The following is a 144,179-nucleotide window of genomic DNA, read 5'->3' on the forward strand; positions in this document are numbered from 1 at the left end:
CCCTGCAACTTTCCTGAATTCATGTATCAGTTCTAGCAGACTTTTGGTGGAGTCTATCGGATTTTCCATGTATAATATCATGCCATCTGCAAAAAGCGAAAGCTTGACTTCATCTTTGCCAATTTTGATGCCTTTGATTTCCTTTTGTTGTCTGATTGCTGATGCTAGAACTCCCAGCACTATGTTAAACAACAGCAGTGAGAGTGGGCATCCCTGTCGTGTTCCTGATCTCAGGGAAAAAGCTCTCAGTTTTTCCCCATTGAGGATGATGTTAGCTGTGGGCTTTTCATAAATGGCTTTTATGATCTTTAAGTATGTTCCTTCTATCCCGACTTTCTCAAGGGTTTTTATTAAGAAAGGGTGCTGGATTTTGTCAAAGGCCTTTTCTGCATCGATTGACAGGATCATATGGTTCTTCTCTTTTTTTTTGTTAATGTGATGTATCACGTTGATCGATTTGCGAATGTTGAACCAGCCCTGCATCCCCGGAATGAATCCCACTTGATCATGGTGAATAATTCTTTTTATATGCTGTTGAATTCGATTTGCTAGTATCTTATTGAGAATTTTTGCATCCATATTCATCAGGGATATTGGCCTGTAGTTCTCTTTTTTTACTGGGTCTCTGTCTGGTTTAGGAATCAAAGTAATACTGGCTTCATAGAATGAGTCTGGAAGTTTTCCTTCCCTTTCTATTTCTTGGAATAGCTTGAGAAGGATAGGTATTATCTCTGCTTTAAACGTCTGGTAGAACTCCCCTGGGAAGCCATCTGGTCCTGGACTCTTATTTGTTGGGAGATTTTTGATAACCGATTCAATTTCTTCGCTGGTTATAGGTCTGTTCAAGCTTTCTATTTCCTCCTGATTGAGTTTTGGAAGAGTGTGGGTGCTTAGGAATTTGTCCATTTCTTCCAGGTTGCCCAATTTGTTGGCATGTAATTTTTCATAGTATTCCCTGATAATTGTTTGTATCTCTGAGGGATTGGTTGTAATAATTCCATTTGCTTTCATGATTTTATCTATTTGGGTCATCTCCCTTTTCTTTTTGAGAAGCCTGGCTAGAGGTTTGTCAATTTTGTTTATTTTTTCAAAAAACCAACTCTTGGTTTCGTTGATCTGCTCTACAGTTTTTTTAGATTCTATATTGTTTATTTCTGCTCTGATCTTTATTATTTCTCTTCTTCTGCTGGGTTTCGGCTGCCTTTGCTGTTCTGCTTCTATTTCCTTTAGGTGTGCTGTTAGATTTTGTATTTGGGATTTTTCTTGTTTCTTGAGATAGGCCTGGATTGCGATGTATTTTCCTCTCAGGACTGCCTTCCCTGCATCCCAAAGCGTTTGGATTGTTGTATTTTCATTTTCGTTTGTTTCCATATATTTTTTAATTTCTTCTCTAATTGCCTGGTTGACCCACTCATTCGTTAGTAGGGTGTTCTTTAACCTCCATGCTGTTGGAGGTTTTCCAGACTTTTTCCTGTGGTTGATTTCAAGCTTCATAGCATTGTGGTCTGAAAGTATGCATGGTATAATTTCAATTCTTGTAAACTTATGAAGGGCTGTTTTGTGACCCAGTATATGATCTATCTTCGAGAATGTTCCATGTGCACTCGAGAAGAAAGTATATTCTGTTGCTTTGGGATGCAGAGTTCTAAATATATCTGTCAAGTCCATCTGATCCAATGTATCATTCAGGGCCCTTGTTTCTTTATTGACCATGTGTCTAGATGATCTATCCATTTCTGTAAGTGGGGTGTTAAAGTCCCCTGCAATGACCACATTCTTATCAATAAGGTTGCTTATGTTTATGAGTAATTATTTTATATATCTGGGGGCTCCGGTATTTGGCGCATAGACATTTATAATTGTTAGCTCTTCCTGATGGATAGACCCTGTAATTATTATATAATGCCCTTCTTCATCTCTTGTTACAGCCTTTAATTTAAAGTCTAGTTTGTCTGATAGAAGTATGGCTACTCCAGCTTTCTTTTGGCTTCCAGTAGCATGATAAATAGTTCTCCATCCCCTCACTCTCAATCTAAAGGTGTCCTCAGATCTCAAATGAGTCTCTTGTAGACAGCAAATAGATGGGTCTTGTTTTTTATCCATTCTGATACCCTATGTCTTTTGGTTGGCGCATTTAATCCATTTACATTCAGTGTTATTATAGAAAGATACGGGTTTAGAGTCATTGTGATGTCTGTATGTTTTATGCTTGTAGTGATGTCTCTGGTACTTTGTCTCACAGGATCCCCCTTAGGATCTCTTGTAGGGCTGGTTTCCTGGTGACAAATTCCTTCAGTTTTTGTTTGTTTGGGAAGACCTTTATCTCTCCTTCTATTCTAAATGACAGACTTGCTGGATAAAGGATTCTCGGCTGCATATTTTTTCTGTTTAGCACACTGAAGATATCGTGCCAAGCCTTTCTGGCCTGCCAAGTTTCAAAGGAGAGATCAGTCACGAGTCTTATAGGTCTCCCTTTATATGTGAGGGCACGTTTATCCCTTGCTGCTTTCAGAATTTTCTCTTTATCCTTGTATTTTGCCAGTTTCACTATGATATGTCGTGCAGAAGATCGATTCAAGTTACGTCTGAAGGGAGTTCTCTGTGCCTCTTGGATTTCAATGCCTTTTTCCTTCCCCAGTTCAGGGAAGTTCTCAGCTATAATTTCTTCAAGTACCCCTTCAGCACCTTTCCCTCTCTCTTCCTCCTCTGGGATACCATTTATGCATATATTATTTCTTTTTAGTGTATCACTTAGTTCTCTAATTTTCCCCTCATACTCCTGGATTTTTTTTTATCTCTCTTTCTCTCAGCTTCCTCTTTCTCCATAACTTTATCTTCTAGTTCACCTATTCTCTCCTCTGCCTCTTCAATCCGAGCTGTCGTGGTTTCCATTTTGTTTTGCATTTCGTTTTGCATTTCATTTAAAGCGTTTTTCAGCTCCTCGTGACTGTTCCTTAGTCCCTTGATCTCTGTGGCAAGAGATTCTCTGCTGTCCTGTATACTGTTTTCAAGCCCAGCGATTAATTTTATGGCTATTATTCTAAATTCACTTTCTGTTATATTATTTAAATCCTTTTTGATCAGTTCATTAGCTGTTGTTATTTCCTGGAGATTCTTCTGAGGGGAATTCTTCCGTTTGGTCATTTTGGATAGTCCCTGGAGTGGTGAGGACCCGCAGGGTACTTCCCCTGTGCTGTGGTGTATAACTGGAGTTGGTGGGTGGGGCCGCAGTCTGACCTGATGTCGGCCCCCAGCCCACCGCTGGGGCCACAGTCAGACTGGTGTGTGCCTTCTCTTCCCCTCTCCTAGGGGCGGGATTCACTGTGGGGTGGCGTGGCCCGTCTGGGCTACTTGCACACTGCCAGGCTTGTGGTGCTGGGGATCTGGCGTATTAGCTGGGGTGGGTAGGCAAGGTGCACGGGGGCAGGAGGGGCAGGCTTAGCTCGCTTCTCCTTAGGTGATCCACTTCAGGAGGGGCCCTGTGGCAGCGGGAGGGAGTCAGATCCGCTGCCGGAGGTTTGGCTCTGCAGAAGCACAGAGTTGGGTGTTTGCGCGGAGCGAGCAAGTTCCCTGACAGGAACTGGTTCCCTTTGGGATTCTGGCTGGGGGATGGGCGGGGGAGATGGCGCTGGCGAGCGCCTTTGTTCCCCGCCAAGCTGAGCTCTGCCGTCCGGGGGCTCAGCAGCTCTCCCTCCCTTTGTCCTCCAGCTTTCCTGCTTTCTGAGCAGAGCTGTTAACTTATGACCTCCCAGACGCTAAGTCGCGCTTGCTGTCGGAACACAGCCCGTCCTCCCCCTCTGCTTTTGCCAGCCAGACTCGGGGGCTCTGCTTGGCCAGCGAGCCGCCCCTCCGCCCCGGCTCCCTCCCGCCAGTCCGTGGAGCGCGCACCGCCTCGCCGCCCTTCCTACCCTCTTACGTGGGCCTCTCGTCTGCGCTTGGCTCTGGAGACTCCGTTCTGCTAATCCTCTGGTGGTTTTCTGGGTTCTTAAGGCAGGTGTAGGTGGAATCTAAGTGATCAGCAGGACGCGCGGTGAGCCCAGCGTCCTCCTACGCCGCCATCATCCGGAACGCCTAGAAACAGAACTTTAAAAACTTATCAACAACATTAAAAAGTTAAACCAATATGCAGTTTGTTAAATCAAGTGTATATTTAGAAATCAGTATTAATTCTGGGAGAATTAACTGTTCTTAAAAAATACTGTTGTCTTTATTTATGCTCTAGTATCTCATTTGTAGTTGAATTACTGAGTGATAAAATTTACCAGAAGGTAATTTTTTTGGACAGGATTAAATTGTATCTCAGCGATATGAGTAGATATTTATATATAACAGATGATTAGAGAATCCTATCTCTCTTCTTTGTTCTGAAAAGGGGGAATATGTAAAGTGCAAGGATTCTATTATCCATTTCTGCATTTTCTACTTACTAACACTATTTGGACATTACCTTATTATTTCTTGACATTTTATTTTTTTTTCTAGCCACCTCTAGGGGGCAACTTAACCTAAATTATCCTTTGGTTGAATGCTATAGAGTACTGTGCTAGAAAAATTCAGTCAAATGATATTACGCAGCTAGAATGATTAGTATCTAATGAAGATTTGGTATAATTTGCTTCTGTTCATGATAAACTTGAATGTAGTCCTTATTCATTATTTCAGGCTCTCAAGATCAATAGGGGCATAAAACTGTGATGCTTGTGCAGAGGCAGAGAAGATGAAGACAGCATAGATCAACGTTATATAATGAATGCTGCCTTCTAAAGTTTTTTATCTGCTCGCAGGCCACAGCTGGGCACTTGGGAAGAAGCAAAGTAGAAATCAGAGGTGCACTATTTCACCTACCTATACCCTAGTTTTCTCGCTCAGTGTGCAAGGACTCCAGTTTACTTGTTCTTATTTTATTTTATTTTTTATATTAAATATAATTTATTGTCAAATTTGTTTCCATACAACACCCCAGTTTACTTGATCTTAAACAAGAAACATGGTTAGCACGTTCAACTTGACATCACCTTAATAAACACCTAGGAAATTTGGTCAAATTTTCCTTCATGGACTTGGTTCATTTCTTACCTAAATTATTATCTCAAGTCTTTGTATCTTATCATTTTTCTCAACGTAAGTGTCAAAGTTATCTTCCCTATTCTCTTGCTTTGAAACAGCAACCTACAAGGAAACTATTCCACTCTTCAATATTGTGTGCATGTATAGCTTGTTTAGATACAAGGTGGATTGTGATATATTCTGACATGATTAGCTGGTTGAGACTGTAAAGTATGGACACATTCCTGTGGGTAAGATCTCTCATTGTTATAAAGGCAAATAGTATATTCTCAATGGAGGACAGCACATGGAAGGCAAACCTACAGCAGGCAGGAGAGGGATTTTGAGATTTCAAGGACAGTGGATATCTAGGCATGAACTTTTTAAAGGGGGGGTGCTAGTGAGAAGGATCAACCCAATTGAAGGTGGCTTAGTTTTTTCTGGTTATTTTTGTTTGTTTGTTTTGGTTTAAAATTGTCTCTTTTAGGTAAATCATCAGACTGTCAGAGTCATTTCCTTTCCCCTCTTTCCTTTGCTAAGTTGGTGCCTGTGTATTTGATGAGCTTGTAAAGGTGAGTGTGATGGTTAATTTTATGTGTCAACTTGATTGGCTTAAGGGATTCCCAGATAGCTAGTAAAAATCATTTCTTGGCATGTCTGTGAGGCTGTTTCTAGGAGAGATTAGCATTTGATCCAATAGACTAAAGAGATCCACCCTCACCAATTACGGTCGGCATCATCCAATTTTTTGAAGGGCAAATTCCCTCTTTGAGCTGGGACATTCATCTTCCCTGCCCTCAGACACTGGAACTCCAGGCCTTTGGACTCTGGGTCTTATGCCAACAGCTCCCTGGTTTTAAGCCTTTGGACCAGGACTAAATTATACCACTCACTTTTCTGTTTTTTCAGTTTGTAGATGGCAGATTGTGGGACTTTTGGACCCCATAACTGTATGAGCCAATTTGTATAATAGATCTCCTGTCTATCTACCTATCTATCATCTATCTATCCTATTAGTTTTGTTTTTCTGAATAACTCTAATACAGTAAGGAAAGAAGAATTAGATCTATGCACAAAGATTTTGACATTCCTCTGGATCCTCACTGGCTTTTGGTTGTCTCTTGTCTGAAGTAGATTGTCTTTTGACCTCACTAATTTTGCTGGAGTAACTGGCCTCTGGTCTTTGTACACTAGCATCCATTCTTTATGACTTTGGATATTGCCAACTTACTCCTAAGCCCCAGCCTCTGCTTCTTCACTCATCTTTTAAATGGCTACATTTTTGCTTACAGATGCAAGGACTTCTGGATCTTCTCCTACCATACCCAAGCCATATAAAACCAACACTATTACATCTGGGCATTTATCTAGACACTCTCCTCTGGACATGCTGTGTACTTTCTCCTTAGGCTTGATAGATATGGTGTGGTGCGGAATGTGGGGTTTTCTGATGGTCTTAGAGGCCCCCCCTCTAAGCCATTAGCTCCAAAGTCCTGGAATTCTACCCTATGGCATTCTTCCATCTACGTATTATTTTTCTCTTGATGCTTTTAAGATTCTATCCTTGTCTTTAACTTTTTTTGAAACATTAACAGCTTTATTTAATTTAATGAGTAAATTCATTACAAGTTTTAACTCTACATTTAAAAGTAATAGAGTAAGGTGATGATATGTGCAAAATAAAGAACCCAACTCTTCATTGAAGTCTCAATTCTGCCACTGATGCCTTCGATAGCTAAGTTTCCAATATCTCATCTGTGAAATGGAAATAGTAAATGTGTCAGACACATGGTATTGCTATGAGGCATAAATGAGTAATGCGGTCCCCTTAAGAGACTGTCTGGCCCATGGTCAATGCTCAATACATGCTGAGAAATGATGATGAGTCAGAAGTTCATATCTTCAAAGACTGAGGGGAGATTCTCATAATAATAATAATAATAATAATAATAATAATAACAATATCATCACAAGTATATGATTACCTTAATTATTTTCTAAAGATACCAGTTTGAACATAAAACTGCTGTTCAAGCAAAACAAAATTTTAATGAATATCAAACATATCATTATCTGATTAGTTCTATATTAATGAAACTTTTGTGTAATCAGTTTATCAGATGATCTTTTTTAGTGGAGTTGGAGTTACAAAACAATTGTCAGAAAAGATCATCACAATGACTTAGAGAATTAAAAGTATAAGCAGTTCATTTGAAAAGTGGTTTAGAGTTACTTACTAAAATTATATATATATTATACATGTATATGTATTTTACATATATATGTACATAAATACATATATATATATTACATAAATACATACATACATAATACATATGTATGTATACATATTTATGTATAATACATAAATTTATGTATATACATAATATATAATACATAAAATTATGTGTAATACATAAATACATAAATACATACATATATATATATGTATTTCCAAAGCTAGAGCCTTAGCCAGAAAAAATAAAAGTCTTCTGTAGCAGTAAAATTACCAGGAAATTGTTAAAACTGAAGTTCTAAGAAAAGGTTAATTTTATTAAAACTATCACTTAATAGGGGCTCCTGGGTGGATCAGTCGGTTGAGCGTCCGACGTCGGCTCAGGTCATGATCTCATGGCCCATGAGTTTGAGCCCTGCGTCGGGCTCTGTGCTAACAGCTCGGAGCCTGGAGCCTGCCTTGGATTCTGTGTCTCCTTTTCTCTCTTCACCTCCCCTGTTCACACTCTGTCTCTCTCTCTCAAAAATAAATAAATATAAAAAAAAAAATAAAAACCTTACCACTTAATAAGAAAGCATGTGTGGAAATTTCAGTTTATGTATATAATAAACTATTGTATGCTTCCAACTTATTCTTGATATATGAAGACTCTTTAACTCCATGCTATTTGGCATTGCTTATCTATGACCTGTCTATTCTCAGTGACTTCTAGACCACAGGCTTCATGATCAGTAAGTCCTTGCTCTCTATTTTCATTTTTCTAGTGTAGAGACTGTCAAGGCTTGAGCATACTCGCTCCATGATGTTTTAAAGCCCCTGATTGCTTTTAATTTTAATTGTGATTTGAATCTACTTACAATTGTACAGAATGAAAAATCAAAAGAACTCAATGGACTAGGATAATGTCTTTTGTTCCAGGAACCTTTTTATTAACATTAAAAAAATTAATTTAATTTAATTTAATTTTTTAAATTTATTTTATTTTTAGAATTTACATCCAAGTTAGTTAGCATGTAGTGCAATAATGATTTCAGGAATAGATTCCTTAATGCCCATTACCCATTTAGCCCATTCCCCCCTCCCACAACCCCTCCAGTAACCCTCTGTTCTCCATATTTAAAAGTCCTTATGTTTTGTCCCCCTCCCTGTTTTTTTTTTTTTTTTCCAACGTTTTTTATTTATTTTTGGGACAGAGAGAGACAGAGCATGAATGGGGGAGGGGCAGAGAGAGAGGGAGACACAGAATCGGAAACAGGCTCCAGGCTCCGAGCCATCAGCCCAGAGCCTGACGCGGGGCTCGAACTCACAGACCGCGAGATCGTGACCTGGCTGAAGTCGGACGCTCAACCGACTGCGCCACCCAGGCGCCCCCCCCTCCCTGTTTTTAAGTTATTTTTGCTTCCCTTCCCTTATGTTCATCTATTTTGTATCTTAAAGTCCTCATATGAGTGAAGTCATGATGTTTGTCTTTCTCTGACTAATTTCGCTTGTCATAATACCTTCTAGTTCCATCCACGTATTTGCAAATGGCAAGATTTCATTCTTTTTGATTGCTAAGTAATACTCCAATGTGTATTATATATATACACACACACATATACATATACATACATATATGTATACATATACACACATATATGTATACATATGTATACATATACACACATATACATATACATACATATATGTATACATATACACACATATACATATATATACATATACATATATATATATATATATATATATATAATACACAATATATCTCATCATGGTTTTGATTTCTGTTTCCCTGATGATGAATGATTCCGAGTATCTTTTCATGTGTCTGTTTGCCATCTGGATGTCTTCTGCCCATTTCTTAACTGGGGTTTTTTGAGTGTTTGGTTTGATAAGTTCTTTATAGATTTTGGATATTAACCCTTTATCAGACAGATTGTTTGCAAATATATTCTCCCATTCTGTAGACTGCCTTTTAGTTTTGTTGTTTCCTTTGCTGTGCAGAAGCTTTTTATCTTGATGAAGTCCCAATAGTTCATGTTTGCTTTTGTTTCCCTTGCCTTTAATGACATGTCTAGTAAGAAGTTGCTGCAGCTGAGGTCAAAGAGGTTGCTACTTGTGCTCTCCTCCTGTTTCACATTTAGGTCTTGAAACAATTTGGCATTTATTTTTGCATATGGTGTACGAAAATGATCCAGTTTCATTCTCCTGCATATTGCCATCCAGTTTTCCCAACACCATTTTTTGAAGAGACTATCTTTTTTTCTATTTGATATTATTTTCTGCTTTGTTGAAGATGAGTTGACCATATAGTTGTGGGTCTACTTCTGGGTTCTGTATTCTGTTCCATTGATTTATGTGTCTGTATTTGTGCCAGTACCATACTGTCTTGATGACTATGGCTTTGTAATATGGCTTGAAATCTGGAATCATGATGCCTGCAGGTTTATTTTTATTTTTCAGAATTGCTTTGGCTATTTGGGGTCTTTTGTGGTTTCATCCACATTTTAGGATTGTTTGTTCTAGCTCTGTAAAAATGATGGTGGTATTTTGATAAGTATTGCCCTAAATGTGTAGATTGCTTTGTGTAGTATAAAGAAACTGATTTTTGGTTATTGATTTTTGTATTGTGTAACTTTATTGAATTTGTTGACTAGCTCTAACAGTTTTGGTGGAGTCTTTAGGATTTTATATATAATATCATATCATCTGCAAATAGTGTCATTTTAACTACTTTTTGATAATTCTGTATAAGATAATGCATATTTCAATTTTTACTTTGTAGTTAATAACAAATTTCATGTAATTAGTGAGTAGTAAATGAATATTAAGTTGCTAAGATTTAAGAAAATGTTGGCAAATTGCTTAAATGTTGGGATATGAAAAGACTAATTGGTTATATAAACAGCAAGGATAAAATCTGGCTAAATTCTAACTCTAAATCCACATATTGCTTGTTTTTGTGAAACGGCACTGCCAATGGATAATTAAGGTGCATTCCCTATGTTTGATAGGCTACTTTCAGGACTTTGGAAAAAACTGAAGAATATAATCAGTGCTTTCTGACAAAGCAATCTACAGCATTAGATTTCATACATCTAAGCATACATCCAGATGACATGTTGGATGACATTAGGATAAATTGTTGGACATTCAGATGATCAAGTGTAAATTTATCTTGAATTAATTCAACACCTGAAATCAATTCTTTAATACTGAGCTTCCCAGCTATTTTCAGGCCAATATATCAATTTCCTATTGAAAGGAAATATTTGAAACTAAGTTCTTAAATTTGGCATGGTGTAATTTTAATTTCAAAATAGTAAAAATTGTTTTAAAATCAATTTTACTTAGACATTCTAACAAAAGTTAAACATGGAACTATTTTTGAGGAGCAGAGTATGTGCATTGACACAAACACCATCTGAAATCATTTGGAAATTCACTCTATGTAAAGAATTTAGAATGTTGTATTTAGGGATGTGTTTTTCATGGACTTATTGCATATGTTTACTTCACTGCAAATATGTATTCTGTGTGCTTAACTCTCGCCTTCTTAAGAAAGTGACTTCAGACTGTCAAATCAAAATTTTAATGAATTTGAGTGTTATTTTGCTAACTTTCGGGGGAGGATTGTCTGTGTGTGAGAAAGAAGGACAGATGAGGTAGGAAAGGGAAATATAAGAAGACACAGGGCTGGCAGGTGAAATAAAGGGGAACTCTTTGAAAAGTAGCTTTACTTCAAAGCTTCCAGAAACACTTTCAGATCCCTTGACCCAGGGGACTTCTAAGCCAGTATGATGAAGATCCGACTAAATTGCTTAAAAAAGATGAGGGAATTGATGGCTGTTAGTTTTTGAGAAAAGAAGATGTGGGTGGTTAAGGTGAAATAGAGGGAGTGAAATGATGACAAAAAAAATACTGTTTGTGTAGTACACCTTGGGGAAAAGATAGACAAAGAGATGAAGGCCTTGGGACTGCATTCTTATCTATCTGAATGAGTGTGGAAATAGTACCCAGGTCAGGGTGTCCTCGTGTTTTGCTGGGCTCTAAGATAGAATTATCCTGGGAGGATCCAAAACTCTAACTCTGTGCACTGAGGAGTTTTGGAGGTCTTTGCCATCTTTGCCATGAATAAAGCTTTTTCACCTGTCTTTAAAAGAATTGATATATGTCAATAAAATTTCTTATTTATTTCCTACAAGAACTCGTCACATTTGTGCATCTCTGTAGTTGCAGCTACACTGAGAATTTGTGGTAAATTACCACCCTTTCACATGCTGAGTTCTAAAGTATAATCTACTTAAGAACATTGCTATTAGGTAATATCTCATGATGATTATAAACAAACCCCATGGGATATTATTTCACATCTGCCAAAATGATTTCATGCTAGCAACAATGTTTAGAATCTCCCTTTCAAGTCTGCATTAGATATCAGGGAGAGTAAGTATGGTCTGTGCTAATTATTTTACCTATAAAAAAGAAAGCCCAAGTTTCTTCAATTAGCAGAGTCAATAGTTTGACCTTTAAGCTACTGGTTTAAGCTGGCAAATCACTAATACTCTTTGTAGTCTACTGTTTTTCTCTTTTCAAAGAAGGGGTAAAAAGGAGTTGGGAAAATTATGTAGACATTTGGAATGGATCATACCAATCCATATGCAAAGTAATATAATTAGGACTATCTGAAGAAAAACCGCTTTTATTTCTAATTTTAGCTTCTATACATTTTAATGCTTTTATGACAGCATTTAGAAAATAAATATATATTCAAAAGCTGGCTTTTGACTTGTAGTTCTGCTGTAATAAAATTGTATTCTCTGATAGCTTTTAGAAGAAAATATTTATTCATAATTAAATGCAAAATACATATTTTCCTTTCCTTTCTAACGCTTGTAGAGGGGAGAGAATGAACTGGGGTGTGGTTGGGATATAAAGGGAAGGCAAACACTAATAGTTGCTGACCCAATAGCTATTCTTCCCCATAGGCTATGGTAGGCAGAATAATGCCCCACCTCCCCCAGGATGTCCCCTTCCCTAATTCTCAGGACCTGTGAATATACCTTTATGGTAAAAGGGACTTTGCAGATATAAGTTAAGAATTTTGAGAAGAGGGAATTATTGTGGAGTATCTGGATGGCCCCCCTGTAATCACAAGGTCTTTATAAGGGAAAGAGGGAGGTAGGAGAGTCAGAGAAGGAGATATGATGATGGAAGAAGAGGTTGGATTAATGCAAGGAAGGGGCCATGAACCAAGAAATGCAGGAGGCCTCTAGAAGCTGGAAATTGCAAGGAAGTTCCCCCTTAGAGCCTCCAGAAGGAATGCAGCCTTTCCAAAACCTTGGTTTTGACTCTGAGAGACCCCTTTGGATTTCTGACTTTCAGAACTGTAAGAAAATATCTCACATACTAAATGTGAGATAATTAACTGCCATTATTACTTATGCCAGTATTACATATGGAATCCAACTTAACTGATAGATTTGGTATGTGTGATGTGATAGATATAGTGGTTAATGAAAAACTGAGTCAATATTTTCAATAAAGCTCTTCATATTTATCCTGTTTCTCATTCTGAAAAAATGGATTTTACCAATAGACTGTTGAAGGGCACTGCATCAACTAGAAGAATATTTGCTTTAAAGGCAATTCTAGTGAAAGCACACATTTTTCCAGAAATTGGGAGAAAAATATGAACTATACCAATTTGTTGGCTTTGTTTGCAAGGTAACAAAATTAAAAACTAAATAGACAAACTCATTTTGATGGATAAAAACCTGGCTGACATTCCACTGATTAGAGACCCAGGCAACTAAAGAAATAATGGAATATTATAATATGTGAAATACTTAATGTAGTTCAAACAAATTAGACTGCAAGGCATTACCAGCTTTGATAAATGGTCTTCTGGCCTTACCCTTCATGCTCTTCTCTAGAACTATTGTAGCAGATGAAAAATGAGTTATATTTAAATAATTTCAAGTCAAAGAAAAATAAGATTGTGCAGCAAAAAATTTTAAATTATACCCTAAGATATGTAAAACTATTCATGAGGAAATTTAAAAATAATCTTTAATTAATAATACCCAAATCTCTTGATTTTCTTTGACTGAGAAAATACCTGAGTTTATAGCTATAACTGCAAATTTGAATTGATTTTTCTTCCCCCTTGATAAATAACTTGATGTGTATATCTAGTGAATAACAGACCCTCTAAAGTTAGGATTTTGACATTTTTTCTCCTCTTTCCTTTCTCTATGCATTTATGCAGTCTTCAACCCATTAGCATTTTTGGAAAAGAAAATGTCTAAAGCGTTTGGAACACTATGAGCTACATCTCCCTATCTATGCTTAAACTCTAGTCCACAAACCCTTTATTCCTTTTCTTAGGTCATGTTGAAAGGGCCAGTTCATTTGAGTTCTTCCTGAGTTATTTCAATTAGGCATTACTTCTCACCTGCAAAAGTAAAAAAAGGGATAACTCACTGTTCCTAATTCCTTGGGAGTGACCTCAAGGTTACCTGAGGTTGTTTCCACACACTGTAGGTTTAGATCATATTAATTACTTCAATTTCCTTTGCATGGCTGTTCTCCCATGCCCTGGGCACTTCTTGAGAGAAATATCCGCATCTTTTATCCATGTAGGTCATAAGCTTGGCCCAGTGCCTCAACATTGGTTGAAAAAAATATAGGAAAAATGAATGAATGTAGAAAGGGTATTTATCAGGGAAATAAATTTGACCTTACCATATATCTGCCTATAGAAACACATACCTGATACTACCTGTTCTCAGTTCTTGAACATAAGATTGGAACTTATGCAGAGTTTTGAAGTATGTTTTTCTCTCTCTTTTTTTTTTTAAGTTTACTCATTTATTTTGAGAGAGGTAGAGAGAGAGTGTGTGTGAGCAGGGGAGGGGCAGAGAGAGAATCTCAAACAGACTCTGTGCTGTCAGCGCTCAGCGCAGAGCTCAACGTGGGGCTTTATCTCACAACCGTGAGACCATGACCTGAACTGAAATCAAGAATCAGACAATTAACTGACTGAGCCATCCAGGAGCTCCTTCTCTTGTGTTTTAATTATTAGAAAGTTAGTATATGGAGTTTCAAAATTTGAGGTGGATAGCTGTTGTTGCCCAATTGCTGCTTTGTTCTACTAATTTTACCATGCATTATTAATAAGAATGCTTGACTAAGAGTTAAAAGTTCAACCATTTTTAAAAAATAAGAAAATTCATTATCTTTCAAAGCAGGAAGCTCAAACACAGTGCTTTTCAGGACTGATTAGTCCAATGGTTCATTGATGTCATCCAGAGTCTAGGTCTTCCCAGAATGCTGCTTTTTCACTTTCAGTGTGTAGACTTGCATTCCTCATAGGAGCAGCTGCAGTGATTCAGGATCTCATGTCCAGAGTAATAGTGTCTAGAGTTGGAAAAGGGGTGGGGGGGCATCTCTTTTTAATATCATTCTATTTTTTTAAAAAAATACTTAAGTTGTATATGTTCATAGTTTGAAGAGATGAGTCCAGTTGTTTGACAACATTTGTTATGTAAATAATAGCAATCTCATCCCCACCATTGTTCTCTTTCCCCAAAGACTGCCACACTTTGATCTCTTTTAGCTGATTACTGTTTTAATCTTTTCTTTTCTTTTTTTTAATTTTGAGAAAGAGAGAGTGCAAGCAGGGGAGGGGCAAAGAGAGAGGGAGAATCTCAAGCAACGTGTGCACTGTCAGTGCAGAGCCCTACGTGGGGCTTGAACTCACAAAACTGAAATCATGACTTGATCTGAAATCAAGAGTTGGATGTTTAACCTATTGAACCTAAACTAGGAGCTAAAATAGGCGCTCCACTATTCTAATCTTTATCTCCATATCTCCAAATAACATGCTTATAGCACATACAGGCACCCTTGATTTTTCAGTTTATAGATATTATCTATTGATTTCTCAAAATGGAAAATGAAGCTTTAGCTCTCTTCCTCCCCACCCACCTCCCCAACCTCCAATCACTCCCTCCTTCTGTGTCTGGTATGAGGTTTCTTGTATAAGAGATCCTCCTTTGCCATTATCCTAGGAAATCCTTTTGCCTTTTTTTTTTTTTTTTAATTTGCTATTTACTACTTACTTTATCTCTTGGGATGTTCTTTCCTGTTTAGTGGAGTACTTCTAGTTAGTTTTCTGAGAAAGGGCACTGGGGAGATACATTTTTAAAACTTTGAATATCTTTTTTCTACTTTACACTTTACACTTAAGTGCCAGTTTGATTAGATATAGAATTCTAGGTTGGAAATAATTTCCCTTGAGAATTTTGAAGACACGTCCTTCTGGCTTTTGGCTTCTAACTGTTGATCATAGGAAGCCATTGTTTTCTGACCCTTTGTAGATGGTCTTTTCTTCCCCTATCCCAGGGTCCTGAAATTTCATGATGATTTATTTTCTTTTCTTCTCTTTTCTTTTCTTCTCTTTTCTTTTCTTTTCTTCTCTTTTCTTTCTTCTTTTTTTTTAATGTGGTTCTATTTTCATCCATTGTGTTGGGTAGTTGGTGGGTCATTTCAATCTGTAAACTCACAGTTTTCAGTTGTGGCAGTTTTTCTTGTATTCTTTCTTTGATGGTTCACTCCCTTCCTTCTCTTTTTTCAGGGATTTTTATTATTTGGATGTTAAACCTCTTCTGCCATAATCAGCCTCCAAAATGGCTCCCAATGACACATGAGTCTTGGTATTCATGTTTTTTTGCAGTCCCCTCTGACACTGAGTAGGCAAATATATGTATCCAAAAGGATACTGTGAAAATGTTGAAGTATGACTTCTGAGATTAGGTTATAAAAGACATTGTAACTTCCACTTTGCTCCCTCCAGAATCATTTGCCAGGGGAAGCTGATTGTCATGGAAGGATACTCAAGTAGCCTGTGGAGAGATACTCATGGTAAGGAGCTGAAGCCCCTTTCTGACAGTTAATACTAGCTTGCTACATTGCCACATTGAAAACACATCCTTCAGCCAGCGCAGTCAAGCCTCAGGATGATTGAACCTTAGTTGGTATCCTAACTGCAAACTCATGAGACCTTGAACTAGGGCCACTCAATTAAGCCCCACATGGTTTTCTGACCCATAGAAACTCTATGTAATAGTAAACATTTGTAGTTTTAAGCTGGAATAGTTTGTTTTGGCATAGTTTGTTATGCAGCAATAGATCATTAATGTGATCTTGTTCAACTTTTAAATTTTCTTATCTAATGCTGGCTGTCAGCTTGGGACCTCAGCTGGTTCCCATGTGGTCTCTCTCTGTGGACTAGTGGAGAGCTTCCTCACAGAATGTTAGCCAGGCCTCAGAAGTAATGCTGCATTACTTTTGTCACATTTCAGTCATTGAGGCAGTAACAAAGTCCTGCCCAGATTTAAGGACAGTGGCAAGGTCTGAGAGAGCATGTGAGACTGGAAATGTTGCTGTGGCCATTTTTGAAAACACAGCTTGCCTGTACTGAAGTGTCTATACTGAAATATTCTGAAGAAATAGAGAAGGTGGGGGAGACAATTTATAAACAAATTCTTTCAAACCAGTGTAATAGGTGCTTTAATAAAGATAGAAATATTGAAGAATGGGGGCCTAGACAAGGGAGCAAATAGTTTATCTAGGGAGTTGGAAAAATTTCATAGAAGAGGAACAAATGAATGGGTTTTGAAGGTTGAGAATAACTTACATATTTGGAGAAGGGTATTTCAGAGAGAAGGGGGTATCTAAAACTGTAAAGGACATTAACACATAAAAAAAAATACGTTGAGATTAGAAAGGAAGTGTAAGTTTTATGTAGACAATAAGAGAATACCAAATGATTTTAAGCAGAGGAATCATATCAATAGATCTCACTTAAACAAGATAAATACTGGGGATTGGGTGGTGTGTAGACTGAATGACATTTAGGAGATGTGATGGTGAGTTGCAACAATGGGGAGGAATCAGGAGGAAACGGGTGTGGGGCTTAAAGGAAGAATCCATCACTTAATATCTAAAATAAAGAGCTGAATGTATTGCTTGTTAAAGAATTTGCTATACTTGTACTAAAGAGTTTCCCTGAGCAAACTGCTTTTAGGAAGCATGGGTGTTGTGCATTTGTGAACTTCCATTGGCAGGAATTTTAGGGGTTGGTTGTCTGTTAGCCATGGAAACAGTTACTAGGGTGAGTATGTTGTTGATTGGTGACTATGGGAAGCTGTCACTGAACACTCAGCATCTGGAAGTGTAGTTTCCCAAGTGAAGTAGTCATTCACTGATCGGGATATGTTTAAAACTGTTTCTGATGATTACCTCTTCCTTTGCCCAAAAATACAATCTATCTTTAACTTTCTTGAATTGAGAGAATAGGAACATTTATTTTTAGGGGTTAAAATAGAAGAAATCAAGATCACCTTTAACTTTTGCTTGATGGAAAGAAGAAACAGAAGGAGGAGGAACGAGTGTGGGATACAAGTGGGAAAGGGGCAAAGTAAACAGCAAGATGTTATGATTTGGATGTGTTAACATGTATGTGGGACATCCAGTAATAGTTGGAGATAAGGAGAACTTGAGAAAATGGTTAGTCTTTAGGAGTCATCAGCAAATGGGAGGGTGTGGAAACCATGGATGAAATAAAGTGGCTCAGGCAAAGCTTGTGGAGTAAATGTAGAAGTTACCCTGTGATGAAACAGAGAAGTGCTTGTGAATAGTAGAAGATCCAGGAGATGGTAATTGGAGAAAACAGAGGAGGAAAGAGTTTCAGTAAGACTGAGTTGTCAATAGCAGGGAGTTTATGTATAAAAAAAGCTAAAGAGGCCGTTGTTTTCAGCAAGAGCCATTTCAGTATAATTACATGTCTGAAAATCAGATTTAAGGGTTCCTAAACATTTTGGCTGCAACTTCTGATATAATGCTTCAAATTTTATTCATGTATCTTAGGTATTCATGAATCTTATCAATGTTTTTATGTTAGGAATATCTAACTCAATAAGTACTAAGCATTTATTATCTGACTACTTGGTGAATTTTTAGCTTGAAACAGTTATTGAACTTCCTGACAGATCACATCAAGTCATTATAACACATGCATTTTAGCAATGGGAAGTTTAATTTTATGCCATAATTAACTTGATAAGCAAAGATGGACTTTTAGATTTTGTTAAGAGCTGATCTGTCTCCCTCTCCATTTGCCCCTTCCCTGCTTGTGTGCACTCTCTTTCAAAATAAATAAATACACTTAAAAAAATTATTTCTAAACCATACATGTTAACATATAAGCCAAATTAAAATAACTATTAAATGACTAACGTGGGGCGCTTGGGTGGCTCAGTTAGTTGAGTGCCGACTTTGGCTCAGGTCATGATCTCGCAGTTTATGGGTTCCAGCCCTGCGTTGGGCTCTCTTCTGACAGCTCAGAGCCTGGAGGCTTCTTTCTGATTCTGTGTCTCCCTCTGTCTCTGCCCCTGCCACGCTCATGCTCTGTGTCTCTCTCTCTCTCTCAAAAAAAAAAAAAAAAAATTAAAAAAAATTTTTTTAAATGACTAACCTTATCCCTTAACAGGCAGAATTTTATCATATTTGGTGTCATATTATTAATATTGAACTATTGAACACTTTAATTATACTTCCTTATTATACTTATTTCAGTATGAAATGCCTATCTTGATTCCTGACTTCATTATGCTTTTTACATAGCAAACATATTTTTTAAGTTTATTTATTTATTTTGAGAGACAGAGAGAGAGAGCAAGTCGGGGAGGGGTAGAGAGAGAGAGGGAGAGAGAGAATCGAGAGAATCCCAAGCAAGAGTGAGAGAATCCCAAGCAGGCTCCACACTATCAATGCAGAGCCCAAAGTGGGGCTCAATCTCACAAACCCTAAGATTATGACCTGAGCTGAAATCAAGAGTCAGAGGCTTAACTGACTGAGCCATCCAGGCACCCAGCATATCTTTAATTTTATATTCTGTGGCCTTTCAGAACATCTGAATCCTCAGAAGTTGCTCGATAAGTACTTTTCAATTGATACTCAGTCTCATAAAGAGCAGTTTGACAATGAATGCCTGGCCATGTTCTTGTTTTCATTTGCTCTTATCCAATATTTTTTCTGGTTAAATGTGACTTCTTTACACTGGGATCATTTCCTGCCACTCACCTCACTTAGGAACTCTAAGGAAATAACTTCTTGACATTGAGCATGATCTTTGTAATGGGTATTCTTTTTTCTCCTCTCTCAAACTTTTTTTGCTTTAGCATAAAATGAAAGGGTTTTCTTATACTTTTGTCTTTTTGGAAAATTTTGGGGGAGTATCATCCTTCATTTTTTCTATCTCCTGGGTTGCTCCACCTCTTACAGGGAGTAATTAATCTGATTGGTGAAATTGGAGGGCCTGTTAATAACTGAAATTCAATGCATTAGAAGGTGGGCCTGGAGGGTCTTTGGAAGGCTCTTTCTTCCTCTTGTGAGGTGACCGCAACTTCCAGGTAGCTGGGAATGGTGCTGCTCTGTACTCTCAAGTCTTCCCATGAAGTTTTAAAATATGAACTTGAGGTATTAGAGCCCTTTATGTGAGTGTAGGCCCACAGTGGATTAATTGCTACCTTATTTGTCAAATATAAGATGCTGTTAATTGCAAAATGCTTCATTATTTTATGTGCCACTAAGAAAAGAAATGTTGCCAGTCAAACCATGGTATGATGTTCTGTTACTTAGAATGTTTATCTTGTGCTTGTTGCAAGGATCTTTTAGACATACGTAGCATGGATTTTTCTCATAGTCATTCACTGTATAATTATAAAAAGAAAAATATGAGGAAAGTAAATTGATTATTCCATAAATTTATTCACATTAAAAGTTGGACAGTTTGAGTCATATTTCAGCTGGGTTCTCAGTGCCTGTGATTTGCCACACACTTTTCCTTTGTGCCAACAGCAATGGTGACCCAAAATTTCTTGCAGATTTTACTCGTATCATCAAGATCCTCTTCTAAGCCACTGATACACTTTCTGCAAACACTGATATGCAAGAGTTGTGGCTGACCAATTGCAATTTCAGAACACATCCTCATTTCAGATTTGTAAAAATATGAAAAAAATGTGACTCTAAAAATGGATGAAATATGGTATTTCTGCTGTGCCCACACAGTCTTCTCACTTCCCAGTACCTAACACTCTATTAAGAAAATATAGTTAGGAAATCACTGTTTAGCCAATAGATTTTCAGTCTTGATTCTAAACTGAATCAAGGGTAGTTCACACTAATCAGTGATTTCAGGTGTTGGAATAGTTGCTAAAGTATGGTTTTAGCTGTAGACTGAAGGAGCAGCAAAGCAGGCTGGGTGATGATTTGAGGTGATGTGACCACGGTCATGTGGTTCTCATGATGAGGCACTCCATAGGTCAATACTCTATCATATTGGCTCCTCCAGGAACACCATGTCTGAAATTGGTATTTAGCCAATGAATTTATTTATTTATTTTTTAAATTTAACTTTATTTTTTAATTTTTAAAATTTACATCCAAATTAGTATATAGTGAAGCAATGATTTCAGTAGATTCCTTAATGCCCCTTACCCATTTAGCCCATCCCCCCTCCCATAACCTCTCCAGTAAACCTCAGTTTGTTCTCCATATTTATGAGTCTCTTTTGTTTTGTCCACCTCCCTGGTTTTATATTATTTTTGTTTCCCTTCCTTTATATTCATCTATTTTGTCTCTTAAAGTCCTCATATGAGTGAAGTCAGATGATTTTTGTCTTTCTCTGACTAACTCCACTTAGCATAATACCCTCTAGTTCCAACCACATAGTTGCAAATGGCAAGATTTCATTCTTTTTGATTGTTGAGTAATACTCCATTATATATATATACCACATCTTTTTTATCCATTCATCCATCGATGGACATTTGGGCTCTTTCCATATTTTGGCCATTGTTGATAGTGCTGCTATAAACATGGGGGTGCATGTGTTCCTTCAAAACAGCACACCTGTATCCCGTGGGTAAGTGCCTTGTAGTGCAATTGCTGAGTTGTAGGGTAGTTCTATTTTTAGTTTTTTGAGAAACCTCGATACCGTTTTCCAGAATGGCTGCACCAGCTTGCATTCCCACCAACAATGCAAAAGAGATCCTCTTTCCCTGCATCCTCACCAACATCTGTTGTTGCCTGAGTTGTTAATGTTAGCCATTCTGACAAGTGTAAGGTGGTATCTCATTGTGGTTTTGAATTGTATTTCCTGGATGATGAGTGATGTTGAGCATTTTTTCATGTATCAGTTGGCCATGTGGATGTCTTCTTTGGAGAAGTGTCTATTCATGTCTTTTGCCCATTTCTTCACTGGATTATTTGTTTTTCATGTGTGGAGTTTGATGAGTTCTTTATAGATTTTGGATACTAACCCTTTATCTGATATGTCATTTGCAAGTATCTTCTCCCATTCTGTCAGTTGCCTTTTAGTTTTGCTGATTGTTTCCTTCACTTTGCAGAAGATTTTTATTTTGATGAGGTCCCAATAGTTCATTTTTGCTTTTGTTTCCCTTGCCTCCAGAGACATGTTGAGTAAGAAATTGCTGTGGGCAAGATCAAAGAGGTTTTTGCATGCTTTCTCCTCAAGGATTTTGATGGCTTCTGTCTTACATTGAGGTCTTTCATCCACTTTGAGTTTATTTTTGTGTATGGTATAAGAAAGTGGTCCATGTTCATTCTTTTACATGTCGCTGTCCAGTTTTCCCAGCACCACTTGCTGAAGAGACTGTCTTTATTCCATTGGATATTCTTTCCTGCTTAGTCAAAGATTAGTTGCCTATACGTTTGTGGGTACACTTCTGGGTTCTCTATTCTGTTCCATTGATCTGAGTGTCTGTTCTTATGCCAGTACCACACTGTCTTGATGATTACAGCTTTGTAGTATAGCTTGAAGTCTGGGATTGTGATGCCTCCTGCTTTGGTTTTCTTTTTCAAGATTGCTTTGGCTATTCGGGGTGTTTTCTGGTTCCATACAAATGTTAGGATTGTTTGTTCTAGCTCTGTGAAGAATGCTGGTGTTACTTTGATAGGGATTGTGTTGAAAAGTAGATTGCTTTGGGTAGTATCAACATTTTAACAATGTTTGTCCTTCCTATCCAGGCGCATGCAATCTCTTTCCATTTCTTTGTGTCTCCTTCAATTTCTTTCATCAGCTTTCTATAGTTTTCAGTGTATAGATTTTTTACTTCTTTGGTTAGATTTATTCCTAGGTATTTTATGGTTTTTGGTGCAACTGTAAATGGGACCGATTCATTGATTTCTCTTTCTGTTGTTTCATTGTTGGTGTATAGAAATGCAACTGATTTCTGTGCATTGATTTTATATCTTGCAACTTTGCTGAATTCATGAATCAGTTCTAGCAGTTTTTTGGTGGAATGTTTTGGGTTTTCTATATAGAGTATCCTGTCATCTGCGAAGAGTGAAAGTTTGACCTTGTCCTGGCTGATTTGTATGCCTTTTATTTCTTTGTGTTGTCTGATTGCAGAGGCTAAGATTTCCAATACTATGTTGAATAACAGTGGTGAGAGTGGACATCCCTGTCTTGTTCCTGACCTTAGGGAGAAAGCTGTCAGTTTTCCCCCATTGAGGATGATGTTAGCATTGGGTCACTCATATATGGCTTTTATCATCTCAAGGTATGATCCTTCTATCCCTACTTTCTTGAGGGTTTGTATCAAGAAAGGATGCTGTATTTTGTCAAATGCTTTCTCTGCATCTATTGAGAGGATCATATGGTTCTTGTCCTTTCTTTTATTGATATGATGAATCACGTTAATTGTTTTGCAGATATTGAACCAGCCCTGCATCCCAGGTATAAATCCCTCTTGGTTGTGGTGAATAATTTTTTTAATGTATTGTTGGATCTGGTTGGCTAATATCTTGTTGAGGATTTTTGCATCCATGTTCATCAGGGAAATTGGTCTATAGTTCTCGTTTTTAGTGGGGTCTCTGGCTGGTTTTGGAATCAAGGTAATGCTGGCCTCATAGAAAGAGTTTGGAAGTTTTCCTTCCATTTCTATCTTTTGGAACAGTTTCAAGAGAATAGGTATTAACTCTTCCTTAAATGTTTGGTAGAATTCCCCTGGAAAGCGATCTGGCCCTGGACTCTTGCTTTTTGGCAGATTTTTGATTACTAATTCGATTTCCTTACAGGTTATGTGTCTGTTCAAATTTTCTATTTCTTCCTGTTTCAGTTTTGGTAGTGTATATGTTTCTAGGAATTTGTCCGTTTCTTCCAGATTGCCCATTTTATTGGCATATAATTGCTCATAATATTCTCTTATTATTGTTTTTATTTCTGTTGTGTTGTTTGTGATTTCTCCTCTTTCATTCTTGATTTTACTTATTTGGGTCCTTTTCTTTTTCTTCTTGATCAAACTGGCTAGTGGTTTATCAATTTTGTTAATTCTTCCAAAGAACCAGCTTCTGGTTTCATTGATCTGTTCTACTGTTTTTTTTGGTTTTGATAGCATAAATTTGTGCTCTAATCTTTATTATTTCCTGTCTTCTGCTGGTTTTTGGTTTTATTTGCTATTCTAGCTCTTTAAGGTGTAAGGTTAGGTTGTGTATCTGAGATCTTTCTTCCTTCTTTAGGAAGGCCTGGATTGCTATATACTTTCCTCTTATGACCACCTTTGCTGCATCCCAGAGGTTTTGGGTTGTGGTGCTATCATTTTCATTGACTTCCATATACTTTTAAATTTCTTCTTTAACTGCCCGGTTTGCCCATTCATTCTTTAGTAGGGTGTTCTTCAGTCTCCAAGTATTTGTTACCTTTCCAAAATTTTTTTTTGTGGTTGTTTTTGAGTTTCATAGCATTGTGGTCTGAAAATATGCACTGTATGATCTCGATCTTTTTGTACTTACTTAGGGCTGATTTGTGTCCCAGTATGTGGTCTATTCTGGAGAACATTCCATGTGCACTGGAGAAGAATGTATATTCCGGTGCTTTAAGATGAAATGTTCTGAATATATCTGTTAAGTCCATCTGCTCCAGTGTGCCATTCAAAGCCATTGTTTCCTTGTTGATTTTTTGATTAGATGACCTGTCCATTGCTGTGAGTGGGGTGTTGAAGTCTCGTACTATTATGGTATTACTATGGATGAGTTTCTTTATGTTTGTGATTAATTGATTTACATATTTGGGTGCTTGCACATTTGGCGCATAAATGTTTACAAGTGTTAGGTCTTCTTGGTGGATAGACCCGTTAATTATGATATAATGCCTTTCTGCATCTCTTGATACAGTCTTTATTTTAAAGTCTAGATCGTCTGATATAAGTATGGCTACTCGGGCTTTCTTTCTTTGACCATTAGCATGATAGATGGTTCTCCATCCTCTTATTTTCTTTTTTTTTTTTTAATTTTTTTTTTCAACGTTTATTTATTTTTGAGACAGAGCATGAATGGGGGAGGGTCAGAGAGAGGGAGACACAGAATCCGAAACAGGCTCCAGGCTCCAAGCTGTAAGCACAGAGCCCGATGCGGGGCTTGAACTCACGGACCGTGAGATCATGACCTGAGCCGAAGTCAGCTGCTTAACCGACTGAGCCACCCAGGCGCCCCAACCATCCTCTTATTTTCAATCTGAAGGTGTCTTTATGTCTAAAGTGGGTCTCTTGTAAAGAGCATATAGATGGATCTTGTTTTCTTATCCATTCTGTTACCCTACATCTTTTGATTGGCACATTGAGTCCTTTGATGTTTATAGTGAGTACTGAAAGATATGAATTTATTGCCATTATGTGGCTTGTAGAGTTGGAGTTTCTGGTAGTGTTCTCTGGTCCTTTCTAATGTCTTGCTGCTTTTGGTATTTATTTATTTGTATATATGTATTTTCATCTTTTCTCCCCTCAGAGAGTCCACCTTAAAATTTCTTGCAGGGCTGGTTTAGTGGTCACCAACTCCTTTAATTTTTGTTTGTCTGGGAAACTTTTTATCTCTCCTTCTATTTTGAATGACAGCTTTGCTGGGTAAAGAATTCTTGGCCGCATATTTTTCTGATTCATCACCCTGGATATATCTTGCCACTCCTTTCTGGCCTGCCAAGTTTCTGTGTGTGGGTCTGCTGCAAACCTGATTTGTCTTCCCTTGTAGGTTAGGGACTTTTTTCCCTTGCTGCTTTGATGATTCTCTCCTTGCCTGAGTATTTTGTGAATTTGACTGTGATATGCCTTGTTGATGGTCAGTTTTGTTGAATCTAATGGGGGTCCTCTGTGCTTCCTGGATTTTGATGTCTGTGTTTTTCCCCAGGTTAGGAAAGTTTTCTGCTATGATTTGCTCACATAACCCTTCTACCCTATTTCTCTCTCTTTCTCTTCTAGGACCTCTATGATTCTGGTGTTGTTCCTTTTTAATGAGTCACTGATTTCTCTAATTCTGAAATTGTGCTCTTTTGCCTTAAACACCTTTTTTTCTGCTTCATTATTCTCTATAAGTTTGTCCTCTATATTGCTGATTCTCTGTTCTGCCTTGTACATCTTGCCGCTATTGCATCAATCTGTGATTGCAGGTCATTTATAGGATTTTTTAATTTCATTCTGGCTATTTTTTACTTCTTTTATCTCTGCAGAAAGGGATTATAATCTATTTTCAACTCCAGCTAGTATTCTTATAGTGATTCTAAATCTGGTTCAGACATCTTGCTTGTGTCTGTGTTGGTTAAATCCCTGGCTGTTGTTTCTTCATGCTCTTTCTTTTGGGGTGAATTCCTTTGTTTCTTCATTTTGAAGGGAGAAAAGGAATTAATGAGGTAGAAAATTTGAAATTTAAATTTTAAAATTAAAAAATATTAAAATTAAAAATTAAAAACACACACACAAAAAAATCGAATAGATGATGCTAGATCATAGGTGTGTTTTGGTCTGGGTGTAGAAAGTGGTTTGACAGATTAGAAAAACAAACAACAAGGAAAAAAAAATCATTGAGAATTTGAAAAAATGAGTACACTAAAGTAGACTAAAATACACAAAAGTAGAGAATATAGTAGAAAAAACTTATGGAAAATATTTTTAATAAAAATTAAAAAGAAATATGAATTTTTTCATTTTATGTATTTAAGAAAAAAGAAACAAAAAAGAGAAAAAAGATTAAAAAAAGAAAAAAGAAAAGACAAAAAAAAGAAATTTCTTGAGAATTTGAAAAAGTGAATACACTGTAGTAGACTGAAATAAAATGATGGGAGTAAGATAGAATTTGGAAAAATTTACATAAAAGCAAAAAATATATAATAAAAATTAAAAATATTTAAAAAAGAAATTGAAAGTAAAAATGAAGTTTTTCTGCATTCAAGAAAAAGAAATGAAAAAGAGAAAAAATAAAAAGAAAGAAAAAAAGGAAATTGTTTGAAAAGTTGAAAGAGTACACTGAAGTAGACTAAAATAAAATGATGGAAGTAAAGTAGAATTTGAAAAAATTTTCACAGAAGTAAAAAATATAGCAATAAAAATTAAAGACAGATATTTTTAATAAAAATTGAAAATAAAATGAGTTTTTTCTTTTTCTGTATTCAAGAAAAATAAAAGAATTGTAAAAGAGAAAAAGGAGAAAGAGAGAGAAAGAAAAATTGAATAGATGAACCTGCTAACAGATTGAAGTAGGACTGAAATTGCTTCGTTTTCCCTTAGAGGCCACTCCATGTAGCTCTTTATAGTCCTTAAATTAAGCCAGTGGTGAGGTTTGTGTATTTGAAGAGCGAAGTTGGCCCATTTGGGCAGGGTTTGCTGTAATGGCTCCGCTCTCCCCTAGATGGTGCTGCTAGCCTACTGGGGTGGATTGTTGCCGTGCTCGTCAGTGCGCATGCATGGGAGCAGGAGTGGTGAAAAATGGCGCCACCCAGCCACTCAGTCTTTTCTTCTGGATCAGCAATTGCGCACCGTTCCTCCGTCTTCAGCTCCCATCCACTCCCCACTTTTCCACTGTCCATGACCAGGCCCCAGGCAGTACCTCTCTCCCAAGTTTTGTCTCAGATATGGCTGTTTTCCCCAGCCCTGTACTTCCGAAGGACTGTGGCTTTGACCCGCTCCACCCCTCTGCGGGAGGGTCTCACTGAGCAGTGGCCAAATGAGCAATGGTCAAATGTCGGCTGCACCCAGGAATGCCCCCTGGACCCTGCTGTTGCTGGTGCTCCGAAACTGTGGCCAGGTACCAGCCCGCCCCCCAAAACAGTGTGAGACAGTGTAGCCTCAGTGGTTCAGGGACCATGGAAAATTGCAACACACATCTGGCACCAGGCTTCACCCTCAAAAATCTTGCCCCAGCACCAGCAAATATGGCTGCCTTCCAGGGTCTGCTGGAACCAGGTGGCTTCAACAGTCATTACTAAATGTCTTTCCAGCAGTGGAACCACTTTTCCCCATGTGGCCTGAGAACCTCCGGGACCCTACTCTGTTCCTGGGGATTCACCTTTCCCACCAGAGCACCACCAGGTATCAAGCTGTGGAGTTGAAGCCTTTGCGCTCCCCTTGTCTACAATCTTAATGGAATTTAAACCCTCTCCTTTCTCCTTTCTCCCTTTTTAGTTTACTCCCTGTGGCTGTTTCAAATTTTCCACTTTATGTCCAGCTGCTTTTGGGGAGGGGTGCTTTTCCCATATGCTCCCCCCCTCCCCAGTCTCCGTCCTCTCTCTGCCCACAAAAGGGGTTCCCTACTTTTTTGGGCTTCTTGCTCCCCAAGTTCAGCTCTTCGTGTTGTGTACCTGCTGAATTCTGTGGTTCAGGTTGTGCAGATTGTTGTGTTAATCTTCCAATCGGTTTTCTAGGTATGTAGGATGGTTTAATGTTGGTCTGGCTGTATTTCATGGATGCGAGACACACAAAAAGCTTCCATTCTGTTCCGCCATCTTGGCTCCTTAGCCAATGAATTTAGGTAGAATGTGATTTGTATTGCTGGAAGATGCCTTAAAATAATCTAATCAAACTTTTTCATTTTAGATATGAAGAACCCAGTTCTGGAGAATTTAAGTTCTTTGCATAAAATAACATTGTTACCGAGAGGCACAAATGGGAGCTCCAACTGCTTTTTGTGAATTGCCCTGCATTCAGCTCTATTTGTAACTAAGACTTTATCTTTCAGATGTATGTTTGTTTTGAAAATTCATAGCAGAGGAAATTAAGAAACACCTAGGTTTTCATTTGTTTAATGAGTATTTCTGTGAAAATCACAAAGTAACTGATTTTCCAAGAAATGGTATAGTGCAGTCTGAAGAAATGACCTCAACAAAACCATATTTGATTGAGATGAATATTTGGAATCTTTGATGAATTAGTAAGCTGGGAGGAAAGAAATTGGGAAAATAGTCTCTTACTTTTTCTATGATACCCTCATGTAAACTCCTTGCCTCATTTTTAGTTCTGTACCCTCAAACAAACTCCTAGTCAGAGATAACAGTATTTTGTGACAAACTAATGAGTTCTGGGCAGCTGTAAGCCCTTGTCTTAAAAAAAAGGTCTCCATCACTTCTGTGGGCTAGGATACTATCTTGTATCAGCTCTAGGACTTATTAAAGTAAATTCCAGAGGGGATCCTTTTTTTACACTGTAGATTTAAGTCTTTCCTAGAGCTTCCCAAGGTGGGTTTAGACTCATTTGGTTGAAGTAATAAACTCTTTCAACTACCTTAAGTAAGAAAGGATACAAAGTGCCTTATGGATCAGAAGAGTGACGCTATACTCCATTCTTAGGATGGAACCTAAAATTAAGAACCCCAAGAACTTACTTTCCCTGCTCTTCTCTGCCCGACTACCTCATTCTTCTCTCTTGTTGCTGACTGACTTCTTCTGCTTCTCTGGTCCAAATGAAAAACAAAAACGTGACTGCTGACAGCACCTAAATAGATATTACATTTCAAGTCTTCTGCCTCTAAAAAGCAGCTGCTTTTCTTTCTACAACTTCAAGTTGTTGGGGATAGGGCCTTTATCGGTCACACTTAGGCTCAGTTGCCCAGTCATGGTCCAATCAATAAGGCTAAGGGAGAAATGTGTTACTCAAAATGGATTCTGGGTCTCTACAACTGCATGTTGAGAGAAAGGTATTTACAAGAGGAGGGGAAATCATTGCAAACTGAGCAGTCAAATCAGCTGATGAATATTCTGAGGCTATTTATACTTCTGTCTCTCAACTTGCAGGCAGAGCACTGCAATTGCCCAGCAAGACTGGAGTGATTCATGCACTCTAGTTGAATGTCAGGAGCATCTAGCACTGAAAGAGGACCAAGAGGACATTAAGGGAGAGGAAATCCAATTCCTTGAGGTTCCTACAGGTCTCATAAAGACCCATAAAATAATTCTTGGCAATACTGGACACTGTTAATAACATCTATCTTCTTGACATGTTCTCTTTTATTAGTTTTCATGATACCATATTCTGTTTTTATCTTCAAAGTTAGTAACAACCGGTAACATTTACTTATTTCTTTCTCTGTGTTAGACAATGTACTAGATATTTACATGAATATTTAAATGAAATATTTATCATCCAATTTAACCCTTAGAATACTTTATAAGCTAGAGACTATCATTTTTTCCCCCATTTAATAGATGAGGACACCGAAGCTTAGGAGGTGAGCAGCTTTCTTGTGCTTTAAATATTTGTTTTTCTGTGGACTCTATTTTGTCCCCTGTATGCGCTTCTCTGAGGATACCACCCTTCTCATGGCTTTAGTTAGTGTCTATATGCTTTCACTTCCATAATCTCCCATCTTTGGTCTAGACTTCTCCTCTTAGCTGAACACCTATATACCTAACTTCTTACTGGACATTACCATTTGGAATGCTCAAAGTCACCTGAAATTCAATATAACCACTCCTAAATTCATGATCTTATCTCACTAAGCGGTTCATCCTCCATTTTGAGCTCATTGTTTTAGGATGGAAACTGGTGAATCATTCTTGATTTTTCTCCCACATTCACTTCAGTCAGGCACCAATTTCCATAAATTCTGCCCATTATAAATATTTTGGTCTTCATTGCCTCGTCCTAGTCCATGACACGATTATTTCTTTCCTGGACTACTTTAATAACTTCTTAGCTGACTCTGGTTAATTTTTCATCCAACTTTCAGAGTGATCTTAATAAAATACAAGTCTGATAATGCTATCATCCTACTTGAAACTATTTAGTGACTTTTCATTCCTCTTAAACAATTCAAACTCATTAGCATGGTATGTCAAAGCAAATAGCTATCTACCAGAGATTCATGATACCCTTTCCTAATATAGAGTTATTGTTGAGAGGAGGCTATTTAAGGACTACATTTCTGGGCCCCCTTGTAGTGAAGCATGGCTATGAAATGTGAAAGAGAGTTATGTGTTCCCCTCCCAGCTCCAGTTCATAGGAAACTTCTCATGTGGTTGTATAATCTATCCTAATTTCTGGCCTGGACTCTTAAGTCCCAGGGATGGACTCAGAGGAAGCATGATTTTTTGGAACATGGTGAGGAATGCCCCCACCAACCAGGAACAACTACATGGGACTATTCAGTGAGCAACAAGATTTAACTTTTATTGTGCTAAGCCATTAAAATTTGGGGTTTGTATATCATAGCATTGGAGTTATCTTAACTAATACAAATGGCTTACAAGACTCTATGTAATCCAGCTTTTGGGACTTTATCTCTCCCCACTCTTCCTCACACCCTACACTTCAGTCATACCTAAGTTCTTTCATAATTACTTTTTCTGTCTTCTAGCACATGGTTCCTCCTGACTAGCATGCTATCTTTTTCTCTTCTCCCACTCCCATGGCTAAATTGTACTCATGTTTAGAGTCCACTGAAGGGCATTTTCTGTCCTGATTGTGGCAGTCCCCTCTGCCTTGTCCTTGTATAGCTCTCTGTGCTTTCCCTGTTACAATACCCATCATGTTTATTGTTCATGATTTCTTTGTCTGCTTCCTCTAGACTGTAAGCTTCTTGAGGTCAGGGATCATGTCTATCTTATTCAATGTTTTGTCTCTAGCAACAAACACAGTCTTTGGAATATAGTTGGTACACATTAAATATTTAATGGATGAATGAATGGATGAAAGGATCATCCTGAACTTCCACTCCTGTAGCCTTTATGCTAGTAAAGGTAGGTTGGAGCACATTTGTAGGTTTTGAATATTTGGCTAATAAGGAGTTGCTGTTATTGTTATTATACTTATATCATTAGACATCTTACACCAATATACAGAATAGCTTTAGTGAAATGTTTTCAATTAATTAAATTCACTGTTGAAACTGAAGTGAAAAGAAATAAGGTAAATTGTGGAAATAAACTGAAAAATGGAAACATTTCATTGAATAGCAGAGTTGGAAAGGATGGTTATGTGTAATGAACTCTAGTCTGCGGTTGAGGAGGTAGGCTTGAAAAATAATAGAATATTGCAGAGTAGAGTGTTGCTATAGGAACAGTTACCTAAAGATCTAATCAGTGTCTTGTTGAGTGAAAGGATTTTCTCTTTAGTATGAAACATTTCAGCAAGTGCTAAAAATAGTTTTTTAAAAGCCCCACAATCTTTCTGTCCCCAAACCTCCAGCTTGTTCCTAAGATTTTAAAAACAAACCAATAAAAATAACTAGAACTATATAATGAGCATGTTGCTTAATTTTGATAAATGAGACTGGGTTAAACCCATATGTTTATTACACCATTTATTTAGTTAGAAGGGACAAGTGTGTCATAGCTTAGGTTCTCCAAAAGCAAAACTTAAGAACCTGGGAGACAGGTGGTTTATTTGAAGGTGATTCAGCAAGCAGGCATGAGAAAGTAGGCAGAGTAAGGCAGTGAAGGAGAATTGCCCCTCTGAAAGATGGAGGCCAGGCCATTTATCTACTAGTTCCATTTCCCATTGATTGAAGATTGCCCCCTAGACTGTTAGCTTCTCAAATGCCTTAGGAAGAGAACCTTGTGACCCCCGGCAGCCTGGGAGAAGGTCCCTGGGCAGAATGTGGAAAGACGAGAAGCCCTGGTTTGAAGCAGGATGCTGGCAGTAGAATTGAGTCTAAACTGATACTTGTGATGTGACACAAGTGCCAGTGATGTCTGCTTTCAGATGACATCTAATTTCAGGATTGCAGTTCTCTGAATTCCCTCTACACCCAAGCCTCTTATTTTTATGGCACACTATTTTATTTTCTAGCACTATTACCCTCTCTCAGCATTAGTCTCTTTATCTCTAAAATTGGGATAATAATATTAGTTACACAAAAGGTTGTGCTGAGGATTAAATGCATTAATACCTGTGATGCACTTAGCACAGTGTCCAGTCTGTGGTAAGTACTGGATAAGGGTTAGTCATTATTGCTATTATGAGGAAGAATGGTAATGACCTACTGCTCCTACTCTGGTAATGGAGCCTATGGTTGCATTGAATATCTCCACAACATCAATATCTTCATTGCAGAGTGATTTCAATTTTATCTCACACAGGTTATCTGATTTGTTCTTCACTGCAGTTCTTATGAAGCACCTGACATCTTGAATTCTGAAAATATCTCTGAGACAAAAAATCATGGGCTGTTTTCAGAACAACTGTTGAATAATGTAATCCCTGTTTAATCTATTTAGTATATCTCAAACTTGTCTAAAGCTGATGAAGTATGTGTTCTGAGCTCTAAAGCCTTCATTATAGGACTTTATTCAGGCAATCTCAAGTCCTTCAGTTATTGAGATAGCAATAGATCTGAATACTATTGTTTGTATTGGAAGGATAATTTTTGATTATACAAATGATTTCCTGCAGTGCCAAGATGAAGGCATAAGTCATACAGGAAGAGGAACCAAGGCTTACCTGCAAGAAACTATAACCACCATTTACTACTAAAAATATTTTAAAGGTATATATCTTATAAAAACTTCTTCACTCCAAAGGAAACAACCAACAAAACTAAAAGGCAACCAACGGAATGGGAAAAGATATTTGCAAATGACATATCGGACAAAGGGCTAGTATCCAAAATCTATAAAGAACTCACCAAACTCCACACCCAAAAACAAATAATACAGTGAAGAAATGGGCAGAAAACATGAATAGACACTTCTCTAAAGAAGACATTCAGATGGCCAACAGGCACATGAAAAGATGCTCAACGTTGCTCCTCATCAGGGAAATACAAATCAAAACCACACTGAGATATTACCTCATGCCAGTCAGAGTGGCTAAAATGGACAAATAAGGAGACTATAGATGTTGGAGAGGATGTGGAGAAACGGGAACCCTCTTGCACTGCTGGTCGGAATGAAGACTGGTGCAGCCACTCTGGAAAACAGTGTGGAGGTTCCTCAAAAACTTAAAAATAGATCTACCCTCTGACCCAGCAATAGCACTGCTAGGAATTTGCCCAAGGGATATAGGAGTGCTGATGCATAGGGACACATGCATGCCAATGTTTATAGCAGCACTTTCAACAATAGCCAAATTATGGAAAGAGCCTAAATGTCCATCAACTGATGAATGGATAAAGAAATTATGGTTTATATACATAATGGAATACTACGTGGCAATGAGAAAGAATGAAATATGGCCTTTTGTAGCAACATGGATGGAACTGGAGAGTGTGATGCTAAGTGAAATAAGTCATACAGAGAAAGACAGATACCATATGGTTTCACTCTTATGTGGATCCTGAGAAACTTAACAGAAGACCATGGGGGAGGGGAAGGAAAAAAAAGTTAGAGAGGGAGAGAACCAAACCATAAAAGACTCTTAAAAACTGAGAATAAACTGAGGGTTGATGTGGGGGTGGGAAGGAGGGGAAAGTGGGTGATGGTATTCAGGAGGGCACCTGTTGGGATGAGCACTGGGTGTTGTATGGAAACCAATTTGACAATAAATTTCATATTAAAAAAAAAAACTTCAATACTGAAAAGAAAAAAAATAAAGGTGTATATCTTAGAATACAGTCCTTTATTAAGGAAAAGAAGCAAATTTTAAAAGTGAACAAGCTTTTTTCCCCAAGTAATATGAAATCCATATTCAACTTTCACATGTGTTCTTTTTAAAAGAAGTTTCTAGGGGCACCTGGATGGCTCAATTGGTTAAGCCTTGTGATCATGGCACAGGTCATGATCTCCTGGTTCATGGGAGTGAGCTCCACATCAGATTCTGCACTGACAGCACAGAGCCTGCTTGGAATTTTCTCTTTACCTCTCTTTGTGCCTCTCCCCTGCTCATATGCTCTCTTTCTTTCTTTGTTTCTCTCTCAAAATAAATAAATAAGCTAAAAAAAAAAGAAGTTTACAAGTATATTCTATCCACCTTATATGGGCTGCAAATCCTAAATAAGAAAATAAAGAAATGGTTAGCGTATTACTGTCCTTGGGCTGCCGTACCCAAATACCACAGACTGGGTGGCTGAAACAATAGGAATTTATTTTTTCACAGTCCTGGAGGCTAGAAGTCTCAGATAAAGATGTGACAGGATTGATTTCTGATGAGGGCTCTCTTTATGGCTTATAGAAGTACCTTCTCACCATGTCCTTACATGGTGGAGGGAGAGAGACAACAAGCTCTCTGTCGTCTTTTCTTGTAAGGATAACTAATCTTATCATGTCAGTTCCCTCTCATTTGACCTTATTTAACCCTAATTACTTCATTAGAGTCCTCATCCCCAAATAAAGCTGCAATGGACATATGAATTTTGGGATGAGGAGACACAAACTGTCTCCTATAACTGTCCATAACTGTTATTTAGGAAAAGATTTTTAAACATAAATGGTAGCTCATCTTCTCTGTAAGCACAAGAGGAGAGGAAAAGGCCAATGGCAGAAGAAAGACAAGGGTTTTACACTTTTTTTTAAATGTTCATTTATTTTTGAGAGAGAGAGAGAGAGAGAGAGAGAGAGAGAGAGAGAGAGTAAGTGGGAGAGGGGCAGAGAGAGAGGGAGACAGATCCAAAGCAGGATCCAGGCTCTGAGCTGTCAGCACAGAGCCTGATGAGAGGCTGAAACACAAGAACCGGGAGATCATGACCTGAGCCGAAATCGGAAGCTTAACCAACTGAGCCACCCAGGCACCCTGGGTGTTACTCTTTTTAAAGGAGCATCCAGGCATAGGCACTGAGTTAAGTTCTTTCTATGCACGTCATCTAATTTAACCCTAAAAACTATCCTCCCAGACAGAATTATAAGTGATCTAAGAAGTTTTCTGATTAGAGCAGGAGATAAGATCTTAAAACCAGACCTTCCTTTGAGATCTTTGGAAATAGAAGTCAATGCTCAGGTGTGGAATGGTTGTCTGGAATCAGGGGGATTGATCATTTTGAGTGACCTCCAATTCTACTGTATCCTTTCCTTGTTATATCTAAGATTTTGGGAACAGAATCTTGTCACCTTAAAGAGATGGATTTGGGGGAAACCGTGTGGGCATATGGCTAAAAGAGGAAATTTCTTGAAATGCAGCTACCTAAAAATCTGCATTCTTCTTGGCTAGATGAATGTTCAAGTAAGATTAACACTGTTAATGTTTATTGAATGTTGCACACTGCTTAGGGGCTCCATAACAATCTCATAGCACTTTAGGGTTCCACAAACAGGAGGAAAGACCAAGATTAGGAACACTGTCCTCACAAAGGTCCTGCAGCAGAGAGAACCAGTTGGGTACTATCCTGCCAGGTTTCTGGAGTTACCGCTTCTAATTGCCATGTCTTCTGGCACATTAAAGATTTCAGGAGAAAGCATGTGTCTTGGAAACCTTGCCCTTTGTACTGTGCACTTTTCTAAGCTGCGTGAAAACCCAAGTGATGAAAAGCAGAAGGAAAATTAGAAAATAAATCCTGAGGGTGGGTGAGCAGATTTATTTCTTTATCTTCTTAATGATTAACTGTAATCTATGTTGTTGCTTTCCTTTTCAAAACTGTGGCACTCCAGACCAGCTGCTGAAATTCTTAGAGAGTCTTTAAAGACCATTTCATGAAAAAATAAATGGCTATGTTTCTAGGATGCTTATGTGAAAAATCAGCACCTCCTGCTTAGGGAATTGAGAAACACTAAAAGGTTAGCTGTTTTATTATGTAATCTCAGTCATCAGCTGTAAATTTTCAGTTGAACACCCATGTGATACTTTATAATGCCAGACTTGCTAGTCATTTAGCAGTTGTGTTATACTCAAAACTGTTTCATGTAGAGCTCAGCTCTAACAAAATGATCAAGGCAGAACAAAAGAAAGGCAGATCTGGGATTGGTGTCCCCACTAAATTAAAACATGCCATTGTTTGATAGCAGCATTAGCACATACTCTGCATTTTACATTCTGTAGAAAGAGAAGACTATCAAATTTTTTTTTGCTCATTAATTCCTTAGGTATTTTTGAGTTCTTTAAATTTTTTTTTTAACGTTTATTTATTTTTGGGACAGAGAGAGACAGAGCATGAATGGGGGAGGGGCAGAGAGAGAGGGAGAGAGACATAGAATTGGAAGCAGGCTCAAGGCTCTGAGCCATCAGCCCAGAGCCTGACACGGGGCTCGAACTCACGGACCGCGAGATCGTGACCTGAGCTGAAGTCGGACGCTTAACCGACTGAGCCACCCAGGCGCCCCTAGGTATTTTTGAGTTCTTAACATGTACTTGGCATTGCTCTAGGAATTTGTGATAAAATACTCAAAATCTCTACTCACATTGATTATAATCTAGTGGAGGAAGCAGACATTAAAGAAAAGACATAAAGTAAAAAAAATAAACAAGATAATTACAGATAACAATGTCTTTGAAGACAATGAAACAGTATAATATGCTAGGATTGCATCATTTCTAATGATTTTTGTTAAAAATGTTATATGTCAATTATAACTCAATTAAAAGAAACAAAAACAAACCCAAAGTGACTTAAACAACATGAGAACTTATTGGTTCATGTAACTGGAAAATACATAGGTATGTAAGGTTTTGGGATTGGTTGGTCCAGTAAATTAATAGTGTCAACACTGACCTAATTGCCCGACTCTTCTGTTCTGTAGTCCACAGAGGTGGCTTTATCCTAGGATGGGGCCCTCAAGGTTGGAGGATGTCTACCAATAGGAGTCAGGGTTCTATGTGTCTTTGTATTCAGCAGGACTTTAACCATAGCATTCTAGTAAAAAGTACTGAGATTTATTAGCTTAGGTCCCTTACTCATCCCTGTATCAATGACTGAGGCTAAGAATGAAGTCTTTTGATTAATTTAAGCCAGTTAGGACACATTCCTAGAGCTGGGAGAGAGGCAATGTATAGAAGAGGTTAGGTATACCTGGAAAATATCCACCATTAGTAATGAGAGAGGGGTCATTAATGCTTTCCAAGCAACTAAAAATGTTCACTATAGACAGCAACCAGGAACAAGTAGTACTTTGTATAGGGGAAGAGGTGATGTGTGAGTGGAGAAATGAATAATGAGAAAAGCCAGGTAGTATCTGAAGAAAGAGCACTTTAGGCAAAAGGTGCACCAAATACAAAGGCCCTGAGACAGAAATGAATTGCTGTATATTCTAAGAGCAGAAAGATGTTGGTGTATTGGAGTGGAGTGCAGTGTCAGAGAGGTGGGGCAGTATGGAGGCTTAATACTCGTCAATTAGCTAAGCTGTAATGATATTTCCCAGAATTCCCTTCCTTGTATGGTTTTAGATTAGGGTTGTCCACAAGCAGCATTTTTGTTACATTTGAAAAGCAGTAGCCATGTTTATATCCAGCAGGTTGTACCATCAAGCATTGTTGCACTGTTGCATCCCTGTATTTGTTGCTGATCTGTTGACTCACCTTGGTAGCATGGGGCAGATAGCAGGCATGCTTACAGCTCCTCTGGCTTCTTCTTCCCTAAGCATCACTGAACCCTGGACTGTGTGTGTGTGTGTGTGTGTGTGTGTGCGCGCGCTAAATGACACTAGCTCTCCTGCAGCTTCTCCCATATTATTCAAGTTGGAGGCCTGGAGGCAGTAAGAGACAGAAGTGGGCTCCCAAGTTCATACTTGTGGTGTCTGGCTTGTTTTTTCAGGTTCCTATTTGTCCTTGCTTTACATCACTTATATTTTCTTCCAGATTATCCTTGCCTTGCTAACTTCTAGCTGCCTACCAGATTTAGAAGCAGAAACTTTATACAGACTGTTTAGCCACCTTTTACAATTGCTTGGGGACAAACTCCTATAATAAATTTTGATCAAACCCTAACTAACACAGAATTTGGTGCAGGAGGTAGTTCCAGAGGAATGAAACCTCAAGGAAGGATTTTCTGAATTGGTTCCGTGTTCTGTGAACTGCTTCTGTTTCTCAGAATTGGTTCTTTGATCTGTCTAGATTTAGAGCCATAATAACCTTGTTTCCAGGGGTAAAGGGGATACTGGTAGTTCATAGCATGCAGAGGTAAAACGGTTACTAAAATTACCACCTGTAGACACTTGTAATGAAATGCCTATAGAAGGCAAGTATTTAGGGGACCAAGTATTTGCTGCATGGAACACTTAAATGAAAATAAGAAATGCGAGAGGATTGGTGGTGGTTTATATGCACTGGAGTAGAGGTAGAAAGAAAATGAGTTCAGAGCTTCAAATTTCCAGAAAGCTTCTGTAACTGTTATGCAGGACTGAGATTTAAAAAAAAAAAAAAACACCAGACAAACAAACAAACAAATTCCAAAGTCTAAGCTTGTGTGTGGCTGAAAATATGATAAATTGAGTTTCCATCTTTTAAGGTCGTTTGTATCAACATTAGGGCTTTGATTGACAAAGAGCGGGAGCCTGAAAATAGAGATAAAGATATATGGGCAAATTCTAATGAAGCTAGGAATCTTTAACCTCTAAATTATGAGTTTCCTCTGGTGGTAGAAGCAGCTCCACTTCTCCTACCTGAGAATATTAGACTCTCTTTGCCTCTCCTGAGGTATTTGCCATGCAGGGCATTGAATATTTTCATCAGGAGCTTCCCCAGTACTTCTCAATGTCATTCTCTGTAGAAGCTATTCTCTACTGGCCCTTAGTAAAGTCAATATAAAGTTAAGTTATATAAACTTAAAATTAAATAAATTATATTAAAACTAACAAATACTCAAAGTTCATCACTTTCTAATTATCTTTTTATTAATTTATTATCTGTACTCCTGAGGTGGTTTATATATATTGTATCTATGTCGTGGAAATACCACATAGTTGACATGCTACTGCAGATCTTTCCCCAAATCTGTGTTCAGTGATATCACACTAGTGGTATGAAGTTGGGCATGGTGGGAATATATTTATACAACAGAGACTGGCAAGCACTAGGTTTCATAGAATTTTTTTTCCCCTTAGAGAACTGGTTACCTAACATTGCAAGCTACTTCTTATAGCTCAGTGTTTGAGTTACAGGATATGAAAGGAGAAGGTGACTCAGCTACAAGAAGAATGAATATTACCCAAAAAATAGATAAAATAATTTTCCACTCTTGAGGGGATTAATATGTGTTCACTTTGACAAAGGACAGTTGCATTATATTAGGCCGAAGCATAATTTTTCTTTTGTCATTATTTGGAGGTTAGGTATAGTTAAAGGAGGTGTGTTTGCAGCAAAGGAACAATCAATAAAACTAAAAGGCAACTGACAGAATGGGAAAAGATATTTGCAAATGACATATTGGATAAAGTGTTAGTATCCAAAACCTATAAATAACTTACTGAACTCAACACCTGAAAAACAAATAATGCAGTGAAGGAATGGGCAGAAAACATGAATAGACACTTTTCCAAAGAGGACATCCAGATGGCCAACAGACACATGAAAAGATGCTCAACATCTCTCATCATCCAGGAAATACAAATCAAAACCACATTATGATACCACCTCACAGCCTGGCAGACTGGCTAATATTAACAACTCAGGAAACAACAGATGTTGGAAAGGAAGTGGGTAAGGGGAACCCTCTTGCACTGTTGGTGGAATGCAAACTGGTGCAGCCACTCTGGAAAACACTATGGAGTTTCCAAAAAAAATTAAAAACAGAACTACCCTATATCCAAGAAATAGCACTACTAGGTATTTATCCAAAGGATACAGGAGTACTGATTCATAGGGGCACATGCACCCCAATGTTTATAGCAGCACTATCAACAATAACCAAATTATGGAAAGAGCTCAAACGTCCATTGAGGGATGAATGGATTAAGAAGGTGGACTTATATATACAATGAAATACTACTTGCAAATGAGAAAGAATGATATGTTGCCATTTGCAACAACATGGATGGAACTGGAGGATATTATGATAAGTGAAATAAGTCAGAGAAAGACATCATATGTTATTACTCATATGTGGAATTTGAGAAACTTAAGAGAAGACCATGGGAGAAGGGAAGGGGGAAAATAGTTTCAAACAGAGAGGGAGGAAAACTATAATAGATTCTTAAATACAGAGAACAAACTGAGGGTTGATGGTAGGGGTTGGGGGGAAGGGGAAAATGGGGGATGGGCATTGAGGAGGGCACTTGTTGGGACGAGCACTGGATGTTGTGTGTAAGCAATGAATCATGGAAATCTACTCCTGAAGCCAAGAGCACACCGTACACAGTGTATGTTGTTAGCTAACTTGACAATAAATTACATTTAAAAAATAAATATGGGTTAGCCTGTGTTGACAAGAGTTGGCTAGTGCTGGTTTCATACTATGTTTTTTTTTACTTTCTTTTGTTTTTTTTCAATATATGAAATTTATTGTCAAATTGGTTTCCATACAACACCCAGTGCTCATCCCAAAATGTGCCCTCCTCAATACCCATCACCCACCCTCCCCTCCCTCCCACCCCCCATCAACCCTCAGTTTGTTCTCAGTTTTTAACAGTCTCTTATGCTTTGGCTCTCTCCCACTCTAACCTCTTTTTTTTTTCCTTCCCCTCCCACATGGGTTTCTGTTAAGTTTCTCAGGATCCACATAAGAGTGAAACCATATGGTATCTGTCTTTCTCTGTATGGCTTATTTCACTTAGCATCACACTCTCCAGTTCCATCCACGTTGCTACAAAGGGCCATATTTCATTCTTTCTCATTGCCATGTAGTACTCCATTGTGTATATAAACCACAATTTCTTTATCCATTCATCAGTTGATGGACATGTAGGCTCTTTCCACAATTTGGCTATTGTTGAGAGTGCTGCTATAAACATTGGGGTACAAGTGCCCCTATGCATCAGTACTCCTGTATCCCTTGGGTCAATTCCTAGCAGTGCTATTGCTGGGTCATAGGGTAGATCTATTTTTAAGTTTCTGAGGAACCTCCACACTGCTTTCCAGAGTGGCTGCACCAATTTGCATTCCCACCAACAGTGCAAGAGGGTTCCTGTTTCTCCACATCCTCTCCAGCATCTATAGTCTCCTGATTTGTTCATTTTGGCCACTCTGACTGGCATGAGGTGATATCTGAGTGTGGTTTTGATTTGTATTTCCCTGATAAGGAGCGACGTTGAGCATCTTTTCATGTGCCTGTTGGCCATCCGGATGTCTTCTTTAGAGAAGTGTCTATTCATGTTTTCTGCCCATTTCTTCACTGGGTTATTTGTTTTTCGGGTGTGGAGTTTGGTGAGCTCTTTATAGATTTTGGATACTAGCCTTTTGTCCGATATGTCATTTGCAAATATCTTTTCCCATTCCGTTGGTTGCCTTTTAGTTTTGTTGGTTGTTTCCTTTGCTGTGCAGAAGCTTTTTATCTTCATAAGGTCCCAGTAATTCATTTTTGCTTTTAATTCCCTTGCCTTTGGGGATGTGTCGAGTAAGAAATTGCTACGGCTGAGGTCAGAGAGGTCTTTTCCTGCTTTCTCCTCTAGGGTTTTGATGGTTTCCTGTCTCACATTCAGGTCCTTTGTCCATTTTGAGTTTATTTTTGTGAATGGTATGAGAAAGTGGTCTAGTTTCAACCTTCTGCATGTTACTGTCCAGTTCTCCCAGCACCATTTGTTAAAGAGACTGTCTTTTTTCCATTGGATGTTCTTTCCTGCTTTGTCAAAGATTAGTTGGCCATACATTTGTGGGTCTAGTTCTGGGGTTTCTATTCTATTCCATTGGTCTATGTGTCTGTTTTTGTGCCAATACCATGCTGTCTTGATGATTACAGCTTTGTAGTAGAGGCTAAAGTCTGGGATTGTGATGCCTCCTGCTTTGGTCTTCTTCTTCAAAATTACTTTGGCTATTTGGGGCCTTTTGTGGTTCCATATGAATTTTAGAGTTGCTTGTTCTAGTTTCAAGAAGAATGCTGGTGCAATTTTGATTGGGATTGCATTGAATGTGTAGATAGCTTTGGGTAGTATTGCCATTTTGACAATATTTATTCTTCCAATCCATGAGCAGGGAATGTCTTTCCATTTCTTTATATCTTCTTCAATTACCTGCATAAGCTTTCTATAGTTTTCAGCATACAGATCTTTTACATCTTTGGTTAGATTTATTCCTAGGTATTTTATGCTTCTTGGTGCAATTGTGAATGGGATCAGTTTCTTTATTTGTCTTTCTGTTGCTTCATTGTTAGTGTATAAGAATGCAACTGATTTCTGTACATTGATTTTGTATCCTGCAACTTTGCTGAATTCATGTATCAGCTCTAGCAGACTTTTGGTGGAGTCTATCGGATTTTCCATGTATAATATCATGTCATCTGCAAAAAGCGAAAGCTTGACTTCATCTTTACCAATTTTGATGCTTTTGATTTCCTTTTGTTGTCTGATTGCTGATGCTAGAACTTCCAACACTATGTTAAACAACAGCAGTGAGAGTGGGCATCCCTGTCGTGTTCCTGATCTCAGGGAAAAAGCTCTCAGTTTTTCCCCATTGAGGATGATGTTAGCTGTGGGCTTTTCATAAATGGCTTTTATGATCTTTAAGTATGTTCCTTCTATCCCAACTTTCTCCAGCGTTTTTATTAAGAAAGGGTGCTGGATTTTGTCAAAGGCCTTTTCTGCATCGATTGACAGGATCATATGGTTCTTATCTTTTCTTTTATTAATGAACGTGATACATTAACGTGATGTATCACGTTGATTGATTTGCAAATGTTGAACCAGCCCTGCATCCCCGGAATGAATCCCACTTGATCATGGTGAATAATTCTTTTTATATGCTGTTGAATTCGATTTGCTAGTATCTTATTGAGAATTTTTGCATCCATATTCATCAGAGATATTGGCCTGTAGTTCTCTTTTTTTACTGGGTCTCTGTCTGGTTTAGGAATCAAAGTAATACTGGCTTCATAGAATGAGTCTGGAAGTTTTCCTTCCCTTTCTATTTCTTGGAATTGCTTGAGAAGGATAGGTATTATCTCTGCTTTAAACGTCTGGTAGAACTCCCCTGGGAAGCCATCTGGTCCTGGACTCTTATTTGTTGGGAGATTTTTGATAACCGATTCAATTTCTTCGCTGGTTATGGGTCTGTTCAAGCTTTCTATTTCCTCCTGATTGAGTTTTGGAAGAGTGTGGGTGTTTAGGAATTTGTCCATTTCTTCCAGGTTGTCCAATTTGTTGGCATATAATTTTTCATAGTATTCCCTGATAATTGTTTGTATCTCTGAGGGATTGGTTGTAATAATTCCATTTTCATTCATGATTTTATCTATTTGGGTCATCTCCCTTTTCTTTTTGAGAAGCCTGGCTAGAGGTTTGTCAATTTTGTTTATTTTTTTAAAAAACCAACTCTTGGTTTCGTTGATCTGCTCTACAGTTTTTTTAGATTCTATATTGTTTATTTCTGCTCTGATCTTTATTATTTCTCTTCTTCTGCTGGGTTTCGGCTGCCTTTGCTGTTCTGCTTCTATTTCCTTTAGGTGTGCTGTTAGATTTTGTATTTGGGATCTTTCTTGTTTCTTGAGATAGGCCTGGATTGCGATGTATTTACCTCTCAGGACTGCCTTCGCTGCATCCAAAAGCGTTTGGATTGTTGTATTTTAATTTTTGTTTGTTTCCATATAATTTTAATTTCTTCTCTAATTGCCTGGTTGACCCATTCATTCGTTAGTAGGGTGTTCTTTAACCTCCATGCTTTTGGAGGTTTTCCAGACTTTTTCCTGTGGTTGATTTCAAGCTTCATAGCATTGTGGTCTGAAAGTATGCATGGTATAATTTCAGTTCTTGTAAACTTATGAAGGGCTGTTTTGTGACCCAGTATATGATCTATCTTGGAGAATGTTCCATGTGCACTCGAGAAGAAAGTATATTCTGTTGCTTTGGGATGCAGAGTTCTAAATATATCTGTCAAGTCCATCTGATCCAATGTATCATTCAGGGCCCTTGTTTCTTTATTGACTGTGTGTCTAGATGATGTATCCATTTCTGTAAGTGGAGTGTTAAAGTCCCCTGCAATGACCACATTCTTATCAATAAGGTTGCTTATGTTTATGAGTAATTGTTTTATATATTTGGGGGCTCCGCTATTCGGCGCATGGACATTTATAATTGTTAGCTCTTCCTGATGGAGAGACCCTGTGATTATTATATAATGCTCTTCTTCATCTCTTGTTACAGCCTTTAATTTAAAGTCTAGTTTGTCTGATATAAGTATGGCTACTCCAGCTTTCTTTTGGCTTCCAGTAGCATGATAAATAATTCTCCATCCCCTCACTCTCAATCTAAAGGTGTCCTCAGATATAAAATGAGTCTCTTGTAGACAGCAAATAGATGGGTCTTGTTTTTTTATCCATTCTGATACCCTATGTCTTTTGGTTGGCACATTTAATCCATTTACATTCAGTGTTATTATAGAAAGATAAGGGTTTAGAGTCATTGTGATGTCTGTATGTTTTATGCTTGTAGTGATGTCTCTGGTATTTTGTCTCACAGGATCCCCCTTAGGATCTCTTGTAGGGCTGGTTTAGTGGTGATGAATTCCTTCAGTTTTTGTTTGTTTGGGAAGACCTTTATCTCTCCTTCTATTCTAAATGACAGACTTGCTGGATAAAGGATTCTCGGCTGCATATTTTTCCTGTTCAGCACACTGAAGATATCGTGCCAATCCTTTCTGGCCTGCCAAGTTTCAAAAGAGAGATCAGTCACGAGTCTTATAGGTCTTCTTTTATATGTGAGGGCACGTTTATCCCTTGCTGCTTTCAGAATTTTCTCTTTATCCTTGTATTTTGCCAGTTTCACTATGATATGTCGTGCAGAAGATCGATTCAAGTTACGTCTGAAGTGAGTTCTCTGTGCCTCTTGGATTTCAATGCCTTTTTCCTTCCCCAGTTCAGAGAAGTTCTCAGCTATTACTTCTTCAAGTACCCCTTCAGCACCTTTCCCTCTCTCTTCCTCCTCTGGAATACCAATTATGCGTATATTATTTCTTTTTAGTGTATCACTTAGTTCTCTAATTTTCCCCTCATACTCCTGGATTTTTTTATCTCTCTTTTTCTCAGCTTCCTCTTTTTCCATAACTTTATCTTCTAGTTCACCTATTCTCTCCTCTGCCTCTTCAATCCGAGCCGTCGTCGTTTCCATTTTGTTTTGCATTTCATTTAAAACGTTTTTCAGCTCCTCCTGACTGTTCCTTAGTCCCTTGATGTCTGTGGCAAGAGATTCTCTGCTGTCCTCTCTACTGTTTTCAAGCCCAGCGATTAATTTTATGACTATTATTCTAAATTCACTTTCTGTTATATTATTTAAATCCTTTTTGATCAGTTCATTAGCTGTTGTTATTTCCTGGAGATTCTTATGAGGGGAATTCTTCCTTTTGGTCATTTTGGATAGTCCCTGGAGTGGTGCAGAACTGCAGGGCACTTCCCCTGTGCTGTGGTGTATAACTAGAGTTGGTGGGCGGGGCCACAGTCAGACCTGATGTCTGCCCCCAGCCCACCGCTGGGGCCACAGTCAGACTGGTGTGTGCCTTCTCTTCCCCTCTCCTAGGGGCGGGATTCACTGTGGGGTGGCGTGGCCCGTCTGGGCTACTTGCACACTGCCAGGCTTGTGGTGCTGGGGATCTGGCTTATTAGCTGGGGTGGGTAGGCAAGGTGCACGGGGGCATGAGGGGCAGGCTTAGTTCCTTCTCCTTAGGTGATCCACTTCAGGAGGGGCCCTGTGGCAGCGGGAGGGAGTCAGATCCGCTGCCGGAGGTTTGGCTCCACAGAAGCACAGCGTTGGGTGTTTGCGCAGAGCAAGCAAGTTCCCTGGCAGGAACTGGTTCCCTTTGGGATTTTGGCTGGGGGATGGGCGGGGGAGATGGCGCTGGTGAGCGCCTTTGTTCCCCACCAAACTGAGCTCTTTCGTCTGGGGACTCAGCAACTCTCCCTCCCTTTGTCCTCCAGCCTTCCCGCTTTCCAAGCAGAGCTGTTAACTTATGACCTCCCAGATGCTAAGTCGCGCTTGCTGTCGGAACACACTCCGTTGGCCCCTCCGCTTTTGCCAGCCAGACTCGGGGGCTCTGCTTGGCCGGCACTCTGCCCCTCCGCCCCAGCTCCCTCCCGCCAGTCTGTGCAGCGCGCACCGCCTCTCTGCCCTTCCTACCCTCTTCCGTTGGCCTCTCGTCTGCGCTTGGCTCTGGAGACTCCTTTCTGCTAATCCTCTGGCCTTTCTCTGGGTTATTTAGGCAGGTGTAGGTGGAATCTAAGTGATTAGCAGGACGTGCGGTGAGCCCAGCATCCTCCTACGCCGCCATCTTACTGAACTCTCTTTTTTTTACTTTCTATAATTTATTTATGTTTTATAATTTACATCCACATTAGTGAGCACGTGGTGCAAAAATGATTTCAGGAGTAGATTCCTTAAACCCATTACCCATTTAGCCCATCCCCCCTCCCACAACCCCTGCAGTAACCCTCTGTTCATTCTCTATATTTAAGAGTCTCTTATGTTTTGTCCCCCTCCCTGTTTTTGTATTATTTTTGCTTTCCTTCCCTTATGTTCATCTGTTTTGTATCTTAAAGTCCTCATATGAGTGAAGTCATGATATTTGTCTTTGTTTGACTAATTTTGCTTAGCATAATACCCTCTAGGTCCATCCACATAGTTGCACATGGCAACATTTCATTCTTTCTGATTGCCAAGTAGTACTCCATTGTGTGTGTGTGTGTGTGTGTGTGTGTGTGTGTGTGTGTGTATACACCACATCTTCCTTATCCATTCATCAATTGATGGACATTTGGGCTCTTTCCATACTTTGGCTATTGTTGATAGTGCTACTATAAATATTGGGATGCATGTGTCCCTTCGAAACAGCATACTTGTATCCCTCGGATAAATACCTAGTAGTGCAATTGCTGGATCTTAGGGTACTTCTATTTTTAATTTTTGGGGGAAACTCTATAGTGTTTTCCAGAGTGGCTGCACCAGCTTGCATTCCCACCAGGAAAAGAGATCCTCTTTCTCCGCATACTCACCAACATCTGTTGGTGAGTGCAAAAGAGATCCTCTTTCTCCGCATACTCACCAACATCTGTTGTTGCCTGAGTTGTTAATGTTAGCCATTCTGACTGGTGTGAGGTGGTATCTCTTTGTGGTTTTGACTTGTATTTCCCTGATGATGAGTGATGTTGAGCATTTTTTCATGTGTCAGTTGGCCATCTGGGCGTCTTCCTTGGAGAAGTGTCTATTCATGTCTTTTGCCCATTTCTTCACTGGATTATTTGTTTTTTTGGGTGTTGAGTTTGATAAGTTCTCTGTAGATTTTGGATACTAACCCTTTATCTGATATGTCATTTGCAAATATCTTCTCCCATTCTGTCAGTTGCCTTTTAGTTTTGCTGATTGTTTACTTCACTGTGCAGCAGCTTTTTATATTGATGAGGTCCCAATGGTTCAATTTTGCTTTTGTTTCCCTTGCCTCCGGAGACATGTTGAGTAAGAAGTTGCTTTGGCCAAGGGCAAAGAGGTTTTTGCCTGCTTTATCTTTGAGGATTTTGATGGCTTCCTGTCTTACATTGAGGTCTTTCATCCATTTTGAGTTTATGGTTTAAGAAGTGACCCAGGTTCACTTTTCTGCATGTTGCTGTCCAGTTTTCCCAGCACCATTTGCTGAAGAGGCTGTCTTTATTCCATTTGGTATTCTTTCCTGCTTTGTCAAAGATTAGTTGGCCATATGTTTGTGAGTCCATTTCTGGGTTCTCTATTTTGTTGCATTGATCTGAGTGCCTGTTTTTGTGCCAGTAGCGTACTATCTTGATGATTACAGCTTTGTAATACATCTTGAAGTCTGGGATTGTGATGCCTCCAGCTTTGGTTTTCTTTTTCAAGATTGCTTTGGCTCTTCAGGGTCTTTTCTGGTTCCATACAAATTTTAGGACTGTTTGTTCTAGCTCTGTGAAGAATGCTAGTGTTATTTTGATAGGGAATGCATTGAATGTAGATTACTTTGGGTAGTATTGACATTTTAACATTTGTTCTTCCTATCCAGGAGCATGAATATTTTTCCAGTTTTTTGTGTCTTCTTCAATTTCTTTTATAAGCTTTCTATAGTTTTCAGTGTGTAGATTTTTTTTACCTCATTGGTTAGATTTATTCCTAGGTATTTTATGGTTTTTGGTACAATTGCAAATGGGATTGATTCCTTGATTTCTCCTTCTGTTGCTTCATTATTGGTGTATAGGAATGCAACCGATTTCTGTGCATTGATTATATACCCTGCTACTTTGGTGAATTCATAGATCAGTTCTAGCAGTTTTTGGTGGAATCTTTTGGGTTTTATTTTTTTTTAAATTTTTTTTAACATTTATTTTATTTTTGAGATAGAGAGACAGAGCATGAACGGGGGAGGAGCAGAGAGAGAGGGAGACACAGAATCGGAAGCAGGCTCCAGGCTCTGAGCCATCAGCCCAGAGCCCGACGCGGGGCTCGAACTCACGGACCACGAGATCGCGAGATCGTGACCTGAGCTGAAGTCAGACGCTCAACCGACTGAGCCACCCAGGCGCCCCTCTTTTGGGTTTTCAATATAGAGTATCCTGTCATTTGGGAAGAGTGAAAGTTTGACCTCCTCTTTGCCAATTTGGATGCTTTTTATTTGTGTTGTCTGATTGCTGAGGCTAAGACTTTCAATACTATGTTTAATGAGAGTGGCAAGAGTGGACATCCCTGTCTTGTTCCTGAACTAAGGGGGAAAGCTGTCAATTTTTCCCCATTGAGGATTATATTAGCAGTGTGTCTTTCATATATGGCTTTTATGATCTTGAGGTATGATCCTTCTATCTCTACTTTCTTGAGGGTTTTTTATCAAGAAACGATGTATTTTGTCAAATGCTTTCTCTCCATCTATTGAGAGGATCATGTGATTTTGTCCTTTCTTTTATTGATGTGATGTATCACATTGATTATTTTGCGGATATTGAACCAGCCCTGTGTCCCAGGTATAAATCCCACTTGGTTGTGGTGAATAATTTTTTTAATGTATTGTTGGATCCAGTTGGCTAATATCTTGTTGAGAATTTTTGCGTCCATGTTCATCAGGGAAATTGGTCTACAGTTCTCCTTTTTAGTGTGGTCTCGGTCTGGTGTGGGAATCAAGGTAATGCTGGCTTCATAGAAAGAGTTTGGAAGTTTTCTTTCCATTCCTATTTTTTGGAACAGCTTCAGAGAATAGGTGTTAACTCTTCTTTAAATGTTTGGTAGAATTCCCCTGGAAAGCCATCTGGCCCTGGACTCTTGTTTTTTGGGAGATTTTTGATTACAAATTCGATTTCCTTACTGGTTATTGGTCTGTTCAAATTTTCTATTTCTTCCTGTTTCAGTTTGGTAGTGTATATATTTCTAGGAATTTGTCCATTTCTTCCAGATTGCCCATTTTATTGGTGTATAATTGCTTGTAATATTCTCTTATTATTGTTTTTATTTCTGCTGTGTTGGTTGTGACCTCTGCTCTTTCATTCTTGATTTTATTTATTTGGGTCCTTTTCTTTTTCTTCTTGATCAAACTGGCTATTGGTTTATCAATTTTGTTAATTCTTTCAAAGAACCAGCTTCTGGTTTCATTGATCTCTTCTACTGTTTGGTTTTTTTGTTTTTTGTTTTTTGTTTTGGTTTTTGGGTTTTTTTTTTTTTTTTGGTTTCAATAGCATTGATTTGTGCTCTAATCTTTATTATTTCCTGTCTTCTACTGGTTTTGGGTTTTATTTGCTGATCTATTTCCAGCTCTTTAAGGCGTAAGGTTAGGTTGCATATCTGAGATCTTACTTCATTCTTTAGGAAGGCTTGGATTGCTATATACTTCCCTCTTATGACTGCTTTTGATGTGTCCCAGAGGTTTTGAATTGTGGTGTTATCATTTTCATTGGCTTCTCTGTACTTTGAAATTTCCTCTTAAGTTCTTGGTTAGCCCATTCATTCTCTAATAGGTCTTTAGTCTCCAAGTATTTTTTATCTTTCCGCATTTTTTTCTTGTGGTTGATTTCGAGTTTCATAGCATTGTGGTCTGAAAATATGCACGGTGTGACCTCGATCTTTTTATACTTGCTTAGGGCTGATTTCTGTCCCAGTATGTGGTCTATTCTGGAGAACATTCCATGTGCACTGGAGAAGAATGTGTATTCCACTGCTTTAGGATGAAATGTTCTGAATATATCTGTTAAGTCCATCTGGTCCAGTGTGTCATTCAAAGCCATTGTTTCCTTCTTGATTTTCTGTTTAGATGATTTGCCCATTGCTGTGAGTGGGGTGTTGAAGCCTTGTACTATTATGGTATTACTATGGATGAGTTTCTTTATGTTTGTGATTAATTGATTTATATATTTGGGTGCCTGCACATTTGGCGCATAAATGTTTACAAGTGTTAGGTCTTCTTGGTGGATAGACCCATTAATTATGATATAATGCCTTTCTGCATCTCTTTATTTTAAAGTCTAGATTGTCTATATAAGTATGGCTACTCCAGCTTTCTTTCATTGACCATTAGCATGATAGATGGTTCTCCATCCTCTTACTTTCAACTGAAGGTGTCTTTAGGTTTGAAGTGGGTCTCTTGTAAACAGCATATAGATGGGTCTTGTTTTCTTATCCATTCTGTTACCCTATGTCTTTTGATTGGAGCATTGACTCCACTGACATTTAGAGTGAATAGCGAAAGATATGAATATATTGCCATTATGTTGCCTGTAGAGTTGGAGTTTCTGGTGGTGTTCTCTGTTCCTTTCTAGTCTTTGTTGCTTTTGGTCTTTTTTGTTTGTTTTCCTTTTTGTTTCCCTTCAGAGAGTCCCCCTCAAAATTTCTTGCAGGGCTGGTTTAGTGGTCACCAACTCCTTTAATATTTGTTTGTATGGGAAACTTATTATCTCTCCTTCTATTTTGAATCACAGTCTTGATGGATAAAGAATTATTGATTGCATGTTTTTCCAATTCAGCACATTGAATATATCCTGCCCCTCCTTTCTGGCCTACCAAGTTTCTCTGGGTAGGTCTGCTGCAAACCTGATCTGTTCCCTTGTAGGTTATGGAATTTTTTTTCCCCTTGCTACTTTCATGATTCATTCCCTGCCAGAATATTTTGTGAATTTGACTGTGCTATGCCTTGTTAATGGTTAGTTTTTGTTGAATCCACTGGGAGTCCTCTGTGCTTCCTGGATTTTGATGTTTGTGTCTTTCCCCAGGTTAGGAAACTTCTGCTATGATTTGTTCACAAAACCCTTCTACCCCTTTTTCTCTCTTTTCACCTTCTGGGATGCCTGATTCTGATGTTGTTCCCTTTTAATGAGTCACTGATTTATCTAATTCTTTAATCGTGCTCTTTTGCTTTAGTCTCCCTCTTTTTTTCTGCTTCATTATTCTCCATAAGTTTGTCCTCTATATCACTGATTCGCTGTTCTGCCTCATCCATCCTTGCTGCTGTGGCATCCATGAGAGATTGCAGCTGAGTTACAGCATTTTTAATTTCATCCTGACTAGCTTTTATCTCTGCAGAAAGGGATTCTAGTCTGTTTTCAACACAGCTAGTATTCTTATTATCGTGATTCTAAATTCTGGTTCACACTTCTTGCTTGTATCTATGTTGATTAAGTCCCTGGCTGTCATTTCTTCCTCTTCTTTCTTTTGGGGTGAATTCCTTCATTTTGTCATTTTGAAGGAGGAAAAGGAATTAATAAGGTAAAAAAATTTAAAATTTCAAAATTAAAAACAACACAAAAAAATCAAATAAATATGCTAGATCCTAGGTGCGTTGTGGTCTGGTTGTTGAAAGAGCTTGATAGATTACAGAAAAAAGGGAAAGATAAAAAAAGAAAAGAAAAAAAGGAAAATGTCTGAAAATTTGAAAAATGAATGCAATGCAATGGAATAAAATGAAACGATGGATGTAAAACTATAGAATTTGAAAAATTTACATAAAAAGTAAAAAATATAGCAGAAAAATAAAGAAAAATATTTTTAATAGAAGTGGAAAATGAAAATAAATTTTTCTCTTTTTGTATTCAAGAATAAGGAAAGGAAAAAAAACGTTTAATAGTTGGACCAGCAAACAGACTGACGTACGATTGAAATTATATCAGTTTCCGCCAGAAGTCAAGCTATGAAGCACTTTATAGCCTGTAAGCTAATCAGGTGAGGAGTCTTGTGTTGTTCCTGAAGAGCAAGGTTGTCCCAGTTGGGCGAGGCTTAGTGTAATGGCTGCATTCTCCACTAGATGGCACTGCTTAGCTAACTGGGGTGGATTGTTGTGGCGCCTGTAGTTGTGTATGCGCATGTTCAGGAGGGGTGAAAATGGCATCACCCAGCTACCTAGTTTCTGGTATCAGAACTCTGTTGTCTCCCTGACTAGCAATCCTGCACCCCTCCTTTTCTCCAGCTTCCATACACTCCCTGCCTTTACACTGTCTATGAACAAGCCATTAGGTTGCCAGGTTGCACCTCCCTCCTGAGTTTTATCTCTGATGCAGCTGTGTTTCCCAACCCCTCACTTCTAAGGGACTGTGGCTTTGACCTGCTTGGCCTTTCTGGGGGCGGGTCTCACTGAATGGCTGGGTACCGACCCTCCCCCAGGAACGTTTGGGAGACCATGCTGCTGCTAATGCCCAGAGACTGTGACTGGGTGCCACCTGCCCCAGAAAAAGTTCACATGATTGTGTAGCAGCAGTGTTTCAGGGATTATGGAAAATCACAACACACATCTGGTGCCAGGCTTCACTCTTGAGGCTTCACTTCACCCCTTATTCCAGCACAAGCAAATGTCCTTGCTCTCTGGGGTCCACTGGGACCTTTGCCTGTGGGGTGGCTGCACAGCCTGTACCAAATGTCCTCCCAGCAGGGGAACCTCCTCTCTCCATGTGGCCCAAAGACCCCAAGGACCTCACTCTCCACTCCTGGGATTCGCCCTTCCCAGGAGAGCACCACCAGGTATCAAGCTGCAGTGTTCCAGACTCTGCACTCCCCGTTTACAGAGTCTTAATGGAATTTAAACCCTCTCCTTTATCCTTTCTCCCTTTTGTGTCAGTCCTTTGTGTACTGTTTCCTTTCTCTCCAGCTTCTTTTGGGCGGGGGTGGGGGGATGCTTTCCGTACTCTCCCCCCATCTCTGTCCTCTCTCTGTAAGTAAAACTAGCTCCCTGCCCCCCATGGCTTTCTCCCCCGGTTCATCTCTCTGCTCCACACACCTGCTGAGTTCTCTGGTTCAGGTTGAGCAGATTGTTATGTTAATCCTCAAATCAGGTTTGTAGGTGTACAGGATGGTTTAGTGTTGATCTGGCTGTATTTCAGGGGCGAGAGATGCAAAAACACCTTCCATGCTGTTCTGCCATCTTGGCCCCGCCAGCAATTTCATACTATGTTAATGTACCTAAGCTGGAACTATGTTTCCAAGCATTCCCTACCCTATATAGTTCTGAATAGGGGTGGCCAAAAGAGAAACCTACCTGAGCTTTGGAAAGTGTGTTTAAAGCAGTGGCCACCTGTGTGTTCTGAAGGTCCATGTAGGATCATGTTCTGCTGTAGCGCTTGCATGTTTTCTCTATCTGATGGCTTGCAGTGGTGGCACAGAACAGCAGATACTCCATGTGGTGCTGAATCTCCTTCTTCAGCTTCTCCTACTTGTAGGCCAGGTGTGAGTGCAAATTCACATTGAAGAGTGCATCATTGAAATTGAGGCCTGAATGTAGTGAAAGGCAGACACAAGTTCCAGTTCATTTTAATGGGTTCCAGCTCATCCTTACAGGTCTTATTCTCCCTCACTTCACATTCATCTTTCCTTTCAGGCCCAGCATCAGATATAGAAACTGCATCCTTATATAGACTCTTTCGCTAGCTCTCACAATTTCTGTGCCAAACACCTCTGATATATTTTATCTATATCACTCATAGTGGATCTCTTTTCTGTTTGAATCCTAAGACACAGGGAAGTAGTTCCTGTTAGGATTGATAGCTAAGTTAAGGAGAGTGGTTTTATTCCAAATGCAGTGAGAATCTTTTGGATAGGTTTTTAATTTTTTAATGTTTATTTATTTTTGAGACAGAGACAGAGAGAGAGAGAGAGAGAGAGAGAGAGAGAGAATGAGTGGGAGAAGTGTGGAGAGGGAGGGAGACACAGAATCTGAAGCAGGCTCCAGGCTCTGAGCTGTCAGCACAGAGCTTGACCAGGGGCTTGAACCCATGAACCATGAGATCATGACCTGAGACTGTCAGTTAACCAGCTGAGCCACCCAGGCACCCCTCTTTTGGATAGTTTTAAGCAGCTTTCTCTAATGGGAATGCATTTAAGGGAGTCAGAGTATGAGCCAGCTGAGCAGTGCTGTTGCAGCAGTCAAGGTGAGAAATTAGACTAGAGAGTGGGCAGTGTAGCTGGAAGGAAGTAAGAGTCAGTACATTTTGGAGGTAGGGACAACATGACTAGCTGATGAATGTAGATGATGAGGGAAAGAAGCGAATCAAGAATGACTCCTAAGGACTAGATCTTAATACCTCGCACTACATAACATAAATGATAGGGGCACCTGGGTGGCTTAGTTGGTTAAGCATCTGACTTGATTTTTGTTCAGGTCATGATCTCCTGGTTTGTGAGATGAGCTCTGTGTTGGGCTCTGTGCTTGCTCTCTCTCTCTCTCTCTCTCTCTCTCAAAATAAATAAACATTAAAAAGTGATAATTATGTGATGTGATAGAGGTGTCAGCTAGAACTATGGTGGAATCCTATTGCAATATTTAAATGTACCAAATGAACACATTATATACCTTAAACTTGTGCAATCTTATATGTCAATTATATTTCCAAAAAATCAGAAAAAAAAGAATGACTCCTAGGTTTGGGCTTGAGCAACTAGCTCTAAAACACTGTAGGAAAACAGATCAACAGTTCCATTTTGAAATTATTAAATTTGAGAATCATATTTGACATACAGGTAGTCAGTGAGACAAGATTCTGTATCTCAAGAGAGAGTTCAATACTAAGGATATGAGTTTGGAAATTATCAGCATTGAGGTGATACATAAAACCTAGAAATTGGATGGAATCATCCAGGGAAAAAGTGAATAAGCATTATTTTTCAGTTATGGCACAATAATTGAATAGAGAATATGATCTCATATTTTTTCAATGGTCCACCATGTACTCATGGGTAACTTGGTGATTGTGTAACATAAGAGCACACACATTATAATTTTCTGGCTCCCAGGTTGGGAATTGAATGATATAACATAATGATAATGGTAATTCTAATCTGAATAACCATTATTCATATGCATTAACTTTATGAGGGAAAATTGTGATACAATTGATGTTATTCACTATCCTTTGCCTTATCAGGAGGATGTGGAGTATCTTGTATGCATAGAAGTATATCAAGTATCAAAATTATAATAGCCAGGGACTATTAGGTAGAGTTTCTGGTTCTCGTCCTTGGAATAAAGACAATATGTGCTTGTCTGAAAAACTGCCTTAAAGTGGATTTTTTTCCTTTAAAAAATCAGCTTAGTCTCTTTTATTGTCCATAGAGGCAACTATTTCAATTCATTGCACATGTTATTCTTGGGTGAATAGGAAAACAGCTCTTTTTACTTCTTCACTAAGATTATCAAAATGCAGTACCATCTGAAACTGATCCTGTAGCATCTTGTGTACAGTGGTAGAGACTTAGGTGGGAGAAGTATAAATGTAATTACTGGGGGCCAGAATCTAGACTTTCCGGTTTGGCATTGGTATGATCATGCATCATCAATAAGATACAAAGTGAGGCTTTGGAGTCAGAGTTGTGTTCAAAGTCTGAGTCTATCACTATCTGGCTTTGTGACCTTCAAGATAACTTAATTATTCCCTTTGAGTCGCAGTTTCCTCACTAAAATGAAAATAATAATAATTAACTTCTTTAAATATTGTGAGTGTTAAAGAAAATAGCACAGTGCCTTGTACAATCTGAGTAAATGCTTAATGTCTACTGTTTGTCATTTATAGTTCAAATTTAGTCAGTTATATCAGTTCTAGTTAAGTGGGCCATCACCCATAATACTGTAAATGCCACAGTCCTTCCTTTTCTTTCTCCTCCTCTTCCTCCTTCTTTTTTCCCCAAAGAACTTTATTGAGGTGTGATTGACATACAAAAAGCTGTATATATTTACTTTATCGGTGATGAGTTTGGAGGTAAGCATACATCTATGAATCACTACAATCCATGTCATAAACACATCTATCACCTCCAAAAGTTTCCTACCACCCTCTTCTAGCACTCTTAACAGATTTTTAAGGATGCAATATAATATTGTTAACTATAGGCAGTACACTAACAGTTGACCTCTAGGTCTTATTCATCTTCTATAACTGAAACTTGTGCCCTTTGACCAATACCTCCCTGTCTTCCTTTATCTCTATCCCTGGCAACCACCATTCAACTGTCTGCTTTTCTGAGTTTGACCATTTTAGTCTCCTCATATATCTTCCTTTTAAAATTGAGGTATGTATGAGTTATATATTTGTTGTCTCAGTTTTAAATATGCCCTTTATTGCTGCTTGTGATACGGAGCATTTTTCCCTTGCCAGCTTGCACAACATTAAGTTTTGTTGGTGGAGAGTACTAGAAGGATACCGGGGGAGGAACAGGCTTTTCTTCTGGTTCTTAGTGTGCTCCACATAAATCCTTCTGCAGTGCATGACAGCTGGGAGTACACAGGACAGTGGGCCAGCGCTTAGTTCCCTGTTGCCAGCATTCCCTAGCATCCTAGGAGATAGCTTCCCATTGCACCATCCCTGTGGGCAGTTTTCCAGTGAGCTATACAGCATGGAACTTCTCTGTGGGCAGCCTCTCCCAGTACTTAAGAAGGTAGCTTCCCAGCTCACTACCTGTGCAGGAGGATTTGCAGTGAGTCCTTAGGTGCAACACCTCCTGGTGAAGGCTTCCTCCAGTGAGTTTCACTAACACAGCACCAAGTAAGCACCATTTAGGGGCTACTGCTGTGCCTTCTCCAACAAAGCCTGGATCCCAGCCCTGGGGGTCTCTTCTGTTTTCATCCTTAGGTGCTGTGTCTCAGCCCTAGAGGTAATGGTTGCTGCATTGTTCTTCTATTTATTTGTTCTTTAGAGTTCTCTTTGCCCACTGGTAAGTAATCTGTTGTAACAGTGAATAATTATTTATATTAAACTTTCCCTGTTCAGATTATTGCATGGTTCCTGTCTCCTGAAACCTGACAGGTAAAAAATATAACTTATATCCTGTGAAGTGCTCATATCTTAAGTGAACTGTTCACTGTAATTTTGGAAATTACAGCAAGATACAAATATTTCCATCTCCCTAGAAAATTCTATTGTGTTGATGTGTTGTGTATTCATTTTCCTGTTGTTTCTGAATTTTGGCCATCATGCATAAAGCTGCCATGAAACATCTTGTGCAAGTTTTTTGTGGACATGTTATTTCCTTTTCCTTGGATAAACATGTAGAAATAGAACTGCTGGGTCATAGGGTTGATATATGTTTAACTTGTTATGAAACTTCCAATTTTCCTCCCATAAGCAATGCATAAGAGCCCTGGTTGCTCCATTTTCTCTTCAAAAATATTTGGTACTTTTACAGCCCTCTTCAATATCTGTTATTTTTATAGGAAGAGCTGAAAGTCTCAGAGGTTACGAGAGCTCTCCTTGGCTGGCTTGCTCTCAGATTTCTTCTCTGTCCTTTCTCATTCCTTCTGATCATTCCATAGTCCACTCTTCAGGAAGGATTTCCTACTTAAATTCCAACATTTAATAACTTTCCCTTCTTCTCTGCACCCAAGCACTTTATTTGGGGATCCATCTCTTATGACGTTTATTGCATGCTATGTTGTTATAGCAATTTGTGAATACATTTCTTCCTTTGTTCTGCTATAGTATGAGTTCTCTGACGGCATGAACTATTTATGGCTTATTCATCTTAATTTTCTCCAGTGCATGATATATGGTGCGCTGCAGACAATAAATTGTTTCATTGATGTTTGTTGAATTGACATCTATTTATATGTTCAAAACAGTAAATAAGTTTGGATCCATAGTGACCATCTTCCCTAGACAGTTGGATGTTTTCTATTTTGAGTCTAATTCTGATATTCTTAATCAGTGGATTGTGAAGTTCTGATGAGCTCTTCAGGGCGGTTGCCACCATTGAACTCTCTTTCTCTCTCTTTTTTTCTATTGTTTTCCCCATCCATATTTTTCTGGAAATCCCAGTGGGAAAGATCATTGACCTATATCTTTGTAGCAGCTCTGTGAGAGACTCTATAACATAGAACTCAGCTAAACCATAGCCAGATTCCTGACCTACAAAAATGGTAGTATAACAAATGCATGTTATTTTAAACTGCCAAATTTATGGTAGTTTTGTTACTTAGCAATAGATGACTAACACAATCTATGACTATCTCTGATTCATTCTTTTCATTTAGGTTAACTGAATGACCCAGGAGTATTGGCTATGTCACAGTTTCATGTTCTTGTCAGTGGAGCTGGGGCATGAAGAGACAAAGCTAGATTAACCCCACCTAGACGGATAGTGTTGGTATCTACAACCAGACACAGTTTCACACACTGGTATAGGACAGGCATTGGAAAAAGGATCCAATTTGATAAGATGGGAGAAACTTAATAGAATTAACAATGAGAATGGAGAAAAGGGATGAATGTGGTAGATATTTTGGGAAGGATAAGGGGCCAGACTTGACAACTGCTTGGATGTGCAGGCAGGTAGAAGGGAGAACTCAATGAAGACTTTGTGTTATGTTGCCAGGCTGTCTGGGAGGAACAGACGTCTTTTACAGAAACATAAAAGTCCAGAGGAGAAGTAGCTTGGAAGGGGTTGGGAGAAAATAACTGTGTTGACATGTTAGTTTTGAGAAAGTGGCAGAATATATCCAAGTGCAGATAATCCACTCTAAAGGCTGTAGGGAAATAAAAACTTTTTTAAAAAGAATTTTTAAAAATTGAGATATGATTGATGCACATTATATTAGTTTGATTAGATTGAATTTGATTCAATATTTGTACACAACTGACCTTTGAATAATGCAGGGTGCAGTAAAAAATCTGTGCGTAACTTTGACTCCCCAAAACTTAACTGATTTTTAAAAGTTCATTTATTTATTTTGAGACAAAGAGTGAGTGGGGGAGGGGCAGAGAGCAAGAACAGAGTGAGATTCCCAAGCAGGCTCTGCACTAGCAGCACAGAGCCTGACACAGAGCTTGAACTCATGAACTGTGAGATCATGATCTGAGCTGAAGTCAGACACTTAACCAACTGAGCTACTCAAGTGCCCCAAAACTTAACTAATAATAGCCTACTATTATTACTATTGATTAGAAGACTTGATGTAACATAAACAGATGATTAACATTTGTTTTGTATGTTATATATATTATATGTACTGCATTATAATAAAGAAGGCTAGAGAAAATAAAATATTATTAAGCAAATCATAAGGAAAATGTATTTACAATACTGTACTATACTTATTTTAAAAATCTGTCTATAGTGGACCTGTGCAGTTCAAACTTGCATTGTTCATGGGTCAACTGTATATTGAAAATGATCACAATAAGACTAGTTAATGTCTGTCACCATACATAGTTACAATTTTTTTCTAGTGATGAGAACTTTTAAGATTTACTGTCTTTGCAACTTTCAAATATACAGTACATTATTATTACATCCCCATGACATTTATTTTATAACTGGAAGTTTGTACCTTTTGATCACCTTCACCTATTTTGCCCACCCCCTCTCCACTCACCTCTGGCAACCACCAATCTGTTCTCTGTATTTATAAGTTCATTTCTTTCTTTTTTTAATTTTTTTTTCAGATTCCACATATAAGTGATATCATACAGTGTTTGTCTTTCTCTGACTTAATTTCACTTAACATAATGCCTTCAAGGTCCACCCATGTTGCTGCAGATGGCGGCATTTCCTTTTTTCTTGTGGCTGAATAATATGTCATTGTATATATATTCCACATTTTCTTTATCCATATCTTGGCCATCATAAATAATAGCTACACTGAACATGGGGTGCATATTATCTTTTTTTAAAATTTTCTTCAGATAAATACTCAGAAGTGGAATTTCTGGAACATATGGTAGTTCTAGTTTTAATTTTTTGAGGAATTTCTATACTGTTTTCCATAGTGACTACACCAATTTACATTCCAACCAACAGTGCACAAGGGTTCCCTTTTCCCACATCCTCACCAACACTTGTTATTTCTTGTCTTTTTAACAATAGCCATTCTAACAGGTGTGAGTGATATCTCCTTGTGGTTTTGATTTGGTGAAATGAGAACTTTCAAACACTGCTAAGGTATTTATTAGTTGGTACAACCTTTTCTAAGTATAATTTTATAATATTAGCCTCTATAAATATTGTCTCATTCTTCTAAAATTCTACTTCTAGAATTTAATTCTATGAAAATAATAAGATATTTGAAATATAGAACTTTTTATATTTCTATTTATATTAATAAAAAATTGAAAACCACCTAAATATTCAACAGAAGGGGAATTATTAAATTAGTTATAGCAAGTGATGGGACAGTATTTGTAAATAATTTTTGAAAGGATATTTAAAGACATGTGACAAAGCTTATTATATAGTAGTAAGGGAAAAAGTGTGACAGATATATAATATATTGTGGTTCTGTATGGCATCATGAGGAAATACATTTATCATACTTTTATGTTTTACACCACACACACATACAGACACACACACTCGTAATTGCCTGAAAGAAACACCAACTGGCTGTTGCTGGGTCACAGTGAGATTATAGTTGTTTTCATTTTTTTCTTTATCCTTTTTGGTGTTTTCCAAGTTTTCTATATTAATATTTAGGGTATTTTATAATCATGAAGTATTATGATAAAAATCTTACTAGTGGTTGAATTTTGGTTTATCAGATATATATTTGAATTTGCATTTCTCTAATTATCAAAATCAATATGAAAACAGTAACTTATAGTATATATAATAGTAAGTTGTATAATCCTCATCCTTCTATAATCCTTATTGCATTTCTAACACGTATGTTAAAATAATTTGGGGTTACAGGCTTAGCTTATTATTTTACATTTTTATCATTAAAAGTTTTTTTTTAATTTTAAAGAGATATAATTTATATTTAATTTATATATAATTAACAAGTAAATAAATTAATATATAATTAATATATAACATATATTACAGCTTTCTGTTTCTTAGAGATATATGCATAGGATACACAAAATTGTGGTGGTTTTGAATTATTTATGCAATGCAAAGCCTTATATGTTCCACATTCTGATGCTTATAATGCTATTTTGTTTTTTCTGTTCCATGTTATATGCTTTGAGCTTCTGAGGCTTGTTTTTTTTCCTGTCAGTGGTAACCAAAGGAATCCCAGTACTTAGTCTTGAAATACAGGCCTTCCTAGTCATGAATAAAAGAAGGCAGTGCAATATAAGAAGGAAGTGTTTATTTCTTCTTTCCCTGCACTTGCAGAGAAAACCAGAAACTATTCTTGCTATGTTAATTTTAGATAAGGATTTTTATAAGATACCTGGACTTCAGAGATTGTTGATAACTACTCTTGACAGTAACCTTTAATTCCTGAAAGGTCAGTAATTTTGATTGATTGTTTTACTTGCCTTGGTAATAATTTTGATGTAGACATCACTTTTTTTTCATAAAAGGTATAAAACTTGTGAAGTCTCTGTGAAGTCTGAAGGATATTATTGTTATTTACCTCTTATTTCACATGCCTGAGATAAAATTACTTTATAGATTTCTTATTTAAACAAAAAGTTTGAGAATATTGTCTTAAATGGATAAAGAAGATGTGGTTTATATATACAATGGAATACTACTTGGCAATGAGAAAGAATGAAATCATGCCATTTGCAGCCATGTGGACAGAACTGGAAGGCATTATGCTGAGTGAAATAAGTCAGTCAGAGAAGGACAGATATCACATGTTTTCACTCATATGTGGATCTTGAGAAACTTAACAGAAGACCATGGGGGAAGGAAAGGGGAAAAAAATAGTTACAAACATAGAGGGAGAGAGGCAAACCACAAGAGACTCTAAAAATAGAGAACAAACTGAGGGTGGATGGGGGGTGTGGAGAGGGGAAAATGGGTGATGGGCATTGAGGAGGGCACTTGTTGGGATGAGCACTGGGTGTTGTATATAAGCCTATCTGACAATAAATTATATTCATAAAAAATTAAAAAATATAAAAAATAAATTTAACAAAGGGCATTCATCAATAGTATATTTTTGGTCCTTATTTATTTGAGAAAGTTTTTCTGTTGCTCTTACAAATGAATAATTACTTGAATGGATATAAACTTCCTGGGGTCACAGCTGGGACACACTAATCATTCAGTTGACTTTGATTGTTCTACTGTCTTCCTGAATCCTTCCATCATTTTTTTCTTTTACTGAAACACTTACAATTCTTAGCTGGCTCTTTGACCTCTACCCTTCATATGTATTGTCTTCTCTCATTTTATTCTTTTTGTCTTTCTTCTGGGCTTCTCATTTTTGTCTTGAGCACTGATTGCCAGGGGTGGGGTGGCCTTTTCTTCTGTTTCAGAAGGGTAGAGTAGGTGATATGTGGTTGAGTAATGTACTTCTCAATTCATCTTGACTGACGATGCATTTGGTAGGAATTCCACCAGGATTTTCTGAGATCTTATTATTTGATCTCAAAGCCACCTTTTACATTTTTGTGTGTCCTCAAGAATATTAGGAATTTAAGAAGCTTATCAGGATTCCATCACCATGTAGAATCTTTCATTGTGTTAACTTGGAAGTCCAAATTCAGTAATTTAAAATGCTTGCTAACATCAAAATGGTATGTATGTCCTATTTTTTCAGATATCTCTCTGGACATTTATTTCTCATTCTTTCCTTTATGATTAGGGTATAAATACCTCACCTTGTACCTTTTCCCCACTGATTTTGTTAGCATTGTATTTTTATTAATATGAAGCTTTCAACCATCTTTTGACCTCTGTCCTCGGAGTTAGGAATACTCACTATTTGATCTTTATGAAACGTTTGCTTCCTAGGATAAAGATATTAATCATGATTTTATAAATTTCTTAATTTTGGACAAGGTTTAAAATTGCAAACAGTTGTAAAAATAATCCTTCATCAACTTTCTAACAATCTTGTCTGATGCTTGGGAGAAATATACACTGTATCATAGAACATGTTCTTTGTGTGGATTTCAGATTAAGAAAAATAGATTGGTTATCTTGTATGTCTAGAACTCTATGTAGTGAGGGATAAAAAAAGGCAACATAGTCTCTGAGCTTAAGGAGTTCAAAACCTTGCTGGAATGAAAAGAAATACAAAGCAACATAAGACAGTATGTAATCGATGATCATGGATCATAAAGAAAATAGAAAATTACCTATGGGGTGATTCTGTCCACTGCAGTTTACTTATTTATTTATTTTTAAGTTTGAAGAGAAAGCAAGGTATTGAATTGCTTAACATTTAAAAATAAAATGAAATCTTCTTTCCACTCTGTGGGATTAATTATTCTAAGCCTGTGTTTAAATTGTATATAAGCAACATGTTTTCCAGGATGAATTGTTTAGAAAACAGTTTGTGTCTCGAGGATTGTTGACTATCTTTACATTTTACAAAAATTTTAATTTCTTTCACTATTAAAAACAAAATATAAAAAGAGATTTCTGAAGCTATATATCCCTTTAAACTTGATTTTTTTAGCAAATAAAAAGAAATCAATGTTTATGGGTCAGAATTCCTTTAGGTTTTATGCTACTGGGAAATTATGTATACTTTGATATTGGATTGTAGAAGAATGACATTTTTGTTTTGTTTTGTTCCAACTGCTTTTAACCTTGGGATGCCACCTAGCAGTGCTCTTCAAGAATAGCTGGTCACAACAGCAGAATCTTTCTGCAGACAGGAATTTCCTGAAATAAAAATATTGACCATACAGTGTAATGGAATAAAGTTCTCATTAGTTTCTGTCTCTTGGATAGTTTTCAGTTATCTTTTTCCCTTGTTATGGGGCTACTTAAAAATACAGGAAAACTAGGGTTACTTTGAAATGTCTGCCTGACAATAGTCAGGAAGGGTTTTCCATGGTATACCAAATCTCTTAACTTCCTGGGGGGTGGGGAGAGAGAGGGAGAACAGGAGAAGAAGAGAGAGAGGGAGAGAGGTATTAATAAAATACCACAAATCAGATACAATCTTGTTTTGCAAACTTTTAAGTGTCACATGGTTTCAAATAAGTTGTTTAACAGCTCTGTGCATAACTCTAGAAATGAAGATACTCTTATTGCCCCAAGAAGGGTGTTGCATAGGTTAAGTAAAGGAATTGCAAACTTCTTTAGGCTTTGTGGTTACTGATTTATATATCTCACTCTGCCTGATTTTCTTCTATCCAGCAACAGCTGCCAACAGGCCAGGTAGGTGCTTCTTCTTCTTCTTCTTCTTCTTCTTCTTCTTCTTCTTCTTCTCCTTCTCCTTCTCCTTCTCCTTCTCCTTCTTTTAGAGAAGGCACAAGTGAGCAAAGGGAAGGGAAAGAGAGAGAGAGGGAGAGAGAGGAGAAAAGTGGAGCTTACCTGAAGCAGGGCTCGTGCTCACCCAAAGTGGGACTTGAGCTCACCAGAAGCAGGGCTTGAGCTCACCTGATGTGGGGCTTGAACTCATGAACTGTGAGATCATGACCTGAGCAAAAGTCAGATGCTTAACCCACTAGGCAACTCAGATGCCCCAGCCAGGTAGCTTATATATATCATTTAATTAGAAGTAGAAATACCAAGAAAAAAAAGTAGAAATACCATACTATCCAGTAATTCCACTACTGGGTATTTACCCAAGAAATTTGAAAACACTAGTTTGAAAAGATACATGGCACCTTAATGTTCATAGCAGCAGTATTTATGACAGCCAAGATGTGGACATGACATAAATGTCCCTGATGGGTGAATTGGTAAAGAAGGCATGGTATATATATACACACATACTATACATACAATGGAATATTACTCAGCCATGAAAAAGAAATGAGAGCTTGCCATTTTTGGGAACATAGATGGATTTAAAGCGTAGTATGCTGAGTAAAATAAGTCAGATGGAAAAAGACAATACCATATGATTTCACTTGTATGTGAAATCTAAAAACAAACACACAAAAGCAGACTCATAAATACAGAGAGCAAACTGGTGGTTGCCAGAGGAAAAGGGGATGGGGGATGGGCAGAATGAATGAAAGAGAGATACAGGCTTCCAGTTATGGAATTAATGAATCATGGGAATAAAAACACAATATGGGGAATATAGTCAATGATATGGTAATAACACTGTATGGTGAGAGATGATGACTACATTTATTATGGTGAGCATTGTATAATGTATAGAATTGTCAAGTCACTATGTTGTATACCTGAAACTAATATAACATTGTATGTCAACTACACTTCTATAATAAAAATTAAAAAAAAACAACCAACTTATACAGGCAAAAATTAAAAAAAAAAGACATATTATCTATTTTCTTCACTGACTCAGTCAGAGGAAGATATCACAAGTCTGCCACATAAAAATTTCTGGAGCACATGGGCCCTATTTAACCCTCTTATGCACAACTCAAATTCTTTTTCTCAGGCTCTCACCTTTTGTTTACCGCAAAAAAGTCTCTCTCACTCCTTTTCAGACCCTTCCCCAAAACGGAATTAGTGACACACATGTATCTCTGCCTTAATTATCATAAGCTTAATTTGTATGTGACCTTCTCATTGCAATATTGTTAACTTAAGAGGATCCTGTTACTAAGGGCATCTGCATGGCACATGCATTTTAGTCCCACTTGGACCCTCCTCTCCATCTGATATAATTCTGTTCTTGATTTTTTTCAATTTTGTGGTAGCAAGAATGTAAACATTCTGGTTTCTGTCCTTTTATTTTATCTTAACACGGTCTTGGTGACTTGTAACCATTGCCTTGAATTCACTGACATCACACATTCTGTTACTGCTAACTAACCTGGATTCATTTCCTTTTTCCAATAAAAATATTCCCCTCTGACCAGTGCTGCCCACTCAACATCACTCATTTAGATTGTATTGAATGGCAGCTGAATAAGAAAAATATTCCCTCTCAGGACACAGTGTTGTGCCATTTTTCATTTTGTATATTGGAGTTCTTTATGTTCTAGTTACCTATTGCTATCTAACAAACTACCCCAAAATTTCATGGCTTAAAACAGCTATTTTATTATATCTCACTAGTTTGTTGATCAGGAATTTAAGATTTCCGGTGATTTGTCTATTCCATGTGGTGTTGATTGAGGTCAGCTGGTGGTATTAAGCTGGCAGATGGACTGTTCTGGAGGGTTTAAAATGGTTTTGTTCACATGTCTGCCATTTTGATGGAGATGGCTAGAAGGCTGGCCTTAGCTACCCGGAGTTGAACTCCTTATGGAGCTCAGGCCTTCTAGAGCAAGTATTGCAAGTGACCCTGGCAGAAGCTGAAAGGATTCTATGACCTAGTCTTAAAATTTCCAGAATGTCAATTCTGTCACATTCGTTGGTCAAGCAATTTACTAAGGGCAGCCCAGATTCTGGGAGAGGGAAATTAGAATCTGTTTTTCAGTAGAAGCAGTAGTAAATAATTTTTAGTCATCATTAATTTACCACAATTTTCCTGCAACTTTAGTCTAAAACTTGATGTTAAGGCTGAGTGGCCTGGCCAAACAATTTAGAAGTGACAACTCTGCATCTCAGAATTCACATTTATTAGTGTGTGTGTTTTATTTATTTTTTGAACTAAGGGACAGAGATAAGTCCATGTCCCCTTGAATTTTGTTACTTAAGTAGCAATTATAAAATTAGTTGGTTGTGGAGGGAGTCTACTTCAGCCATGAAAATGATGACAATGACAATAGCAAGAGCTACTATTGCTACTATTGTTTCCACCTCCACTACCACCATTTTACTCAGGACCCATGAGTTGTATGCCAGGCACTGTGCTATAAGTTGGCACTAACCCTAAAACAGTTCTACAAGGGAGGAATTATTATTTTTATTTTGTAAATGAACATTTTGAGCCTCTGAGTAAGTAAATTGCGGTATAGTAGAGGCAGAGAGAGGTGTTTGGAACCAGACCGAGTTCAAATTCTAACTGAGCCTGAGAATGTTATGGGTAAATATAAGCGTTAAGGACAGTACTTGACATTTGGTGTTAGCTATTATTTTTGTCCAAAGTTACACAGTTAGTAAATATGCTTACTGAATTCTGAGTGCTGTAATACAAAATGAATAGCTCCAAAATACCCACGAGACTTTACTGACATGAAGACCAGAGTACAGTGTATCTGTTCAATTTGCAGAGGTAATTATTTTGCAATGGAGTAGAAAAACAAAGAAACAAAACCGGCCTCCACGTGGCTTTGTTGTCTTGAAGTGGGAAGCACCTTTAATAATGTTAATCCCTTTTTACTTACCTAATTCATCCAGGTATTCATTTAACAAAGATTTCTGAAGACCAACTGTGTGCCAGGCATAGCGGTAGCTCCTGGGGTTAAAATGCTGAACAGATAAGCAGTATCCCAGCCCTCACTACTTGTCCTATTTTTTGGGTGTAGGTTTGCCTTAGGTTACTAACCTTTTGACATTTCATAACTTAGGGCTAACTGTATTTATTTCTTGCATCCCAGAAACTCATCCTGCATTACCATGTTGACTTTAGTAAAAATGCTGGGGATGTCTTGGGAATGCAAGGGATATAATAGACCATATCTGATTCAGTGAGTAGTTTAATGCCAATGGATGACACCCATTTTTTAAAAGATGAGCTGGTTAGGACAGAAGAAATATTGGAAGATTTTGGAAATTTTCTTGTCTTTTTATTTCCCATTTTATGCTTGTCATGGTTAATTTTATGTGTCAACTTAGCTAGGCTGTGGTGCCCAGTTGTTTGGCCAAACACCAGTCTAGATGCTGCTGTGAAGATAGTTTTTAGATGTGATTCACATTTAGTCAGTAGACTTTAGTAAATTAGATTGCTCTCTACAATCTGGTTGGATCTTATCCAAATCAGTCAAAAGCCTTCATAGCAAACGCTGAAGTTTCCCAAAGAACCAAATCTCCTCAAGACTGCAGCATAGAAACCCTGCCTGAGTTTCCTGCCCGACATATTTTGAACTCAAGACTGCAACATCATCTCTTGACTAAATTTCTAGCCTACTCACCTATTCTACAATTTTGGACTTGTTGTCCCTACAGTTGCATGAGGCAATTTCTTACAATCTCTTTCTCTCTCTGTTTCTCTCTATATCCATCTCTTTCTCCTGTTGGTTCTGTTTCTTTGCAGAATCTAATACAATGCTTCTCTCTAGAGCAAATTTATAAAGACAAGTAGAATGCTTTGGGGAGTATTACATGATAATGTCTTCTTCCCTCTGTAAATATATAGAAGTTGGAAAGTCAGTTGGACTTTAGAATTCATAGTATCAAATTCCAGTGAGTCTGGAAATTAAGATCTGACTTTGCAAATGCTGTCCATGTGCATCTGTCTCACACGGCTGCTGTTAGAGACCTGCTTGTTCACCTTTAGCCTCAGTGGCTGGGTTTAGTCTTCTGTCACAGAGTTTTTAATTTCTACAGAAGTGCCTAACTCCCTGACAAGGCAGACGTAGCCTGTCTGGCTCTGATAATTCCATCTTTAAAAAAAAAAACCTCAGGGGCACCTGGGTGGCTTGGTCAATTAAGTGTCTGACTTCGGCTCAGGTCATGATCTTCCGGTCTGTGAGTTCAAGTCCCGTGTCAGGCTCTCTGCTGACAGCACAGAGCCTGGAGCCTCCTTTGGATTCTGTGTCTCCCTCCCTCTGTCTCTACCTCTCCCCTTCTTGCTCTCTGCCTCTCTCTCTCTCTCTCTCTCTCTCTCTCTCTCTCTCAAAAATAAATAAACACTAAAAATATTTGTTTTTAAAAGTCAGAGGTAGGGACACCTGAGTGGCTCAGTTGGTTAAGCATCTGATTCTTGATTTAGGCTCAGTTCATGATCTCATGGTAGAGAGATCGATCCCTACACAGGGCTCTCTATTGGGTGTGGAGCCTGCTTAAGATTCTGTCTCTCCCTCTGCCCCTCTCCTGTTTGCACTCCCTCTCTCAAAAAAAAAAAAAAGCTAGAGGTAAACGTATCCTGGTTTCCTAAGTGTATGTCCTTTCTGTGTCACCGCTGTCCTTTCCCATATGACCACTAACTCTGCTCTCAATCACATTTATCCCTACTGTTTTGTTGGATGTCTTAGTCTGCTTGGGCTGCTATAACAAAATACCATAGACTGGGGGGCTTAAACAACAGACATTTATTTCCTCAGTTTATTTATTTTATTTTTTTAATGTTTATTTAGTTGAGAGAGAGAGAGACAAAGCATGAGCAGGGAAGGAGCAGAGAGGGAGGAAGACACAATACGAAGTAGGCTCCAGGCTCCGCGCTATCATCACAGAGACTGATGTGGGGCCGGAACTCATGAGATCATGACTTGAGCTGAAGTTGGATGCTTAACAGACTGAGACACCCAGGCACCCCTATCTCCTCAGTTTTGAAGGGTGCCCAAGATTCGGTTACCAGTATGGTTGGGACCTGGTGAGAGCTCTCTTCCTGGCTTGCAGACCACATCCTAACCTAATTACCCCCCAAGGACCCTACCTCCAAATACCATCATATTGGGTGTTAAGGCTTCAACATGTGAATTTTGGTGGGATATAAACGTTCAATCTGTAACTTTGGATATAAACAAGAGATGAGTTTTAGACAAGAAATTTAGTTTTTGAAAATATACACATACTTGGTTATATAAAGAAAGCAAAAGCTGAAATTTTTGTATGTGATTTCTTTGGAGAAAATGCTGTTTACTTCCAAAAAAGTGTCTAATCTCAGACAAATCAAACCTTCCTGTGGGCTGAACTCCTGCCAGGTCCTATTGTGTGTGATAAAGACAGCACGAAGAAGAAGCATCACACTTTTGTACTGCTTGATTTCTCTGCGCTTTTTTCTAGAGGCCATGCATACGGAGCCTGCATTTTAGAAAAATATCAATACATTGGCCAATATTTATGAATTACTGCTGGATATGGAGAACTGTGCTGGTTGGTCATAGTGGTGACAATGTTGTGGGTAGGAATCAAGATAGATTCATTGCCTTGACCAGTTTTTACAGTCTGGTTGGGGGAAGCATTTGTTGTCCTAGTTCTCTCCCATGTACCTGTTTATGGCCTGTTCGGCAGGCGTCATGCAGAATCCTTAGGTCCCTCCTTTAATGTGCAGAATGCGGATTCTGACTGATAAAAACAAATTGTTTGGCTGGTGCATTCTTCAAGGAGAGGAAAGTAAGAATAATATTAGTGTTTTGGCCTCCTAATGTTCCATTGCATGCATCATAGGACACATATACAGTTCCTTAGGAAACTGCATGAAAGAATTAGGTTTATGACTTCTATCATTTCTTTATCATCAGACTCTGAAAGAAACTAATGCCTATTTACCAGTAAAAGAAAAATGTACAATTTCTTTAGCTGCAAAGGAACTGGGGTTTAAAAATATCTTGTGCCCTCTGCAAAAGCCTTGGCTGAACTGTGAGAGCAGCCACTTGCCTGTTAGATGTCTAATTATTTCTACCTCCTTCTCAGCCATGCCAGTAGCAGGGAATCACTGAGACCATATTGTTGCCCATATGTTGAGAAGCTACTAAATTAGACCCCTATGTAACATTCTGACAAGTCTACTGTTCTACTGCAGGACTTGAAGTTTCGTTGACTAAATTTCTCTAACCTATCATTCCACTGTTAGTATTTCTGAGTGTTCTCTCTCTGTGGTACAGGCTTTGTTAAGGACTGAGATGTTGTTATTACACCCTAGTACCATCAGAAAGGAAACCGAATATCTGGGTTAGACTGGATGTTAACAGTTGATGAATTAGACCTAAATCCTTAATGTTAGGTTACCAAAGCCTGACATTCAGCCTGTCCTGCTATCAGGTATGCAGGATGTGCAGAGAATTTAGGTCTGAGATTGAATGTTGTCCATTGCAAAACCTATACATATAATTTTTTGAAGTTCACTGTTCCATGTTCATGGCAGGATAGGGTCTCTTCTTGGCCCTCCCATTTTTCTTGCTTTTACTGTTGTAGTCTCTTTAGCTTGGCTGACTTATTTTATTTTTTCAATGCATTTTATATTATTTCAGTTTATTTTATTTTATTTTTTTTTATTTTTTAATATATGAAATTTACTGTCAAATTGGTTTCCATACAACACCCAGTGCTCATCCCAAAAGGTGCCCTCCTCAATACCCATCACCCACCCTGCCCTCCCACCCCCCCATCAACCCTCAGTTTGTTCTCAGTTTTTTTTTTTTTTTAATTTTTTTTTTCAACATTTTTTATTTATTTTTGGGACAGAGAGAGACAGAGCATGAACGGGGGAGGGGCAGAGAGAGAGGGAGACACAGAATCGGAAACAGGCTCCAGGCTCCGAGCCATCAGCCCAAAGCCTGACGCGGGGCTCGAACTCACGGACCGCGAGATCGTGACCTGGCTGAAGTCGGACGCTTAACCGACTGCGCCACCCAGGCGCCCCTGTTCTCAGTTTTGAACAGTCTCTTATGCTTTGGCTCTCTCCCACTCTAACCTCTTTTTTTTTTTTTCCCCTTCCCCTCCCCCATGGGTTTCTGTTACGTTTCTCAGGATCCACATAAGAGTGAAACCATATGGTATCTGTCTTTCTCTGTATGGCTTATTTCACTTAGCATCACACTCTCCAGTTCCATCCATGTTGCTACAAAAGGCCATATTTCATTTTTTCTCATTGCCACATAGTATTACATTGTGTATATAAACCACAATTTCTTTTTTTTTTTTTTAATTTTTTTTCAACGTTTTTTATTTATTTTTGGGACAGAGAGAGACAGAGCATGAACGGGGGAGGGGGAGAGAAAGAGGGAGACACAGAATCGGAAACAGGCTCCAGGCTCCGAGTCATCAGCCCAGAGCCTGACGCGGGGCTCGAACTCACGGACCGCGAGATCGTGACCTGGCTGAAGTCGGACGCTTAACCGACTGCGCCACCCAGGCGCCCTAAACCACAATTTCTTTATCCATTCATCAGTTGATGGACATTTAGGCTCTTTCCATAATTTGGCTATTGTTGAGAGTGCTGCTATAAACATTGGGGCACAAGTGCCCCTACGCATCAGTACTCCTGTATCCCTTGGATAAATTCCTAGCAGTGCTATTGCTGGGTCATAGGGTAGGTCTATTTTTAATTTTCTGAGGAACCTCCACACTGCTTTCCAGAGTGGCTGCACCAATTTGCATTCCCACCAACAGTGCAAGAGGGTTCCCGTTTCTCCACATCCTCTCCAGCATCTATAGTCTCCTGATTTCTTCATTTTGGCCACTCTGACTGGCATGAGGTGGTATCTGAGTGTGGTTTTGATTTGTATTTCCCTGATAAGGAGCGACGTTGCACATCTTTTCATGTGCCTGTTGGCCATCCGATGTCTTCTTTAGAGAAGTGTCCATTCATGTTTTCTGCCCATTTCTTCACTGGGTTATTTGTTTTTCGGGTGTGGAGTTTGATGAGCTCTTTATAGATTTTGGATACTAGCCCTTTGTCCGATGTGTTATTTGTAAATATCTTTTCCCATTCCGTTGTTTGCCTTTTAGTTTTGTTGCTTGTTTCCTTTGCTGTGCAGAAGCTTTTTATCTTCATAAGGTCCCAGTAATTCACTTTTGCTTTTAATTCCCTTGCCTTTGGGGATGTGCCGAGTAAGAGATTGCTACGGCTGAGGTCAGAGAGGTCTTTTCCTGCTTTCTCCTCTAAGGTTTTGATGGTTTCCTGTCTCACATTCAGGTCCTTTATCCATTTTGAGTTTATTTTTGTGAATGGTATGAGAAAGTGGTCTAGTTTCAACCTTCTGCATGTTGCTGTCCAGTTCTCCCAGCACCATTTGTTAAAGAGACAGTCTTTTTTCCATTGGATGTTCTTTCCTGCTTTGTCAAAGATGAGTTGGCCATACGTTTGTGGGTCTAGTTCTGGGGTTTCTATTCTATTCCATTGGTCTATGTGTCTGTTTTTATGCCAATACCATGCTGTCTTGATGATGACAGCTTTGTAGTAGAGGGTAAAGTCTGGGATTGTGATGCCTCCTGCTTTGGTCTTCTTCAAAATTACTTTGGCTATTTGGGGCCTTTTGTGGTTCCATATGAATTTTAGGATTGCTTGTTCTAGTTTCGAGAAGAATGCTGGTGCAATTTTGATTGGGATTGCATTGAATGTGTAGATAGCTTTGGGTAGTATTGCCATTTTGACAATATTTATTCTTCCAATCCATGAGCAGGGAATGTCTTTCCATTTCTTTATATCTTCTTCAATTACCTGCATAAGCTTTCTATAGTTTTCAGCATACAGATCTTTTACATCTTTGGTTAGATTTATTCCTAGGTATTTTATGCTTCTTGGTGCAATTGTGAATGGGATCAGTTTCTTTATTTGTCTTTCTGTTGCTTCATTGTTAGTGTATAAGAATGCAACTGATTTCTGTACATTGATTCTGTAGCCTGCAACTTTGCTGAATTCATGTATCAGTTCTAGCAGACTTTTGGTGGAGTCTATCGGATTTTCCATGTATAATATCATGTCATCTGCAAAAAGCGAAAGCTTGACTTCATCTTTGCCAATTTGGATGCCTTTGATTTCCTTTTGTTGTCTGATTGCTGATGCTAGAACTTCCAGCACTATATTAAACAACAGCGGTGAGAGTGGGCATCCCTGTCGTGTTCCTGATCTCAGGGAAAAAGCTCTCAGTTTTTCCCCATTGAGGATGATGTTAGCTGTGGGCTTTTCATAAATGGCTTTTATGATCTTTAAGTATGTTCCTTCTATCCCGACTTTCTCAAGGGTTTTTATTAAGAAAGGGTGCTGGATTTTGTCAAAGCCCTTTTCTGCATCGATTGACAGAATCATATGGTTCTTCTCTTTTCTTTTGTTAATGTGATGTATCACGTTGATCGATTTGCGAATGTTGAACCAGCCCTGCATCCCAGGAATGAATCCCACTTGATCATGGTGAATAATTCTTTTTATATGCTGTTGAATTCGATTTGCTAGTATCTTATTGAGAATTTTTGCATCCATATTCATCAGAGATATTGGCCTGTAGTTCTCTTTTTTTACTGGGTCTCTGTCTGGTTTAGGAATCAAAGTAATACTGGCTTCATAGAATGAGTCTGGAAGTTTTCCTTCCCTTTCTATTTCTTGGAATTGCTTGAGAAGGATAGGTATTATCTCTGCTTTAAACGTCTGGTAGAACTCCCCTGGGAAGCCATCTGGTCCTGGACTCTTATTTGTTGGGAGATTTTTGATAACCGATTCAATTTCTTCGCTGGTTATGGGTCTGTTCAAGCTTTCTATTTCATCCTGATTGAGTTTTGGAAGAGGGTGGGTGCTTAGGAATTTGTCCATTTCTTCCAGGTTGTCCAATTTGTTGGCATATAATTTTTCATAGTATTCCCTGATAATTGTTTGTATCTCTGAAGGATTGGTTGTAATAATTCCATTTTCATTCATGATTTTATCTATTTGGGTCATCTCCCTTTTCTTTTTGAGAAGCCTGGCTAGAGGTTTGTCAATTTTGTTTATTTTTTCAAAAAACCAACTCTTGGTTTCGTTGATCTGCTCTACAGTTTTTTTAGATTCTATATTGTTTATTTCTGCTCTGATCTTTATTATTTCTCTTCTTCTGCTGGGTTTAGGCTGCCTTTGCTGTTCTGCTTCTATTTCCTTTAGGTGTGCTGTTAGATTTTGTATTTGGGATTTTTCTTGTTTTTTGAGATAGGCCTGGATTGCAGTGTATTTTCCTCTCAGGACTGCCTTTGCTGCGTCCCAAAGCGTTTGGATTGTTGTATTTTCATTTTCGTTTGTTTCCATATATTTTTAAATTTCTTCTCTAATTGCCTGGTTGACCCACTCATTCGTTAGTAGGGTGTTGTTTAACCTCCATGCTTTTGGAGGTTTTCCAGACTTTTTCCTGTGGTTGATTTCAAGCTTCATAGCATTGTGGTCTGAAAGTATGCATGGTATAATTTCAATTCTTGTAAACTTATGAAGGGCTGTTTTGTGACCCAGTATATGATCTATCTTGGAGAATGTTCCATGTGCACTCGAGAAGAAAGCATATTCTGTTGCTTTGGGATGCAGAGTTCTAAATATATCTGTCAAGTCCATCTGATCCAATGTATCATTCAGGGCCCTTGTTTCTTTATTGACCATGTGTCTAGATAATCTATCCATTTCTGTAAGTGGGGTGTTAAAGTCCCCTGCAATGACCACATTCTTATCAATAAGGTTGCTTATGTTTATGAGTAATTATTTTATATATCTGGGGGCTCTGGTATTCGGCGCATAGACATTTATAATTGTTAGCTCTTCCTGATGGATACACCCTGTAATTATTATATAATGCCCTTCTTCATCTCTTGTTACAGCCTTTAATTTAAAGTCTAGTTTGTCTGATAGAAGTATGGCTACTCCAGCTTTCTTTTGGCTTCCAATAGCATGATAAATAGTTCTCCATCCCCTCACTCTCAATCTAAAGGTGTCCTCAGATATAAAATGAGTCTCTTGTAGACAGCAAATAGATGGGTCTTGTTTTTTTATCCATTCTGATACCCTATGTCTTTTGGTTGGCGCATTTAATCCATTTACATTCAGTGTTATTATAGAAAGATACGGGTTTAGAGTCATTGTGATGTCTGTATGTTTTATGCTTGTAGTGATGTCTCTGGTACTTTGTCTCACAGGATCCCCCTTAGGATCTCTTGTAGGGCTGGTTTAGTGGTGATGAATTCCTTCAGTTTTTGTTTGTTTGGGAAGACCTTTATCTCTCCTTCTATTCTAAATGACAGACTTGCTGGATAAAGGATTCTCGGCTGCATATTTTTTCTGTTTAGCACACTGAAGATATCGTGCCAAGCCTTTCTGGCCTGCCAAGTTTCAAAGGAGAGATCAGTCACGAGTCTTATAGGTCTCCCTTTATATGTGAGGGCACGTTTATCCCTTGCTGCTTTCAGAATTTTCTCTTTATCCTTGTATTTTGCCAGTTTCACTATGATATGTCGTGCAGAAGATCGATTCAAGTTACGTCTGAAGGGAGTTCTCTGTGCCTCTTGGAAATCAATGCCTTTTTCCTTCCCCAGTTCAGGGAAGTTCTCAGCTATAATTTCTTCAAGTACCCCTTCAGCACCTTTCCCTCTCTCTTCCTCCTCTGGGATACCAATTATGCGTATATTATTTCTTTTTAGTGTATCACTTAGTTCTCTAATTTTTCCCTCATACTCCTGGATTTTTTTATCTCTCTTTCTCTCAGCTTCCTCTTTTTCCATAACTTTATCTTCTAGTTCACCTATTCTCTCCTCTGCCTCTTCAATCCGAGCTGTCGTGGTTTCCATTTTGTTTTGCTTTTCGTTTAAAGCATTTTTCAGCTCCTCGTGACTGTTCCTTAGTCCCTTGATCTCTGTGGCAAGAGATTCTCTGCTGTCCTGTATACTGTTTTAAAGCCCAGTGATTAATTTTATGACTATTATTCTAAATTCACTTTCTGTTATATTATTTAAATCCTTTTTGATCAGTTCATTAGCTGTTGTTATTTCCTGGAGATTCTTCTGAGGGGAATTCTTCCGTTTGGTCATTTTGGATAGTCCCTGGAGTGGTGAGGACCCGCAGGGTACTTCCCCTGTGCTGTGGTGTATAACTGGAGTTGGTGGGCGGGGCCGCAGTCCGACCTGATGTCTGCCCCCAGCCCACCGCTGGGGCCACAGTCAGACTGGTGTGTGCCTTCTCTTCCCCTCTCCTAGGGGCGGGATTCACTGTGGGGTGGTGTGGCCCGTCTGGGCTACTTGCACACTGCCAGGCTTGTGGTGCTGGGGATCTGGCGTATTAGCTGGGGTGGGTAGGCAAGGTGCACGGGGGCAGGAGGGGTAGGCTTAGCTCGCTTCTCCTTAAGTGATCCACTTCAGGAGGGGCCCTGTGGCAGCGGGAGGGAGTCAGATCCGCTGCAGGAGGTTTGGCTCCACAGAAGCACAGAGTTGGGTGTTTGCGCAGAGCGAGCAAGTTCCCTGGCAGGAACTGGTTCTCTTTGGGATTTTGGCTGGGGGATGGGCGGGGGAGATGGCGCTGGCGAGCGCCTTTGTTCCCTGCCAAGCTGAGCTCTGCCGTCTGGGGGCTCAGCAGCTCTCCCTCCCTTTGTCCTCCAGCCTTCCCGCTTTCTGAGCAGAGCTGTTAACTTATGACCTCCCAGACGCTAAGTCGCGCTTGCTGTCGGAACACAGTCCGTCTGGCTCCTCCGCTTTTGCCAGCCAGACTCGGGGGCTCTGCTTGGCCAGCGAGCCGCCCCTCCGCCCCGGCTCCCTCCCGCCAGTCCGTGGAGCGCGCACCGCCTCGCCACCCTTCCTACCCTCTTCCGTGGGCCTCTCGTCTGCTCTTGGCTCCGGAGACTCCATTCTGCTAATCCTCTGGCGGTTTTCTGGGTTCTTTAGCCAGGTGTAGGTGGAATCTAAGTGATCAGCAGGATGCGCGGTGAGCCCAGTGTCCTCCTAAGCCGCCATCTTCCGGCAATGACTATTTTTTCAGTTTAAAGAGAGAATTTAATTAGTTAATTAATTTATATTTTTTCTGGTATATATATTTTTTTAATTTAAATTTTAGTTAACATGCAGTGCAATATTGGTTTCAGGAGTAGAATTCAGTGATTTCTAATACCCAGTGCTCATCACCACAAGTGCCCTCCTTAATACCCATCACCCATCTAGTCCATCTCCCACCCACCTCCCTCCGTCAGCCCATAGTTTGTTCTCTATCATTAAGAGTCTCTTGTGGTTTTTTTCCCTCTCTTCTCTTTCCCCCACCTTCCCATATGTTCATCCGTTTTGTTTCTTAAACTCCACATATGAGTGAAATTATATGGTATTTGTCTTTATCTGACTGACTTATTTCACTTAGCATAATACATTCTAGCTCCCATGTCATTGCACATGGCACAATTTCCTTCTTTTTGATGGCTGGGTAATATTCCATAGTATATATACACCACCCCTTCTTTATCTGTTAATCAGTTGATGAACATTTAGGCTCTCTTCATAGTTTGGCTATTGTTGATAATGCTGCTATAAGCACTGAGGTGCATGTACCCCTTCAAGTATGTATTTTTGAATCCTTGGGGTAAATACCTAATAGTGTCATTGTTGGATTGTAGGGTAGTTCTATTTTTCATTTCTTGAGGAACATCCATATTGTTCTCGAGTGGGTGCACCAATCTGCATTCCCACCAACAGTGTAAGAGGGTTCCCCTTTCTCTGTGTCCTCACCAACACCTGTTGTTTCTTGTGTTGTTAATTTTAGCTATCTGACAGGTGTGAGGTGGTATCTCAATGTGGTTTTGTGTTTCCCTGATGATGAGTGATGTTGAGCATTTTTTCATGTTTCTGTTAGCCATTTGGATGCCTTCTTTGGAAAAGTGTCTATTCATGTCTTCTGCCCATTTCTTCACTGGATTATTTGTTTTTTGGGTGTTGAGCTTGATAAGTTCTTTATAGATTTTGGATACTAACCCTTCATCAGATATGTCATTTGCAAATATCTTTTCCCATTCTGTCAGTTGCCTTTTAGTTTTGCTGATTGTTTCCTTCACTGTGCAGCAGCTTTTTATATTAATGGGGTCCCAATATTCATGTTTGCTTTTGTTTCCCTTGCTTTTGGTGACATGTCTAGTAAGAAGCTGGGACAGCTGAGGTCAAAGAGGTTGCTGCCTGTTGTCTCCTGTAAGATTTTGATGGTTTCCTGTCTCACATTTACGTCTTTAATCCATTTATTTTTGTGTATGATGTAAGAAAGTGGTCCAGTTTCATTTTTGTGCATGTCGCCATCCAGTTTTCCCAACACCATTTGTTGAAGAGACTGTCTTTTTTCTGCTTTATCAAAGATTACTTGGCCATATAAGAAGAGAACTTTAAGAGAACTAATCCCTAATCTATCCTAATTTCCGCACATCCATCAGTAACTACTATGCTAATGGGAATGCTATTTTCCTCTTTCTTTTATCCTCCTAAGAGGAATGTATAGTCTTTCCTTTGAGGAAGAACACACACACACACACACACACACACACACACACACAAACAAAACACGTTTTTGTGACCAGTAATATAATATGTTATCTTATTTAACAATAACAACAAACTATGAAAGCTGCCTTATTACCTATTTTGCATTTGGGGAAAGTGAGGCTCAGAGAGGGTAAGCAACTTGCACAAGGTTATGTGAATCCAATAATGGCAGAATTGTGGTCTGTTTGTCTCCAGAAGCTTGTGCTTTTTCTTAATTCTGCTTATTGATTTGAACCAGACAACTAAAGATTTCTCAGATTTTGCTGTATAGGACACTGATATCCTTCTAAATGTCAGTAGGTATCCTCTGCAAAGGGCTCTATTGTCAAATATGTTTGTTATATTAGGGTTCTCCAGAGAAATAAAACCAATAGGATATCATATATATATATGTGATATATATGATATATATATATATCTCATATATATATATATGAGATATATATATATAGTATGATATGTGATATGTGTTATACTGTATATGCATATACATATACATAAAAAATTGTGTTTTTTATAGGAATTGGCTGACTTGATTATGGCAGCTGAGAAATTCCACAATCTGCTGTCTGCAAACTGGACAACCAAGAAAGCTGGTGGTGAAATTCAGTCTGAGATCCAAAGTTCCAGAAACTGGGATGAGGGTAGGTGGAACTGATAGTGTCACTCCCAGTTAGAGTCTGAAGGCCTGAGAACCAGGAGGGCTGATGTTCTAGGGTAGGAGAAGATGGATGTCTTAGCTCAGAGAGAGAGGAAATTCACCCTTCCTCTGCCTTTTCCTTCTATTTGGGCCCTCAACATATTTGATGATGCCCATACACATTGGGGTGGGCAATCTATTTTACTCAGTTCACCAATTCAAATGTGAATCTCTTCTGCAAGCACCCTCACAGACACACCCAGAAATAATTTTTTATCAGCTTTATGGAAATCCTTTAGCTCAGTCAAGTTGACACATAAAATTAACCATCACACTTGGGAAATGCTGTATTAAATCAAATTGAACAAGTGTTTTCACTGCAAGACTCTTTGGAGCTTACACACTTTGGGGTGTAAATTTTCAAGAAGGTGGTATAGTATATGAATTTTTCTGAATCTGGTTGGCTTCCATTTTTATTTTATTTTCTTTTTCTATAGAATATGTGGGAACACAGTTTGGGTAATATTGGTACAACCTTCTTCCCTTTCTCTTCCTGTATCAAAACTAATGCCTGTGCTGGTTGCATAGTTTGGTTCTATGTAATGGCATTTCAAGGGCTATTTATTAAGCAGTGCCTACAGTGTATGAGCCTGCTCTAATTGCCAGAGGGAGGGTGCCGTGAGGCAATGAAATGATAAAATATAGATAATGCTCTGGCTTGAAGGAGCTAATGATCTAATGTATCCTGTTGTACACTTAGGAAATGGAATGTTATAATTGGTGGAGTCAACATAACAATGCTAGTGTAGGTGGCTTCCTGCATAGGACTGTAGTTTGTACCTTGGTATATTGTCTTTCATTTCCCTTCCTTTTGTATTATTTGTCTGTGAGTAGATCTTAAAGAGTAGTGGGGTGAGGTTGCGACTTCCAAGCTGAAAGCTTTTGGTAGGAAGCCCTTTCCCAATGTGGCAGATTTAAAAAAAAATAAATCTAATATTGTATCTGACTTTTGTGTGGGAGAACTGTTTCCATGTTGAAAAACTAAAACTTAATGTTATTAATTGGTTGTGATATTGAGATAATTCTAATATACTGAATTAAAGGCAAAAGACACGCTTTTCAAGTGACAGGAAGTTATAATCATCTTCTGCAATATAGGAGAAAGTCACTATTTCAATTAGGCTGAAAAATCTGTACAGGTCTTTAAGAAGGACATAGTCACCAAGCAAAAATTTTAGCTAAAACAAGTAGAGTGTTTTTTATGTATGTGCCTTTGCAGTCAAAATATTATATGTGAAAAATTTCTGATTACTCAGAATCTGATTGCTGTAAAGCTTGAGAACAAGGCATATATACTTCCTTGGGGCCAAGAGAGCTGCCATAAACCAGTTTAGTCCTTGACTCAAATTCACCAAGATTGCTGGGTTTGCTGGAAGCCTAAAATGGCTTTCTACTGGTATGTTTCTAAAAAACAAAATCTCAAACACAAGCCTAATTCTTTGTAAAGGAGGAAGGCTGTGAGATGAAAAAAACCTCTGCTTGCTTAACTTTTCTTTAGAATGTCAAGAAACAGGATTGGGTCACTTTAATCTAATCAAAATTTGTTTAGTGCCCAGAAACTTTCAATTCATGCTATTGGTTTATTAACAAATATTTTATTAGATGGCAAAGAAAGAAGAAATATTTAGATCTCACATAGAGTAGAGATAATTTCCTTTATGGCTTACATTTCAGACCTCGTCACTGCAATTTCAATATCTTTTGTTGACATTATAAGACAGAAGGCTTTCTTGTGTGTTATTTTAAATAGATGATCTCAACTCTCTGCATATACAGACAGTTAACGAAGCAGTTAAAGTCAATTTTTCAATAATACCCAGAGATCCCTGGGCCCAGTCACTCAGCAACATTTATTTAACACCCTTGGTGAGCATCTTAGATGTTGTCAGGGATAAAAAAGTAATAGATGTGATCCTTGCCTTCAAGGATTTTTCAGTTGGGTAGCTAAAAAAACACACTCACATGATGAAGAACAATGAGACTCTTAAAATAATATATCAACAACTTTAAGGAAACCTAAGAAATTTATAAATTTGTGTTGATCTTACTCTTAGTGTGTTAGTGTGGAAGAATTTACAAATAATAAACTTTATTTTAGATTTAGATAAAGCAAATTCCTCCTTCCTTAGCTACATTACCAAGTTTCCTTGGAAGTTTCAAGCCTTCAGTAGACTCCAAAGTTCCAAAATAATGTAATATCAGATTCTTCCAATGCAATTATTGTGTAGTTGGAGAGACATTTTCCTGGTGTTTCCTACTCTGCCATCTTCCCAGAATACTTAGATGACTTTTTATTACTGAAAAATTGTTAAATCAAGGAACCTGCCCATGATCTCATCTGGGGGTAGAAAAATAGTTTTCAACAGAGCTAGTTTAACACAGAGGAATTTCTGTTTACTTGGAAGAATTCAGCTTTTTCTATAAGCTGGCCACAAAGTTAACAAATGTGGCAAATATATGAAGTGGTAGAATGAGTGAGTTCGGGGAAGAAGTTTTAGTTTTAGTTCTGTAAGTTGAGGTGTTAGTGTGACTTCTGGGTAGAAGCGTCTGGCAGTCATTGGAAATGCAGAACTGGATCTGGGAGAGAAGTAAGGATTAGAGATTAGGATTTGGGGGAAAATCCATGACAGTTGCCTTTTGTCCTCCTACACTACCCTCAGGGTCTCCATGAGAGAATGCAGCAGGCTGAACTGAACAACATTCTGACATGGATGACAAGTCTTAGATGAATATTTGGCTCTTGTACTTAGTAACCAAACATCTTTACAGCAGAACAAGCTGAATGATATTAAAAAATATTCTGAGTGAGATTTCAACCCAACCATCCCTCTGATCAGTCTAGCGATGTAAGGTAAATATTGTCTGTTTTAATGGCTGGTTCCTAGCAAAGTTGTAATTTCAGTGACTCAAACAACCTAGTCCTTAGATTTAACTGAATCAGACAAGGCTTCACTCAGGACCAGCAGTTACAAATCAAACAAGGACTGGATTGTTTCAGGAAAGAAATATATGCAGAAAAACTGTTGCAAAGTAGGTCTATGTCAGCTAATCTATAAAGGTAAGCATCATTTTCAGGAAAAAGTAGGTTACAAAAAGAAACATCTATAATTTAGACAGTTATGTGATAGAAGACTATCCATAAAAAGGGGCTCATCAAACTGGAAAATGGTCTTGGGTGGAACAAGTTGGGAAGGTGACCCAAGATGTGTGGTTTTAGGCCCAATTATGGACTTTCAAATCCTGTTTGCTGCTTTAGTTGGTCAGGAAGACAACCCTGTCTCTCAGGGTAAATGAGTATTATTGTAATTGGATAAGAAAGAAGAAAATGTATATTAAAATAAAAGATATAATAAATATATTTGAATCTATGATGTTAGTGATTTTCTTCTTTTTTTTTTTAAATTTTTTTTTTCAACGTTTTTTATTTATTTTTGGGACAGAGAGAGACAGAGCATGAACGGGGGAGGGGCAGAGAGAGAGGGAGGCACAGAAGCGGAAACAGGCTCCAGGCTCTGAGCCATCAGCCCAGAGCCTGACGCAGGGCTCGAACTCACGGACCGCGAGATCGTGACCTGGCTGAAGTCGGACGCTTAACCGACTGCGCCACCCAGGCGCCCCATGATGTTAGTGATTTTCTAATAACTTTCCAGCATCTCTGTACTAGTCAATTCTAGAAGTATTGCATCAATATTTATATTATTTTTAAGGATTTAAAGCATTTTTAGAGTCTGGTATATACCAGACTCTATAAGTTTCTCAATCAATGTATGAATGTTTGGAGATATCTTATTTAATAAATTAAAACTTTTATGATTTGTTAGATATGTAATAAGTATAGAAATGCTTAGAAAAAGGTAATAATTTAAAAATTAACAAAGAGAATGGGCACCTGGGTGGCTCAGTCGATTAAAGATCTGACTTTTGGTTTCAGCTCAGGTCATGATCTCGTGGTTTCATGGGTTCAAGTCCTGCATCGGCTCTGCACTGGCAGCACAGATCCTGCTTGAGATTGTCTCTCTTTGTCTCTCTCTGCCCCTCCCCAACTCATGCTGTCTCTGTCTCTCTCAAAATAAAAAAATAAAAAAAAAAGATATTTAAAAAATAAATAAAAATTAATGAAGAGGTAACTAGACAGAGTCTAAATTGCCATGATCATTCTTTGTATTTAAAAGCATCTATCAACAATTAAGAACCTAGTTAACCTGATCTCTATGCCACACAGTGGCACAGTGATCCTTTTCCAAGACTGAGTGTCAGAAGTAAGGGCCCTTTAGTCTCCCCTGGCTTACTCTTTCCTGTGACAGAGCCTTTTTCTTTCCCCATAGAACAGCTTTCCTGATCATCAGTAACCCCACTCTCGCCTTTGGGATGTGTTCCTTTTTTGCTGTAGAAAAGAAAAAGCGCATTTCTCTCTGACTCCTTTTTTGTATTTTCTGAAATGTTCAAAAGGGAGCTTGTTGATACTAAGATATTACTAAATGGTAGGACAGTTTTTAGTGTAGCTTGTATATGCATGTTTGCATCTCTGTAAACTAGTGATGTTTTCTGGGATTCCATTGAAGACAAGGGAAGGAGCAGAGACTGAAACTAAGCAGGGTCAAAAGGAAAAGCTACAGTGTAGAATAACCCCTGAGGTACCTGATGGGCTCCCACCATGGGAAGGTCTAATTTGAGGTGCTCTCCAGCCCTGCAGAGGTTGGGTGGGCAGGGGAGAGATAGACATGAAAGGCAATGTGGTAGGTTCTTCCTAGGGGTGCCTAGATGTCAGAAGTGCTGAAAGCAGCTCAGAGGGAATCAGGCATGTGCAATGCTTGTTCAGGTATCAGCACAGGTAATGGACAGGAATGTGGTAAAATGAAAAACAAAGAAACCAATTTGAGAAGACCCTTTTATAACATACAGTAAGATAAAATAGTCAGAAAGTAACACAGTGCACATGTTCCCTTAATTAATAGCAGAGCCAGGGATTGGGGTTTCTCAATCAGTTTTTTTTTTCCTCCAGTGGAGTTCTAGGAGGACCAGAGAATGACTGTTCTATCTACAGACTTTCAGTTACTCTCCCTGTTTTTGTCTCATACAATTTTTCTGCTTGCCGTAGTGCCTGGATCTTTGTTTTTCAGTCTAGAACTAAACATTTCTCACATCAACATGCTCTAGAACAGGGATTGGCAAACTATGGTCCATGGGCCAAATCTGGCCAGTCATCTCTTTTTGTATAGCTTGAGAGCTAAGGATAGTTTTTATATTTTATTTTATCTTCCTTTCAAATATGTAATATATATATATATAATATATATATATATTATATATATATAATAGAAATAAAACCTCAATTTCATTGAGATATAATTTTATTGAGATATAATTGACATACAGTATATATATAATATAGTATAAGCTTAAGGTTATACAGCACAATGACTCTTAACTTACATGTTTTGTGAAATGGTTACCACCATAACTTTGGTAAACATGCATCATCTCATATAGTTACAAAAAAAAAGTGTTTTTTCTTTGTGATGAGAACTTTTAGGATCTATTCTCTTAGCAACTTTCAAATATACCATATAGCAGTATTAACTATAGCATTACGTTGTACATCACATCCCTAGTACTTGTCTTCTAACTGAAAGTTTGTACCTTTTGACCACCTTCATTTAATTTCCCAAAATGTAATTTTAAATTACATTTTAGTATTTACATTTTGAGGTGGAATTTTAATAAATATGAAACTAATAATATTTAACACTCCTATGTTCATTACTGATATGACAATATCACTCAAGTTGCAAGGTTCACAATAACCATTAAAAAAAAGAAAGAAGGTGCCTGGGTGGCTCAGTCAGTTGAGCGACCGACTTCAGCTCAGGTCACAATTTTGCGGTCTGTGAGTTTGAGCCCTGCCTCAGGCTCTGTGCTGACAGCTCAGAGTCTGGAGCCTGCTACGGATTCTGTGTCTCCCTCTCTCTCTGCCCCTCCCCCACTCATGCTCGCTCGCTCTCTCTCTCTCTCTCTCTGTCTCTGTCAAAAATAAATAAACATTAAAAAAAAATAAAACAAGCAAGCAAGCAAGCAAGCAAGCAAGCAAGCAGCGCCTGGGTGGCTCAGTTGGTTAAGCCTCCAACTTCAGCTCAGGTCATGATCTCATGGTTCATGAGTTCGAGCCCTGCATCGGGCTCTGTGCCAACAGCTCAGAGCCTGGAGCCTGTTTCAGATTCTGTGTCTCCCTTGCTCTCTGCCCCTCCCCCACTCATGCTCTGTCTCCCTCTGTCTCAAAAATAAACGTTAAAAAAATTTTTTTTAAAAAGAAAGAAAAAGGAAAGTCTGTAATAGGTGACAATATGAATGACAATGGAGGACATTATGCTAAGTGACATAAGGAAGTCAGGAAAGGACAAATACCACATGATTCCACTTATAATAGGTATCTAAAATAGTTAAATTCAGGGGTCTCTGGCTGTCTCCAGTCAGTAGAGCATGTGACTCTTAATCTTGGGGTCATGAGTTTGAGCCTCCTGTTGGGCATAGAGTTTATTTAAAAAAAAATCTAATTCATATAATTCATAGAATCAAGAAGTAGAACAGTGTTTACCAGGGTCTGTGAGAGAGGGGAAATGGAGATTTACTAATCAAAGGACATAAATTTTCAGCTAAGCTCTAGAGATCTACTCTACAACATTGTACCTATAAACAACAATGTATTGTACTCTTAAAAATTTATTGAGGGTAGATCTCATATTAAATAAGATTAAAGGGGCGCCTGGGTGGCGCAGTCGGTTAAGCGTCCGACTTCAGCCAGGTCACGATCTCGCGGTCTGTGAGTTCGAGCCCCGCGTCAGGCTCTGGGCTGATGGCTCGGAGCCTGGAGCCTGTTTCCAATTCTGTGTGTCTCCCTCTCTCTCTGCCCCTTCCCCGTTCATGCTCTGTCTCTCTCTGTCCCAAAAATAAAAATAAAAACCGTTGAAAAAAAAAATAAATAAAAATAAATAAATAAGATTAAAAATAACATGATGTGAAAATTATATCAAATTGGAATTTCAGTGTCTATAAATACATTTTATTGGGACCTAATCATGCTCACTCATTATGTATTATCTATGGCTGCTTCTGTGCTACAATGACAGAATTGAGTGGTTGCAACAGAGATTTGCATAGCATCCCCAATTTTGCATCTTGGCTCATAAAATCTAAAATATTTACTATCTGGCCTTTACAGAAAAAATTTGTCAACTCTGACGCTAGATTGTGGGTTCCTCTGCCGTGCTGATTCTGTATGTTCTTTTATCTGCTTTCTTTTTCTATAAATTTATTGAAATTACTTTATAGATGGCTCCTCTTATTCTTTGTCATTGTGAGTTCATTCCATTTTCATTCCTTTGCTAATATTTTGACAAGCTAAGACATAGCTAAAATATATGTAGCATGTATTATGTCCTAAATGATATATAAAAGATTATATAAAAGTGCAAATTATAAAAGTGCATTATATATAAAAGAGCAAATTATGCTTGCACTCTAATGTGAAGAAAAAAAAATCTTTATGTTATCTGCAATGAATCTCATTTTTGCTTAAGCTTTTATCTATGGAGTAGGAGGAAAACAGATGGACTGAATCTGTCATCTGGGATAAACAAAGGCCAATATGATATTAGGAGGGTTTTTTTGTTGTTACTTCTTGGGAAAGATATTCACTCAGTTTCTCAGATGGCTTTCTCCAGCTGCTGCTCCTTTCTCTAAGGAGGCCTCTAGGTATGTCAAGGAAGGGGTTCCCTGGCTCATACTTGTCCTGGGAAGTGTGCTTACAGTTACTTAGAAGAGTCTGGAGTAATGTCTCATGGCTGGATGGGTGCTGTTGGCCCTGTTATAGGCAGTCTATAGCTGATGTCACATAATTTGTTCTCTTTGCAAGGATCTAGTAGTGCTCCTGGCTGACTGGCCTCACTTTGCTCCCGAATGACTGCCTTAGCCTTTGTCCAGCTTGCTGCCGCAGTGACTACTAAGTTTCCTCTGTGTGGTCACTTAGCTTTGCCCAATAGGCCCCTTGGCAGGCCCACTGTGCCTTGGCTACACAAATGCAGGAACTGGGGAGGTTTGAGAGAGCTTAACCTAGAACCTTCCTTTTTTGCGCATACTACATAGCCAAGCAGCTGTGTTTGCATCTCATGTTGTTGTATTTGGGGGAAAGGGAACAACTTAAAAGATGTTCTTTTCCCAGAGTCTTACATGACAAAATGAGTGGGTTACTGTAGCCCATATCTTTGTCATTGATTTTCTCTTCACTTATATAATGCATATTTCCCTCACATCCAGGGAGGGGAAATGGGATCCAGTTTGCTAGCTTCCAGTCTCTTTCTCTTTTCTCTTCCCAGGCCAGAAACAGCCAGATGTCTTATTTATTTATTCTTCATTATATCTTCCCTTGTCTGTCCTGGCTGTTGGTAGGGGTATGGAACATCCCTCCACATCCCTCCACATAAGTAAATCCTATAGTCTAAGTCTTTCAGCCTACTGTTTGCTTAGATAACATCTTGGTGAACAGTTTGTTAACTTGCTGCATATCCAGTTTGTATGCAGAGTGCAAAAAACAGACATTCTCTTTGTCCTTTCTTTGCATTTATTATGTACAAATTTAATTTTCCCATAAGCAGATGGATGCCTCGTGTGAAACATTATTTACTCAGGAAGGCAAAAGAACAGAGTACATTTGTAAAATGGAAACTGTTACTTCCATTACCCATGTTCCATCAGCTTTTACACAGATCCTGTCCTAGGTGGTCAACAGTTTTAAATGCTTCTTTGATTCTGCTATCTCTTGAATTTCCTCCTCTTGGCTGCTCCTTTATTTTTCAGGCTTATCACCTTTTGCACTTCTATAAAATGTCATCCCTTTCACAGGTTCTGTCTTCAGGTCACTGTTCCTCTCCACACTGGGCAATTGTAGCCATACTAATTCTTTTAATTACTGAGTATGCACTCTCTTCCCACATTTATGTTCTAGCCAGAGCCTTGTATCTTGTTGGTCTGCAGGCTCCTCAAAGTCAACACACTGAATCCATCCACCAACTGACATTTTCTTCTCTTGTACATGCCATCTCATTTAAGCACAGGATGAGTCAGCCAGTTCCTTAGTTCAGGTTCTCGCCATAGGTTATTCAACAACTTTCTAAAGAATCTTTGTCTCGTTTAACAGCAGTCAATTTCCATGTTGCTGTTAGAGTGCTCCTATAAGATCCTTTGGGGCTTCCTCTACCTCCTTTTTGTCCTGCCTGGCCATCTCTATACATATGTTTTCCTCTAGTCAATCTTCTGGCAGTTCTTGAAGATGATTCCTGCTATCTCATGCCTTGCTACATTTGTACAAGTGATTCTTCTCCTGGGTCATCTTTCTCTCCCTCAACTAATGAGCTAATTTGTACTTACTCTTTATGCATTAGTTCCTGCTTCTTCCTCCGGGAAGTCATCTCTTGAAATCTCAGCCTGAATAAGGTGGTCTTTTTCTGTGCTCCCTCATGAATACCTTTAATTTACATGCTCTTATGGAACCATCTCATGTATCTTAATATTCTCTCTTTCTTTCACTTCATTTGGGAATAGGAACTGTGTCTTGTTGATTTCTTTGTCCCCAGTGCTTAGATAGAGCCAGATATCCAGTAGGTTTCTGTAAATGTTTTTTAACATGAATGGAGGAGATCAAATAGAATAAAGACAGATAAAAGGTCATTGGATTTGGTTGGTTGAACATCTCTGCTGACCTTGGAGAGAGAGGGTTCAGTAAATATTAGCTTTCTCCCCCTGGGCCCTGAGATGTTTATGGGGAAGGGTGCATGCTTGAACACCTCAACTCTCTCTCTGCAGCACTTTAAAATAGAAAAGCTGTTAAGAGCTTCTCTAAAGTGAACTGTGGAGCAATTAGAATGACAGAAAGATATGAGTGATTTGGGTTAGCATGGCTTTTAGCCACAAAAAAGCAGCCAAACACATCTGCTTCAATAAAATCTAGAGCAAAACCTTTGTAATCAGTCTGAAAACACCCAAGGCTTGTTTTCCTTTCTGGGGAAAAGTAGAAAACAATTTAGCAGCTGGCTACTTTATCACTTGAACAGTACTTAATCTTTCAGTTTTTGAGTTACATTAAAATACTTGTATAAAGCTTGACTTCTTTCCTTCATGACAGATGCCCCTGGACACAGTGGGGTAGCAGGTGAAGCTCATGGTGATGATGCTCACTCTGCAGGGTTTCTGTGTAAGCCCCCAGCCCCTCCTTTCTTCTCCAGTAGACCTCTAGGACCCAAGCAGCTCAGTGTGGACTGTACAAGAGGCTGCCAGCAATCACATAATTCCAGCAGGAACGTGAAAGCCCTAGGCAGGCCATACCATGGTGATTAAGAGTCAGAAGATAATAAATGACTTTCCATTCCCTGTCCGGAGGACAGAAGGCTGGTCAAGACTTCTGGGGACTTTGGGAAGTATATATAGTAGGTCATGGATATACTTAACCCAGGAAGGGGGTATTTAAAAAATTGTGCTCACAACTAGACTTGGAATCTCAAAGTAGCAGTAGCCAGAGATGACTTGAACTAATATTAGGGGAAGGCAAAGGTGAGTGAGGGGATCTATGGCTTGGGGTTCTCTGGAGATACAGAACCAATAGAATATACACACATACACACACATACACATACATATACATAGAGAAAGATTATTTTAAGGAACTGTCTTATGCAACTGTGAGGCTAGCAAGCCTGAAATTTGTAGGGCAGGCTGACAGGTTGTAGACTCAGGGTGTGTTGATGTTTCAGTTTTGAGTTTAAAATCTACAGGGCAGCAGGCTGGAAACTAAAGCAGGGTTTTTATGTTACAGTCTTGAGGAAGAATTCCTTCTTCTTCAAGAAAACTCAGTGTTTGCTCTTAAATCCTTCAGCTGATTGGATGAGGCCCACCCACATTATGGGATGGAGGATAACCTTCTTTATTCGAAGTCTACTGATTATAAATGTTAATCTCACATCTAAAACATAATTTCACAGCAATATCTAGACTAGCATTTGATCAAACAACTGTACACCATAGCCTAGCAAAGTTGACATGTAAAATTAATCACCTTAAGGACAAAAAGAGGTACAGTGAAACTTCAAATCAGGAGATAGAGCTAGAGCAGGGGCCTGAGAAGAGACGTAGACAAACTCAGGGTCTGTGACGGGAGGGGAATAGGACATGTTGGGTTAGTCTGTGCCAGGGAACCATAATATACAAGTTGTACTGATGGTGAAGTTGGTTCTGGGCTGCCTCTTGTGACTCAGTTTCACCTACTGAATAATGGTGCAGATGATGCAGATCAGAATTCCTGAGGGTTTCCACTGCAGGCCTTGCTCAAGTGAGCAGAGGCTAAAATTTTGCTTCCCTAGTTTCTCCAGCAAAATGTATCTATCCCTCATTTTATTAGGGTGCTTTCTTAGTGGATGGCATAGCCAAGTTTTAGTATTCTAAAAGCTTAAGATAGTAAATTCCAACATTTTGTCAAAAAAGTAAAAATAAATTATAAGCTTCTTTGTTTGAAGGCAGTTGGGAGAACTCATGCCTAGGTCCAGGTACTTTTGTAGTACTTTTACATGCTTGTAAAGTATCTTCTGCACAACACTTTGAAGTGTCCTCATAGTCCTTCCCTCCAGTGACACATTGTCTTGTGTGCTGTACTAGCTACTAATGTCTTTCTTTCTTTCTTTCTTTCTTTCTTTCTTTCTTTCTTTCTTTCTTTCTTTCTTTCTTTCTTTCTTTCTTTCTTTCTTTCTTTCTTAACATGTTATTTCTTAACTCATGTCCATCCTTCTATACTCGGCTCTGTGATATCAGTCTAAAAGTCTGAAAACTACATTTTCAAGATTCCCTAGTGGCTTCAATGGGAGGAACTGGGAAGAGATTGGAAAGCAGGAGAAAAGGAGAAGGGACACTCATCCTGTGTGCAAGTCCTATAAGCATGCTTCCAGCATTGGTTGCTACAGGAGCAGCAGACAATTCTAGCTCCTGCGTTTTGTGGAAGGCCAAATAGCAGCTGCAGGGTATCTCCTTCAGAGGTAGAAGCACCAGATGTGTAGTACCTCCGCTGAGTACTGAAAAAATGCCCCCCTCCCCAAGTAGCTTCAATTCAGAGCTTTGAGTGTCATTAGGGGGCATGCACAGCTCCTCAAATGTCCAAGGATTAGATGGGCAAGACCCTCAGAGATATGAGCACTAGTTGTTCAAGGAGCCCCTTGAAGAATCCAAGATCAGGTGAGCAGTACCTTCCACAGAGGTTTGTGAGCCAGCCATTGTAGCACTGTCTTCAGGAGTCCAGGCACTGGATTGTAGTGTTTTCTCAGAGGGCTGAGTGCCAGCCATGTGCGACCCATCCCTGCCCAGAGATCTGTTTACCAGCCAGGAGCACTGCTTCACTGGCCAGAACTTCAACCCCATGGTAGCACCTCTTCTGAGCTCCTGACCTCTGGTAACACCTATATTTTCATTTTAGTTCTTCCAACCTGGGGGTGGTGGCTACCTTCTAGATTTACCTCAAAGTCCAATGTTTGTTCTGATAGCTTTCAAGCTCCTTTCATCCATCTTTCTTTCTTTCTTTCTTTCTTTCTTTCTTTCTTTCTTTCTTTCTTTCTTTCTTTCTTTCTTTCTTTCTTCCTTTCTTCCATATAATATATTGTCAAATTGGTTTCCATACACACCCAGTGCTCATCCCAACAGGTGCCCTCCTCAATGCCCATCACCTGCTTTCCCCTCTCCCCCACCCCCCATCAACCCTTAGTTTGTTCTCAGTATTTGAGTCTCTTATCATTTGCCTCCTTCCCTCTCTGTAACTTTTTCCCCCTTCCTCTCCACCATGGTTTTCTGTTAAGTTTCTCAGGATCCACATATGAGTGAAAACATATGGTATCTGTCTTTCTCTGACTGACTTATTTCACTTAGAACAACACTCTCCAGTTCCATCCACATTGATGCAAATGGTCAGATTTCATTCTTTCTCATTGCCAAGCAGTATTCCATTGTGTATATAAACCACAATTTCTTTATCCATTCATCAGTTGATGGACATTTAGGCTCTTTCCATAATTTGGCTATTGTTGAAAGTGCTGCTATAAACATTGGGGTACAAGTGCCCCTATGCATCAGCACTCCTGTATCCCTTGGGTAAATTCCTAGCAGTGCTATTGCTGGGTCATAGGGTAGATCTATTTTTAATTTTTTGAGGAACTTCCACACTGTTTTCCAGAGCAGCTGCACTTGTTTGCATTCCCACCAACAGTGCAAAAGGGTTCCCGTTTCTCCACATCCTCTCCAGCATCTATAGTCTCCTGATTTGTTTTTTTTTTTTTTTAATATATGAAATTTACTGTCAAATTGGTTTCCATACAACACCCAGTGCTCATTTATTTTAGCCACTCTGACTGGCATGAGGTAGTATCTCAGTGTGGTTTTGATTTGTATTTCCCCTGATGAGGAGCAACGTTGAGCATCGTTTCATGTGCCTGTTGGCCATCTGGTGTCTTCTTTAGAGAAGTGTCTATTCATGTTTTCTGCCCATTTCTTCAGTGGATTATTTGTTTCTCAGGTGTGGAGTTTGGTGAGTTCTTTATAGATTTTGGATACTAGCCCTTTGTCCGATATGTCATTTGCAAATATCTTTTCCCATTCCGTTGGTTGCCTTTTAGTTTTGTTGATTATTTCCTTTGGAGTGCAGACGCTTTTTATCTGGATGAGGTCCCAATAGTTCATTTTTGCTTTAAATTTCCTTGCCTTTGGAGGTGTGTTGAGTAAGAAATTGCTACGGCTGAGGTCAAAGAGTTTTTTTCCTGCTTTCTCCTCTAGGGTTTTGATGGTTTCCTGTTTCACATTCAGGTCCTTCATCCATTTTGAGTTTATTTTTGTGTATGGTGTAAGAGAGTGGTCTAGTTTCATTCTTCTGCATGTTGCTGTCCAGTTCTCCCAGCACAATTTGTTAAAGAGACTGTCTTTTTTTCCATTGGATGTTCTTTTCTGCTTTGTCAAAGATTAGTTGGCCATACTTTTGTGGGTCTAATTCTGGGGTTTCTATTCTATTCCATTGGTCTATGTGTCTGTTTTTATGCCAATACCATGCTGTCTTGATGATGACAGCTTTATAGTAAAGACTAAAGTCTGGGATTGTGATGCCTCCTGCTTTGGTCTTCTTCTTCAATATTACTTTGACTATTTGGGGTCTTTTATGGTTCCATACAAATTTTAGGATTGTTTGTTCTAGCTTCGAGAAGAATGCTGGTGCAATTTTGATTGGGATTGCATTGAATGTGTAGATAGCTTTGGGTAGTATTGACATTTTAACAATATTTATTCTTCCAATCCATGAGCAGGGAATGTTTTTCTATTTCTTTTTGTCTTCAGTTTCCTTCATAAGCTTTCTATAGTTTGTCAGCATACAGAGATTTTACACCTCTGTTAGGTTTATTCCTAGGTATTTTATGATTCTTGGTGCAATTGTAAGTGGGATTGATATCTTGATTTCTCTTTCTGTTGCTTCATTATTGATGTATGGAAATCCAGCTGATTTCTGCATTGATTTTATATCCTTTGAATTTGCTGAATTCATGTACCAGTTCTAGCAGCTTGTTTGGCAGTCTTTTGGGTTTTCCATGTAGAGTATTATGTTATCTGTGAAAAGTGAAAGTGTGACTTCTTCTTTGCCAATTTGGGTGCCTTTTATTTCATTTTGTTGTCTGATTGCTGAGGCTAGGACTTCCAACACTATGTTAACAGTGGTGAGAGTCGACATCCCTGTCGTGATTCTGATCTCAGGGGGAAAGCTCCAGTGTTTCGCCATTGAAGATGTTATATGGGCTTTTCATATATGGCTTTCATGATGTTAAGGTATATTCCTTCTATCCAGACTTTCTTGAGGGTTTTTATTAAGAAACGATGCTGTATTTGGTCAAACACTTTTTCTGCATCTATTGACAGTATCACATAGTTCTTATCCTTTCTTTTACTGATTTGATGTATCGTGTTGATTGATTTGTGAATATTGAATGATCCCTGCAGCCCAGGAATGAATCCCATTTGATCATGGTGAATAATTATTTTAATATAATGTTGAATTTGGGGGCGCCTGGGTTGCTCAGTTGGTTGAGCGTCTGACTTCGGCTCAGGTCATGATCTCGCAGTCTGTGAGTTCGAGCCCTGTGTTGGGCTCTGTGCTGACAGCTCAGAGCCTGGAGACTGCTTTGGATTCTGTGCCTCCCTCTCTCTCTCTGCCCCTCCCCTGCTCATGCTCTGTCTCTCTCTTTGTCAAAAATAAATAAATATTAAAAAATATAATGTTGAATTTAATTTGCTAGTATCTTGTTGAGGATTTTTGCATCCATGTTCATCAGGGATATTAGCCTATAATTCTTTTTAGTGGGTCTCTGTCTGGTTTGGGAATCGAGGTAATGCTGGCTTCATAGAATGAGTCCAGAAGCTTTCCTTCCATATCTATTTTTTGTAACAGCTTGAGAAGAATAGTATTAACTCTACTTCAAATGTCTGGTGGAATTCCCCTGAGAAGCCATCTGGACCAGGACTCTTGTTTGTTGGGAGATGTTTGATAACTGATTCAATTTCTTTGCTGGCTATGGGTCTGTTAAAATTTTCTGTTTCTTCCCATTTGAGTTTTGGTAGTTTCAGTAGTGTCTGGGAATTTGTCCATTTCTCCAGGTTGTCCAGTTTGTTGGCATATAATTATTCATATTATTCTCTATTACTATAATGCATTATTTGTATTTCTGTGGTATTGGTTGTGATCTGTCCTCTTTCATTTGTGATTTTATCTGTTTGGGTCCTCTTTTCTTTTTGAGAAGTCTGGCTAGGGGTTTATCAATTTTTTTTATTCTTTCAAAAAACCAGCTCTTAGATTCATTGATCTGTTCTACTCTTTTTTGTGTTTTGTTTTTTGTCTCTTTTTTTTTGATTCTATATTGTTTATTTCTGCTCTAATCTTTATTATTTCTCTTCTGCTGGCAATGGGGTTTCTTTGCTGTTCTGCTTCTAGTTCCTTTAGGTGTGAGGTTAGGTTTTATATTTGCTATTTTTCTTGTTTCTTGAGATAGGCCTGGATTGTAGTGTGGTTTCATTTTATGACTGCCATTGCTGCATCCCAAAGGGTTTGGACTGTTGTGTTTTCATTTTCATTTGCTTCCACATATTTTTAAATTTCTTCTTTAATCACCTGGTTGACCCATTCATTCTTTAGTAGGTTGTTCTTTAACTTCCATGCATTTGGAGGTTTTTTTCCTTGTGGTTGATTTCAAGTTTCATAGTGTTGTTATCTGAAAATATGCATGGTATGATCTCAATGCTTTTATATTTATTGAGGGCTGTTTTGTGACCCAGTATGTGATCTGTCTTGGAGAATGTTACATTTGCACTTGAGAAGAATGTGTATCCTGCTGCTTTTGAATGAAAAGTTCTGTCAAAAACTGTATTTGTTAAGTATCTGTCAAGTCCATCTGGTCCAGTGTATCATTCAAGACCATTGTTCCTTTCTTGATTTTGTGCCTAGATGATCTGTTCATTGTTGTAAGTGGAGTATTAAAGCACTGTGCATTACCATATTCTTATCAATAACATTGCTTACGTTTGTGATTAATTGATTTATATATTTGGGTGTTTTCAAGTTGGGGGCACAAACATTTACAATTGTTAGCTCTTATTGATGGAAATACCCTGTGATTATGATATAATGCCCTTCTTCATCTCTTTTTACAGTCTTTAGTTTAAAATCTAGTTTGTCTGATATAAGTATGGCTACTCCAGCTTTCTTTTGACTTCCAGTAGCATGATAGATGGTTCTCCATCCCCTCACTTTCAATCTGCAGGTATCCTCAGGTCTAAAATGAGTCTCTTGTAGACAGCATCTAAATGGATCTGTTTTTTTAATCCTTTCTGATACCCTATGTCTTTTGTTGGAGCACCTATTCCATTTACATTCAGAGTTATTATTGAAATATATGAATTTAGTGTCATTGTGTTATCTGTAGGTTTCATGCTTATGGTGATATCTCTGATCCTTTGTAGTCTTTTCAGAGTTTCACTCACAGAGTCCCTGTTAAGATCTCTTTTAGGGCTGGTTAGTGGTTGTGAACTCTTTAAGTTTTTTTTTTTTTTTTTGTCTTTGTTTGGGAAAGTCTTTATCTTTCCTTCTATTCTGAATGACAACCTTGATGAATAAAGGACCCTTGACTGCATATTTTTCCTATTCATCACATTGAATATTTCCTGCCGCTCCCTTCTGGCCTGCCAAATTTCAGTGGACAGGTCTGCTACTACCCTTATGTGTCTACCCTTGTAGGTTAAGGCTTGTTTGTCCCTAGTTTCTTTCAAAATTCTCTCTTTATCTTTGTATTTTTTCATTTTCACTATGATATGTGTGGTGAAGACCTATTCTTGTTGAATCTGAAGGGAGTTCTCTGTGCCTCCTGGATTTGGATGTCTGCTTCCTTCCCCAGATTAGGGAAGATCTCAGCTATAATTTATTCAAGTAGATCTTCTGCCCCTTTCTTTCTCTCTTCTTCTTCTGGAACACTTATGATACAGATATTATTATGTTTCATTGAATCACTTAGTTCTCTAATTCTCCTCTCGTGCTCTAGTATTTTCTTATCTCTCTTTTTCTTGGCTTCATCATTTTCCATAATTTTATCTTCTATTTCACTTATTCTCCCCTCTGCTTCCTCCATCCTTGCTGTTACTGCATCTAGTTTATTTTACATCTCATTTACAACATTTCTTAATTATTTGTGACTATTTCTTAGTTCCTTGATCTCTGCAACAGTAGATTCTCTGCTGTCTTCTGTGTTTTTTCAAGCCCAGCTATTAATCTTATGACTATTATTCTAAATTCTTGATCAGATATATTGTTTATATCTATTTTAAGCAATTCTCTAATTGTCATTTCTTCCTGGAATTTCTTTTGAGGAGAATTCTTCTGTTTCATCATTTTGGCTAGTTTTCTGTCCAAGTCGTTGTTGGTTTGTTTAAGCAGACATTTTTAATCTATTCTTTTTACATCTCTTATGTATCTCCTTCTTTATTTTCCTCTCTCTCTCTCTCTCTCTCTCTGGATTAAGCCATATAGTTTCTCTGATTCTCTGCCCGGTCAATTTTTTTCCCTTTATTTTTCCCCTCCCCTGTCATTTCTCTCTTTGTATGGGATAAAGCTGCTTCTACCACCCACCTGCATTTTAAAATCTTTTCCAGGGTTACTTCAATGAACAAATCAAAGCACACCTGGTGGAAAGTCCAAACCATCACTACGAGTAGGCAGATAAAGCAACCAGAGTCACAACAACAGAGAGTCACAACAATGCAAAACACTCCAAAAACACCTCCTTAAGGGCCAGGCCCTGGACAGTGTATGACCCCTTTTTAATATAGTAGTGCTCACAGGTGCAGGACACATAACAAGCTATCTAGCTCCTTTCAAACTAATTGCCTGTATTAAACTTTCTGTGTTTGAAATAACTAACTTTGCTTCCTTTTAAACCTGGACTCTGAACCATTATGTACTCACTTTCCCATAGTCGAAGTAGCTCAAACATTCTAAGATTATTGTCTTTAGATAATAATTATTGTCTACCCTAAGGTATATTGCTATTCTGGAAGTCCAGAAAGAGAGAAAGTTTAGGGATTAATGAAGCTTTTTAAAAATTCTCTTTTGAATCTCAAGATAGACAATAATTTTGAGCTTTAAGGTCTTGAATTTTGGTTTCTCAAAAGCAGAGCTTTCATGTCATCAGGCTTTTTTTGTCATAACCAGTATTATTTTCTCTTTCTCCAAGACTATATAATATTCTGAGAGGTGGGGAAGAGACATAAATTGTTGGAAACTTAAGATATGTGGCAGTTATTGATGGTTTCTGAAAAGGGGCCCTGTTTCTTGTTTCTTCCCTTTCAGATGAGCAATGGAGCCATCAATATGTATGGGAATATGAGCACAGAGAGAGATTTAGCTACTTCTGGACTGAAAAGCACTGCACTGGAGTTCTGTCTGCACCTGGTGTGGTGACAGCTGAGTAGACAACCAATGTGGATGGTAAATACAGAGGGTCTCAGTATGAGGAACTGAGGGGTCCCAAGAGCACTGCATCAGGTTTTCTACTACTCTAGGCTGAGAAAGAGATTGGGCCAAACTACAGTGGTCTAGAGTTGTGACGAGTGATGCTTTTGGTGGAAATAGAATGGAAGATGTAATCGGAGTCAGCCTAAGAGTATGTTTGTGTAGATGCCATTGTACAGAAGAAATGACTGTATCCACAGGCCACAGGGTACTAATATGGAAAGCAAATCCAGTCTGCACAGATAATCCTGCCTGAACAGTGAACCAGTTCCTAGGTCAGGGATTTCATCATGTATAGAGGATCCAGCCTGAACAGAGTGTCCAGCACGAACAAATGCCCCATCCTCATTCCATGACACTAGATAGTCTCTGTCTCAGGAACTTACAAGTTACTAAGTGGGGGAGGAAAATGGTGATGAGGACCCTATATTGACCTTTTAACTAAATTTTATTGAATTTTAACTGGAATGCCTAACTCTAGCAGAGATGACTAAGATTATATTATCTTTCATCAGATGGAATGGGGCTTGAAGGAAATTATGTTATTACCAAGGAATATACAAATATTGCTTTTTGTATGTCTGAACACATGAACATCTATCCCACTACATATGTTTAGAGTGTTGCTTATTTACAAGGAAGTGCTAGTATAAGACATTTTTAGGCGGTAGTTACTTTTTCCTGTATGAAGAGAAAAATGGATTTGTCTAAAAGGAGCAGAAATTATGCTTTGTTGCTTGCAGTACAAAACATAACAAAGAAATCATGAAGTTTCTGAGTTTGTTCCTTAATGAAAAAGAAAAATAAAAGACAACTGAAGGCATCCAATATAATGTAGGAGACCAAAAACACAAAACCAAAGCTAATTTTGAGTTATTTTAAAAATTCATCAGTGTTTAAGAATTTTTTTCTGAAGAAGAAAATGTTTTAGTCTACCTGGTTAACATAACTATGCTATATTTTCGAGTTCCCATGTCATCTTAAAAGTTAGACAGGGGGCGCCTGGGTGGCGCAGTCGGTTAAGCGTCCGACTTCAGCCAGGTCACGATCTCGCGGTCTGTGAGTTCGAGCCCCGCGTCAGGCTCTGGGCTGATGGCTCGGAGCCTGGAGCCTGTTTCCGATTCTGTGTCTCCCTCTCTCTCTGCCCCTCCCCCGTTCATGCTCTGTCTCTCTCTGTCCCAAAAAAATAAATAAAAAACGTTGAAAAAAAAATTTATATATAAAAAAAAAGTTAAACAGTATGAAGTTAGATTCTAAAGAAACATTTCTCAAAGGATATTGGTTGTAACACTGTGTAAAGACAGGATTTCTAGTCAAAAGCAATAGATTTGGTCCAATGTTAAAATCAATGAGTGAGATTTTGCTTTATGTTTGGCATTGTACGGGACATTTTGAGGTGGAAAGCCCTGCTGTTGAGTTACCCCTCAGCTTAGCAAATTTTGGCTGATTTGAGAATGAGGAATAGTGATTGGGGGGAAAAAACTATACTCATTGTGAGCCAGCTTTGGATGAAAAAAAAACAAGTCTTACTGAATTATACTATATGGAAGCTTTTAAACAAATTATCTTTAATTTAAAAGGAAGAATTCAAGTATCTGTGGATAAATAGGAGCATTTTAAATTGTAATGACTCACTGTGCCTGGGTGGCTCAGTCAGTTAAGCTTCTGACTTTGGCTCAGGTAATAATCTCATGGTTCTTGAGTTTGAACCCTGCATTGGGCTCTCTGCTGTCAATACAGAGCCCACTTAGGATGCTCGGTCCCCCTTTCTCTTCCTCTCCCCTGCTTGTGCTCTCTCTCTGTCTCAAGAATAAACATTAATTTTTTTATTTTAAATTATAATGACTTAGAAATGGAAATGTTGAGAGGCATTAAGATTAAAATAGCTATCTTTAGGTATTAATATTTTAGAATCTAACAGTTTGGCCTATTCCTACTAACCAACATTAGTCTCAGTGCTGGTGCTTGTGTGTTTGTGAAAAACTATGAATTTTGATTAGTTCACATCTGATTGATACAATAATTGCACTCTATCACCCATTTACAAATAGCAATACTACAATTGAAATTCATTTAGAAATGAACATCTCCTAAAAATTCAATTCAATTTAACAATCATTTATTTGGCATCTATTATATAGAACTGAGGTACCAAGTGAGATGCTTTGATGTATGTTATAATGAGTAAAGTGTGGCCTCAATTTTTAAAGATGAGAGCAGGGACTTTTTCTATTTTCTTAATCACTATATTTCCAGTGTTTGGTATAGTTCTTAATACATAATTGACATTCAGATATTGCTGTGTTTAGTATTAGTTTTGATGTGAAGTTTTACATGTAAAGTGCTTTAAACAGAAGGTGGAATTAGCTCATAGAAATGTGGGGCAGCAAAACAGATATCTTACCTTGCTTTTGTCTAAGCACACTGAAGCCCAAAAATGAAGTGTGTGCACTCACATGTGCATGCACACACACAAACACTGTTTTTCCTCTAGTCTGCAAGATAGACAAAACTTTGAGCCCCTTTCCTAAAAGTTGATGACTCCCTAACTAAATGCTGATATTAACAGATATGTAAGATCCTTGTGGATACAGTAATTATGTGGGGTAACTTATTTCCTGTCACTGAGAATTATAAACAGACTAATTGAAATGTTGAGGTTATTTTCTTTAAATATTTGCTATATCTTTTATTGGGACCTCAATTATTCTGAGATATCAAATTGCAAGTGAAACTACTCTCTTAATGCTGACCTTTATTTCTGAGTTGTCTTTGCATAGTTACTTGGATCTACCATGTATCTATCCTGGATCCATGAGACAGTTACAGGTCCCAGTAAGATCACCCAACTCTGGGAGTCATTTACATTATGTTGTCTGAAATATGCATCTCATGGGCTCCAAGAACTCAGATTTGACTTTTTTTCAGCTCTCAGGGTGAATCTTACCATCTGGTAATAAAGATTTTACATTTACTTACTCTAATTATAGATTAAATCTTATTATGTTTTTTTAAAGCAGCTCTTCCATTGCCTTCATTAGTGAAGGAAACATTGGAATATGTTGTTTTTGTTTTTTTATCTTACTATCAAAGATGGGTAAATTCTTTTAGGTGTATAACATAACAATTCAGCAATTTTATACATTATTCAGTGCTCATCATGGTAAGTGTGTTCTTAATCCCCTTCACCTATTTCATCCATCCCTTCCACTTCCCCTCTAGTAACCTACCAATTTGTTCTCTAGTAACCCACCAATTTGTTAAGTCTGTTGTTTTGTTTGTCTCTTTTTTTCTTTGTTCATTTGTTGTGTTTCTTCAATTCTACATATGAGTGAAATCATATGGTATTTATCTTTCTCTGACTGATCTCACTTAGCATTATACTCTATAGGACCATCTGTGTTGTTGTAAATGGAAAAAATTTCATTCTTGTTTTGGCTGAGTAATATTCTGTTACACACACACACACACACGCACACACACATCTTCTCTATCCATTCATCTATAGAGGGACACTGTGTCTTAATTATACTTAAAAAAAAGATAGGGCAAGTCTTCTCCTTGGGTAGGAGATAACAGGAAATCTAGGTGAATCCTTATGTATGACCTTTTTGTTTGCTTTTATTAAGAATTCTGTTATTTCCAGGCATTTGGGACACCCAATTCTGTCACAGGGTCATTAGCTTTGGTTTAGTGAGATCAGTGGTCTTTCTCAACTGTGGGGTTAACAAGGTAGTCAGATCATTTCCTATGCCATTGAATATTTGCCTCTCTGACTGCTGATAAAATCATCTTTGCTATTTGTCTTGGTCTCAAGAGAAAAAAGTGTACCCACCTCACAATCATACAAAGTGATGAAGAAGCATCTCTGGGTCAAGGAATGTCAAAACCAGTGTAGCTTTAAGATCTCTTGTGTCTCCCTGATTCTCATCTTCTGATGCTGTTACTACTGACCCTTGAGTTTTTAATGAGTGGCAGGTGTGTTCACTTTCAGAGCTCAAGTGTTAAAGTCTGATGGCCATTGATCTATCTTCCATGGTTAAATGTCTTTATTATTTTAAAATTAGAAACTAAAAGAACCTGTTGCTATAAATCATGACTTCTTTGTGAAGTGACTCATTTCTTTTTGAAAACAGAGTCCCACATTTCTAGACAATCTGGATGCCAGAAATTATAAGGTGAGAGCCTAGAGGACCTGGTTGGACTTCTGCCTCCAGTTTAGAGACTGAAAGCCAAGGCTTGTTTTAGAGAGTCTTTGAAAAGTATGTGGAAGTATCTAAAGGTCTGTGCCAATTTCAAAGGTAAACTAGAGTAATGGACTCTCACAAATCTATACTTGCTCTTGATGTCAGCTAAAATTGTAAAATTGAGGCTGCCACGTGTCTGTGTGTCTGTGAGAGAGAAAGTAAGTGCCTTTCCCCTTCATACAAAGAAGTTAGTCTTTGTAATAAGTGTCTGTTAGTAACTAGCCCTTTTGCATCTGTGTGTTAGCAATTCTGGGGAAACCTTTTGGAAATTAATCAGTTGAAGGGATTTATTATTTGTGCACAAATGTCTAATGTTTCATTCAAATAACAGGACCATCTAATTCAAATCAAAGGTTCAGGGGCAGAAATCAAATATTTCTGAAGGTGGTGAGAAGAGGATCTAAAAAGAAGATGATTGGTTGAAAGTGTCTAAAAGAGACAGGATCCCAGATCCCTATCCCCTGAAGTCAGGTGAAGGCCTTCCCACACTTGACTCCACGAAATTAGAGGATTCTGTTTGGAGATACTGAATTCTAGGGATGCTTTGGCACAGATGAAGGTTGGGTGACAAGCCTTGATGAAATTCTTTGGTAAAAACAGGAGGTGATGTATATAAAGAATTACATTAGACTATTCAAACTGATTTGCATGGCTTAGAAAAGAGAAAACTAATTTGTTAGTCCTTTCCTGGTTTGAATAATGAGTCTAAATGTGTGTTGGAAAGAGACCAGGTGGAGTATGAATGATCCTTTTTGGGTTCCAGGTTTTTTCCCAACAGACAAACTTATGGGGTTTTGAATTTAAATCATATTCTCTCTTTGCTTTTACAAAAAGAGACATGTTATGAAAATACAAAGCTATAGAATACAACATATTTTCTCTGTTCTCTCTGATTGGAATGACGTTTATTTAGATGTTAGACCCCTTCTATTGATCCACCAATTTTCTTAGTTTTTTTTTTTCTTTTTATTGTTCTAGTCTCTGGAAGACTTTCTCAACTTTATTTTCCAATGCTACTTTTGAATTAATTTCTGCCATTGTATTTTTAATTTCCAAGAGTTCTTTTGTGTTCTTTGGTAATGCTCTGTGTTTTTTTCAGCCCTTTTTTTTAATTTCATGGATGAAATATCTTCTCTTATCTTCTGACGAGAATTAATTATATTTTGAAGCTTTCTTAGCTACCTGCTTTGTTCCTTGGAGTTTTTCTTTTTTTCTTCAAAAAATTATTCCTATATGTTCATTTTTACTTCTGTCTTTAATGACACAGGATAATTCTTTAAGGTAGAAGCAGTAAAAAAGAGATTGGAGACTGTGTATTTGGGTGGAGGAGGTTAACCAGGGAGCTTACTCTAGGATATTCTGTCTAGACTGTTTTGTTGGGTGACCACCAACTCTTAGCATCTTCATTAGATCTTTTCTCTAGCATTGATCAGTTTCTCCAGAGAGAAAGCCACTAGTCTTCTGTGGAAAGAGCCCAAGCCTGCTTGCCAGGCCCTGCCAGCCGAGTAGGGACTAGGAGTTGATATTGTTTTAGTTAATCTCTTGTTTTTATCAAGGCATCTCATGCATCGCCCCCCCCCCCCTTCATATGTACCCAAGTCCAGAATCTCCTGAATTCAGTTTCCCAGATTATAATTCTCTAGTCTTCTGGCAGTGTGTGGGAGGAGTCTTCATCTGTCTGCAGTTGGTGGGAAAGGGATTCTGGGGTCCTAGCTTCCTCTTCTATGTACTTTCAATCCTATTTTCAGACCCATTGCTCTGCTGCTTTTGGAGGTATCTGATGCCTTCATCTCTGAGGTGTTAAACCAGACTTTGGCAAACTGGTCTGCTTGCTGGTTCACAAGCAGACCTTCTCCCCCAGTCCCTGCCTGTTTATCATGAAGTTTAACTGGAGCACAGCCATTCTTATAGACATGTATTGCCTATGGCTGCTTTTGCTTTACAAAGAAGATTTGAGTAGTTGTGACAGAGACCCTATGACTTGTAAAGCTTAAATCTGGTCCTTTACATAAAAAAATTTGCTAATTCCTGAATTATACTACAATGTAGATCAATCTGCTTCTGGACTTTTCTTGTTGACTTGGGTTTCAGTGCTTTCTGATTTGCTAAATTATTATTTATCTGTTTTCTAGGTTTCAAAATTTTATTATTGCTTTATGTTCTGCTATACTGTTTGTCTTTGTTGGTTTATAACTTTTATCTCCCTTAGAGACCTTTTAGCAGAGTTTTAGGAGTGGCATAGAGATAAACCTTTGAATTCCATCTCCCATATTCAGTTAGAAGTTTGAGGTAGAAATTAGCAACCTCATTAGAAAAGAAAGCCAAATTTGCAAGAAGTTAATTGCTCAAGATCACAGGACTGGGAAGCAAGCCTATATCTCTTAGACCCCTCAGAAGGTAATTGCACAGGGGTAGCTATACTGTTTTGTTTTCTGCTGCAGCTGTAGGGCTTTTCCTGGAATTTAGGATGTATTGGATAATTTTTTATTTTATTTTTATTATTTATTTATTTATTTAATTTTTTACAGTTTTATTTAAGTCAATGTATGGAATAATATTGGTTTCAGGAGTAGAATTTAGTGATTCATCACTTATAACACCCAGTGCTCATCGTAACAAGTGCCCTCATTAATACCCATCACCGTTTAACCCATCCCCCACTCACCTCTATTTTACCAACCCTCAGTTTGTTCTCTGTAGTTAAGAGTCTCTTATGGTTTGCTTCCCTCTCTTTTACCCCCCTCTATATCATCCGTTTTGTTTCTTAAACTTCAAATAAGGGTGGAATCATATGGTAATATTTTGCTTAGCATAATATACTCTAGCTCCATCCATGTCATTGCAAATGGTAAGATTTCCTTCTTTTTCAGGGCTGAGTAATATTCCATTGTATATACATACTACATCTTCTTTACCGTTCATCAGTCAGTAGACATTTGGGCTCTTTCCCTAGTTTGGCTATTGTTGATAGTGCTGCTATAAACATCAGCGTGCATGTGCCCCTTCAAATCAGTATTTTTATATCCTTTGGGTAAATACCTAGTAGTGCAATTGCTGGATTGCAGGGTAGTTCTATTTTTAACTTTTTGGGGGAATTCTGTACTGTTTTCCAGAGTGGCTGAACCAGTTTGCATTCCCACCATCAGTATAAGAGATTTACTCTTGTCTACATCCTTGTTATTATCTGTTGTTTCTTGTGTTATTAATTTTAGCCATTCTGCCAGGTCTGAGGTAGTATCTCATCATGGTTTTGATTTGTATTTCCCTGATGATGAGTGATATTGAACATCTTTTCATGTGCCTGTTAGCCATCTGGATGTTTTCTTTGGAAAGGCATTCATGTCTTCTGCCCATTTCTTCACTGGATTATTTGCATTTTGGGTGTAGAGTTTTATACGTTCTTTATATATTTGGGATACTAACCCTTTTCTGATATGTCATTTACAAATATTTTCTCCCATTCCAAAGGCTGTGTTTTAGTTTTATTGATTGTTTGCTTTGCTGTGCAGAAGCTTTTTATTTTGATGTTGTCCCAATAGCTTAGTTTTAGTCTTTTGTTTCCCTTCCCTTTAGTTTTTTGTTTCCTTCTAAAAAGAAGTTGTTATGGCCAATATCAAGAGGTTACTCCCTGTGCAGTTTTCCTTCCCAACAATAGTGTAAGAAGGTTTCTTTTTCTCTACATCTTCCCCAACACCTGTTGTTTCTTGTGTTGTTGATTTTAGCCATTCTGACAGGTGTGAGGTGATATCTCATTGTAGTTTTGATTTGTATTTCCCTGATGGTGAGTGATGTTAAGCATCTTTTCATGTATCTGTTGGCTCTCTGTATGTCTTCTTTAGAAAAACGTCTATTCATGTTTTCTGCCCATTTTTTAAAATGTTTATTTATTTTTGAGAGAGAGAGAGAGAGAGAGACAGAGTGCAAGCAGGGGAGGGCAGAGAGAGAGGGAGATACAGAATCTGAAGCAGGCTCCAGGCTCTGAGCTGTCAGCACAGAGCCCGGTGCAGCATTGAACTCTCAAGCTGTGCGATCATGACCTGAGCTGAAGTCAGACGCTCAGCCAACTGAGCCACCCAGGCACCCTCTGCCCATTTTTTAAAAAAGTTTATTTATTTATTTTTGAGAGAGAGAGAGATTGGGGAAAAGAGACAACAAGCAGGGGAGGGACAGAGAGGTGGGAGGGAGAGAGAGAATCTCAAGCAGTCTCTGCACTGTCAGCATGGAGCCCAATGTGGGGCTAAAACCCATGAACTGTGAGATCATGATCTGAGCCGAAGTTGGACACTTAATCAACTGAGCCACTCAGGCGCCCTTTCTGCCCATTTTTATATTGGATTATTTGTATATTCTGTATAGAGTTTTATAAGTTCTTTATATATCTTGGATACTAACCCTTTAGCTGATATGTCATTTGCAAATATCTTCTCCCATTCCATAGACTGCCTTTTAGTTTTGTTGATTGTTTCCTTTGCTGTGTAGGAACTTTTTATCTTATGAAGTCCCAATAGTTCATTTTTGCTTTTGTTTCCCTTGCCTCAGGAGACATATCTAGTAAGAAGTTGTTACTGCCAAGGTCAAAGAGGTTGCTGCCTGTTTTCTCTACTAGGATTTTGATGGTTTCCTGTCTTACATTTAGGTCTTTCATCATAAATGTTTATTTTAGTTGTTGTTAAGTCCACTTTTGTAACCATTATGTTTCTCCATTGTCTCCAAGAAATGTTGATCTTCTCAGGGATACTTGTTTCAGTCTTGGAACCGTTCACATTATGGATTTGGATTCATGGAAGTCTGGGTTTTTCACTAACATATAGTATCAGAGCAGAGACTATAACTCTTTGATTTTTACTGTTTTCCAATTTTGTTCGTACCCAAGTCATTGTGTCATATGAGACATGATGCCTGAAAGCTCATTGAAAATTATAAAGTATGATCTGTAAGGTTCTATTTTCATAATGCATAATATTAAGTATCATCAATTTTGTAATATAAAATTAATATCAAATAATATGTGCTCCTTCTTCAAGCACTTTCTTGACCTGATTTTAGGATATCAGATTCTTGGTCTACTTCTACATCATTGTCTATTTGTTCTAAATCTTCTTAGCAGGCTTTTCCTCTCCATTACAATCTCTTGGTTGTGAGAAAAAAAAGCATTGTAACTTTATAGTAGAGAAATCAGATCACACCTTTACTGGGCGATTAAAATTAACATTGCCAGTGAAGGACAGATGGGCATTGATTTCCCTTAGATATAATAACTTGTAAAGGACCAACATCACTTAGGTAATATTCTGCCTAAGATCCATTCCTGAACCAAACAACTAAGGAACCATCAGACAAATCCAAATAGTAATGTTTTGTTTGAGCCATGACAACTAATGAAATACATGATTCTAGACAGGGTTCTGTACTGGAGGGGGAAAAGGCTATAAAGGACATTGTTAGGTCAATAGATAAAATTGGATTGTGGATCAGAGGTTAGATAAAATTATTCTATTAATGTTAAATTTACTGAAGTCAATTATATAAGAGAATATTCCCATTCTTAGGAAATACACATTGAAGTGTGTAGGGGCAAGGAGCCATAATGCCTGAGACTTTCAAATAGTTCAAAAAAATTGTACACACACACACAGACCCCACAAAAGTGATAAAGCAAAAGGGATAAATTGTTAACAATAGGAAAATCTGAATGAAGGCATGTAAGTCTTTGTCCTATTATTTTTTTTTGCCTTTTTGTAAGTTCAAAATTATTTTCAAATAAAAACTTAAAAAAGTAATGTTTTATATCTTGTCCTATAAATTCTTTTATACTCTTACTTTCTATCTGATGCTCATTCTCTCTCTCTCTCTCTCTCTCTCTCTCTCTCTCTCTCTCTCTCTCCCTCCCTCCCCCTGGGACTTGGAATACACCCAACTTGTTCTAGACTTAGGGATTTTACATCTACCTTTCCCTCTGCCTGGAATGCTCTTGCTGAGTCTTTTCAGGCCTGGTGCCCTCACATCACTGAGATTCAGGTCTCTGTCCTAATGTTATCCCCTCAGAGAGAGGCCTTCCCAGAAATGCTGTGCATTCCTTCTTTACACTTAATGATTATCTGAAATTGTTCACTTTTTTTTTTATTGTGTATTTTCTCAAGTGAATGCCCTTCCACCAGGACAGGGACTTTGTTTTGTCTACTGCTAGATCCTTGATGCCTAGAACAGCCACTCAATAAATATTTTTGAATTAATAAAAGAGTGTCAAGTAATTTCTGTTATATTAACTTGGCCTTCACTTTGTTTAGTGTTTCTGGTAGGTTGGCATTCATTTATGATTCCTCTGGGAGTTGGCCCTGGGGTCTTTTGAACCTTAGCAGTGACATTGAAGAGTTTATGCCTGGAATCAGATGTCTCAGGTCCTAGCTGTAGCTTTGTCATTCATCTGTCCCTATCTTTGGGTGTGATAGTGACCTGATAGACTTTTCTGGCAAAAATGTAATGAGATAAGGAATATAAAGTGTTGAACACAGTGTCTAGCGTAAGAGTCAGTAAATACTAGCTACTTTAAATCTTATTATATTCACCTAGTACAAAGCCATGAAATCATAGGTATGTAAGGAATATTGAATTGCCAAGTGTAAGAATGCCATTTTCATCTCTTTTTCTCCTTTTATTTTGGAAAATGCTTCCTAATTTTGGAAGTGGCAGCTGGTTGCTGTCTTTTGTTAGCAGGCAGACAAGTTAAACATTGAAAACATTTTATGTACTTATGAGTTAAATTTTTAAAACTTTTTTTAGAAATTTATTTTGTGATATTGTTTGCAAGATTCTAAATCTTAGATTTTTATGTGTATGTATTGTTCTCATTACAATAGATTTTTCCACAGTGATTTAAAAGCTAAACTATGCATTTAGGGATGGCATTCTTCTTTGTTTTCCAGTGAATTACAATAAATACATAGCTCAATTTACACTATCTTCGATGTAATGTTTTCCTTTACCTGTTTTATTTTTCTTCACTAAATTTTAAAGAGGAAAAAAATCTATTTTATTTACCCCTATTAAGCATATTCATATTATTTTTCAGTTACTTCTGTTTCACATGTCCAACAATTATCATTTAAAATTACTACTGGCATGTACTTTTAATCTTATAGAGCAATTTTAATTTTTGTTTAAGAGTATGAATAAGTTTTGATAGATTTATCCCCTCCCCCATGGGTTTCTGTTAAGTTTCTCAGGATCCACATAAGAGTGAAACCATATGGTATCTGTCTTTCTCTGTATGGCTTATTTCACTTAGCATCACACCCTCCAGTTCCATCCACGTTGCTACAAAAGGCCATATTTCATTCTTTCTCATTGCCACGTAGTATTCCATTGTGTATATAAACCACAATTTCTTTATCCATTCATCAGCTGATGGACATTTAGGCTCTTTCCATAATTTGGCTATTGTTGAAAGTGCCCTATGCATCAGCACTCCTGTATACCTTGGGTAAATTCCTAGCAGTGTTACTGCTGGGTCATAAGGTAGGTCTATCTTTAATTTTTTGAGGAACCTCCACACTGTTTTCCAGAGCGGCTGCACTTGTTTGCATTCCCACCAACAGTGCAAGAGGGTTCCCATTTCTCCACATCCTCTCCAGCATCTATAGTCTCCTGATTTGTCCATTTTAGCCACTCTGACTGGCGTGAGGTGGTATCTCAGTGTGGTTTTGATGTGTATTTCTCTGATGAGGAGCGACGTTGAGCATCTTTTCTTGTGCCTGTTGGCCATCTGGATGTCTTCTTTAGAGAAGTGTCTATTCATGTCTTCTGCCCATTACTTCACTGGATTATTTGTTTTTCAGGTGTGGAGTTTGGTGAGTTCTTTATAGATTTTGGATACTAGCCCTTTATCCAATATGTCATTTGCAATTATCTATTCCCATTCCGTTGATTGCCTTTTAGTTTTGTTGATCGTTTCCTTTGCAGTGCAGAAGTTTCTTATCTTGATGAGGTCCCAATAGTTCATTTTTGCTTTAAATTTCCTTGCCTTTGGAGATGTGTTGAGTAAGAAATTGCTACGGCTGAGGTCAGAGAGGTTTTTCCCTGATTTCTCCTCTAGGGTTTTGATGGTTTCCTGTCTCACATTCAGGTCCTTCATCCATTTTGAATTTATTTTTGTGTATGGTGTAAGAGAGTGGTCTAGTTTCATTCTTCTGCATGTTGCTGTCCAGTTCTCCCAGCACCATTTGTTAAAGAGACTGTCTTTTTTCCACTGTATACTCTTTCCTGCTTTGTCAAAGATTAGTTGACCGTATATTTGTAGGTCCAATTCTGGGTTCTTTATTCTATTCCATTGGTCTATGTGTCTGTTTTTGTGCCAATATCATACTTTCTTGATGATTACAGCTTTGTAGTAGAGGCTGAAGTCTGGAATTGTGATGCCTCCTGCTTTGGTTTTCTTCTTCAATATTACTTTGGCTATTCAGGGTCTTTTGTGATTTCATACAAATTTTAGGATTGTCTTTTCTAGCTTTGAGAAGAATGCTGGTACAATTTTAATTAGGATTGCATTGAATGTGTAGATTGCTTTGGGTAGTATTGACATTTTAACAGTATTTATTCTTCCAATCAATGATCAGGGAATATTTTTCCATTTCTTTGTGTCTTCAGTTTCCTTCATAAATTTTCTATAGTTTGTCAGCATACAGATCTTTTACATCTTTGGTTAGGTTTATTCCTAGGTATTTTATGCTTCTTGGTGCAATTGTGAATGGGATGTTTCCTTATTTGTCTTTCTGTTGCTTCATTATTGGTGTATAAAGATAAAACCGATTTCTGTACATTGATTTTGTATCCTGCGACTTTGCTGAATTCATGTATCAGTTCTAGCAGACTTTCAGTGGAGTCTTTTGGGTTTTCCATGTAGAGTATCACGTCATCTGCAAAAAGTGAAAGTTTGACTTCATCTTTGCCACTTTTGATGCCTTTTATTTCATTTTGTCGCCTTATTGCTGAGGCTAAGACTTCCACCATTATGTTATACAACAGTGGTGAGAGTGGACATCCCTGTCGTGTTCCTGATCTCAGGGGGAAAGCTCTCAGTTTTTCCCCATTGAGGCTGATATTAACTGTGGGCTTTTCCTAAATGGCTTTTATGATGTTTAAGTATGTTCCTTCTATCCTGACTTTCTTGAGGGTTTTTATTAAGAAAGGATGCTGAATTTTGTCAAATGCTTTTTCTGCATCGATTGACAGGATCATATGGTTCTTATCTTTTCTTTTATTATTGTGATGTATCATGTTGATTGATTTGCAAATGTTGAACCAGCCCTGCAGCCCAGGAATGAATCCCACTTGATCATGGTGAATAATTCTTTTTATATGCTTTTGAATTCGATTTGCTAGTATCTTGTTGATAATTTTTGCATCCATATTCATCAGGGTTATTGGCCTATAGTTCTCTTTTTTTACTGGGACTCTGTGTGGTTTAGGAATCAAAGTAATACTGGCTTCATAGAATGAGTCTGGAAGTTTTCCTTCCCTTTCTATTTTTTGGAACAGCTTGAGAAGGGTAAGTATTAACTCTGCTTTAAGTGTCTGGTAGAATTCCCCAGGGAAGCCATCTGTTCCAGGACTCTTATTTTTTGGAAGATTTTTGATAACTGATTCAATTTCTTCACTACTTATGGGTCTGTTCAAGTTTTCTATTTCTTCCCGTCTGGGTTTTGGTAGTGTGTGGGTGTTCAGGAGTTTGTCCATTTCTTCCAGGTTGTCCAGTTTGTTGGCATATAATTTTTCATAGTATTCCCTGATAATTGCTTGTATTTCTGAGGATTGGTTATAATAATTCCATTTTCTTTCGAGATTTTATCTATTTGGGTCCTCTCTCTTTTCTTTTTGAGAAGCCTGGCTAGAGGTTTATCAATTTTACTTTTTCAAAAAACCAACTCTTGGTTTCATTGATCTGCTCTACAGTTTTTTTTTAGATTCTATATTGTTTATTTCTGCTCTGATCTTTATATTTTTCTTCTTCTGCTGGGCTTGGGGTGTCTTTTCTGTTCTGCTTCTATTTCCTTTAGGTGTGCTGTTAGATTTTGTATTTGGGATTTTTCTTCTTTCTTGAGATAGGCCTGGATTGCAATGTATTTTCCTCTCAGGACTGCCTTTGCTGCATCCCAAAGCGTTTGGATTGTTGTATTCTCATTTTCATTTGTTTCCATATATTTTTAAATTTCTTCTCTAATTGCCTGGTTGACCCATTCATTCTTTAGTAGGGTGTTCTTTAACCTCCATGCTTTTGGAGGTTTTCCAGACTTTTTTCTGTGGTTGATTTCAAGCTTCATAGCATTGTGGTCTGAAAGTGTGCATGGTATGATCTCAATTCTTTTATACTTATGAAGGGCTGTTTTGTGACCCAGTATGTGATCTATCTTGGGAAATGTTCCATGTGCACTCAAGAAGAAGGTAAATTCTGTTGCTTTGGGATGCAGAGTCCTAAATATATCTGTCAAGTCCATCTGATCCAATGTATCATTCAGGGCCTTTGTTTATTGATCCTGTCTAGATGATCTATCCATTGTTGTAAATGGAGTATTAAAGTCCCCTGAAATTACCACATTCTTATCAATAAGGTTGCTTATGTTTGTGATTAATTATTTTATATATTTGGGGGCTCCCATATTTGGCGCATAGATATTTATAATTGTTAGCTCTTTCTGAAGGATAGACCCTGTAATTATTAATAATGTCCTTCTTCATCTCTTATTACAGCCTTTAATTTAAAGTCTAGTTTGTCTGTTATAAGTATGGCTACTCCAGCTTTCTTCTGACTTCCAGTAGCATTAGAGATAGTTCTCCACCCCCTCACTTTCAATCTGACGGCGTCATCGGGTCTAAAATGAGTCTCCTGTAGGCAGCAAATAGATGGGTCTTGCTTTTTTATCCATTCTGATACGCTATGTCTTTTGTTGGAACATTGAGTCCATTTGCAATTAGTGTTATTATTGAAAGATATGGGTTTAGAGTCATTGTGATGTCTGTAGGTTTCATGCTTGTAGTGATGTCTCTCGTACTTTGTGGTCCTTGCAACATTTCACTCACAGAGTCCCCCTTAGGATCTCTTGTAGCTGGTTTAGTGGTGAGGAATTCTTTCAGTTTTTGTTTGTTTGGGAAGACCTTTATCTCTCCTTCTAATCTGAATGACAGGTTTGCTGGGTAAATGATTCTCAGCTGCATATTTTTTTCTGTTCATCACATTGAAGATCTCCTGCCATTCCTTTCTGGCCTGGCAAGTTTCAGTAGGTAGGTCTGTCACTAGTCTTATCGGTCTCCCTTTATATGTTAGAGCATGTGTATCCCTAATTGCTTTCAGAATTTTCTCTTTATCCTTGTATTTTGCCAGTTTCACTACGATATGTCGAGCAGAAGATCGATTCAAGTTACATCTGAAGGGAGTTCTCTATGCCTCTTGGATTTCAATGCCTTTTTCCTTCCCCAGATCGGGGATGTTCTCAGCTATGATTTGTTCAAGTATACCTTCAGCCCCTTTCTCTCTCTCTCTCTTCCTCTTCTGGTATTTCTATTATATGGATATTGTTCCGTTTGATTGCATCACTTAGTTCTCTAATTCTCCCCTCATACTCCTGGATTTTTTTTATCTCTCTTTTTTCAGCTTTATCTTTTTCCATAATTTTATCTTCTTTTTTTTTTTTATTTTTATTTTTTTTTAATTTTTTTTTTCTTCAACGTTTTTTATTTATTTTTGGGACAGAGAGAGACATAGCATGAACGGGGGAGGGGCAGAGAGAGAGGGAGACACAGAATCGGAAACAGGCTCCAGGCTCTGAGCCATCAGCCCAGAGCCCGACGCGGGGCTCGAACTCACGGACCGTGAGATCGTGACCTGGCTGAAGTCGGACACTTAACCGACTGCGCCACCCAGGCGCCCCCCATAATTTTATCTTCTAATTCACTTATTCTCTCCTCTGTCTTTTCAATCTGAGCTGTAATTGCCTCCATTTTATTTTGCACCTCATTTATAACATTTTTTAGCTCTTCATGACTATTTCTTAGTCCCTTGATCTCTGTAGCAATAGATTCTCTGCTGTCCTCTATAGTTTTTTCAAGCCCAGCAATTAATTTTGTGACTATTATTCTAAATTCTTGTTCCGGTATATTGCTTAAATTGTTTTGGATCAATTCGTTAGCTGTCGCTACTTCCTGGAGTTTCTTTTGAAGAGAATTCTTTGTTTCATCATTTTGCATAGTCCCTGGGGTAGCGCGGAACTGCAGGGCAATTCCCCTGTGCTGTCTGGAGTAACTTGTGTTGGTGGGCGGGGCCACAGTCAGACCTGATGTCTGTCCCCAGCCCACTGCTGGGGCCACAGTCAGACTGGTGTGTACCTTATCTTCCCCTCTCCCAGGGGCAGGGCTCACTGTGGAGTGGTGTGGCCCCTGTCTTGGCTACTTGCACACTGCCAGGCTTGTGGTGCTGCTTTCATGGGTTCTGGTGTATTAGCCGGGGTGGATCCACAAGGTGCACAGGGGCAGGAGGGGTAGGCTCTGCTGGCTTTGCCGTAGGTGTTCCCCTGCAGGAGGGGCCCTGTAGCACCAGGAGGGAGGTCGACCAGTCGGAGGGATGGATCCTCAGAAGCACAGCGTTGGGTGTTTGCACGGTGCAAGCAAGTTCTGTGAACTGGTTCCCTTTGGGGTTTTGGCTGGGGGATAGGAGAGGGATATGGCGCTGGCCAGTGCCTTTGTTCCCTGGTGAGCTGAGCTCTGTCTTCCAGGGCTCAACATCTCTCCCTCCTGGTGTCCTCTGGCACTCCCACTCTCCGAGCAGAGCTGTTGACCTACAACATTCCAAATGTTAAGTCCCGCTGGCTGTCAGAATTCATGCAGTCTGTCCCCTCCGCTTTTGTAAGCCAGACTGGGGATTCTGCCTTGCTGGCGGGCTGCCCCTGCACCACCCCGGCTCCCTCCTGCCAGTCCTTGTAGTACACACTGTCTCTCCACCCTTCCTACCCTCTTCTGTGGGCCTCTTGTCTATGCTTGGCTCTGGAGAGTCCATTCTGGTAGTCTTCTGGTGTTTTTCTGGGTTATTTAGGCAGCTGTGGGTGGAATCTAAGTGATCAGCAGAACGAGGTGAGCCCAGCACCCCCAACGTTGCCATCTTTTCCCTTGCTAACTTCTGCTAATCTTTTCTCTAGTCTCTGTCCATGGTAAACTTACTGTATGATGAAAAAATATGTGCTTATGTATTGTTAGGCAGCTCCAGCTCTTGCTGATTCTTAGAAGGAGGGACTGTAAGACTTCAAACTTAAGTACAACTCTCCCCAGGCTAAAATGTAAGCTCTTAAGCCTGGCACATAAAGTCCTTCTTGATCCAGGTCTTCTTCAGCCCCATCTTCCCTAAAAGTATGGGTCTCACAGACATATTGATGCAACTACTGATAGCTCTCTGGAAACCCAGTTACTTCTCTTGCATCCATGCTTCCTCTCCCTGAAATGACTTCTTACCACATTTCTTGTGTCTATTCTTTCAGATTAATATCAGGCATCCCTGGACAGCTCTCCTTGACTCTTACAATCTGCAATCCCTTTTACAGGCATCATTTCATTTGATCCTCATGGCAATACATAACTTATGAAGGACAGTTATTAGTCAAGAGCATTCCCATTGGGAAATAAGATCAAGAGAAGCAGATTTCCCAGGGCCATAAAGCTTACAAATGATGAGAACAGGACTGGTGCCCACATCTTACACTAAGTGTAATGTTTCATTCCCATATTTCACACTGATTTTGGAATAATGAGGCCAGGATGAAATTTACTCCCAGTTTTAGCTGCTGCAGTTGGAAAGGCTAATGAGACAAAGTGATTTTGGGGTGAAAATGAGATACAATTCCTAGAGGAAAATTGTATTTTACTTTATGAATACATATTTATTTTGAGTTCAATAATCATTTCCTAGTATAAATGTGGTTTTGGAATGGATATCTATTCACAGCCTTTTTTATAAGTTTCTTGGATTAGGGAGTTACCTATATTAATATTTAATCACACCTACCTAGATCAGAAGTCAGGAGGACCTGATTTCTAGAAGAATAAGTTATAATTTGCCCTTTTACCTCTCTCCTACTCAAAGGGCTCTACTTATGTAATGATTGCTTCATTGCTATTGGGAAAAGCTTTATTAGATTAGAGTCAGTTTGCCATTTGTGAGCAGTGGACATAACAGCAACTAACTTTCCTTGGTAAGTTAATTCTTGATATTCAACTCACAATTATTTATTATTATTATTATTGAGCATACTGTTTTTTTAAGTTTTTATTTAAATTCCAATTAGTTAACATACAGTATAATATTAATTTCAGGTGTACAGTTTAGTGATTCAACACTTCATACAACACCTGATGCTCATCACAAGTACACTCCTTAATCCTCATCATCTATTAACCCCATCCCTATTTTTTACTATTTTTTATCTTATATTTTTCTTAATTCAATTTTTTCCCGTGTGTTATCTCTCTAAACACTTCTTCACTTCTTTGCCTAGTTTATAGTTTTAAATTCTCATGAACACCTCTTCTATTAAGACTTTTCTGAGACATTTGACATCTCTAGAATTTTTCCCCATCAATCGGTCTCTTCATGTTTGGACACCTTTTGGTTTTTATTAACTTGTTTTAGATTCTCTTTAAAAATATTAAAAAATATCTTGGTCATAATCTCATCAGTCAGATGCAAGGGTAGAGGATATAAGTATCCCTTCCTTAGTCTTAATTTAATGCTGCTTTTATTGCTAATTTGGATAATTTATACCCAAGGACCATAAGTTTCCCTGGATGCTCCCTAGGGAAAAGATGGAGAGAAAGGTTAGGAATTGTTGACACATGCTTTGTCTTGAGATTCAACAGGAGTTGGTTGGACTAAAACTTGAAATTGTACCCATTAGAGACTACAACAGAGGTCAGAGTCCTGACAAACAGCTGTTAACAGAAAGTTCAAGATGATGTACCTACATGTCCCTTGAAATGGGCAGAGAGTATTAGTAGGGACTCTGGTGCCACAATCCTAGAGATCCAGGGCTGAAGTTGGGGAAGAAAGGTGAGTAGAGCAGGAGCAGGCTTCAGAAGACCCTAGAGTAGCAGAGGCAGAATTGGCACTCAGGACAGCTGGGCAAGCTGTATGCACTTGGATTTCCATTGCAGTGGGGGCTTGGGAGTGAGGTCATTATCAATGTTGGATTTTCCTGACCACACTACATGGTATCTTGTATTTCATTCTCCTAGAAATTTCTTTGCATATGATTCTGTGTGAATGCAAGTAAAGGTGATTAAAATGGAAGTCTCATTTTGCTCCCTTTCTTTTCTCCTGAGAACTAAGTTATTTTTGCCATTTTCCTTCTTGGGACAGTATTCTGTCTTTGTTGTTTAATCTAAGAAGCATTTTATGCTGGTTAGAATTTTATTTCATGCAGGAGAACAAGATATCTCTTCTTCATTGGCAAATGAGCTCTGTTATGATGAGGAGAACTGATTTAGAGAAACTTCACCTTCTCAACTGAAAAACAAATGGGATGTCTCTAAGGCAGTTTCTAAATTTCTGGCTATCGGCTACATCCAGCCTCCCCCCCCCCCCCCAATTTATGTAGTAATATCTCCTTGTCCCCACTGTAGGACTAAGAACACTCCAGTTTCTGAGCAGGAAACAAATTAACAGTTGGACTGCTGATAGTAATAAAAAGTAGAGCTTTTGACTTAATTCTTGCTTCCTAAAGAGCAGACACTGGGTGCCCATGATAACAGGATTTCCTTAGACAGTGACAGACTTGCAAGATTGCCTCTCTACAAAAATTGAGAGACTCTGTGGTCTCACCCTCCATTAACTCCATGATCCATTGGGTCGCTGGGTATTATTACTCTACTCTTGGGGTCAGCTGTGATTGTTTCCCTGCCCTATGTTACCTGGTCCTGGTCAAATACTCTTTCCTACTGGTTGGTATTGCCACGGTCAGGCATGCCTCATTCCTAAGACAGTGCTCATTATGGCAGGAGCTGAATATGGCTGGAACCATCACCATCATGACCATCAGCACCACAACACAACAAAATAACAGGCAAGGAGTGGATTTGGGAAGACAATAATAGGAAGATACTTGTTCTCTTTGAATGGGAACTTGAAATTTGCTAGTTGTTTCTAGAGCAGGTTTATTGGTTGCCTAATCTTTTCATTTATTTTAGCTAGGATATCCTCCTGGAAATATAGATTAGAGTAGTCATAATTTGGAGAGAAATATATGATAATACCTTTGCTTGTGTTCTTAAGTCATAAAAACAAATAAACAAAACAAAGAACAATAATAGAAACAGCAAAAAGACCAACATCAACATTACAAAAAACCCCAACCAACCAACCCTCCAAAACATTTGAGTCACATCACATGAAGAAGGGGAAATGTTCCAGAATTAGAAACTCTCCTTTTAAATGATGGAATTCTTATTAAGTTTATATCTTCAAGTTTCAAAGAATAATCAATAGAAAAGAAAAGGGTTTTTTAAAATTGTGGATAGTGGGTCATGGAAAGGATCTTCTATAATGAAGAGAAAGAAATTTCATTTTCCTCCAATATGTTTTAATACAATTTAAAATATATCAACCTTATCTTCAAATTATTTGGGCTTGCAGGCAAATATCCTTGCAGCTCAAACTCTTAAGATGCTCTCAAAAATAAATAATATTAAATCTCTTTAGCAATGCAAATGAGCTTTTGACATTAGTGAAAACAGTTTCAATGTGTTGATAAACTGCAACTTAATTAGCAAGCTGCTGTAACTAAGTCACATTTAATGAAAAATAATACTGATGTATATTTATACAGCTCCTAGGTGTGCATCAAATGAAAATACACTGAATAAGTTTTCTCATGATGGTACTGTAGCTATGTGAAATATATAGATGACATTCTAAAAAACCAAAAATATTAAAATACTCTGACTGGGTATTTAAGGATGTTAATTCTGAACAGTGATGTTATCTCACTAAATTTTGAATATTTAAACTTCAGCATCTCAGATATTCACATGGGATGTGCTACTCCTTCTAGTCCTATAATTGGGTAAAACCTGTCCATCCTTGAATTGCGGCTCCTTCAGGTAAACTTTCTTATTCTTCCTCCTTCATTTGAATAGCCACACTCTTTTCTTTTATCTCCTTTAAATTTTTGACTCTCTTTGCCTCCCTTGCATTGTAGACTTTGCCCCATTCTACTAGGTAAGCTCCTGAAGAGGATTTTACTGTATTTAGTCCAAAGGCAGGTTTTTTTTTCTTCATAACAAACCAGGTCCCTAAGTGTAATGAAAAGTGTGTCTCATCTTTAATAAATACCTGAACATACCCAGATCATTGTCACAAACATAAAATTCCATCAACTCTAAGAGCCACATAGCATGACTCTGCAGGAATTTAGGAGGCATCAGATACCCATGATGTTTTAGCTTTTAATTCCCCTCCAGGTCTAGGAATTGCATTTTTCTTTTTTCTTTTTTTCAAAATTATTTCCAGAATGCATTGGAAGCCCAAACCTGTCTTTTCCATCTTTACTGTTTTCTGTAAACATCTCCTTGAATTTTAGAATTTGGCTGTTCTTTAATTGTTGAAAATTCAGTAGAGACAAAGCACCTTTTCTTTTTCCTTCCTTACTTGTATTTTTCAGCTTCTAAAAATAATGCACACTATAGCAGCAGCTGTGAGCATAAATAGAAACACAATAATAAATGAGTTGGAGCTCAAACAAAACATTCCAGGCCAGTTCTTGCATCCCCCTATGTCAGCCTTGGCAGAGTTTTTATGTTGCTGGGTCAGTTGATGGGAAGGCTCCAGGGAAATAAGGAAAGCCAGCTGCTGGAGACAATAGCTCCTCTCTGCTCCTGCAGGTGCCGGGCCAGTACCCGGACATAGTAGGTGTTGAGCAGGTGTCTGCTGAATTTGTTGCCTGTACTAGGAACCTAGAATGGTAGCAGTGCAGGAAAATGATCCTGATAACCACCATTTATTGAGAACCTACTATGTGTTCAATCTACATGCACTACCTGGAAGGGCATTGGACATTTTGATTGAGCTATTCAGATGTAGCCATTATTTTTTTTTATATTTATATTTATATTTTTATTTTTTATTTTTATTTTTTTCAATATATGAAATTTATTGTCAAATTGGTTTCCATACAACACCGAATGCTCATCCCAAAAGGTACCCTCCTCGATACCCATCACCCACCCTCCCCTCCCTCCCACCCCCCATCAACCCTCAATTTGTTCTCAGTTTTTAAGAGTCTTTTATGCTTTGGCCATTATTTTTTTTAAATCGAAGTGTAGTTGACATACAATATTGGTTTCAGGTGTACAACATAGTGGTTCAACATTTATATACATTACAAAATGATCACCAGGATAAATCTAGCTACCATCTGTTACTACACAAAGTTTTTTACCTATTATTAACGATATTCCCTGTGTTGTACATTGTATCCCCATATGTTATTTATTTTATAACCAGAAGTTTGTACCTTTCAACTTTCATTCCCTATTTGCCTATCCCCACATCTGTCCTCTCCTGTTCTCTACAAGTCTCTTTTTGTTTTATTTTGTTTGTTCATTTGTTTTGATTTTTATTTATTTATTTATTTATTTATTTTAATATGAAATTTATTGTCAAATTTGTTTCCATACAACACCCAGTGCTCATCCCAACAGGGGCCCATCTCAATGCCCATCACCCACTTTCCCCTCCCTCCCTCCCCCCCCCCCCCCCCCCCCCCGTCAACCCTCAGTTTGTTCTCAGTTTTTAGAGTCTCTTATGGTTTGGCTCTCTCCCTGTTTTTTTTCTTCCCCTCCCCCATGGTCTTCTGTTAAGTTTCTCAGGATCCACATAACAGTGAAAACATATGGTATCTGTCTCTCCCTGTGTGACTCATTTCACTTAACATAACACTCTCCAGTTCCATCCACATTGCTACAAAAGGCCATATTTCATTCTTTCTCATTGCCAAGTATTATTCCGTTGTGTATATAAACCACAATTTCTTTGTCCACTTATCAGTTGATGGACAGTTAGGCTCTTTCCATAATCTGGCTATTGTTGAAAGTGCTACTATAAACATTGGGGTACAAGTGCCCCTATGCATCAGCACTCCTGTATTCCTTGGGTAAATGCCTAGCAGTGCTATTGCTGGGTCATAGGGTATGTTTTGATTTTTAGATTCCACATATAAGTGAAATCATGTGGCATTTGTCTTTCTCAATCTGACTTATTTCATTTAGCATAGTACCCTCTAGATCTTTCCATGTTGTCACAAATGGCGAGATCTCATTTTTTTATGTTAATATTCCATTATAAATAAATATCACATCTTCTTTATCCATTCATCTATTTTGATGTAACTATTTGGAGGCCACGGACATTTTAACAAACTGTGATGTTTTCAGCTTTCTTTATTATCAAATTATTGACATTCTCACTCTGTTTCTGAGCCATAGCCCTGTAACAACTCCCAGTTCTGGGACAGGACCCTGACAGGGGTGAGGCATGGGCATCCTCTCACCTGAAAGCATGGAGAGGTGGAGTTCATATGATTACCACTCTTGCTAAACACAAAAAGCCTTCTCATGCCATCAGTTGCCCTAAGAAGTCATCTATTTATTCTCTGAGAATTTGCTTCTGTGTATGTCAGTCTCTGATTTCTCCCTGAGTATTCAATAATTGAGTACTCCCTGAGTACTCAATGATTTTTAACTAATAAGCACATGTACCTACTTAATAATAAACCTTTTTGATTTCTAGTTGAAAAAACTGAAGCAGTGAATCTTAGTGCTTCTGGAGAGGCATATTAGAATAGAAGTATGTGTGTATTTTTAAGTTTACTTTATTTATTTTGAGAGAGAGTGAGAGTACATGCATGTATGAGTGAGGAAGGGGCAGAGACAGGGAGAGAATCCCAAGCAGCATCCTGTGCTGTCAGCACAGAACCAGACACAGGGCTCTATCTCACAAACCGTGAGATCATGATCTGAGCCGAAGTCAAGAGTCTGACACTTAACCGACTGAGCCCCCAGGTGCCCCTACAACAGAAATTTTAAAAAGGATATTCAGTATGTAATATAATTTCATCTCTGGAAAAGACAAAAATAACATTAAAACTATCAACTATGCAAAAGTAAATAAATTAAAAAGTAGAAGTCCACTATAGAGTTCAGGATGGAGCAAGAAGCAGTGATAGCTGTATTTATTGCTCAGTGACCAAACCAACAATGACACAGTGATTTTCCTACATCAAAAGAGGCATAGTAAAAATTTCTTGCTTCAGTCTCTGCAAGCTGGATCTTACATACCTATATTTTGTAGACCTTATTTAATGTCATATGGTTTTGTAAACATCAGGGCCAAATCTGATTCACAGGCCATGCCCTTTTCAACTATGCTTTTTGTGCCAAACACAAGATCTGAAATAAAGTGACTAAGGGAATTGCAGCTGACTGCAGGCAACTTCTAGTGCAAGGTGCTGGGTATTGAATGATGTTGGCCCATAGCCCTGGCTGTACTGGCTGGGCTACAAGTTAGGTTGAAGCTGCATTCAGGTCCAGAAAACAGATGTTCTCTGTCCTTTCTTGGGGCCTTGGTTGGTTGGTCCTCGTGTTTGTGGGGATACTTGCTACCTTGGCTTAGATGTAATGACTCTGTCACCTTATGGAAGTATTGGCCAGTGTCATATCACATTTTTATCTATGAGGAAAGATGGGTGTTTGTCGTTTTGTAATGGCAAAAATGGTCCATTGTCTTAGAAGAAAACCCATATCAAGAGCAAACTGTGAAATGATGTTGTGCTGTTAGTTTGTCTGCCCTAGTTAGGAAAAATGATATTTAGGGAACTTTCTCTCTGCCTCCACCAAAAGATTACAGCTACCATAGCCTGCTGGGGTTGTATATTTTGTAAGGTATGACCTGGGTAATTCCTCCGCTTCTCAAAGATTCCTTTTGTTATTGTTTAATAAATAAGCAGAACCCACTAAAGACTGTATTCAGTTGATCTGGTTGTGGTGAAAATCTTTTCTCTCTCAGCTGGAGAGGCTTAGGGACTTACAGCTTTGTATTTTGAGATCATAGGAGCAAATGGGGTTAGGTATTTCTGCTGCCAGAGGTGGAATATATTTGGCAGTAAAATATCATGAAATGATTATAAGAATTCCAGGGACTAGAATTACAAAATATTAGAATTGGAAAGGAGGTTGGAGTGCATCTTGTTCTTTTAAAATTCATTCATTCATTCATTCATTCATTCATTCATTAACAAATATTTATTGACTGCCTACTGTGTCCCAGGCACTGTTCTGGGTACTGGACTACATCAATGAATAAAGCAGACAAAAATCTCTTTCAATCCTACTTCTGTTTTATAGATGAAGGTGCTGAGTTCCAGAAAGGTCACATGCTTGAAATTGCACAGCTGATTGGGGAAGAATTATATTTTTTAAGCCTTGTTTTCCCACTTTGAGCTTTGAGCTATTTCCATGATATCACATTACCCTAATTCTACTATATATAGATGAAGTTAGTGTCCACATTGAATAAAATGTATTTATAACTTATGGCAGCTTTTTGTTCATTGAAAACACAGTGTTGGGTCTGTGTCAGAGTCTGTGAATTCTGTGTACATGCATGTGTGCCTGTGAAGATTCTTTTCTTCCTCTCTCTTCTCTCTACCAACAATACTTTTTGAGTGCCAACTATATACATAGAACCGGGCATGTATCAAAACCTCCACAAATATATTTTGGTTTTTTAAAAGCTTATTTAAATTTCAGTTAGTTAAGGGGCGCCTGGGTGGCTCAGTGAATTAAACGTCTGACTTTGGCTCAGGTCATGATCTTGCGGTTCATGGGTTCAAGCCCTGTGTCAGGCTCTTGCTGACAGCTCAGAGCCTGGAGCCTGCTTTGGATTCTGTGTGTCCCTGTCTCTCTGTCCCTCCCCACTCATGCTGTGTCTCTCTGTCTCTCAAAAATAAATACACATAAAAAATGTAAAAAAATATTAAATTTCAGCTAATTAACATGCAGTGTAATATTACATTCAGGTTTAGAATGTAGTGATTCAATACTTCCATACAACACCCAGTGCTCATTACAAGTGACCTTCTTAATCCCATCACCTATTTAACTCATCCTACCACCCACCTCCTTCACCATCAGTTTGTTCTCTATAGTTAAAGAGTCTGTTTTTTGGTTTTCCTCTCTTTCCCCCTACCGCAAGTTCATTTATTTTGTTTGTTAAATTCCACATATGTGTGAAATCATGTGACATTTCTCTTTCTCTGACTGACTTATTTCATTTAGCGTGATACTCTCTAGCTCCATCCAGGTCATTGCAAATGGCAAGATTCCATTCTTTTTGATAACTGATATCACATGTATATATATACCATCCCTTCTTTATCCATTCATCAATTGATGGACAATTGGGTTCTTTTCATAACTCGGCTATTGTTGATAATGCTGTTATAAACTTTAGGGTGCATGTATCCCTTCAATTTTTTTTTGTTTATTTATTTTTGAGAGACAGAGAGAGATAGAGCACGAGCAGAGGAGGGGCAGAGAGAGAGGGAGACACAGAATCTGACGCAGGTTCCAGGCTCTGAGCTGTCAGCACAGAGCCTGACATGGGCCTCAAACTCACGGACCACGAGTTCATGACTTGAGCTGAAGTCAGACGCTTAACCGACTGAGCCACCCAGGCGCCCCTGAATGTATCCCTTCAAATCACAATTTTTGTATCCTTTGGATAAATACCTAGTAGTGCAATTACTAAGTCATAGGGTAGTTCTATTTTTAACTTTGAGGAACCTCCATACTCTTTTCCAGAGTGGCTGTACCAGTTTGCATTCCCACCAACAGTGTAAGAGGGTTCCCCTTTCTCCATATTCTCACCAACATCTGTTGTTTCCTGTGTTTTTGATTTTATCCATTCTGACTAGTGTGAGGTGATATCTCATTGTAGTTTTGATTTGTATTTCCCTGATGATGAGTGATGTTGACTATCATTTCATGTGTTTTTTAACCATCTGGATGTCTTCTTTGGAAAAATATCTATTCATGTCTTTTGCCCATTTCTTCACTGAATTATTTGTTTTTTGGGTGTTGAGTTTTATAAGTTCTTTATATATTTTGATAGTAACTATTTATTGTATATGTCATTTGCACACACTTAATAGAATCCCTATCAAAATACCAACAGTATTTTTCAAGGAGTTAGACAAACAACCCTAAAATTTGTATGGAGCCACAAAAGATGCTTAATAACCAAAGCAATCTTGAAAAAGAAACAAAGCTGGAGACATCACAATTCCATACTTCAAATTATATTACAAAGTGGTAGTAATCAAAACAGTATGGTACTGGCACAAAAACAGAAACATAGATCAATGGAAAAGAGTAGAAAACCCAGAAATGGACCCATAACTGTATGGTCAACTAACCTTTGACAAAGCAGAAAAGAATATCTAAGGGAAAAAAGACAGGCTCTTCAACAAATGGTGTTGAGAAAATTGGACAGCAACGTGCAGAAGAATGAAACTGGACCACTTACACCATATACAAAAATAAATTCCAAATGGATTGAAGACATAACTGAGGGACCTGAAACCATAAAGATCATAGAAGAAACCATAGGCAGTAACTTCTTTGACATTGGCCATAGTAACTTCTTTCTAGATATGTCTCCTGAGGCAAGAGAAACAAAAGCAAAAATAAACTATTGGACTACCTCAAAATAGAAAGCTTCTGTACAAGGGTGCCTGGGTGGCTCATTTGGTTAAACATCTGACTCCAGGTTTCAGTTCAGGTCATGATGTTACAGTTCTTGGGTTCAAGCCCTGCATCAGTTTCCATGCTGACAGTGCAGAGCCTGATTGGGGTTCTCTCTCTCTCCTTCTCTCTGCCCCTCCCTTACTTGCACTCTCTCTCTCTCTCTTTCAATAAATAAATAAATAAATAAATAAATAAATAAATATACAATAAAAAAGAAAGCTCTGCATAGTGAAAGAAGCAATCCACAAACATATTTTGAGTAAATAAAAGGGGATCCAGCAAAGAGCAAGAAGGACTTATTTGCTGCTCTTGTGGAGTTAGCATGTAGAGCAGTGTGGGATATTAAACATGGTCACAAATTACTTATAGCTCCTTCTATCGACACATAGAATATTTTTCCACACCTAGAATCTGGGTTGGCCTTATGACTTACTTTGACCAACAGAATGAGACTTACATGATGTTATTGGACTTCCTCTCTCCCTTCTTAGGAACTTTTACTCTTGTCTCCTTAGAACACTTTTCCATCTTGTGAAGTAGCTTGTTTTAACTTTCTTGAAGATGAAAGATCACATGTAGAGTGAGTTTCAGCTATTCCAGCTATCCTAGCTAAGCCTAGACTCTAAGCTACCCAATAGCTGAGTGAAGCAGCATGAAGAACCCTCAAATACACCTCAGAATCATGAGAAATTATAATCATTATTGTTTTAAGCCACTACTCTCACAGCAATAAATAATAATATTCAATTATTATTACTTGAATAATAATGTAATTTATAATTACAGATAAATATAAATGCAGTACAGGAAAGGAACATGGTACTATGGAAGTGTAACAGAGGACTGGATTCTGTCTGTAGAGTCAGGGAAGGCTTTCATGAAGAGTAAAATTCATGTTAAGATTTGAGAGCTGAGTTAGAAGTGTGAGGGATTCTTTTGGGCTTTCCACATAGAGTATTATGTCATCTGTGAAAACATGAGTTTGACTTCTTCTTTTCCAATTTGTATGCCTTTTATTTCTTTTTGTTGTCTGGTTGCTGAGGCTAGGGCCTTCAGTACTATGTTGACTGCTAGAACTGATACATGAATTCAGCAAAGTTGCAGGATATAAAATCAACGTACAGAAATCAGTTGCATTTCTATACACCAATAATGAAGCAGCAGAAAGAGAAACCAAGGAATTGATCCCATTTACAATTGCACCAAGAGACATAAAATACCTAGGAATAAACCTAACCAAAGAGGTAAAAGATCTGTATGCTGAAAACTGTAGAAAGCTTATGAAAGAAATTGAAGACACAAAGAAAAATATTCCAGGCTCATGGATTGGAAGAAGAAATATTGTTAAAATGTCGATACTACCCAAAGCAATCTACACATTCAGTGCAATGCAATGGTATCAAAATAACACCAGAGTTCTCAGAGCTAGAACAAACAATCCTAAAATTTTTATCGAACCACAAGAGACCTTGAATAACCAAAATAATGATGAAAAAGAAAACCAAAGCTGGAGGCATAACAATCCCAGACTTTAACCTCTACTACAAAGCTGTAATTATCAATACAGTATGGTACTGGCACAAAAACAAACACAGAGATCAATGGAACAGAATAGAGAACCCAGAAATGGACGCATAAATGTATGGGCAACTAATCTTTGACAAAGCAGGAAAGAATATTCAGTGGGAAAAAGATGGTCTCTTTAGCAAATGGTGTTAGGAAAACTGGAGAGTGACACGCAGAACAATGAAACTGGACCACTTTCTTACACCATACACAAAAGTAAATTCAAAATGGTTGAAAGACCTAAATGTGAGACAGGAAACTATCAAAATCCCAGAAGAGAAAACAGGCAGCCACCTTTTTGACCTTGGCTGCAGCAACTTCTTTGCTGAATTCATGTCTGTATACACTGTATGTTAGCTAACTTGACAATAAATTAAAATAATAATATTTTTTAAATAAATTAATGAATGAACATCAGATAGGATCTGAAAAAAAGGAAACCATCAAAATCATAGAGGAGAAAGCAGGCAGAAACCTCTTTGCCCTCGCCTGCAGCAACTTCTTACTAAACATATCCCCAGAGGCAAGGGAAACAAAAACAAACATGAACTGTTGAGACCTCATCAAGTTGAAAAGCTTCTGCACAACTAAGGAGGCAATCAATAAAACTAAAAGGCAATTGATGGAATGGGAGAAGATATTTGCAAATAACATATTCAATAAAGGGTTAGTATCAAAAATGTTTAAAGAATTTATCACACTCAACACCCAGAAAACAAATAATTCAGTGAAGAAATGGGCAGAAGACATGAATAGGCACTTGTCCAAAGAAGACATCCAGATGGCTAACAGCCACATGAAAAGATACTCAACATCACTCATCATCAGGGAAATACAAATCAAAACCACAATGAGATACCACTTCACATCTGTCAGAATGGCTAAAATGGACAGCTGAGGAAATAACAGATGTTGGTGAGAATGTGGAGAAAAAGGAACACTTTTGTGCTATTGGTGGGAATGCAAACTGGTACAGCGACTCTGGAGAACAGTATAGAAGTTCCTCAAAAAATTAAAAATAGAACTACCCTCAACTCAGCAATTGCAGTACTATGTATTTATTCAAAGGATACAAAAATGCTGATTCAAAAGGACACATGCACCCCAATATTTATAGCAGCACTCTCAAAATTATCCAAATTATGGAAAGATCCCAAATATCCATCGACTGATAGATTGGTAAAATAGGGGTGGGATATATATACAATGGAATATTACTCAGTGATCAAAAAGAATGAAATCTTGCCATTTGCAGCAATTTGGATGACACTGTAGTATATTATGCTAAGCTAAATAAATCAGTCAGAGAAAGACAAATATATGTTTTTACTCAAATGTGGGATTTAAGAAACAAAACAGATGAACATAGGGGAAGGGAAGGAAAACTAAGATAAAAACAGAGAGGGAGGGAAAACATGAGAGACTCTTAAATACAGAGGACAAACTGTGGGTTGCTGGAGGGGAGATGGGCAGGGAGATGGGCTAAATGGGTGTTGGGAATTAAGGAGGACACTTGTTGGGATGAGCAATGGGTGTTATATGTAAGTGATGAGTCACTAAATTTTACTCTTGAAATCATACTATACTATATGTTAACTAACTTGGATTTAAATTTAAAAAAAAAAAGTGAGGGGGGCGCCTGTGTGGCTCAGTTGGTTGAGCGTCTGACTTTGGCTCAGGTCATGATCCCGAGTCAGGCTCTGTGCTGACAGCTCAGAGCCTGGAGCCTGCTTTGGATTCTGTGTCTCCCTCTCTCTCTGACCCTCCCCCATTCATGCTCTGTCTCTCTCTGTCTCAAAAATAAATAAACATCAAAAAAAATTAAAAACAAAGTGAGGGAAAAGTGTTTCAGAAAGAGGGAAGAGCATGTGCAAAGGCACTGTGATATGGAAAAATGTGGTGTATTCAAAGGTCTGAGAGAAGGCCAAGGCAGCTCAAGGACTGAGGGTAAAGGAGAGCCAGGCAGGGTTTTTTTTTCCATAGCACTTTTTAGGCTATGTTAATACTTCTGGTTTATTCTAAGAGCAATGGGAAAGTTTTAAACTGATGTAGGGGTAGAATGAGGGTGGTGTTGACATGATTGGATTTACATATTTAAAAAATTAATGTGACTTTGAATGGAGAATTTTGAGCAATCAATACTGGAAAGAAGAGGAGTGGTAATTATAACTACTGGTTATTATAGTAGTTCAGATGGGAAGCTGTCCCAGGATGAGTCAGTACAGATGGAAAGAAGTAGACAAGTAAAGATCTTTTAGGTTAGATGTGGAAGGCAAGGGACAGGGATGTCTTAAGGATGATTTCTAGGTTTCTGGCTTGGTTACTGAATATATGGTAGTGCCATTCAAGAGAAAATACAGGAAGAGGACTGGGTTTTATGTTGCATGGGAGGCAGCATGGGGTAGGAGTGACCCTGAGATAATTTTGAAATGTTCAATTTGAGGAGCCTTAGTTCCTTTTGTATATCCACATGGAGAAGTCAAGTGAATATTCAAGTTTGGAACTCAGAGGAGAGATTGGGCAAGAGAGATATATTTGAGGACCATTTGATTATAGATAGAAATTGAAGCTGTGAGCACAGATGAGGTTGCCCAGTACAGAGGACAGAGTGAGAAGCAGAGAGGGCGGGAGCTGTAACTGTAGAGAGCTCCAGCATTTAAATTAAATCTTAATTAGTATCTGGGTAGTGGAGCAACATGTTGGTGATTTTTGGTTTGTGTCCTGGGAGAGGGGTGTTTACCTCTTCAGACTGGGCCACTTGGTTTCCTTGCCTCTGGCTTTGGTTAGGCCAGCTAATAGGAAATGTTGGTGGGATTTGGGGGAGGGGAAGAGAAAGAGGTCAGGGGATTTATTTCCCACCCCCTCTTTGTTCCTTCATTGCCTGGACATGGTTCTGGTGAGGCTGTGCTTCTTTATTAGAACTCCTCTCAGGCATCCTGTCTTCCAGGGACCCAAGCAGTCTCTAGGCCTGGGTAACAGTTTTTCCTCCTTTTCTCCCTTTAAACACAGAGGTAATGACTTCCTGCTGACTTGTATCTGGGTGCCTCACTTTTACCCTGACACATGTGGAAAGAGTCTTCTGTTAACTGTAGTGTATTTTCTTCCGGGACCCTGACTATGAAATAGATAAAAGTGCAAAAGAGACAGAGAGGGAGTGGGAAGGACAGGGTGTCCGATATGATGGAAACCAAAGGAACAGAGGACTTTAAGAAGCAAGGGAGTGATGATAGTATAAAAAGATATTGAGAGTTAAAGTAAGATGAAGACCAAAAAAAAATACCTGTGGTCTTTGGCGACTTAGAGTTTGTTAGTGACCTTCGTAAGATCTGTTTTGACAAAGTGATGGTAGCAGGTGCCTGAGTAGATCTATCAAAACCACTGCCATAGACCCCACAAGGCTTGGAGTATGATTGAACATTGAAGATGTTAACTCTTCAGATAGCTCTCTGAAAACATAGGAGCCACTTCTTTTAATATTTTCTCTGGAATTCTTATTTACTTTGGAAAATGAGATTTCTTTTCATTTCATACTTCTGTTTGCCAGGTATGGTGTTACCACCTTGAACAGCATATAAGCTGAGTGGGTTGGAAGTGAGATGAGGGAAAGATGTGGTCTTTCTCCCTCTGTCTTTTCCTGGTCTCTTGAAGTGCTTCTCCAGTCCCTTGTTATCTTGTGGGAACTCTCCCCAATGTTGCAGCCTCCTTTCCCTATCCTCTGGGTTTTGTTGGATGGTAGCCTTACTCTTCCCTCAGGTACGGTGCCTCTGAGTTTAGCCTACAGGGGTAGGACTACATAGGTGGACTGGGTAAAGGACAACATAATAACTTGAAAACTTCATCCAATTAGTAGTTTCAAAACATTATATCCATCACCTTGATTTTTGTCAAATGTCTAAATATAGTTGATTATCCATTTATATTTATAAATGAACGACTAAATATATAATTATAGGTTAGTGGTGTGAATTTTCCCAAGTAATTATTTTTGCTGAGGCCTCCCCCCTGAATGAAAAGACTGATTTGTAAACTCTGGGTAAGTGGGCAGAATGTGTCAATAAGGGAAGTTTCCTTTTATGGTGTATGAGAGTAGAGTATTTAATCACTCAGGCACTCCCACCTTTACCAAACAAACAAACAAATGAATGCTCTACTCCATTGCAAAGTACTTTTATACATTTCCCTCTTTGTTGGAGTTACTTTTATTTTTCTTTTTTTTGTAATGATACGTAGAGTTCCTTCTGGGGGAAAAAAAAACCCCTGAAACTCTACCCTTTAGTCATCACCCTGTTTTTTTGGAAAGCAGTTTTCATTGCTGAATCTTGGAGGTAAATACCACATCCAGCCCAGTTATCCAGCAGGCAATGCTTAATGTCCTAATGATTCCCTGTCACCCTCCCCTGTGGCCATTGATGCTGCACTTGGTCAGAATGGCTCTTTTCTTTGTGGTGGTGGCCTTAAGCATTTGTTGTTGTTTTGCCTGCTTTGGCTTTTTAATCCAGTCTTACCTGCACTTTGTATTCCATGAATTCTTTAACATTTTTGGTTAGAAAAGGCAACTTCCTCTATTTTCCAGGGCTTTTATCTTTTCTGTATTTGCAAGGAATTTGGGGAGGCAGGAAGACAAATGTATGTGTCCAGCCCACCATGTTGAACTTGCCCTTACTTCTTGATGCATAGTAATGAAAGTCATAACTGAAATAGTTTTCAGACAATCCCCTCAAACTTCTTTTAGTCAGAGCTACTAGTCTTAGACAAATGAAATGATTAAAGTAGAATTTCTTCCTCTTACTCTTGCATTATAAATACAGAGTGAAAAATCAACAGGATAAACAACAGGAAGAAGTCTGATCAGTTATCAACAGTATGTAGTTAATGGCCTATGGCACAGACTGCTAGTTATCCAACTGTATTCATTTACTCCTCTGACAATACAATACCAACATTTTAGCTGGCACATAGTCCCAGTTGACAATGTGGAGAGATTATGGGCACAGAGATGTGAACAGATAGCTCTGGGCCACGTCCCTTCAAAGGAGTTCAGCTGCACTTCACTGGACTCTTTCTCCTTTCCTGTTGGCTAAGAGATACCCTAGCTGGAGCATCCCCCTTGAATGCAGAGGGAAAGCAGCATATTGAGGATTATAGTCACCTCAAGGATTTAAGACCACCCCTCAAGAATTATGTGAGAGAAATAAATTTACATCTTATTTAAACTACTGCATTTTGGATTTTAACTTGTGTAATCATCACTGTATAAATTTTAATATATAGGTTAATTTCACAGACCAGTTGGTATAATGGGGAAAAGGAAACGTTTTGAAATTAAAGGATCTGGGTTAAAGTCATGATTCTGCCACTCACTAACTATATAAACTTAGGCAAATTACCTAACTGTTTGAGTCCAGTTTTCTTTTTGGCAAAATGAATATTGTAATTCCACCATTTACTGTTTTCTACATATACTTATTTCACATCTATTGTGCTATACACTGCAGATATGAAGATACAACTAAATCTTTGCTCTCAAAGGGGTCATACAATAAGGGATTTATTATGTTTGGCATACACTAAGTGCTCAATAAAAGTTTGGTCACTCATAAAAGGTAATTTGGCTTATATAACCATATGTTATAGCTTTATGTCTTCCAAACTCTTTGACATATTTCAATGGCAAAAATGATGATAGAGAAGCTATGCTATGAAAAAGAAAAGTTAGAATTAATTTCTTGGACTTTGGACTTCTGGCAACTATTTAGAATATAGACTTGATCCTAGAAATAAACCAAACATATCTTTCATGGTTAACTATTATTTAATAAAAAAAATTTATTTATTCATTGTGAATCCCTGATTAGTAGGTCTTTATACAGTTGCCTCAGAATTCTGTGCACAGGTAAAACAACTAGAAACAGGAAGGACAGAGATATAGCAATTGACACTATCATGGCTGATGGTGGAGTCAGAAGAAATATAAAAGCCACTCAACCAAAGAAAGATGGTTCTACATTCTCTGGTAGCTTCTAGAGGCACCCCCATATCACAAACTGTGCATAACAATAACTGATGCTCCTAGTATGAGTGTCCAAGTCGTCAAGTAAGTATGAAACAAGGAGCAGCATTTTTTTTTTTTTTTTTTGTAGTAAGGCAGGACATTGGTGAAGGAATTTCTGAAAGGCTTTCTAACAAGAATGATTCCAACAACATCTTGCCTAAAGGAGCAAGCTTCAGTTGGCTAGACACTATGCTTTGGTGCAGTACCACTTTCCCCAAAGATTTTGGATCAATGACGCATCACTGTTACATATATTGAGATGGAATCAGGTAATGGTTTATCTTAAGAAAAATCACCACTTTCTGACTTCTCTTTCCTCAAAAAGGCATTTTGATATTTGAGTTTCTGTCCTTTTCTTATTCAGAAATGGCAATCAATCAGCATTAAGGCTTTGAGAAAACAATCAGAAGCTGATGAACCTTGGGTTCCTTTGCTATTTAATTTTGAGAACTCTTTCCTGGAAATATTTAGATTTACCAAGAAGAGGCTTTCAGACATTTTGCCCTTTTAATATGGGGATATTGAGTTCAATTTCATACTGACATTATGCCATTTCTTTTGCTTTTCTTTTGAGGGCTTTTATTAATTCTTGAAGTCACTGGGAGCCTAAATATACCCTCAAGCTCCACATTTTACACTTAGAAAAATTGGATAATTATTTCCAGAGTTCTGGTAATTCACATTCATGAGCAAAAGCAGATAGCTTGGGGGAAATTTTATAGGTTGAAAATGAATAGAAGATTTAAAATTTAATTACGGGTTATAAAGATATTCAAGAGAAAACATGTACTTCAGAGGCAAACAGACACATTTTTTCAGAGAATATACAACACTAAATTGTAGCCTGAAATCAAACACAAAGACAATCAAATTCAAAGGACAGATTGTATCTTCATGCAAGTTCAAGATGCACACGTGATAAAAGGGAAATGAGAAAAAAGTATTTAAAACTCCCAGTGGTTGGGGCCGGCCTAGGTAGTACAGTCAGGTTAAGCCTCTAACTCTTGACCTGGGCTCAGGTCATGATCTGAGGGTTGTGGGATCAAGCCCCATGGCAGGCTCTGCACTGAGCATGGAGCCTGCTTGGGATTTTTTTCTCTCTCTCTCTCTCCTTCTGCTCCTCCCCTACTCTCTCTCTCAAAATAAATAAAATAAACAAAAAAACCCTCTCCTAGTGGCAATTTCTTCTGAACAGCTTCAAGCCTTAAAAAGAATAGAATCTAGCCATTATGATTTATGATTTTATAATATTACAAATTGAAAGACCTTCATTTGAAATTTAGATTGGTATGACTTAATTATATAATGATGTGGTAATATTTCTTAAGTTAGTTAACAAGGATGTCTAATATTTCTGTACATGCACAGTTACTCATGCTTCTCTATGGGTTGTTAATAAATATTGCCTCTTCTCCTGTTACCCTGATTATTCCTGTTTCTTTCACCAGTATTATTTTATCTTCATGTATTTAAATGGAAGTATTCTACAAAGTTTGGCTCTAAATCATCTGCTTTTTCCCCCTCATGCAGTGAAATCCTCATTCGTGAAAGCTTTCTGTGTCTCTTTTCTCTATATGGATAACTCACACACACACGTACCCCCACCCCAACCTCTGACCTCTTAGTTAAGCTCCTCTTAGTTCTCAGTCACCACTTAACACTGCCTCTTATAGATGGAAGGGGAAGGATGAAAGCATTGTTAGGGGTCATCTACTTGAACCTTCCTTCCAAAACGAAGTTCTCTACCTTCTGCTTGAATTCCTCCAGTGAGAGAACTTTCGTGTTTAATGGATACATGTTTGAATTTCAGCTCATCACTTACAAACACTCTCACTTAGAATAAGTTATTCTAAGGCTTTTTCCAGCCTTGGTTTCCTCATCCTTCATGGGGAATGAGGATAGTAACAGTACCTACCATACAAGTTCGTGGCAAGCATCTAGTATGACAGAAGTCCTCAATATATTAACTGTTCCTATTTTGCCTTTCTTTTGGCAGTTCTTATTGTTTACAACTGGTATCTTTAAATTTTTTGTGCCTTACTCTTATCTATCTCCTACATTTAAATTTCTTAAAAGCAGAAATGATGTATTATTCATCTTTTTACCCCACAAACCAGGATTTACCAAGGACAATTCCACAGACAAGTACTGAACCATGACAAAATTTATTCTTGTCTTCAGTTAAATGAGAAAGATAAAAAAGTTAATTTTCCTTAAATCTGATGATACAAAATTTCAAAAAAGTATAACTTATTTTGAGACAAATTTTTCTTTTCTGTTGTCAAAATTTCTTACTTTAACATGAAATGATGTTGAGATTAGATAATTATTGCTTCCAAATTTTGTCTTTACTTAGATAAATAAAGAGTTGGCAATATCTTGTCATTCTCCATTGTTTAAAGAAAAGATCACTGGGCTTACAAAATTCAAAATGGTCTAGGATGGTGCCTTACATGTAGTTGGCTCTCAACAGATGTCAGTTGATCCCTAGGTTTCTCAGTGCTTACTTGACGGTCATTTTGCTTCTCCTGTTGCCCTTCACCAGAGGTCAGGGATGAGAAATACAGGATGTGAAGCAAAAAAGAGTAAAATGTTGAATACCTCCACTTAAAGAGTTGGTTGGAAAATTGGAAGATGAGAAAAGGAAAAAAAAAAAACTGGCTAACAAACATATTTTGGAATTACCTATGTATTTCTCTTATTTAAAAAAATTTTTTTAACGTTTTAGTTTTGAGAGAGAGAGAAAGAAAGAGAGTGTGCGTGCGTGCAAGCGAGCATGAGTGGGGGAAGGGGCAGAGAGAGAGGGAGACACAGAATCTGAACGAGGCTCCAGGTTCTGAGCTGTCAGAGCACAAATTGAGAATGTGCATTTTTTTTTCCTTAAGGGTTTATTTTACCAAAAGTTACTGAATGGTCATAGCTAACTTATAAAAGGTTAATATCACAGGGTAATTGCAATAATTTTCCCAGGAACTACTGATTTCCATAGACCTGAAGTCCAAAAGTGATTATATGAAAACTAATTTGGATACAGTTTTGACTTTTCAAAGGTTGACAGTCCCTCCCAATCAAGACATATTCTTGAGTTCCTTCTATAGAGCAGACATTGTTAAGCTACTTAGGCTTCAGTGGTGGTCAATGTTAGTAAAGAAAAACAAAAAACTCAGGCAGAAATTTTGAGTTGCATAGAAATTGTCATTTGTTCATACCGACTATGTCTGTGCCCAATTCTTACCCTGGAATGACGACTGCACTTTCCATGCTAGTAACTATAATATTTGGAATTCTGATCCCAAAGTCAAGTTTTCCATCAAAATTACAAAGCACATATGTGTTCTTTCTCACCTTCCTTCTCTTGTGCCATTCCTTCCTTTTTCTCTTCTTCCCTCCCTCCCTTTTTTACTTCTTTTTATTTTTGCCATCAGAATGTGCAAAACCACTTCTTCTAGAATGATATCCTTATGTTTATTTGTTGTTTGCCAAGGAACTGAACATAAACCTTGAAGTGTGTATTTCATGTCAGTAGAAATACTCACAGTTATAGTTCTCCTTAAATCAACCCCAATGACATATACCTTTGATATGTGAATGAAAATAAACATCTATCCTCAACTCAGTGAAGGACTCCCAGGCCCACATCCTTGTAGTATACAGTTTGGACTGAAAAACATAAGTGGCCAATGTTCACTAGCATGTATACAAGTTTGCAGATTTCGGAGCAGTTACTTTCTTCTTCAATACAACTTGAAAAAAAGTAGAAAAGGAAAGGATTCAGGAAAGATACCTTTTTGAATTATTGTCTCAGGCTAAAAAATAATCGTGTATTTTTCAAAGCAAATGAAGACATAATAGATTCAGTCAGATATGGATTTTGGTAATTAACTTAGTTCTTAATTAAAACTATATCTGAGATCTCATTTTCACAGTTTGTGAAAAACTGAATTTTTCCTGTCTTTTGGATAATGAGTTACCATCAAGTATTGGTTATTTAAAACACAAAACACATAAATTCATTCTTTCTTGACATACTTATTTTGTGTGACTATCTTTTCTCCTTGAGAACCATCACTGATTCATCATGCTAGGGTTTTATTGTTTGTGGTGTAAAAGCTATGTCGAACTCTGATTCAAGATCTAATTTTTTCTTGAGTTAATGCTGCTGCTTTTCTTTTTTCTGTCTTGACATGAAAACAGATTTTTAAAATTTATAATCAAAAGTAAACTATTACCTTGTGTTCAACCAGCATGTTGACTTTGATTTATAATATTTTATGACAATATTTTATGTATGTTAATAATATTTGATATCATTCACTGATGAAAAATATTTTCTCTTAGAGATAATGTAAAATAATCAAAATTATGTAAGATAATGTAACAATGAGAAAACCTGCCCATTTAGTGTCATTTTGGTTTGGATCCTTAAACTTGGTTAACTGAAAGTCAGAATCATAGCCACAGCCATAGGCAAAACCAGATACCGTACCAGTAGATATGGTGAAGATGCTTATGTAATTTTCTTAAAACTGATATCATGTACTTTATATTTTGCACAATAATTTTGGAAATTATAAAAATTTAGTCTAAACAAGTACATTTCTCATTAGGGCTTGCTTCCTGGTAAAAGATTAACAACTTATTCTCTATGTGAAAAAAAAGAAAATGTAATCAGTCAATCACATTGTTCTACCAATTTGGTTGGTATTTCTCTTTTAATTCCATTCAAATATTTCTAAAGTGATAAATCAATTCTTACACTCTTATTCTTATGTTTTCTCCTTACGTGATAAAAGACAGTCTTCTCAAAATTTGTAAAAGTTAATACAATCTTCCTCCCAGAGAATTCGGGAGTAAAGTGGGGGTAGTTTTGAGTGCTATTTGCTGATTGTTACTCAGTTTATGGTCCTCTTTCAGAAAGTGCTGGAAAAGTGAATCAGAGGTAAATTTCTAAAGCCGACTAGCCTTTTCCTAGCCCTTGAAACTTCCTCCTTTGTAAGCACCTCTGAATGTAAAGTGGAATTCATTAACAGAGTTGTCTGTACATAGCAGTCTTCATGTCTTCATTAAAACTCTTTACTGGGCTTTTGTCATGCATTGGTAATTTTGAAAATAACCACAAATTTAGATTTATACTTTTATTTATTTATTTTTTAAGTTTATTCATTTTTGAGAGAGAGAGAGAGAGACCAGGGGAGGGGCAGAGAGAGAGAGGGAGACATAGACTGTGAAGCAGGCTCCAGGCTCTGAGATGTCAGTACAGAGCCCGACATGGGGCTTGAATTCACAAACCATGAGTTCATGACCTGAGCCGAAGTCAGACGCTTAACCAACTAAGCCACCCAGGCACCCCAGATTTATACTTTTACAATAGAAAACGCCTGTGTCTATTTTTAGCATGAGGAGAAAACAGAGGAAGATTATGATGACACTGATTTTCAAAAACTTAAGTTGGCTCCAGAAGATACTAAGTTAACCACTGAAATTAATTGCAGTGGAATAGATATTCTGATGGCCTTTCGTTCCACTGAGGTAAAACATTGACAGCTCCTGGCACTGCCAGAGTCAGCCTTGCTTTGGTGATGAATCAATTGTAGAAATGACAAAGTTAGAGGAGAGGTTGTGGTTTCTGGTTCTCAGGCTCAGTACATTTGATGAAAAACCAAGGGCCAACCTCAGTTGATTTTTCAAAATTATATATTGGGTAATTTCAGTTGAACGATACTGAAATTGCTTGGTTTCTTCTCTTACTTCACTGTTAATTCTACTTATGCCCAAATAAGCATAGAAATGTTTTCTCATCCCATTAAAGTCTTGCCAATAGAGAGTAGTTCTGAAAATGTGGCATTTGCAGCACTTGTTCCAATTTCAAATGCTAAGAAAATGATTAAGATCAACCCATACACTTGCTGCAGTGTTGGTAATTTAGAGTAATTGGTCTTAAATTATCCAATAGTTCAGTTACCACAAATGTGGAGTCAGTAATGCCTATGCCAGTGTCCTTCACACATGACAGCATGACAGGTTGTGATAGCTTTTTATACTGTTAAAAGTAATAGAGGATTTCCACAGAAAATTTGGAAAATATTGAAGAGGGTAAGAGGAAATTAAAAGCTACTAAAAATAGAGTAATGTTAGTTAACCTTTAAAAAAATACTTTTTCAGTCTTCTTTTTTTTTTGGTGTGTATGTGTATCTGAAGAATGAAAAAAGTTATTTTTATTACAAGTTTTTATTCTCCTCTTTTAGTTAATACTATGTCTTGAAAATTTCTTTCTTAAATATTCTTCTAAATTATGATTTTAATGACTCTATTATATTCCATTTTATGGATGTCCATAATTTGTTTAGCTATTCTCATATTTTCAGACATTTGGTTTATTTCTGATTTCTTGCTTTTTTATAACTATCATCCACATTTAAAAAATCTTCTTTGATTATTTGCCTAAGATTTCAAGAAATGGGGTAATTGCTTGAAAGACTTTGAGACTTTTTAAAGACTGATATTTGAGTCCAATCTATTCTTCAAAAAGTTGTACCTTTTTATACTCATGCTACCAGATTTTGATATTATTTTTCTCATATCACTGCAGTGTTTTACTCAGTATTATATGTATCATATTTTTAATTTGAAAACTATCATTTCTCTGTTTAAATATCCATTTTTTGAAAATATTAGAATGTATTTATTAGCCATTTGTGTTCCTTTTGGTATGGGACTGGTCTACTCATGTCCTTTGCTTATTTTATATTAAGATATTTCTAATTCATTTTTGAGGGTTCTTTATGTATTAAGGATATTAATTTTTTGTATTAAATTTATTCCTCATATGCCACTTGATTTTTAATTTGATTTGAGATATTTTTGTTTGCTTTTATGTTGAGAAAATAATTTTCCATTTAGACATTAAATATCCAACTATATTTCCTTCTAACTTTTTTGATTTAATTTCTTTTGTATTTAATTCTTAATTTAAATGAGAAATTATTTTGGTATAAAATATAAGATCCTAATTGATTCCCCTCATTCTCATCCAAAATAAAAATTTTCTCAACACCATTTATTAATTAATCTTTTTTCTTTTCACTGGCTTGTGAGGCTTTATCATATGCACATATAAATAAATATTTTTTCTTCAAATATATGTTATAGTCTGTTCCAGAGCAACTTACTCTGCTTCATTATCTGTTGATTCTTACACTGCATCAATATGTTATAATGACTTTTAAAGTACATTTTAACATATGGTAAGGCAGGCTTTTTGCCCCATTACTTTCTTCCCTAAATTTTAGTTAATCACACTTATATGTCTTTCAGAAGAATTTGGGAATTATTTTGCATGTTTAAAAAAGTGTTGGGGTGCTGGGGTGGCTCAGTCGGTTGAGTGTCCAACTTGATTTCAGCTCAGGTCATGATCCTAGAGTTGAGGGATCAAACCCCACGTCGGGCTCTGTGCTGAGTGTGAAGCCTGCTTAGGGCTCTCTATATCTCTCTCCCCAACCCCCAACCCCCCCTTTCCCCCAGCTCGTGTGTATGCACTCTCTCTCTCTTTCTAAAATAAAAAAAATAAAAAATGCCAATGAGACAGTGATTGAATTTGCTTTAAACTTGACAGAATATTAATTTAATGAGTTGTTATTTTACTATTACAGAATATGATCTATATATTTCTACTTATTTAAATACATTTTTTAAAAAAAATTTTTAACGTTTATTTATTTTTGAGACAGAGAGAGATAGAGCATGAACGGGGGAGGGTCACAGTGAGAGGGAGACACAGAATCTGAAACAGGCTCCAGGCTCTGAGCTGTCAGCACAGAGCCTGACGCGGGGCTCGAACCCACGGACCGTGAGATCATGACCTGAGCCGAAGTCGGACGCTTAACTGACCAAGCCACCCAGGCACCCCTATTTCTACTTATTTAAATTGTCTTTCCAAAACCACACTCAGATATCACCTCACGCCAGTCAGAGTGGCCAAAATGAACACATCAGGAGACTATAGATGCTGGAGAGGATGTGGAGAAACGGGAACCCTCTTGCACTGTTGGTGGGAATGCAAATTGGTGCAGCCTCTCTGGAAAACAGTGTGGAGGTTCCTCAGAAAATTAAAAACAGACCTACCCTATGACCCAGAATAGCACTGCTAGGAATTTACCCAAGGGATACAGGAGTACTGATGCATAGGGGTACTTGTACCCCAATGTTTATAGCAGCACTCTCAACAATAGCCAAATTGTGGAAAGAGCCTAAATGTCCATCAACTGATGAATGGATAAAGAAATTGTGGTTTATATACACAATGGAGTACTACAGGGCAATGAGAAAGAACGAAATATGGCCCTTTGTAGCAACGTGGATGGAATTGGAGAGTGTGATGCTAAGTGAAACAAGCCATACAGAGAAAGACAGATACCATATGTTTTCATTCTTATGTGGATCCTGAGAAACTTGACAGAAACCCATGGGGGAGGGGAGGGAAAAAAAAAAAAAGAGGTTAGAGTGGGAGAGAGCCAAAGCATGAGAGACTGTTAAAAACTGAGAACAAACTGAGGGTTGATGGGGGGTGGGAGGGAGGGAAGGGTGGGTGATGGGTATTGGGGAGGGCACCTTTTGGGATGAGCACTGGGTGTTGTATGGAAACCATTTTGACAATAAATTTCATATATTGAAAAAAAAATAAAAAATAAATAAATAAATAAATAAATAAATAAATAAAAAGAAAAAAAATAAATTGTCTTTCATGGCTCTCAACTTGCATGTCTACATGCTTTTAAATTAATATTATGAATTAAAATTTTTAAATACAAATTGCTCATGCAATATATTGAAAAGCTTTTGCATTTTCTGAATCTAATCTGTAGAGATTTAGACAGTTTTCTCAAACCACTGCATA

Source organism: Neofelis nebulosa, chromosome 6 (assembly GCF_028018385.1).
Source record: "Neofelis nebulosa isolate mNeoNeb1 chromosome 6, mNeoNeb1.pri, whole genome shotgun sequence".
In the NCBI taxonomy this organism is placed as follows: domain Eukaryota; kingdom Metazoa; phylum Chordata; class Mammalia; order Carnivora; family Felidae; genus Neofelis; species Neofelis nebulosa.